Raw genomic sequence first — 112,232 nt, forward strand, 5'->3', positions numbered from 1 at the left:
TATCCTGGCTGTGCGCTTCGGGTTATTGTCATGTTGGAAGACCCAGCCACGACCCATCTTCAATGCTCTAACTGAGAGAAGGATGGCCCTGGTCATCCTCTCCTTAATACAGTGCAGTATTCATGTCCTATATGGAGAAAAACACCCCAAAGCATGATGCTTCCACCCCCATGCTTCACAGTAGGGATGGTGTTTTTGGGATGGGACTCATCACTCTTCGTCCTCCAAACATGGTGAGTGGAATTAAGATCAAAAAGTTATATTTTCATCTCATCTGACCTCAGAACTTTCTCCCATGACTTCTCTGGATCATCCAAATGGTCCTGGGCAAACTTAAGACGGGCCTGTACGTGTGCTGATTTAAGCAGGGGAACCTTCCATGCCATGCATGACTTTAAACTATGACGTCTTAGTGTATTTATTACCCACAGTAACCTTGGAAACAGTGGTGCCAGCTCTCTTCAGGTCATTGACCAGCTCCTCCCTGTAGTTCTGGGCTGATTCCTCACCTTTCTTAGGATCATTGATGCGCCACGAGGTGAGATCTTGCATGGTGCACCAGTCCGAGGGAGATTGACTGTCATGTTCAGCTTCTTCCATTTTCTAATAATTGCTCCAACAGTTGATCTTTTTTCACCAAGCTGCTTGGCAATTGCTCCGTAGCCCTTTCCAGCCTTGTGGAGGTCTACAATTTTTTCTCTGGTGTCTTTGGACAGCTCTTTGGTCTCAGCCATGTTAGTAGTTAGAGTCTTACTGATTATGTGGGGTGGACAGGTGTCTTTATGCAGCTAACAACCTCAAACAGGCGCTTCTAATTCAGAATAAGTGGAGTAGAGGTGGACGTTTTAGAGGCGGACTAACAGGTCTTTGAGGGCCAGAATTTTTGCTGATTGGCAGGTGTTCCAATACTTATTTTCAGCAGTAACATTATGATTTCTAGATTATTTTTTTTTTAGATTATGTCCCTCACAGTGGACATGCACCTAAGATGAAAATTTCAGATCCATCCATAATTTCTAAGTGGGAGAACTTGCAAAGTCGCAGGGTGTTCAAATACTCAAATACTATTTTTCTCAATGTATATAATGTTTGGTGGCATAATCATATGCCTACTTTAACAATGCCTGCATGTGTGTTAAACCTCAACTACATCTCAGCTTCCTGCACACACAGACACTCAGCAGTCACTCAGTGTGTGCCTTGAAGACAAATGCTGCATCTCTTTCTGTATAAAATGTCCAAAGTTATGTAAATCTTTCATTCACTCTTGAATGGAGTGCCTTTAAAAGATGCCAGGGTGTCAGGATTTGTGGTTGTAACATAAAAAATGTGAAGAATTTAATGTATGAAAACCTTTGCAAGGGACTGTACAAAAGTGATAGAAACACTAATTCCAATATATAATGAAAGCTTTGTAGAGGGTATTTTTGTTGCCATTATCCATTCTACTGGCTCATTAGCGATATGTCTATGCTTTAGTAGTCTATGTCACAAGCCTGGGCAACTATTATTTTGTAGGTCAGGAACAGAGGAACTTTGGAAACCACTGTTGTGATTAATGCGTACACATGCAGGGAACATTACAAGGCAGGCCTGGCATGCTCACAGGGGTGCACAGCTGCAGAGCCAGCAGGTGTGTTTCTAAACAATATCTTTCATTTTGTCCTATTTTCACCATGTGCAGACACTTAATCATACACTCTTTGACCAGAAATAGTGGGGACACATCACCTGGAGGAAAACAAATGGTTCCCCGTAGAACTCCATTCTGAAATCGAGCCACAATAAGGGAGCATAGAAATAAATGAAATAGACAAATGTTTTATTTAAAATGAACAGAAATGCTTATTATATATAACCATTGTCAGTGTATTTTCTTTTAATATAGCACAACTTATGAGACAATGAAGAAAAATGCAACAAAAACACTGAATTACATTTCTGAGAACCTTTTGCTTCAAAACTTTACTAAAGTATAATTAATACGTTACATATTTTACTATCCTATCTTTTTTTTCATGCATTTTCCATGCTTTTGAACTGCCATCAATCAAGGGGTGTTTCCAAATGTGTATAGTCATGATGCTAATACTATAATAAACAATTACTAAAATCGACACAGGTTATCTAAAAAGCAGAAAACTATTTACAGATGATTTTCTAGTGCCTAAGAAAACACAAAGGCACTTTTAAAAGTAAGGTTTAAAGGATACATACACAGCAAGTATAAATAGAGTTCAAGCTAACTGAAGCCACAAATCAGTTTATCAGAAGATTAAAATATTACATCAGAGCAATATAAAAATGTTTTTTAATGCAGAAACAATTGTCTTATAAAGTTTATGTACTGCACACTATATCCACACTGGTTGAGGCTCCTTTGCATGAATTGTTGCATCAGTGCAGTGTGGAATAAAGGAGATCAGCCTGTAGCTCTGCACAAGTGTTCAGCCTCTCTAGGCTGCTCTAAAAGCTGCCTTCAGCTCATCTGCATTGTTAGGTCTGGTATCTCATACCGTGGTCATTAAACCAGGTAGTTTTGGCAGTGTGGGCAGGTGCCAAGACCTACTCGAAAATGAAAACAGCTTTTCTATAAAGCTTGTCAGCAGAGCGACATCAGCAGATGACATGGCTCACCAAACAAACACGGACTTTGGAAACCTCCCACTGAACCTCACGCAAGTCAGACTCTTTTTCTCTCCTCTCTTCCTCTAGGCTCTGGGACTTTGATTTCCAAATGTAATACAAAATTGACTTGCTTCTAAAATGAGAGCTGCCATTATCCCTATTGCTTGTGTACCTCTGCTTGTCCGTATTTTTTCCTTTCACGTAATGTTCCAATAATAAGCGTAGATACAGCAACCATTATCTTTTTTAACAACCTTTCTGTGGCATACCCTGATTGTGGGGGGTATCAATGACTGCCCGCTGAAAAACTGTCATCACATCAGTTTTACCCATGACTGTGTAGGCCATAACATTTCTCTATTTGAAATCCTTTTAGTCTTGGTTTCTAAGTCATAGATATTTAATCATTTAAATAAATAACCTCTTGAAAAATACCACTCTTGGTGATGAATCTATATGAGTTTTCCTTTTTGAACTGAACTGGTGAAATAAATAGTTTTTTGATGATATTCTAATTCATTGATATGCAGTTGTATCTCATATTCTTTTTAACAATGACACTCCAATATCATGAGTTCACAGCAGGAGAGGTTGCCACCGGTTTGACTTGTGTTTCCGTGGGGCCCTGGACTATACAAGTATCATTTGGCAGCTGTTGGGACAGCGTTTGTCCCAAATGGCTTTGCTGTGATGTGATGTGACCCAACCGAGGGTCCGAGTCAATCTCGTACCGGTAGTAGTAGCCCTCCAGTACCTCTCGGCATGCATCCCTTGTTTCTATGATCCATTTCTTCATACCATTGCGATTCAGGTAGAGTACAAAGAGAAAAACCATGCCCACGAAGCCCAACACCAGCCCCAGGAAAACGTAGGACGTCCCCAAGGTGAGGTCAGTCACCTCAGCAAGGACGGGAATTACACAACCGATGACTTGGACAGTGAGTCCTTGTAGCCGGGTGTTGGCTAATTCCTCCGGTGACGCACATCTAACCGTATCAACATCCACCTGGGCTTTGGTTTTATTTAGCCAGGTCACAAAATCCCGACTCTCACAGGAGCAGATGTACGGGTTGTTACCAAGAAAGATCTGGGCATTCCCAAGTCTCTCTAACTCTTGAAGAGCACCAGCTCTAAATGCTTCAAAGGCATTGTGTGTCAGGTCCAGCATCTCCAGGTGATCCATGCCAGAAAAGGTTCCTGTGTAGACAGCCACCAAAGAGTTGTTCCTGAGCCATAGCTGCTGCAGATTGGGAACGTGGGAGAACATCCCAGGTGGTACAAGGGCCAGGAGGTTTCCAGAAAGGTCGAGGTGCAGGAGACCCCAGAGTCTGCCCCAGCGAAGAGCTGTGACCAAATCCGTCAGGGCGGTGAAGTTGTGCAGTGAGCGGCTCAGGTTGAGCTCCTGAAGGGGACTTCCAGGTATGCTGAGTGCCTCTGGATGGATGAGTGCCAGATGGTTACCACTGAGATCCAAGGAGCGCAGGTTGGTGAGGGCAGCGAAGGTGTGAGAGGCCAACTCTGTGATCCTGAGAAGACGACTAACACTGTGAGAACTGCTCTTAGACATCTGATGCCATTCTAATGCTGAATAATATATATAACATCGCAAAAAGAACAAACAGCCACAGATAAACCATTATTTCTTTATTATGTACACATCAACAAAGTTACATCAACCAAATATGGCTTAAAAATACATAACTGGAAATAAATAACACTGACATTCTCACCTGTTATTGTTTAAAATGATGTTAGTGACATTCTGCAGTTCTGTAAACGACTCTGGTCCGATTTTATGTATATTATTCCCTGTGATGATGATATTCCGGGTATCTCCTGGAATGTTTTGTGGCACTATGAGCAAATCCATAGAGACACAGTTCACCGTGCGGGTGACTGCTAAACATTCACAGCCAAAAGGACACTCCAAGCACTGGTAGTGTGCAAATAGGACTCCCAAAAAAACACAAGCAGCAAAAATGCACATCTCTGAAGAGTGGGAAAATTGGAAAAAAAAGAAGTTAGGGAGGAAAATTATAACAGACGAAAATGTGACCTATCCCTTCTGACGCTAAACTAACACTGCATTAGTGGTAAAGGCTGTTACAGTGGTAGTGCCTTCTTATCTGCTCCGCTGTGGGAATAAGGGTTCCCACAAATTGATGGTTGCTCATATCGAACTGAATCCGTTTGCTAAAAAAAAGGTATGTGGTTCCCTTAAAGGTACAGAGGACAATTAGATTAGAGAGCCCACAGCCACTGAGCTACATCACAGTTTGACACAGCGTAATAATATCAACTAAACTTGCAAAAAAACAATACACTGTTAAAATGAGAAAGATATACACCAATAAAAAATCAGTAGCTATAGGTAGACAGCTTTCGAAACAGATCAGTAAATAATCCTCTGTCTCGCTCCGGTGATATTCCAAGTTGCAAAGAACATTCAGTTGTTGTTTGCAAATAAATAGACAAATATTAAAGACTAATTCAAAAGAGTTCTGTCCCACGTTTTTTCACATCCTGCTATCTTTGGTATCGGCTCATATCTCATTGATAAATAATTGATGAAAACTTTCAGCATTAAGATTTCAAAGTCCATTTTGTGGCGATTCATCACTGGAGTCGACATTAGGCAGCACAAAAACGGATTTGTCACTGTCGCTCATGAAAAATGTACCACCACTCCACTGTGACATATCACCGACATGATCCTTTTTAAATTTACTATTTTTCAACACAATCAAAATAAATAGAGCACATTATAAGTAAACAAATACAAATTAGGAGTGTGAGAAAAGATTTGCACACCCTGTAGTGTGGTTTACTAAAACTAAACAGTATTATGCTTCCTAAAGGGCAAATAAGACATTTTAGAGCAATGAGATTTATAAATCTTGAAAATATAGAACTGTAATAAATCATAATCAACCTTTCATTGTTCTTTTAAAGCAGATAAGTAATTTTAAAAGGACTTTTTGAAAAGTTCCTTTTTTAAGTTCCTTTACATCCACCACATATTTAGTCATAGTTTCAATTGACTTTTAAGGGCTGAACATGTTGACGAGTAACTAACCGCACACTGAGTTAGATGGTGTCCTCAAAGTAGTGTTTTCCCCTCACAGGCAAAACACGAACTGAAGCCAAGACTTGCACGATCCTTGTATTGGTTGATTATATGACGTGTTATTCTGGTGGGTTGGTTTGCAGAAACATGCTGATGCATGCCTGTGCACATCCAAGAAACAACGTTGAACAGAACTAGAGCAGAAATTTCAATCTGAATGCTGTCAGAATATTTGTGTTTCAAATTAGTTTCTATCACAAGCGGTTATTTACTACTGTAGTGAATTACAGGCCGACTAGGCCGTCAGAACGTTTTAAATCCCTTGGAAGGGTGCCTGTTTGGTAGGTCTCCAAGCGACTGCTTGCAGACAAGATATGTCCCAACTTCCGCCAGCTTAATTGATAAATCACCATGTATTTCCTCACTTTATGAACGCTACTTCCAGCTGTAGGTTTTGGAATCACTGCTTTTGTATAAGGTGGACGTTCTGTTTTGTGCTGATGCCCGGGTTTGATTGCAAATTAACGTTGTCGCTCTTCGGCAACGTGCAGCTGAATTCTTAGCTTATCTATACTTGCTTTTTTTTCCTTTCATGTTTTTTTTATATGGTTCTTCATTTTGCTCATGAAACTGAATATAACTTTGGGAGCTACAAGCCTGAACATAAAAGATAAAGAAAAGCTTAAAAAATGATAATCTGAGTCCTTTTAAAACCACAAACAAGCAGCAAGGTTGTTAAATCCAACATAACAAGACCTTCATTTGTGATTTTGTTGTACTAACAAATGTTCCATCAAAACACACACTATTCATGCCAATGACAATGTATGCAGTATAAGCACAGCCCTCTCCTGGTGCCGCTCGCTGTATTACTGCAGGTTCAGCGTCAAGATGACCGTGGCAAGGACCCCGCAGAGCATGACGAAGGGGAGCCAGGTCTTCAGGACCGCTGCCCAGCTGAGGGACAGAAAGATTTTGTGTTAAAGGACGAGACAACACCTGGAATCATATTTTATAACAGATGCTCTTCTAGTAAATTCTGAAGGACAAAAGACTTTTAATCCCCCAAGGCTCCCTGACCTGCGTCCTACCATCCTATTCAGCTGAAAGGTGACCTCAAGTGGTGGCATGGAGGGGAACACTGCTGTCAGTGATGAATTGCACGAGTCTCCTTCTTTAGAAGACTCCTGTGCTGTGGGTGTGTATAAGTAGCGACAGCACAAACTGTGGCTGTATCGTTCTCTATGTGTGTCAGTGGAGAATAATGAGGGGGTTCTCCGTTTCTTAACGGAGCTGGAATCCAGCATAATGTTGAGAGAAAACCAGCCAGAACATTTAACCAAACAACAGTAGGATGGGGGTGGCTTGTTGTGGGGTGTATACAGTTGAACCTAATTTCAACCTTGTATGGATTAGAGAAAATGGACAATAAATTCAAACTTGTGAACACAGTTCTTGTTTTTCAAAACTGGTAAAGTTGTTTATGATTGAATAATTCCAGACTTCTCCAATTAAATCATTAAAAGCCTAAAAAGAGTGATATTCATGTTTATCATACACAACATCTGTACATATACATGTATATATATGTATATGTATATCCACACACAAAATAAAAAGTTCCAAATCAAATTCAAACACCTGCTTATTTTGGCAGTAAATAACATGGGATAAACACAGGATGTTGGTTTAAAGACATTAATTGGTTACTCGGCCAAAAAGGGCACCTAAATAAAAATGAGTGTTTCTTTTCCATCTAACAATATAAAAAAAGCACATCAAATAACACAGAGACAGTATGATGATGAAGCAACAGCTGTAACTGCTGCCACCTTTTATATTTAGAAGTGACTGAACAAACACGTGATATCTCTCATCAGATCTAAAGGACCTGTAAGTGTTTTATGAAAGAAGCCAGGGCACTGAGTTAAATGAAAGTAAACACAATTCAAGAAGCTGTGAATTTTATTTAAAAAACACAGTTGAAATTTTAACCATAATTTGACAAACAATCCATCTATCTGATGTTTTTAAACAAAGCTTATTCTATAATTGCATGGCCGCTCTGTTGCATTCCTTCGTGGAGGTAAGGGTTCAGGAATGGAGGAGACAGACGTGGAAGATTTTCCCTGTTCTGAACTGATGCAGGATTTCAGCCTCTCTGCTGATGTTTTCTAAGCCCGGTGGGGCTGGTTTCCAGAGAGGCGCTGACGCTGACCTAACCATCTTCCTGCTGTAATACATAAGGAATTTCAACAATGTGACACCGGCTTCCTGCAACGAGCTTGGCCTTGAGTAAAAATAGATGCCTGGATATGTTGCTGTTAAAATAATTATGATTTTTAGCATTGTGGTAGTGTTACAGACATGTCACGTGCTCTACAAATGCATGCAGAACCATAAGATTATGAGTGCGGATTCTCTGTAAACCCCGAAGATTGTGGTGTAAATGAGCAGAAAAGAAGTTACTATTTTTGTTCCTCAGACCAGGTCTAGAGTCCAATTTAGATCCCCTTTGAGCACAGACATGGCAATGGTAAGTGCCAGGCATGGGGAAGCTGGCCAGAATTGATTGAATGATGGAGGGTGCTTCATACTAAGCAATTCTGGTGGAAACCTGTTAGAGGCTGCAAAAGAGTTAAGAACAAGACAGAGGTTCACCTTCAAGCAGGGCAAACAGAGCTACAATGGAATGGTTTATAACAAAGCTTTTTCATGTGTTAAAGTGGCCAAGTCAAAGTCCAGACCTTAATACAATTGATTATCTGTGGCAAGAATTGGAAGTAAAAGTTCAGTCTCTAGATGCACGAAGCAGGTACACACAAAGCATCCAAAACACACCCTGCTTTAACTGCAGAGAAAGGTTGATCTGCAAAGCATCAGCTCAGGGGTGCTAAAAACAAAGCCACAACACATTGTTCAGACATGTATAAGTAATAATCATTTTTCCCTCCACTTTACTATTATATGCTATTTTGTTGATGTTTCTAGATCTATAATTAAATCTTAGTAAAATATGTTGAAGCTTGTGGTTGTGACATGACAAAATGTGAAAAAAGGGCCATGGATGCTTTTGGAAGACACTGTAACTTGCAATTCAACATGTCCTTGAGAGATTGTAGAAAAGTTGGATTTCATTGAACAAACATGATTACAATTCTGGGACCAGAGGCTTAAGTGAGTGTGAATGGTTTACCTCACATGTTTCCCATGAATGAAGGACAGCACACAGAGGTTCACCATGTTCCAGGATGTGCTGTTGTCGTACCGCATGAGGTTTAAAGCCATAGCAACGTGGGAATGACAGTTATCCAAGCACAGGTTATGCTTCAATGCAACGAGGGGAAAAAACAATACGTGTGAATAATTTTGAAGCAGCATGCGATAAGATAAAAAGCCCTGTTTACAGTCCTACCAGCCTGCATTTGTATTCCTCAGATGCATCGTGCACTGCTTGGTCCCACGTAGCTGCACCATTACCACAGACTTTATCCACATCAAGCCTCCAATATCTACAACATGAGTTACTGGTGTGTTGATTTGAATAACAGCCTTTTGAAACTATAAAAACACAATAGTTGAAGTATCAAACTTACTTTGTGGGTCGACCAAACCCCATGTTGTCCTCCTGAAAAGGAAATGACAGATTTTAAAATCAAAAAAATATATTTCTAACAGGGCTAACAGCAAAACGTTTGATTCACTACAGAAATGCATAACATTTTGACAGTCATGTGGGCTGATGTCACTGCAGCTGATTGCTAGTAACATGATCCAAAGAAACAGAAGAGTAACTGACCGAGACAAAGTATGATCCCGCAAAGTCTCGTATGACCCCTGAAGAGGTGCAGATGCCCATGTGACCAATAAAGGGAAGCACCCACCTGCAGGATGGATTGAATGCATGAGTCAGTTCAGCTTTGATCGTTTAACAGAGCACAATCCGTGCTGTGCCTCTAATGCATCGGTGCAAATAAACGCAAACACAAGACGGACAGGTCTAATCTGCTGTGATTCGATGTTAGGATAAAATATCAACTCAGCCTGTCAGCTGCAGCATTTCACGCTACGGGAGCAGGATTAGGAGTTATTAGCTTCTTACGATAAAATTGGAATAGGTGTCCAGACAATGCAGTACGGGTAGCGGCAGCTTTTTCTGCCGCTTTTTAAGAAATCACCCTGGTAGTTCATCATGATGTCGGAGTCGTCCACCTCCGCCATCACAGCCTGTGATCACAGGAGACCCAGACGGCGCTGACGCAAAAGCAGCATGGAAACGGAAGGGTATGGTAAGCTGTTGTGGCATTTAATTAACTGCACGCATGTGTCTTGTTGCTTTTACAGACATGAGGAATAAATGAGTTGACTGTGCGATTCAAGGTCCCCACAGCTGAGAATGCATTAGGAATACTACATTTAATACACAAAAAATAATAGTAATTGACAATTTCAGCACCCGGTATGGAGGACCAATCCTGCCATAATTAAGAATACATACATAAATAAACTATCTACTTACTCGGCCAAAACGTAGTTAGATATAGAAATTTGTGATAAAATGCAACAAAATAATAAAGAGATTTATTCAATAATTGATCAATTAATCAGATAAAATTATATATTAAAATCTTTAACTATTGTAATTTATCTCTTTGCCATGCTTATTTTGCATTTAAGTCACTAATGATGAATCAAACATTTTTCTTGAACCATATTTGTCCTTTATTTACAACAAGTACATTTCTTGCTGTTTTATTTTTCAATGTTTTCCACCCAAATGTACATAAAGGTGAATTCCTTAACACTTGATTTCGTTCTGGCATTTACTGTGATAACAATCAAAGTAATGATAAAAAGTATTCAAAGCCATTTGCATTCTTTTTGACAAAAGGTTGTTTTGCTGGGTGTGACATCAAGTCACACCACAAACACAAATACTGTTCTTCAAATATCAAATATGTGACTTCAGGACACCAGATACATTAAATAGGGGGGGGGGGGTTTATCAACAGCACACAATAGACTGCATTAATCATATTTTTGGAGAATTTAGGTTTTATTGCTGCGCTCATGGAACCAACAGTGGAAAAACTGGTAAAAGTAACAATCTCAATAATACTTTTAGCTTTGGGGGTTTGCAAACATCACACTGTAGTTAATTATTGTCACAATAAATCAAAATGTTTAAGAAATTTCAGATTAACTATAATCGGTATATTTGCCCATCCCTAGTTACAGTGCAGAAGTATTAATACTCCTTTTAGATTTTGTGAATTTACAGCCACAAACTTTAATGTGTTTTATAGGGATTTTATTAAGTGGAAGAAAATGAATACATAGCTAACAAAGAGAAATCTGAAAAGTGTGACGTGCCTTTTCATTCATTTCCCCCTGAGGCCATACTTTGTAGAACCATCTTTCACTACAATTACAGCTGTAAGTCATTTGTCTCTGCCAGCTTTGCAGACCTGGAGACAGACATTTAGCACATTTTGTCTCTTTAAATGAGCTCAATTTCACTGTCAGTTAAGATGGAGAGCGTCTGTGAACAGCCATTCTCATGTTTTGCCACACCACAGATTCACAATTGGATTTAGGTCTGGACTTTGACTGGGCCATTCTAATGCATGAATTTGGTTTGATCTAAACCGCTTCATTGTAGCTCTGGCTGTATGTTCGGGGTCATTCTGCTGGAGGGCAAAGCTCTCTCCCAGTCTTAAATCTGTTGCATCCTGGGAGCTTTCGATGACCCCACAACTGTATCCTCGACTTGTCTGGTGGGTTCCTTGGTCTTCATGATGCTGTTGGTTCACAAATGTTCTCCAACAAAACCTCTGAGGTTCCAATGGTTTGTTTAATTTTGGGGTATCAGAGTAAAGGTCCCTGAGTACAAATACATGCCACATGTTCAGCTTCTTGAAGAAAGCCACATGAAAACCATATAAATTTCTACTTTATGTCCATCACATAAAATCTCAGTAAAATATTGTCAGTTTTATTGTTGCAGTGTGACAAAATGTGAAAGAGTTCAAAAAGCAATATTTTTGGAAACCACAATATATTTTCGCTGTTATACATTGAAATGTTTGCCTGGTGGCAACCATTCAGCAGATAACTATTATATATGTATGGTTTTCTGTACTGCTGATGTTACTTTAATATGGGTGATTAATGTATAGTGACAAAACTATAGAATCAATGATGCAAGCAGTGCTGAAAATGACATTGTTCGCTGGTAGAATAATGTAACCTGGAGTACAACTACGTCACAAAATACAGGGGTTGGACAATGAAATGGAAACACCTGGGTTTAGACCACAATAATTTATTAGTATGGTGTAGGGCCTCCTTTTGCGGCCAATACAGCGTCAATTCGTCTTGGGAATGACATATACAAGTCCTGCACAGTGGTCAGAGGGATTTTAAGCCATTCTTCTTGCAGGATAGTGGCCAGGTCACTACGTGATACTGGTGGAGGAAAACGTTTCCTGACTCGCTCCTCCAAAACACCCCAAAGTGGCTCAATAATATTTAGATCTGGTGACTGTGCAGGCCATGGGAGATGTTCAACTTCACTTTCATGTTCATCAAACCAATCTTTCACCAGTCTTGCTGTGTGTATTGGTGCATTGTCATCCTGATACACGGCACTGCCTTCAGGATACAATGTTTGAACCATTGGATGCACATGGTCCTCAAGAATGGTTCGGTAGTCCTTGGCAGTGACGCGCCCATCTAGCACAAGTATTGGGCCAAGGGAATGCCATGATATGGCAGCCCAAACCATCACTGATCCACCCCCATGCTTCACTCTGGGCATGCAACAGTCTGGGTGGTACGCTTCTTTGGGGCTTCTCCACACCGTAACTCTCCAGGATGTGGGGAAAACAGTAAAGGTGGACTCATCAGAGAACAATACATGTTTCACATTGTCCACAGCCCAACATTTTGCGCTCCTTGCACCATTGAAACCGACGTTTGGCATTGGCATGAGTGACCAAAGGTTTGGCTAAAGCAGCCCGGCCGTGTATATTGACCCTGTGGAGCTCCTGACGGACAGTTCTGTTGGAAACAGGAGAGTTGAGGTGCACATTTAATTCTGCTGTGATTTGGGCAGCTGTGGTTTTATGTTTTTTGGATACAATCCGGGTTAGCACCCGAACATCCCTTTCAGACAGCTTCCTCTTGCGTCCACAGTTAATCCTGTTGGATGTGGTTCGTCCTTCTTGGTGGTATGCTGACATTACCCTGGATACCGTGGCTCTTGATACATCACAAAGACTTGCTGTCTTGGTCACAGATGCGCCAGCAAGACATGCCCCAACAATTTGTCCTCTTTTGAACTCTGGTATGTCACCCATAATGTTGTGTGCATTTCAATAATTTGAACAAAACTGTGCTCTTACCCTGCTAATTGAACCTTCACACTCTGCTCTTACTGGTGCAATGTGCAATCAATGAAGACTGGCTACCAGGCTGGTCCAATTTAGCCATGAAACCTCCCACACTAAAATGACAGGTGTTTCAGTTTCATTGTCTAACCCCTGTAACTTAAATTGGCAACTGGAGAAGTTTTTCAAATCCTTACATATTTTTATGCAAATACTCCTTTTATAACCACTGTCTTCTGGAGCTGGGTACGCTCATTTCTACTATATTTAGGACATTTTGTTGTGTGACAATCAGTAGAAAAACTGTAAGGCAGACAGCTGCTTGAGACAGTGGGCTACATCTTCCTAACCTAGATAGGATTAGGTCTGTACTGATGTTTCTCTTGTGTAAATGTTAAATGTTTATGAGAAAAACGGAACAAAAACATAAAAGTCAATAACAGAGTATTTTAATTTTCTTTTGCTTGGATCAAAGCTCATTACAGGATTCCCTGGAGGGGGGGGGGGATAACTAAAGAGAAGCTCAAATGAAAGTAAAACACACGGAAGCCAAGTGATTCACTGAGGATCCATTCATAAACATTGGTTTTAATAGGGGTAAAAGGAAATTTAGTGAGCTGAGCTCTGTGAACTTGATGGGGAGCAGCTGTGCTTCTTGTTTTTTTTATCTCAGAGAAGCCTCATGCAAGCTGAAAACCTGATGACAGCAGATGGACTGATGGGAAAGCCATGCAACCAGGAACTCCATGGTCACAATGATTTCAGCCAAGGTATAACACAGATCTCCCACTTACACCTAAAAATGTTTGCAATTTAATCTCAAATTCATTTGCAAATAAAGGGAGTGAAATCAAACAATTAGGAAGTTATTTGTGTTACAAATACTCCCTCGTCAATATCTTGTCAATAACCTTTTTTTTTTTATAGCGCTAAACTAAAATAAGCCAAATTATGTGTAAATAAAACTGAGAAATCACAAACATTAATCCTTAGCTGCTTAAAACACAGATGGTAAACTTTGGCAGAAGAAAACTCTTTTTTTTCCCAACAGTTCAAAATATAATGCATTTATCTTAGCAACAATCATCACAATGTGAGCAGCTACACTTCATTCCTGTAACAGAAACTCCATCTGAACACAGGACTGAGCCTAACGTAGGATCAGTGACTGGTGTGTGCAGCCTTTCCAACACCGGGATGCTTCGCTCGATCCATAGAGTAGACGGTAGATCGGTTCTGCGATCTGAAAGCTGGCCACGCACGGACCTGAAAATAGGTCAATCGTTCCACATTACTTCTTCGTGTTGTGTGACTCTCCAACAAAAACCTGAGAAGGTACAAGTGTTGCACACCTCCTTCTTTGTGAGAAACCGGGGAGTGGCGTGGAAGGTGCTCTCTTCAAAAGCTGTTCCCACCACTGCAGAGTGGGTGCTGTTGGTACTTAGAAAGCATGAGAAGGGTGTTATTGCAGCCCTCCTTGAATTCCTCTCCCAAAATTGGTCTCCGCCAGTCCTGGCGTGGGACAAAGAGAGGCCATAGTGCAGATATGTGCCATGACAGTCAGTCAATGTTCTGTCAGACAGGGAAGCGGGGTTCAGGTTTTAAAACAAAATATGGGAGTCTTTTGCTTCCTAAAGCCATTCTACAGAATGGATGAATGTCAGTTTAGCTCGTCCTGCACTGCACTGGTCCCTCTGAGCTGTCTTCATCATCTGAACCATCGGGGCCAACACCATGCAGGCCAGTGATGCGATAACCCATGTTCAGAAGCATTACCTCTAACGGATCAGCATTCATTCGGCGCTGATTTGCCTGAGCAGCTCCCTCCATGTCCTCCACTACGCGCCCGTTATCACCGTCGGTCTGTGGGAAAAGAAAACAGCCAGTAAAACATTCTTCGTTTGACATCACAGATTTTAGAGGTGACCTGATGTGCAAAGACTGTTGTGGAGTTCTTACTAAAAATTGAGAAGCAGATTTGCCTATCTAACAATGAAACGTTCCAGTTTGCACATAGCTTTATCTTCTAACCAGCATCCTCTCACAATAAGCGAAATTTAGTCACTCAAATTCAGTTCAGGTTTAAAGCCCAGGGTGAGATTTCAGTTGAAGGTTAGACTTTTAGCGACATAGAAAAAACTATAAAAAAAATAATAACCTAGCGGTATTCTACAGATTTTAATATTGTTCCTACAATTTTAAAGTTAGAAGAGAAAACTTTAACCTTATTCTTCCTTAAAATAAATTTCTTACAAACTTCACCTTGTCGTTATGAGGCATTTTGTGCAGACATTTTGAAATGAAGCTGTAACATAAACTGTGGACAAAGGTGAACTACTGTAAATACTTTCTAGATGCACTCAAATGATAAATGCATTATAACCAAAAACTACCACCATTTTTGGTCTAAGAACACAACAACCAACAGAATGTACTAGGAAGCCCTTTTTGTTTGCCCAAAAAAACAAAAGAAAATCCGATTGAGGCCGGGCAGATATGCTTTGCTGCAAAACTTGGGATAATCTTGGAGTTTCTCAATTTCCTGTTGGATCATTAAACTAACAGGACGATCAAAAGAACCGGCATATCGTTTAAATGTTAGTCTTTATTTAAAAAATAATAATAATAACCAAAAAAATCATAATGGGCAGGTCAGACCTAACTAAAAACCGGAAATATGTATCAGTCAGGAAAAGCCTGATTGGTGCATCTCTAGTGTGCACCCTTTGGAGGTAAGACGACTGGTGTCTTGTCCTGGGGTCCTCCACATTTTTCATGTCCAGATTTTCTACTTTTTCCAGAAGAAAGTTCTTGGTTCCCGTTGGACATTTCTTTTAAGTACATAAGCAAAAGTTCACATAAGTTGGACAAATGGATGGAAGAATACAACAAGGACAATGGGACAAGAAAAAAGAAAAACAACTGCCTAAAACCCATCCAACTCCAGATTTACAGATATAGTTTGTTTACCTCTGGTCTGGGGTTCCATAATCGAACCACAGGGTCAATTCCACTAGTGGCCAGGAAGCAGTAGCTTGGGTGGGGCTGTAGGCAGTTGACTATTGACTCATCTCCCTGAAGGATCCTCACCAGGTTAGTGGTTTCCTTTTCCCAGATGAAAAAAGAACCATCATCTGAGCCACTGACGATGTACTGGCCTTTGCTGGAGATAAACAAAACAATCTGTTTAGACCTGTCCGTCAAGCTGCATTCTTAGAAGAAGAAATGTTTACCGGGAATTTTTAGATTTTTACTTGGAAAATCTGTGTAATCCTTTTTCGTCGAACCTCTTTAGCAGATTAGTGGTACACATGTGTGACATTTTTTTCCCAGTAATCTGGTGGAAAGTAACTGAGCAGGATATTCTGGTATGTGTGGTTCAGAATGAAGTGACATAATCTGTTTGGTTAGTTGATTCAACAATAAAATGCAACGACAAACCAGACGAGCTGAAGCAACAGTGAGTCCTATTGTGCCGTTGCACAGAGTACATTATGACATGCAGCCTGTAGGTTCACTGACTAAATGTTTAAATGTCCTAAAGCTTCACACCAATTCACCAGTTTCTTTAAAGTCACGGTACATTTGAAATGTTCAGTTGGTAATTGTTACCGCACTCACTCCGTTGGCATTTTCTCTGTTTGGTGGCTTCTGTGTGTATACCATAAACACAACAGTGGTGATCAACATAACTGACATGCAGCATCTTGCAGAATTTTTCAAACCCCCTTGAACTCACTGTCATGCATTTTATTGTTATTGAAGTGATAGATCAACACAAAGGAGCAAAGAAATGTCAAGTTGAAGGGAAACAATACATGGTTTTTTTGTACCAAAAAAAAAAAATGTAGTATACATTTATATTCAGTCCCATTTAGTCTGATACTTCAAACTGTGTAACCTACTGCCTCCAGAGGTCACCTTAAAGCCCATCTATAGGTTTTCTAAAGTAGGTATAAGTACTTGTGTTGTGTGAGGCAGACAGGTCGGAGATAAAACTGTGATGACCTTTAAAGTAGCACTAGGTTATAAAACAATATTCCAAGCTCTGAACAACTCACAGACAGCTGTTCAAGCCATCACTGAATCAAACACCCCGTTACTTGATTCAATGTTCATGCAGCAAGGTGGAGCGGGGGAGGACTTGAGTATCAGAACACGGGGTACCATGCAAGATCGGATGACGGACATTTCTTGCAAGTTAACAGCTGTGCAATACTGTTTCCATTTTTGGGTGATGTTTTGATCTGTACCGGGATTTATTTAGGGTATCCGAGTAAAGGGGGCTCAATCGAATATTTAAGTTTTTTACTGCAAAAATATGCGGAAAAGCATGTAACATTGTCAATATACAGGAGTTAGACAATGAAACTGAAACACCTGTCATTTTAGTGTGGGAGGTTTCATGGCTAAATTGGACCAGCCTGGTAGCCAGTCTTCATTGATTGCACATTGCACCAGTAAGAGCAGAGTGTGAAGGTTCAATTAGCAGGGTAAGAGCACAGTTTTGCTCAAAATATTGAAATGTACACATGATGGATGACATACCAGAGTTCAAAAGAGGACAAATTGTTGGTGCACGTCTTGCTGGTGCATCTGTGACAAAGACAGCAAGTCTTTGTGATGTATCAAGAGCCACGGTATCCAGGGTAATGTCAGCATACCACCAAGAAGGACCAACCACATCCAACAGGATTAACTGTGGACGCAAGAGGAAGCTGTCTGAAAGGAATGTTTGGGTGCTAACCCGGATTGTATCCAAAAAACATAAAACCACAGCTGCCCAAATCACGGCAGAATTAAATGTGCATCTCAACTCTCCTGTTTCCACCAGAACTGTCCGTCAGGAGCTCCACAGGGTCAATATACACGGCCGGGCTGCTATAGCCAAACCTTTGGTCACTCATGCCAATGCCAAACATTGGTTTCAGTGGTGCAAGGAGCACAAATCTTGGGCTGTGGACAATGTGAAACATGTATTGTTCTCTGATGAGTCCACCTTTACTGTTTTCCCCACATCCGGGAGAGTTACGGTGTGGAGAAGCCCCAAAGAAGCATACCACCCAGACTGTTGCATGCCCAGAGTGAAGCATGGACGTGGATCAGTGATGGTTTGGGCTGCCATATCATGGCATTCTCTTGGCCCAATACTTGTGCTAGATGGGCGCGTCACTGCCAAGGACTACCGAACCATTCTTGAGGACCATGTGCATCCAATGGTTCAAACATTGTATCCTGAAGGCGGTGCCGTGTATCAGGATGACAATGCACCAATACACACAGCAAGACTGGTGAAAGATTGGTTTGATGAACATGAAAGTGAAGTTGAACATCTCCCATGGCCTGCACAGTCACCAGATCTAAATATTATTGAGCCACTTTGGGGTGTTTTGGAGGAGCGAGTCAGGAAACATTTTCCTCCACCAGTATCACGTAGTGACCTGGCCACTATCCTGCAAGAAGAATGGCTTAAAATCCCTCTGACCACTGTGCAGGACTTGTATATGTCATTCCCAAGACGAATTGACGCTGTATTGGCCGCAAAAGGAGGCCCTACACCATACTAATAAATTATTGTGGTCTAAAACCAGGTGTTTCAGTTTCATTGTCCAACCCCTGTAAGTGTGTTTAAGTTCAAGAGGTTTGATTCCATCTTTCTCCTGCCACATGTCAATGTGCCCCTGGGGAAGGGACTTAACCTCAAGTTGTGGCTCTAGTGTAAAGTTCTTCGAGTGGTTCAGTCCATTTAACATTTAGTGTGTGAGGCCTCAGCCAAAGCTTGTAATTTTAGAAAATAAGATCTCTCTTTTCAGCGACCTTGCAACACAATGGTAATAACAATTATCTAATGTGTTTCTGGACACTGTGTAACATAAGAAGATAAGGACATATCAAATCTAAGTGTTTTTGATTGTAAATAATGAGAGAAAAAATAAAAAGATGAAAATTGGACACAAATAGTATAAAATACCGTGGGGCCCTGAGGGTATAAAGGAAAGAAATCAGCCTTCCAGCCTTTCCAGGGCTTTAAATACCTTTCCCACCAGAATTGTTAGCAAGCATATTCAATACAAGCTTAACACAAAATTATTGTTCTTAAAATAACCAAAGACACAGCAAAGATCACACCAGATTGTAACCACAAAGCTGTAGACTGCCACCTAGTGAGACAACAGTAGAATGACAGGGTTGGTGTACCGACCTCCCGAAGAAGTTGGCCTCTTTGATGTCGGTGGTGGTGTTGCAGTGACCACAGTATCTGTGCTTGTAGTCAAAACTGCGCTCCCTCAAAACAACCTCGTCCTCAGCAATGGACTCTTTTCGACTGAACGACTGGAAACGAATGGAGCTGTTGCCCTTTTTGTCTTCTGCAGGGGAAGACAAAAACACCATTTAACCCAAAAAACATTTAGACTAGTTTGATATTTTCTCTAATAAACAGTTGCTACTTAATTAGAATGCAAAGCTACATGTACCACTGTCTGTTTCAATATTTTTCTCTTTTTTTGTTTGCTGATAATATCAGTAGAAGTTAAATCCTCCAGCTCGTCTGCATTGTTGGGTCTGGTGTTGCTCATCTTCCTCCTGAAACAGATACTCCACAGATTCTTTATACGGTTCAGACCAGGATAGTTTGCTGGCTAACAAGCACAGTGATACCGTGGTCATTTACCCAGGTATTGGTAATAGTGACAGTGTGGACAGGTGCCAAGTCCAGCTAGTAAGTGAAATCAACATCTCCATGAAGCTTGTCAGCAGAGAAAAGCATGAAGTCCTCTAAATTTTCCTGACAGCCTGACTTTGCACTTGATGAAACACAGCAGATGAGATGTTTCTCCAAATTGTCAGTAACTGGAAACTTCCCACTGGACATTAAGCAGCTTGATTTTGTTCCTCTCCACTCTTTTTCCATTTCTCTAGAATATTCCCAGAACTCTGAAAACGGCTTTGTTGTTTCCTTTCTTTTCTGCACCTTTTTTTTTTAAAAACCACAGTTGTTGTTTCCAATCAACTTTCTATTAATGTACTTGGATACAACATTCTGAACAGCCAGCTTCTTTTACAATAACCTTTTATGACTGATACCATCCTTGTGGTGGGTATCAGTAACTGTCTGCGGAACAGCTGTAGATCCATCAGCACTAAGGCCATAACATGGGAACAAAATAACATTTCTTTATTAACATACATTTTATTGGTCTTGTGTAATATTCTAATTTTCATACTTTTAATTAACTGTAAACCACCATAACTATTAAAGTTAAGAGAAATAGGATATTTTATATACTTTGAAATATATCATTCTGTAAAAGTTCAGCTTTTTAAATTGAATTACAGAAAGAAAAAAAAACACTTTTCAACGATATTCTAAATTACAGAGATGTAATTTATCTTGAAACTCTTTCATATAATAATGTTTTTATTTCACATCTTCCCACCTGAATCAGGCTTGGAGTAAAGAGCAGCCTTGATGTCTTTATCCAGGGCATCACAGGCACTGCTGTGTGCTTGCTCAGGAAACTTTCCCTTGAAGTCGTCCAGACACTCCAGAGCCTCGGCCACATACTTCAGCTCAAACAGACACCGTGCCAGCCTGAAATGTGCCTTCAGATGCCCCGGGTTCAGCGCGAGAGCCTTCACGCAATCCCTGAGGGCGTCATAATGGTCTCCATCCCTACAAATCACACACATAAATCAGAGATTATTGCTTTCCAGTCATTTAGAAGACTAAATTTTTTGTAATACTAATAAAAACAGGGCACATGCCATTTGCGTTTCATATAGGCTGCAGCCCGGTTCCCATAAAGCATGGCGTTGCCCCTGGCCTCATGAATGCCTAAACTATACAGCTGGATAGCCTGTGTCCATTGCTGACAGGCAAATGCATTATTGGCCTGATGCTTTATTTTCTCCAAGTAAGGGGGAAGCTCAGTAGAACTAGAACAATGAAGCAAAAGGAAGAGTTAAACCAGCTGGTAAACTGACCGTATAATACAGTATTATTAATTACAGAACCGAATCCTACCTGGACTGCGTTTTGCTTTCGACAAAGCGAATGTGGCTGGGTGGTAAATGAATGCCATTAGAGACGCCGTTGGTTGTCTTTCCATTCGGGACATCTACTGGAGAGCAACAGCAACAGGAATTAACAAAATGGGCTATATATAGATTGCCTCCTTTGTACGCTACATACTGAGGCATTACTCTGCATGCAAAGAGCTACCTGTTGATGACTGGCACATTTTTGGAAGCACAAACGTATACGGCCTCTGCTTAAATGTGAGGTCAAAAAGATACACCTGTAGGAAGTATAGAAATGAACTAATCAGACATTTTAACCCCATAACAGTCAGTAATAGAAAACAACATGTGACTCCTTGTTTATTGTGAGAAACGTCACCTGCTCCCCACCCATGTTAACAAGCAGCTCTGTGCCGTCAGGGCTGAAGGTAACATAGGTGGCCACCAGGACTCTCAGGCGGTTGTTGTAGTCTCGGAGTTTCACTGGCAGATGACCTGAAGCACAAAGGAGAACATCGTCATTTACCCTTTCACAGTTAATGTACCAACAATGCGTCTCAGTAACTTAGAATATCAACGAAAAAAGTTGCTTATTTTAGTAATTTAGCTCAAACAGGGTAACCTGTATATTATATAGATAATTTACATACAGTGTCTGATGGATAATTTCAATCATTTACAGATTTTACTTTCTCTGAAAATTAGAGTATGAAATAAGACTAAAAAATATGATGTTTTAATATATAATCCCTACTGTAAAAGCACGTCAATTTAATGTGAAGTCTATGTTCTCAGGACTTAGTCAGGTCCCTTTCTTTCATGGGGTTTAGGTCAGGCCGGTTAACAGGCCGATCAACTGCAGTGACACCGTGGACCTTAAAGCAGGTATTGGTACCTTTGGCACCGTAGGCAGGTCCCAAGTCCTGATGGTAAATGAAATCAGCATCTCTATTATTCTTTATAGCAGAGGGAAGCATGACGTGGTGCAGAATTTCCTGTCAGACGGCCACTCAGACTTTGGACTTGAGAACACACAGGACCAACACCAGCTCATGACATGACGGCCCAAATCATCACTGACTGTGGAAACCTCAACCTGGACTTGAAGCAGCTGGCGTTATGTTGCCTCCCTCCACTCTTCATCCAGACTCTGGGACAGTCCTTTTTCTTCTTAGCCCGGGTAAGACACTTGTGAAGTCTCTGGTTCAAGAGTTAGTCAACACAAGGAAAGCAACAGTTGTAGCCCATATCTTATGATGGCTTTTAATGGTCTGACTCCAGCTGTAGTCCACACCTTATGAATTTCCTCCAAACTCCTGAATGTGCTGCTGTTCCTGCTGCTTGTGCACCTTTTTCCTTCTACTAAACTTTCCATTAGTATGCGTGGACACAGGATCATTAACAGTTTCTTTACCAATGAACCTTTTTAGCTTAGCTACCTCTTGGGGTGTGTGAGTGACTGTCTGCTGGACAACTTTCAATCCAGGAATCTTACTGAAGATTTAATAGGCCATAACATTTACCCTTCTGTAGTAAATATACTTTTTATTGGTCTTATGCAATATTCTAATTTTCAGAGAAACTGTAAGCTAAATTCATCAAATTAACATAAATATATTTTTAAATTATATCACTTTACATGTAATGAATCTACATGCTAAAGTAACTTTTCAATGCTTTCCTAATTTATTGAGAAGAACCTGTAAGTCAAATATTTTGATATGAGACCATTTAGTGTTGTACCCACCTGCGACATAGTACTGCCCAGCCCCATCTGGGATGGGCTTCTGCCTGTCACAGAAAGTGTGCACAGCCGCTGATGTGTTCTGATTTAAAGATTTCCTGGGTAAGGAGCAAAACTGACTTTTATTTACGTTCTGCATATGTTTCAAAACTGAGAGGACACCGGTCACAACATACCTGTAGTTGTGAATCATCCTGATGTCATAAAGACGCACAAAAGGCCCGTTGGCTCCCACCGCTAGGTAGTTATTGTCCCGTGGATTCACTGCGAGACACTTGGCCTCAGCCAGCTGACCACAAAACTCTGTCAGGTCAATCAGAACCTCAGAGTGTTTACTGTTCTCCCGAAGATCATACTGTCTGCAGTGTAAAAAAAGAGACACACTGTCACCCCTAAAATCGAACTGGACATGTCTTTGTATCACACTGGCATTGAGTGAGAAACGATCAACCCTGAATGTAGGATTGAAGATGTTTCACCCACATAATTGTCACGTAGGCAAATTGTTGTCTCTGAGCACACATTGGGACAGCATCAGTTCACATGGACAAATGGACAGAAAAACAGATAAACTGGACTGACACATTAGAGGAAGGGAAAATGGATAAACAGATGGATGGGTGAACGGATAGATGGACGGATGAAAGGAATGGGAGAGCAAATAAACACCATCCATCCATCTTCTGTACAGGGGGAGCAGGTGCCTACCTCCAGTGATCTCCAGGCGAGAGGCAGGGTCGACCCTAAACTGGTCACCAGTCCATCACAGGGCAACACAGAAACACACAAGACAAACAACCATGCACACCCATTGATACCTAAGGGGCAATTTAGAGAGACCAATTAACCTAATGGCTATGTTTTTGGACTCTGGGAAGAAAGACCCCAGGCCGGGAGTCAGACCCTGGACCTTTTTTGCTGCAAGGCAACAGTGCTACCACCTGCACTATTGCGCAACCCGCAAAAAATTTCCATACAATGTTTTTCTTTTTCCATACGTATCCAGACCTTTGAAAACCCTAAAACCACATTTTTGACTAAAAGCACAAAAGACAGTTACTGCTCAGCTCAGGGCTCTCACCTGATGATGCCATCCTCTGCAGCACTCCAGAAGGTGTTGGGCCACATTGGTGCTGTGGCGATGCGTTTAACTCTGTTGGTGTGGTCAGAGAACATATGGATGGTTTCCTTCACGGTCAGGTCATGGACATGGACCTTTGTGTCAGCTGCACCTGTTACCAAGATCCTGTCTCCAGTGTGAGGGAGGAACTGTAAACAGAAAGACAGACAGATAAACACAGACACGCGTAATTATAAACTCACTGTGATCCAAAGATCAGGACATGATGAAGTGGTTTACAAAGCCAAGTCTAGATTTAACACTGCATCACCTTTGTCTCAATAATTTAAAGTAAAACTTTTACATTATTCCAACTCTACATTATTCAGTATCAACACAATTTTCTATTCAGTCATTGGAATATCGCAGTAAGTGCATGCAGTGTATTTGACCCCTCCGCTTTAAATACATGAGTCTCACAAAAAATTATCCTTACCTTGACAGAAAATATATTTGCAGCATGACCCGTGTGCATAGTTGTAAGCTTCTTGTGTTTGAATGGATCCCAGATGATGGCATGTTGATCGTCTGAGCCTGAAGCCAGCAGACTATTAACAAAAAGAAGTACAAGCACAAGTTAAGCTGCATTTAGGCCCTTAACGACTGAAGTCATTTAAACTATTCTAATCAGACACAAACATCCTTTAAGTGAAATACATCTAGGCAAGTCAGAGCCCTAACTAAACTGCTTAATAATATTTTTCAACAAAGATTCTGATTGGTCCATCTCTTTTTTTAATCCAGTTGCCTTTCTGACTACCTTCTTGGTTCTGCGTGAAGGTGATTGATTGACATGAAGGTGACGTGTCATTGCTTCACACTTTTACAGCCTAACAAGCCACACCAACACTGGGGCTTCTTACAGACATCATTTATTGGCAAGTGGATATAGCGAAATACCTCCAAATGTAAACTAAAAACTTAAATGGTCACCTACTTGCAGGCAGGGGACAGTGAAAAAAAAACAAAAAACCACCAAGATGCTAAGTAATAATGGGACCACAGATAATTTTCAAGCCCTGAAGACTTACTCTCCTTGTTCGTTCCATTCCAAACAGTTCACACAGCCAGTATGGCCCTGTAGAAGAACGAGAAGAAGATACAATGACATCTGTTATAATGCAAACAAAACATAATTAGGTTGAAATATCAAAATGAAAGGACTGTTGGGAATGGAATATCTCCAGGCCGTTATCTTACACACACACACACACACACACACACCACAATATCAGAAAAACATGCACTGGTGATAAAGCCACATGTCCTCACTCATCCCCCAGAATTTGAAAGTCGGGAATGACTTTGCCAACCACCCCAGCACTTTCTATTTGCAAGTATGAAAGTCTGTGCGATTTGATAGTTGTTTTTACGCATTCAAACATTTAAAGGACATGTTCACAAACCGAGGTTGTAGAGTACAAAGTATGCCAGTGGTTGAAATAGATACAGACTGTCTGAAGTGAAAATAAACCATATATACCTGCAACTTTCACGGCTTTCTTTTATACATGGCAGCCATACTGGATACTTCCCAGCTGAAATTCTGCCTTCATGGTGGATTATTGTATTTCAAATCAGGAACTCACTGAATGGAACACGCTATTATATAACCACAACCAACATATGTTAGCATCTAAGTTTCAAAAAGTAAAAGAGAGCACTGTGACAGAGAAATTGTGGATTTATTGCAACTAATATCATCATTGCAATGTTTACCAATGACATCACCAACTCGTGATTTTTTTATTTTTATTTTTTATATTATGCAGCTGTAATATTCTGACAGCCCTCCCTTTGTAGATACAGTTATATGGATTCACATGATTCACATGAAGAAAACAGTAAAAAGTGTTTCATGTTAAAGACCTGGAGCTCAGCTTCCAGTCCAAGTCTCTTAATGAAGGGGTCAGTCACATGAAAAGACCTTTGGAAGCCCGGCGCTCTCCTGTCCTAAAGATATAAATCAACATCTCAGTAATACAAAAAGAAATTACTTTAAAAGGAGTTATATTAAAAAGAAAACCGTAAGATGAATGAACACGGTTTGCTCACCCTGATCTGCCTGTGCAGGAGCTCCCTGGTGATGTTGACAGCAGTCATGGCCTCACCGCTAAGCAGAGAACGGGTTTCTGGGGTCAAAAGTCAGAGTTTATTGACGTCTGTTCGTTGTGATTAACCGTAATTTGACATTTACAGCATTGCGACAGAATATATTACCCGTGACAAACATCAGAAAAACGACACGTGTCTCTCAACAAAAACAATAGCGCCTGAGATCAGGTTAGACTTTGCTCACCCCAGTATTGAAGAGTGAAGCGTTTAGCTCCTACTACGAACTCCAGCAAGCCGAGGACATTAGCTGAGCAGCTATTGTTAGCACCGCAACAACGACAACCCTCTGTTTGTCACAACACAAGCAGTTATCTAAAGGTTACAGCGCTGTTAGCTTCACAGAATCCATTTTGATCCCGTTTAAACCGGGCCTCTTAGAGCCCTGTCGTTAATATCTCAGCTGGCGTTAGCGCATTGCCGCTACCTTGCTAGCTAAACAAAACGTTCACTTCATGTGACGTAAATATCCGCAAAGATTTCATGACAAAATAAGAGAACTAAATAAATCTCACCGGTTTGCTCGTCGTAAAGAGTCTTCTGTCAAAAGCAGTCCATTTAACAAACACAACTATACGACGCAGTGAGTTTGTTGACAGGATTTACGCAAATAGATTTTCTAATAAATTGAATACAAACCTCCTCCCACTGGAGATAATATGCCCAGTTCCGCCAGACCAAACACATCCGGGCCAAGAGCATTTCACAATAAAAGCATCATACTTACGAGTCTGGTTAGCCACAAATGAATAGCACACAAAATTACTGAATAGAAGAGAAGAGAAGAGAAGAGAAGAGAGAAGAGAGAAGAGAGAAGAGAGAAGAGAAGAGAAGAGAAGAGAAGAGAAGAACCGTCACCTTAACGTGGTGGAGGGGTTTGAGTGCTCAAATGATCCTAGAGGCTATGTTGTCTGGGGCCTAAATGCCCCTGGTAGGGTCTCCCATGGCAAACAGGTTCTAGGTGATGGGTCAGACAAAGAATGGTTCAAGAACCCCTCATGAAGAACACAATATCGAGGCACGTGACGTCGCCCGGTACGGCGGAGCCGGGGTCCCACCCTGGACCCAGGCCTGAGGTTGGGACTCGTCGGAGAGCGCCTGGTGGCCGGGTTGCTCCTCGCGGGACCCGGCCGGGCCAAGCCCGAACGAGAGACGCGAGGCCATCCTCCAGTGGGCCCACCACCTGCAGGGGGAACCGTGAGGGACCGGTGCAAAGAGGATTGGGTGGCGGACGAAGGTGGAGACCTCAACGGCCCGATCCCCGGATGCTTAGGCTGGCTCTAGGGACGTGGAATGTCACCTCGCTGGGGGGGAAGGAATCTGAGCTTGTGCGGGAGGTCGAGAGATATCGACTAGAAATAGTCGGGCTCGCCTCCACGCACAGCGTGGGCTCTGGAACCCATCTTCTTGAGAGGGGTTGGACTCTCTTCTACTCTGGAGTGGCCCACGGGGAGAGGCGGGAGGCTGGTGTGGGTTTGCTTGTTGCCCCCCAGCTCAGCCGTCTCGTGTTGGGGTTTACCCCAGTGGATGAGAGGGTTGTATCCCTGCGCCTTCGGGTTGGGGAGAGGTCTCTGACTATCATTTCAGCCTACGGGCCGAGTGGTAGTGCAGAGTACCCTGCCTTCTTGGCGTCCCTGTCGGGGGTGCTGGATAGTGCCCCTCCCGGGGACTCCATTATTCTGCTGGGGGACTTCAACGCCCACGTGGGGAACGACAGTGACACCTGGAGAGGCGTGATCGGGAGGAATGGCCTCCCCGATCTGAATCCGAGTGGTGTTTTGTTATTGGACTTCTGCGCTAGTCACGGATTGTCCATAACGAACACCATGTTCAAACATAAGGGTGTCCATCAGTGCACTTGGCACCAGGACACCCTAGGCAGGAGGTCGATGATCGACTTTGTTGTCGTATCATCAGACCTTCGGCCGCATGTTTTGGACACTCGGGTGAAGAGAGGGGCTGAGCTGTCCACTGATCATCACCTGGTGGTGAGTTGGATCCGCTGGAGGAGGAGAAAGCCGGACAGACTCCGCAGGCCCAAGCGCATAGTGAGGGTCTGCTGGGAACGCCTGGCGGAGCCCTTGGACAGGGATGTATTCAACTCCCACCTCCGGGAGAGCTTCGACCAGATCCCGGGGGATGTTGGAGACATAGACTCAGAGTGGACCATGTTCTCTGCATCTATTGTCGATGCTGCTGCCCATAGCTGCGGCCGTAAGGTCTGCGGTGCCTGTCGTGGCGGCAATCCCAGAACCCGGTGGTGGACACCGGCAGTAAGGGATGCTGTTAAGCTGAAGAAGGAGTCCTATCGGCTGTGGTTGGCTTGTGGGACTCCTGAGGCGGCTGACGGGTACCGTGAGGCCAAGCGTGCTGCGGCCCGGGCTGTGGCAGAGGCAAAAACTCGGGCCTGGGAAGAGTTCGGTGAGGCCATGGAGAAGGACTACCGGTTGGCCTCGAAGCGATTCTGGCAAACCGACCGACGCCTCAGGAGGGGGAAGCAGTGCTCTGCCAACACTGTTTATAGTGGGGGCGGGAGACTGCTGACCTCGACTGAGGACATTATCGGGCGGTGGAAGGAGTACTTCGAGGATCTCCTCAATCCTGCCATCACGCATTCCGTGGTGGAAACAGAGGCTGGGGACTCGGGGTTGGACTCTTTCATCACCCAGGCTGAAGTCACCGAGGTGGTTAAAAAGCTCCGCGGTGGCAAGGCTTTGGGGATGGATGAGATCCTGCCCTGAGTACCTCAAGTCTCTGGATGTTGTAGGGCTGTCATGGTTGACACGCCTCTTCAACATTGCGTGGCGGTCGGGGACAGTGCCTCTGGACTGGCAGACTGGGGTGGTGGTCCCCCTTTATAAGAAGGGGGACCTGAGGGTGTGTTCCAACTACAGGGGGATCACACTCCTCAGCCTCCCTGGTAAGGCCTACGCCAGGGCATTGGAGAGGAGAGTCCGACCGATAGTCAAACCTTGGCTTCAGGAGGAACAGTGTGGTTTTCGTCCCAGCCGTGGAACACTGGACCAGCTCTATACCCTCTACAGGGTGCTCGAGGGTTCATGGGAGTTTGCCCAACCGGTTCACATGTGTTTTGTGGACCTGGAGAAGGCATTCGACTGTGTCCCTCGTGATGCCCTGTGGGGGGTGCTCCAGGAGTATGGAATCGGGAGCACTTTATTAGGGGCCATCCGGTCCCTGTACGAGCGGAGCAGGAGTTTGGTCCGCATTGCCGGCACTAAGTCGGACCTGTTCCCAGTGCATGTTGGACTCCGGCAGGGCTGCCCTTTGTCGCCGGTCCTGTTCATAACTTTTATGGACAGGATTTCTAGACGCAGCCAAGGGTCGGAGGGGGTCTGGTTTGGGGACCAGTGGATTTCGTCTCTTCTTTTTCCCCCTCTAGCCAAGACCTACAGCATGCGCTGTGGCGGTTCGCAGCCGAGTGTGAAGCGGCTGGGATGAGGATCAGCTCCTCCAAGTCCGAGGCCATGGTACTCGACCGGAAAAGGGTGGCTTGTCCTCTTCAGGTTGGAGGGGAGTTCCTGCCTCAAGTGGAGGAGTTTAAGTATCTCGGGGTCTTGTTCACGAGTGAGGGAAGAATGGAGCGGGAGATCGACAGACGGATCGGTGCAGCTGCCACAGTAATGGGGGCGCTGTGCCGGTCCATTGTGGTGAAGAGAGAGCTGAGCCGAAAAGCAAAGCTCTCAATTTACTGGTCGGTCTACGTTCCTACCCTCACCTATGGCCATGAACTTTGGGTCATGACCGAAAGAACGAGATCACGGATACAAGCGGCTGAAATGAGCTTCCTCCGTAGGGTGGCCGGGCACTCCCTTAGAGATAGGGTGAGGAGCTCGGCCATCCGGGAGGGGCTCGGAGTAGAGCCGCTGCTCCTCCACATCGAGAGGAGCCAGTTTAGGTGGCTCGGGCATCTATACCAGATGCCTCCTGGACGCCTTCCTCGGGAGGTGTTCCAGGCACGTCCCACCGGGAGGAGGCCCAGGGGACGGCCCAGGACACGCTGGAGGGACTATGTCTCTCGGCTGGCCTGGGAACGCCTTGGGCTCCCCCTGGAGGAACTGAGAGAGGGACGAACTTGAGAGGTGTCCTGAGAAGGGACGTCTGGGCTCTCTGCTTGAGTCTGCTGCCCCCGGACCCCGCGACCCAGTCTGGATAAGCGGAAGACGACGACGAGAAGAAAGAGAGAGAAGAAAAGAGAAGAGAAGAGAAGAGAAGAAAGAGAAGAAGAGAAGAGAAAGAAAGAAGAGAAGAGAAGAGAAGAGAAGTGAAGTGTAAATGTTCTTCAGGTTGGAAATTAAGAAAATTGATATAACAATAGAACCCACCAAAATACACACAACACAAACAAAGTCAAAAGGCTGACTTATAATTCTAAGATAAATAAAAAAACAAAAACTTAACATCGCTCTATGTTAATGAACATTTTGTGTAAACGTCTGAGTGTGTTTCATCAATTTGCATTTGGTAATTAACTGAACTCTTTTGGAGTTGAATTGAATTGAATATATTGATTTTAAATATCCAAACTTAAAAGTTAAAATTCCTTCCAGTAAAATTGGTGTTGAAGTAGTTGAAATAAAATTTTCTTGGAGCAATAGAAAACTTTACTTTGGTACATCGGTTATTTATTTACATTTATATACATTTTCAAGTCACTTTACAAATCATATTAGAGTTACTTCACAACTTCCCCAATAGTATATTGGACAACATATGTAGAATAGTGTTGTGAAACAAAAAAGATAAAGAGATTATTGAGAGATGACAGATCAGGTACAGTTTAGGCATGAGTTGACTAGAATAGAGGAAGATGAACTGGGTTGTATTTTTCGAAATCAAAAATGCAGCCTTACAGTCCAGCTGCCCACATTAGCCTGATGGTATTTTTTATGTAGGAGTAAATTAATCACAGCTTTGAGTCATAGTCTGTTGTAAATACAAAGAGACTGTGTAGATAGATAGACACCCTGTCTACTTTTAAGGCTAGGCTTAAAACTTTCCTTTTTAATAAAGCTTATAGATAGAGTGGCTTAGGTTATCCTGAGCTATCTCTGTAGTTATGCTGCTATAGGCTTAGACTGCTGGAGGACATAATGACCACTTTCACCCTCTTCGCTACATTCTCATACTACTCTCCAATTTTGCATTATTTGCTGTTATTTCAGCTTCTAACTTTATGTTCTCTCTCTTTTCTCTTCCTAGAAGCTACACCTGGCCTGACTCTGTGTCTACCTGTGACACCTTTCTGGAGAGGGGCATCGTCCAAGCTTCTGCTGGCAACAACTTAATGCTCACCCTCTACCGATGATCCACTTGGTCTTTCAGTGTTTAGTCCTTTCTCTCTCGTAGACATAGCTACTGACTGAGCTTCCACTGTGACTAACTCTATGTGCTCTCTTTCAGACTCTGACCTTGAAAACTGGCTCAGAGTTTATCTGTTCTTTCTTTCTAGGTGAAACGACTAAAGGAGCTACATCCATTAACATTTACTTTTCCTTCCCATAGAAAGTACTCCTGGATCAGTGCTTCTTTGTTCTCTTTGTGTCTCTGCTCTGTTCTCTCAAACCCCCAGTCGGTCGTGGCAGATGGCCGCTCACACTGAGCCTGGTTCTGCTGGAGGTTTCTTCCTGTTAAAAGGGAGTTTTTCCTCTCCACTGTCGCTACATGCATGCTCAGTATGAGGGATTGCTGCAAAGTCAACGCCAGTCACTGTCCACTGTCTCTACATGCTCATCTGGGAGGAGGGAATGCTGCAAGTCACTGACTGGATGCAATCTGCTGGGTTTCTTTAGACAGAAAAACTTTTTATCCAATTTTAATAAATAACTGAATCTGACTACACTGTTCAATGGTTAGGATTAATTGGAATGTATGTAGCTGACTTGAAATCTATAAAGTTACCCACCTTTCACACAATGCAACAGGAAACAACACTCTGCAATTATTTTTACCTCCGTCTTCTTCCCTCCCTGTTGGATGGAGTAAGGGGGAGTCAGGTTTAGCCTAAACCGGCTCAGTTATGGTTGAGGTGCAAACACACCCTCCATTTCTACTACCTGCCTGACCCCTTCTCTTTTCCAATGGTTATAATCAGTCTGACAGAGAGAGGTATCCTAATCCTTGTGGTTTTTAGTATTACAATGGCCACCAGTGGGCTCTAGATGGACAAACCTTATCCGTTTTATTATTTTACTTAGTACCCCTACACATAGCCCATTCTAAAATGGTCAAACTAACACTCAGTAGTTTATTCTTACCTCCCCAACCACCCTACACCATTCCAGACCCTTTGTGAAGTACCTTGAGATGACATGTGTTGTGAATTTGTGCTTAATCTTCTAATGGTTACATGTTCCTATGCTGAAGTGTGGTATGAATAACTTGCTTGTAGTTCAATATTGTTAGGCTCCTCCAATCGTATTTCCACATTAAACATTCTTGTTAGTTTCATTTTATGATGAGTCTTACGTTACCTTCAAAGTATGCAGTATAGACATGTTTATAACTATGATGTGAAATTGCAGATCAGGAAATATGTATTTATTTATTTACCAAGGACCCTAATTATTTACTTGTCCTTTAAAGTGAGGCCCCCATCTGGCCACCCATCGGAATAGTTCCTAGGTGCCCCTGTGTCTCAGAAACTCCAGGCCTAATACTGTGTTTACCAGTCAAGTCAATTTTATTTATATAGCGCATTTCAGCAACAAGGCACTCAAAGCTACTACTAGTGTATACTGCCCTACAGCACCTTATAACATGTAAAATGATCTCTACATTGCTGGGCTGATTATTTATTTTGTTCATTTAGAATTTTTGTGGATTATTGTTAAATATTAGCTGTTTAAATAAAGCGTCATCCTGTGAAAGAGACTGGGTATTAGAAATGTGTTGCTGATGTCACTACTTTCGACAACAAGGCAGTTTCAGCATTTGTAGTAGTTTCACTTCTTTATTTTGCAACACCAAACCATTACAGTGTCAGAAACTTTAGTAATTCAGCTTTACAGAGCAAGATTCGTATGAAATACATTTATTAAGGTCAGAGGGATACTTCAAAACACATAACATAATGATGCTTCTCGGTGGCTGGTCAGTGTAACCCAGTAAACATGTATGTAGGCCCTATGTGGATTTTACTCAGGCTGAATGGGTATTAAGTAGGCCTGAAATCACAAGGGGCTTCTGGGAGGGAACCAAATACAGCCTGTATCACAGACCCATTTGGGCACCCCATCTAGGTTGTGACTGGGAAAGGAGAATGTCAGTTCAAAATGCACAATACACTTATGGGCCCCAGTATTTATGCAAATAACATGCAGAATGTTATGTAATGTGTGGAGAACACCATCTGGAACCTGTGAGTAAATGGCTGGGAATTTATACCACTCTATCAAAGGGTGCCTGGAGCAATGAGTAAGAATATAGATTTTTTTGGACCCCCACTGGTCCTGTTGGGCAGAACATTTTGCATGTAACATTTTAGAGCATGAAATTAAGAGAAAACGTAAGGGTTTGACCAGTTGTGATGGATCTGGGTCAATTTTCCCCCATTGTCAATTTGTACCACTATTTTGTACCTACACTTTGCCATCTCTTTACTTCTTTCTTCTTTTTTTGTACTTGTAAACAAAGTATTATTTTTTGTTGTAGTCAAGACTTTTCATTAATCATGAAGATATGTGGTTATAAAAAGCCTGAAATCTGATCTTTTTTTTTTTGATTGCATATTATATTCACTTTGTTTTACACTTAATTCTTTTTTTTGTTTTGTTCTGATCTCCATTTGGGCCAGTTGTCTCGTACAAACATGAAAGACGAGGACTGATCAACCCAAAATAACTCTGAATGACTTCATTCTGGTAGAAGTTATTTTCAGGTTAAATAGAACTTTAAATTGAAAATACATTACATTACATTACATCGTTTGTCAAAGTGGGCACAGAACATCCCCTCGGAGGGTAGGAACTGAAACATGGTTGGTATGGAACGTCCCGCAGTAGATGGCACTGTTTGTTACCCAAAAAAGTCGAATACGAAGTAATCAAAACTGCTTAAGTGCACTGCAATATTTATTTAGTCATATTAATACGCTTTCTTTTTCTTTTTGTCCTTCATAGTGACTACTTTTGAACATTTCTTCACTCCTGGGTCTGCCTTTAGATTATATCAGGATCACATATTTAGATAAAAATAAGATTGTTATAGTATTTGAAAATTACTGACACTTAGACAATTAGGCTGTTTAAAAATTCTAAGGAAGATCAAGAATTTATTTATATTTTCTTGTGCCCTCCCTCCACAGTATTACACCATACAGTCTTTACAAAACTTTTCTGGAGGCCCTTTTCTGTAACATATACTTAAAATGTAAACACAAGTTTATATCAAAGCTCGGTTTCGTTGAATTTGCTTAAAAATTACTATGAAAGCTTATTTCCAGGTTTTTCTAGCCTTCTTAGCACGTCTTGGTTAGGTTTGCTCGCTTTGCTTTACAGTAGGCTTCAGTCGTAAGAGATGTATGTATGGTTGTGTTTGCTTGTCTTAATATATTGCCAACCATGTTAAAAGATGTGACACAATACACACACAGAAGGGTAATTATTATATACTCATAGAAATGTGTCTGTTTAGTTTACGGACATCAAATAAACGCGTTCACGGATAATAAACATTCCCAAAATTTGGGCGGGCGGCGCTGTGACATTAAACGAGCAGCCATGGTGTCTTGAGGGTTGTCTTGGTGAGAATCAGTTGGCTAGCGGAACAACGGCAGCAGCAGTGGATGGTACAGATTCGGCATCAGTTACGAGCCTTTATCCGAGATTTACCAATGCAGTTTGTGTTCATGTAGAGAGTCAGGTAAGGTATAAGGCGTTTAAGCGCTGAAATGTCGTTGCTGTCTGTGAAATTAAATACAAAATCTGTCTGGCATTTGTAAGGCTGGATTAACTTCTTTCGCTAAGTAAATCGCAGCGCTGAGTTAGCTGTTAGCTTGTTCGACGGAAACGGATTTCTCACGGATTAGCTAAAAAGGTTGACGGCGTCGTGCATCCCAGTGCATCAAAAATATTTAGCTAAAGCCGAAAATAATTTTTTGAATAGTTTTTTTTTTCTTTTCTAGACTGGTAGAACAGAGTGTATGTTTAAGTAAATTACAGCATCCGTTTTAAGTTACGGTTACTCGTGGTTAGCTCTGCGCTCGCTTTGACTCGTTAACGAGGCATTTCCTTTCTGAACTAGCTGCTCATTAAGATTAGTTTTGGGTTCCTGGTGGCTTCTTGTTCTGTTTATTTCTATCAGTTTTCGTCACATTCGCTTGACAGAAACATCGCACAGCTTCATGCAGCCGCCTGAAGAGATCAGGTTTTTTGTGAGAGCGATTATGTAAGACATGTGCCCGTGTTGTTATTTTTGTTGGAACTTAGAACAGCAAGTCCTGGTTGAGAACAGCTGCTGAGTCCTTAATTTTAATTAAGTACTTAATTTTCTTTTCAGCACACTGTGCTAGGTAGTGTTGAATAATGTTTTGCTTTTGTGTTTGCCGTGAATGCCAGGCGTTAGGTTTACGTGTAGATATGTAGACAATATATGAGCAGCAGGCTCAACTTAGCCATGTACATATTTTCATGCCAACATACAGTACATTACAAAATTATCATGCCCCTTAAACCTTTTAACCTTTTCCCCTGTTCAACCCACTCTTGGGCCAGCTTTGGTCCCCACTGTGAGGACGTGTCCAGGTAGATGTTCAGAATTAGTTTTCCACCACACATACCATTTTTGCATAAAGGTCCCTTTGGCTTTTATCTGGCCAGAGGAACTCCTGATACAAGTTTTACTACATGGCATGTAGTGAAATTTAAACTGGCCTCTTCTGTTTTTTATGACTTTCTTCTTGCCACGTTTCCATTAAAAACATGTTTGTGGAGTGCATCATTTAGTTGTCCTTTCAGCTATTTCTCTTTCCTGAGCCGTGGGTCTCTTCAGGTCCCCCATCGTTAACATGGGCCTCTTGGCTCCTCACTCAGTTTTCATTTTCTGATGATGGTCTACACAATGCTTTGTGCGACACTGGAGGAGGGGGGCAATGTTTCATAACCCATTGACCTGTCTTATGTGTTCTTGGTCTTTATATGCAGTATTTTTCACTTATATTCTCTACTAAATCCCTGTGGTCCTCACTGAATAGCTGTATTTAGATTATATCACATAGGTGGGCCCTATTTGTTAATTAGGTTGAACTCGAATTTATTTAAGGGTATCATAGCAGAGAGGGCTGAAAACAAATGCACGATGTTACATTTTGAAACTTTTAGTATATTCTTTACATTTCACAACTACGTGCTAATTTGTGTAGGTCTATCTTTCTCAACACATTAAAGTTTATGATTGTAACATGACAAAATATGAAAAAGTTAAAGGGTTCTTTTGGACTTTACCTTTGATCATAGGAAAATTTAAGATCAAAAGTACATTTTGAAATCAGATGACAATGTGTTTTATGGAATCACCTCACTGAGATGTTTTGAATCCAAGCCCCCTGGTAAGTCGACACTCAGCTGTGAAAATGTCGACGTGCTGCATCAGTTCCTCGTGTGTTGATCTAACCCTCCGCTGTCATTGTCCCTCTTATGCAAACACACATTAGGTTGGTTCGCTGACATGGAGTGGCAGACGCCAGCTGTTTCAGAGAAGTTCCAAAGCCGTTTTGGCCGCCGGTCAGGAACATCAGATAGCGGGGACACTGGGATTGGCACTTCAGCGTCTGACAGCACGGAAGGTGATGACATTTGATAGTTCTTCCTTAGCCTGTGGCATGTGTTGTGTAATATTGTTTTGAAGAGTGTCTGGGTTTTACAACAGCCTGCATGTATACTTGGTAATTAATGCAGATGCTAGCATGCCCAAATACATTCCCTCAACACCTTTAGTTTGCAGAAATTGAAAAGATTTTGTTTGTTGTCTTGTTTACTTGGCTGTTTATGGAGAGAGTAGAGACGTGTGATCTAATGCTGGAGGGTTTTATAGAAACAGACAAATGTTCCAGCCGCAACCGATCCAAGATTCTGCTTCACTGCTGTGCTGAGAGGATGTGTTGTTGAACACCACTACTGAGCCACTAAACAGGGAGTTGTCCTAGTCTTGGGTGTGGAAACTTACATATGTTTTTGTTTTGACACATATTGTGTTTTTCAATGGAAATCAGAGTTAGAACATGATGAAAAAATATTATGCTTAAATGTGGTTTGTTATGAATGGCCACCTGGGATGGGTGGTTCCAGTTTCCACAGGAAAGAGAACCAAACAATTGACTGTTCATTTATCAGAAGTACAGTGGAGCTATTAGGTTAGAGCTTAAAATAATTGGTACTTAGTGTAGGCACTGCTAGTACACATTGCACAAATGTTAACCTGATGACCTGGTCCTAGTTCTGATGTAGCATGATGCGTTTTCTTGTAGTCCTTCAAGAATCTCGACTAAAATTCCACAAGGCAAATTATCCGCCTCGAGGCTTCGTTAAATTCTGTTTAACTTTTCAGCGCACTGTGTTCCAGCCGGGTGGTTATTTGTGATGCTCTCATTTTTGCTTATGATAGCCTACGCTGCTGATTCGTAGATGCCAAGTTCGGTTATCAGGCTGTGGAGGGTTACGGTGAGGTACAAAAATTGGGTAGAGAAAATAACTGAAGTGTCAAACATGTGGGATCACCTTAAAGTGAACAGAAAAGAAAACACAGCGGAGTGTGTGTGCTGCAAAACTGAACTAGCATTTCATAATAGCGTGTCCTCGATGCTACAACACCTGAGCAGGAAACATCCGCTGCTGCTGCGACAGACCGCCTCTTCACAAGATGGCCCCTCCACTCATCCTCATGTGTAAATTCATGACTAAGTTGTGTGTTTTTTATCAACCCGCGCTTCTAAAGTTTCCCTGAAGGATGTATTTAACTGACTGAAAACTTCTATAAATGACAGATGTCTGCAGAACGAGATCACTCGCGTACACGAGGAAGCTGGACTAGGGATTTGATATATAAAAGACAGTGTTTATTATGCCTGAATTTAAATGTGCTGTTTACCTTTTTGATAGAGAATGCATAATTATCTTTTCTTTCCAAGAATGTTAACTAATCAAATATAATAGTTAGGTCAGAGGTCAGCAAACTGTGGTTCTAGAGCTGTGTGTAGATCTTTACCACCCCACAATGGCCTTTAATAATGTAAACCAAAAATGATACAAAGAGAAAAAAATGTTTTGAACTGTAATGTATTAAGAAGATGTCATGTAATGCACAGAATGGCAGAGAAGGTGCATGGGTTCAGTTCTTATGTCATTTGGGTGCTGTTTGCATTATTTTGATCATTAGGTTTTATAATATGAAAAGGGATCGATTGGCCTTGTTCTACCCAAGGAACACACAAGAGAATAGAAATGTTGACTAGGTTCTTTGAGAAAAGCTCTGAAATCAACTGAATTTGTAGGAATTACAAAAGTATCCTCATTTATGCATCAAAGCAGACGTCCCTACTTTTATCTGATTTTAAATCCTAAATTAAACTCTAGACAAGTGATTGGAAACTGGTGGGAGTTCTTAGTTTTGTCACATGAAATGAATAGTAAAAAAAACCCCAAGATTTAGCAGTTTTTGACAAGCAAATAACCCCTCAGTCAATCAAAGGAAAAAAGGTTGTTTGCTGCCTGAATGTGAAAAAATAAATCTTTTTTTTTTTTTCTTGCTAAGTGTCAAGTAAGTCTTGCGGCTCTGGACAAATTTTATTCTGTAGAATCGAAGTGTCTCTAGCTTTGTCCTAACTCGGACACTTGTGCTTAGCAAACAGAGGGTATAAATTACAAAATATTCATTTGTTTTGAATGTGTAGAGGGAACTTTAACATGAAGCTAGCTAGTGTGAAGAAGCTTTCAGTTTTTGGTTACGTTTCCACACTGTCAAAAGGCAGGAATGTCTGCTGAGCAAACAGCTTGCTAAAGTTCTGGTTACAGAATGGTTTAGGCTTGTTGCAGCCAGTCATGAATCATTATAGTCTGAAGGCCTTTTTTTAAATCTTCCTCATGATTTCTACAACTAAAATTGTAATTTTAGTAAAATGTTTTAAACCTTTATCATCCCTCTTGTGACTTATACGGTGAATTTTTAGTCTGATTGTGTTGTGGTTCAAAGTATTCCATATGTGATGGGTGTTATACTGGGAGGAGGCAAGGTGCTTAAATAAGCGGCGCCCACCGATCTCTCTGTAACTTGAGAGGTGAGCTATAAATACCCCTAACCTTTCCTGTGTACGCTTGTTTGTATGCATTTGCTCAGAGCTCGGTCCAGGCTGGTTTGGCTTTTTAAAGGCCAATACAGATTTGAGTAAAGGGTCTGCTCGCCACGCTGTCCCCAGTCCACGCATCGCAGGTAGTTTTGGTGGTGCCTGGAAATGCAGAAGACTGTTTCCTCTTTTGAGTCAGTGTGTTTTACAGCTACAGTAGCCTCAGTTCAGCTTTAGGAAAAACATGCCACAAACTAGCCTTCTGAGTTGGAGTGAATCCCCGACTTTCAGACTTCAACAGGTTTGTTATTCTGAACTACAGGCTAATTTTAAATTGTGTTTTGACTTATTAAGATGCCTCGTGGTTAGTTCTCATGTCTTCCTAGTGTTCTTTGTGTGCTTAATATTTTTCTGAGCTTTTTTTTTTGTATAAAGGCAGTCAACATTTTGCATGCCTAGTAGAGTGGGTTCAGTATAATAATAATAATAATAATATGTATAATCTCAGGGCACTCATCTTGAAGTTGTGCAAGTATATATAAAAAGAATTGAGACCATTGTAATATGCATATTCTTAATTCCAGTTTCAAACGTGACGTAGTTGTTTTTGATCCGATGTGGAGCGTTCATTCTGAGCTTTAGTTTATTCTAAGCCTATTCCCAGAGTTGAGTCAGTCAGAGCCAGTTAATTCTTTGAGGTGACACCTCATCAAAGTAGGCCACCAATAAACCCTGCTCCATCTACTTTACTTAGCTGTCTGAAAATAGAGAAACTGACCTGCAGTGGAGTTCTCAGTACTCTGGACAAATCCAGCAACGTTTATTTGTGTATCAAATAGTAAGAAAATACGTTTTTATGCCGTATCAAGTGACTTTTCTTTCTGTTATTTTTTTCAGATTTTTGCAGTTCCAGCAGCAGCCCCTCTTTCCAGCCCATCCGCAGTCAGATCCCCATCCCCACTGCACATGTCATGCCATCCACATCCGGTGCTTCGGCCTCTAAGTCCCGCTCATTTGGCCAGGAAGACGCTCTGTACTCAACTGAGGGTCACAGGTCATCTTCTGGTTCAAGAACACCAAGTGGCTCCACATCGAAGTCTTCCTCGCTCTCTAAATCGGCCTCTTCACCGAACTTGGACGCTCAGCCTGCTGTAGGAGCTGATCATGTTGGACCCAAGCCAGATTGCCTGAGCCGCTACCGCAGCCTCATCAATGGGCTGGACCACTCGCTTTTTCCCACAGATCACACAAGGCTGGATGAGGGGCAGAGGTTTGAGACCCCTGCTGTGGAACCTACTCTGAATCAGTCGGCCCTGTTAGGAGGGTTATGCCCTGATGTCAGGCTCCGATTACAGACCACCGGGATTAGAGAGCTTTCAGACTTTGTGTCTGAGGCTTACAGGGGAGGTATGGAGCAGAGCTACAAGGTTTTGCCTGAAGCAAGGCCCAGCCTCGCCGGAATAGCAGAAACCTCTAATCAGAGGGGTAGTCAGCCAGGTACGGCCGGATCTGCCGGGACTTTTTCAAACCCGCTCAGTCTGCAGACCCAGGCTCTGCTGAGGGAGCATACAAGTCCCAAAAGTTACGATCCACTGCGACAGGACAGATGTAGTGAACTTTCTAGCTGGCAGCAAAAACAGCAGCTGGAGACTTTACGCCTACAAGTGGAACAGATGCAGGTAAGCGTATTAAAAAGACTTTGTTTTCAGCTGTTGAAGCTTTACTTTATTTGTGCAGATGCTAGAATCTGAAGTTATGGGAAACTCGCAGAACCAGCCGGTTGTAGCTGCAAGGAAAAACTGCCAACTAGTTCTATGTGGAAAAGTAAAGGTTATAAAAGTACACGTTTAAGCTAGTTTTTTATGTAAACCAGAATTTGGCTAGTTCTTGAGATCTAGAAAAATACTGAATATGATTAACATTGGAAGAATAACCAAGCACTAAATAATCCCTGAAAGGATATGGATGATTCAACCTCGTGGATCAAAATGATCCACTAGGCTTTGGTTGATCTGAAGAAAGGCATGAGTGCTATTTTCCTCTTTGATTGAAACCAAACCACGGTCCAGAATCTCTTCCCAGATTGCTGAGGAGTTCCATAACATAGATCCTCATTTGCTGACAGTAAAATACATTTCTGATGTTTAGTGTTTGTTTCATGTATGACGCCCTTAGGAATCACGATGAATAGAATCAAGGCCCAAAACAGTTCCTTGAATGATTCAAAAAATCCTTGATCTTCTGACTTAGAGGTAGGGAACCACTGCTCTACGCTACACCGAGTTAGCTCGGCACAATTGCATGATGTTAGCGATGACTTTAAAGACGGAGGCATTTGTGAAATCACATTACTCAGACATCGGACAATCTTTACGGCTAGAAAGAGATTGCCGGTGTTTTTGAGTAAAGCTGTTTCAAGAAAGGTAGAGTCCACCAACATGTTATTCTTCTAAGAGCAAATGAAGTCTAATTTTAACAATGCTGATAGATTCTTTTAATAGAATCACATGTTGGTGGATTTCTACCTTTCCATCTTAGAATATCTATGAGGAGCTTACCTTCCTTCATATCAATATGGTGGAAAAGAAATATTTCGTAAAGGACACATTAAAACTGTTTTAAATTCTTAGTGAGCACGCTCTGTTACTCGGGCCGGAGAAACAGAGTTTTAGGTTAAACTCTTTAAATGAATGTTTTGGAGACTCCGGCATCCTGTTTATGTTTGTTTATTTATTTGATAGATACAAATATATACATTTAACATGTAATATACTATAGTATTTGTAGCCGTAAGTAATTGGCAATGCTCGTCCCTAGAAGGGCCTTTACAACAAACGTTAAAATTAAACACACAGTTAAGACATTCAATAAAAAGGATAAAACATTACACAATGAGTTAATGGTGATACCATGACTGACTCGTTTAAGATCATACCTAAAATGTCCCCACTGTGAATTTAATTTGAGTTCAGGGGTCAAAGAGTTCCATAGTTTGGAGCCTTGGATGGAAAATGCTGATTGTCCAAAAGAGGTTTTTCTCCGTGGCACTTTAACGTTTCCACCAGAGGCTCCTCGTGTTGTGGAGGCCCCTGCTCAGCAAGAACAGAACGGCCTTGTTTGTACAAACATTTATACATTCATTTTAAATTACAAGACTTTCTGAAATTTTTCAAAGCTTACTACACGTAATTTCTGCAGACCCAAACAGTGGTGTGTTCGAATAGGTTTTCTATCCATAATCTTGAACGCTCTGTTGTAGAGCATTCTCAGTGGTTTAGTTGTTGTGGCTGTTGCCTGTGACCAGGAGGTGACACGGTAACCTAACTGAGAGAAAATCATGGCGTGCATAAAAACATTCACAGCAGGAATTGACAAACAATCTGGTGAGAATAAACAACTTGGTGGGGCGCTGGTGGCTCGGTGGGTAGAGCGTATGCACCATTACATGACCTAGAATATTGCAGACATCTGATTTATATTTCAGCTTTAACTCAATTAACCTTTTTTTTCTAATTCAGTTGCTGAATGCTGGAGTAAGTCAGTACCCGTCCCTATACTCGGCACCACTGCACTCTGAGTCAGGCAAGTGGGACGCTCTGGTGAAAGCCAGCGAGAGTCTGCTGAAGGAGAAAGAGCTGATCATTGAGAGGCGAGTGTTTGTTTATTGACTTTACACTGGGTTAAGTTATATTGAAGATTTTCTTGTATTGCTGATGGTTGGATGTGTTCGTGATGCAGACAGAAGCAACACATGGCCCAGCTGGAACAGCGTCTGAGGGAAAGTGAACTACAAGTTCATGGAGCCTTGCTGGGCCGAGGGGCTTCTTACAGCGATATGTTTATGATGCGTCTTCAGGTTGGTACAAATCATTCTGCCTCCCCACATTTAACATTATTACCATTTATGTTTGACCGTATATGTTTGAAAACCATCCACTGATTCCCTCTCATGATGTGGCATTGTAGGAGGCTCAGAGGGAAAATGCGTTCCTTAGAGCTCAGTTTGCTGAGCGCACAGACTGCGCCGCGCTGGAGAAAGCAGAGGCAGAACGCCGACTCGGTGCAGTCGAGGCCGAGACGCGCAGGTTGACTGAGAGTCTAAAGGAAGCCTGCGAGAGGCATGCAGAGGAAATGAAGAAACAGGAAGAGAGGGTTGGTGCTTATCTAGCATGTCTACCTAACACTAGTGTTGCAGTTACAGGAACCACAGAATTACAGGGGAACTGAACTGACAACTACAATCTATAACTTCCTCTTCAGTATCAAGCAGTACGTTGTAATTTACTTCAGTTGGTGAAGGGAAGGATTTATAGAAAGCTAAAGATGCTTGAACCCTACCTGAACATTACCACAGGAATAGATTCTTAATATTCAGTGAATCTGCTCAATTACCTTCCTAAACGTAACGGTGCAAGATGAAGAAAAGCTGCTGAAATTGTTTTATTCATGTTGTCAGTTGGTTTACTTTCACAGTGTGTCCCTATTGGCTGTAATCACCATTAGTGGTCATATACATCTGGGTAACACTGTGGTTGTTTCTGCAGATCCGCAGTCGAGACAAACACATTAACAACCTAAAGAAGAAGTGTCAAAAAGAGGCTGAACTAAAGAGGGAGAACCAGCAGCGGATTGAAACTCTGGAGCGCTACCTAGCTGACCTGCCGACCTTAGAGGACTATCAGAGTCAGAATAAACAGGTAACGGTTCACTAATCATAATCCGTCTAAATGTATGTGTTCTACTGTAGCTGTGTAGACTATAAAACCTGAACTTAAAGGACTTCTGCTCTTTTTGCATCAGCTTTTAGAGGCCGAGCAGCTGACAGCTCAGCTGCAAGAAAAAGTAAGAGAGCTGGAAGCCACCCTAGAGAAGACGCACTCAGAACTAAAGGAAAAAGATACTCGGCTGGAGGAGCAGAAACGCAGGGAGAGAGACCTGCTGACAACCATTACTGAGTATGTATAAAGTGTGCCATGCTCTCTGGTGGCAGGTGAATTCTGTTTGCTCTTTTTGTACTGAGAGACTTTAGTAAATCTGCATAATGAGAATTTTGTGTTGCCTTCATCAGCATGCAGCAGCGTGTGCAGCAGGGCCTTGAGGACGGAGCCAGACTCCCGTGTCTGGATATTGAGAAGCTTAGAGGAGAGAACAACACTTTAAGAGAGGAGCAGCAGAGACTCAAAAAGGTGCGTGTATGTTTTGGTACAGTGCCTTGCAAATGTATTCACCCCCATTGGCATTTTTCATGTTTTGTTGCCTAAATCTGGAATTAAAATTAAGTTGTCTTTGAGAATTTGTACCATTTCATTTATAGAGCATGCCTACAACTTTGAGGGTGTATAATTTTTTTATTGCGAAGCAAACAGGACATAATAACAGAAAACTTCAGCCTGCAACCTCAGTACATTTTAGAGCCACCTTCTGAGGCAATTACAGCTGCAAGTCTCTATGAGCTTGCCACTTCTAACCACTGGGACTTTTGCTCATCACTTTACGATTCCAACGCATTTAAATGTTTCCCCTTAAACAACTCGAGTGTAACTTTAGCAGCATGCTTTGGGTCTTTGTCCTGCTGAAGGTGAACATCCATCCCAGTCTCAAACCCCAGGCAGACTGACTGGGATCTGTTTTTGCTCAAGAATATCCCAGTATTTAGCACCATCCATCTTTCCCTCGACTCAGACCAGTTTCCCATTCCCTTCTACTGCCAAACATCCCCACAGCATGTTGCTGCCACCACCATGTTTCACTGTGGGGACAGTGTTCTTGAGGTGATGGGATGTTTTGGGTTTGCACCAGACAGTATGGCTGAAAAGTTGAATGTTTGTCTCGGCTGACCAGAGCACCATCACCATACATCTGGGGATTCAACCACATGGCTTTTGGCAAACTCATAACATGCCTTCTTATTTTTAACCCTAAATAATGGCTCTTTTCTGGCCACTCTTGCATGAAATCCAGCTCTATGGAGTGTACAGCTTGTTGTGTTCCTATAGACAGATACTCCAGTCTCTGCATTGGAACTCAGCAGCTCCTTCAGGGTTACCTTTGGTCTCTTTGCTGCCCCTCTGATCAATGCTCTCCTTGCCTGGTCTGTGACCTTTGGTGGGCAGCCCTTTCTGGACAGGTTTGATGTGGTACCACTTGCTTTACATTTGAAGATGATGAATTTCATGGTGCTCCGGGGGAACGGCAAAGATTCAGATATATTTTTTTATAAACACACACTGATTTGTTGTTCTCAACAACTATGTCCCTGACCTGTTTGGAGAGCTCCTTGGTCTTCATGGTTTGCTTAGTGGTGTTGCATCCTCTGGGGCCTTTCAGAAAAGGTGTGTTTATACTGACAGATTGCACACAGGCGGACTTCATTTTGCAAATTATGTGACTTTTAAAGGTAATTGGTTGCTGCCGAAGCTTTTAGGGGCTTCATATCAATGGCGGTGAATACATATGCACATGGCAGTTATGGTTTTTTTATATATATTTCTCTCATGCCACTTTACGAACTTAGACTATTTTGTACAGAACCATCACATAAAATAAGATTAAAAAACATTTTAATTACAGGTTGCAAAGTAACAAAATTGTAAAAAATGTAGAGGGGGTGAATACTTTTGCAAGGCACCGTTAAAGTATTTTAACGCATTGAACCTTTTTACATTTCGCCACATTATGGATTTAATGTGACACGCCGACACAAAAGTACATAATTGTAAAGTTGAAGGAAAATCTTTTGTGTTCCTTATAAAACACTGAAAAGTGTGTCGTGTGTCTGCATTCAGTCTCCCTGAATCAGTACTGTCTGGAACTACCTTCTGCTGCAACTGCAGCTGCAAGACGTTTTCTGGGTATGTCTCTTCCAGTTGGAATATCTCCAAACTGAAATGCTGCCTCATTTCCACTCTAAGATCTAAAGTTCAGGTCGTCACCAAGGATGCATGTGTGAAGTTACAGTTTTCAAACAACGTTCTTCTCCTTGCAGGTCATTGAGAAGCAACATCGAATGATGGAACAGCTTGGCTCTCAAATACAGGTTTTTCTCTTTTTTTAAAAATGACCCAAATGAAATCTTTGTGTGTTTCCAGTTATTTTAATATTCTGCTAACCTTTTGTTGGCATCTGTGTGTATCTGTAGGCTTTGGAGGAGCAGATCTCTCAGGAAGAAAGCAGCTCTCAAGCTCTTAGAGAGGAGGCGCTGACCAAAGATCAGAATGTCTTAGAGCTCCACACAGCCATGAAGGAGGTGGGAAACAAACAAAAAAAACACTTTTTCATTTAGATATGGAGAAAACATCTAAAAAAAACACAAGTAATATTGTTGATTATTTGTTTTCACCCGTTTCAGAAAGTAAAACTCATAAATGATATACATTCATCACGTATTGAGTTAAATATTTTAGGCCTTTTATTTCTTGTAATTTTGATGATTAAGGCTTACAGATAATGAAAACCCAAAATTTTGTGTCTCAAAAAATTAGAATATTGTGAAAAATATAAATATTGGAAGCTTGTGGCGTCACCCTAATCAGCTAGTTAACTTAAAGTGAGTCCTGGTCAGTAGGCTAGAAATCATGGAGAAGACTGCTGACTGAACAGATGTCCAGAATACAGTCATTGACACCCTCCACAAGGAGGGTAGGTCAAAAGGGTCACTGCTTAAGGAGCTGGTTCACAGAGGGCTGTATACAGGCATATTCATAAAAAGTTGAGTGGAAGAAACTAGTAAGGTAAGAAAAGGGGTACCAGTGACACAGACAACTGTAGCCTTGAGAGGATTGTCAAGCTAAATTCATTCCATTTGGGGGAGCTGCACAAGGAGTGGACTGTGGCTGGGGTCAGCGCATTCAGAGCCATTACGCACAGACGAACCCTGCACATGGGTTACAAGCGTCTTACGTGGGCTACAGAGAAAAATAACTGGACAGGTACCCAATGGTCCAAAGTCCTGTTTTCAGATGAAAGTAAAGTTTGCATTTCATTTGAAAATCAAGGTGCCAGAGACTGGAGGAAGAGTGGAGAGGCATAGAATCCACGTTGCTTGAAGTCCAGTCTGAAGTTCCCACAGTTAGTGGTGATTTGGGGTCCCATGTCGTCTGCTGGTGTTGGTCCACTGTGTTTTCTGAGGTTCACAGTCAATGCAGTCCCAGAGACTGCACCGACTGGGAATGCATTCTAGGAAATTCTAGAGCACTTCATGCTTTCTTCTGCTGTAAAGCTTTAGTAGATGCTGATTTTATTTTCCAGCAGGTCTTGACACCTGCCCACACTGCCAAAGGTACCAAAAGCTGGTTCAATGACCACGGTGTTGATTGGACAGCAAACTCGCCTGAGTATTGTCAAGAAGACAACGAGAGACACCAGACCCAACCACACAAACAACCTGAAGACCGCTGTCAAAGCAACCTGGGCTTCCATCACACGTCAGCAGAACCACAGGCTGATTGCATCCATGCCACGCCGCATTGATGCAGTAATTCATGCAAAAAGATTCCCAACCAAGAATTGAATGCATATAAATGATCATACTTTTCAGAACCCTGACATTTCAGGTTAAAATGTCCTTTTGTATCGATCTTACATAATGTTCTAATTTTCTGAGACACGGTGGACACTCCCAACTATGTGTGTATATTCCAGAGAATATAGATCCTTACTTCAATGCTGAGATTTCCAAAAGTTGCCCAAAATTTTCAAAGCCATCATATTTGACGAGAGAGGTTAAAAGCTCAAATGATTTAAATGGAGGACCTTTGCTGTAACACATTTGATTTTCTTGTTCTCTGCTGTAAGTCTTGCTCTCTGGGATCTAGAAAGGAACCACATACATGCCTCTGCATGTCATAAAAAGGTTTCGTTTTAATTAGCTTCTTATATCTCTCTGCTTCCTGACTAATTTGAAACACTTCACTGTTGCCTAAAATGACTAACTTTGAGTTTTCCTCTGTCAGTAACAGTGCCCACACCGAAGAGTGTTACAGCGACCTTGTAGCTTTTCAGTTAGTTGCTACAAGGCTGCAAAAAAACAAAAATGGATACGAGTTTCCAGTCAGTCTCAGTCAGGGCCGATTACACTAAAAATCAGCCAATACTGGCCGATTTCTCAATGCTCGGTGCATCTATCTCTGGATGGATCTTTACCTCTCCATCCCTGACTCTTATTTCTGTTTCTGTAGCTGTCAGCCCAGAACCAGGAACTTATTGAGCAGAATCTGACGCTGCAGGAGCAGATGAGTGATCCAGAACAGATGATCTCTAACCAGGCCTCCTCCGGCCTCCAGCCAGCAGGAGCCCATCTCACACAAAGGCTGCACTCAGAGATCGCCTCTTGTCTCAGCGACCTGCGGTCTCTGTGCAGCATTCTGACCCAGCGGGCCCGGGGACAGGACCCCAACCTCTCTCTGCTGCTTGGTCTCACTTGTAAGCTCAGCTTGAATTATGCTTCGAACTTCTAACAGTTCTTTGAATATTTCAGGTGTTTGGAGATGAACCAGCTATTTGTTTTTTCCCCCAGCACCTCCAGCAGTTTCAGAGCAGGATGAGGACTGGATGGAACCAGACGTGTTGCAGAAGAAGCTGGTGGAAGCTCAACAGCTGCGCCGGGATGTTGAGGAACTGCGTAATGTAATTCTGGATCGCTACGCACAGGACATGGGGGAAAACTGCATAACTCAATAACAGTGACTTCCCACTGATGGAGGAATCTTCACCTCTGGCGTCTCACAGGCTTTCTAGCCTGGTTACTGAATGTTTGAATAAAGCCTGTGTTTTAATTTCTTAAAATAAGGACAAACAAAATGTTTTAACTTTAGCTTATCTCACCTGACGGAACATTGAGTCCCAAGCCTAGCTGTAGCTCCAATCCCTCTGATCAACACAGTTAGTTTGTCTATTTCAGTCCAAGGGCTAACAGGAAATAACTTACCTCTACTACTTGATCCTTTAAGCATTGTGTGTGTGTGTGTGTGTGTGTGTGTGTGTGTGTGTGTGTGTTTGAGGTTGACATTGTATTATCATTTACCAAACAGTCTTATTCTTTGTTCTACTCAAGTAGGTAGCACTTTGTTTAGAAGTCCCACCTCTATAATTTATTTAAATCTTTTATTTTCCTGTTTAGGGGAATGATTTTTCTAGTGGTTGACAATCAACTGGACATGTTTTAACTTGTGCTTTTAACTGAATTTACAAAGAAATGTTACCAATACATCATTATTTCTAATGGTGAGCACTGTAATAATAGACAGTGCTGTGACGTAGGGGGCATAACAACTTAAAGGGTTTCAAACCAAATCAGCTTCTCACACCAACAGGCCTACAACAGTTTTCTAACCAAAGAGACTCTGGAAGCGTGTGAATGTTGGTGAACTCGCCTCTCCGCTCGTTCTGACTGAACACCAGCGTGTGCCTTTTTCCTAACAATGCTAACTCGCTTCAGACCAACCGGAAGGGTTGTTTGCAGCTGAAGTTTTCCAATATGACCTTTCTCTCAGAGTACCAACCAGTAGGATAATCAATACATTCCCTGACTCTGACTGTAGAAAACTGGGACGTGTTACAGCAACTGAAGACGCCCCGACTTTTTTTCTTGATTCATGATTGATGATTTGGTGTAAAAACTGTTAGTCTGGGCAAGCTTTGTAGAATTTGCTCTATTTCATGTTGATAATGGCTGACTTGCATTTGACAAAGTAGTTGACTGATAAATGACAAAGAAACAGTATTAATCCTCTGTTTTATTTATTGTTTTGATAACTTTGTGTGAACAATTTCTGGGTCTACCTGACTTGGTTCACGTAATAACGTGGTAATATGTTCGGAAGAACTTGTGAAGGTCCCATGGAGTGTCATGTTGTTCTGGTCAATTGTAACAGCATGTTGAGACGGGAGCAGGTTCTCCTACAAGTTTTTTTGTTTTCCTTGTGTGGTGATCATCAGAAGGGATAGCCGGATCGCCCCGAAGTCACGATAAGTTTAGGGTAAGCCATTTAGGAAAAACTCGACACTTTACAGGAGGCAAAAAGGGATTTTGAAAATAAAAATATGCAAACTACAAAAGATTTCAACCAGGGACACTCAAGCCATACTTCATTTCATGGGACCTTAAAACTTCACTAGCACATGGTTTCGCTTTGAAACGTCAGGCTCTGCATGCCTTAACATCTCAAATGTTTTGCAAAAAGGAAAAAGACGTTTATATTTTCATACTGTTGTTTATGTTTGTAATTGAATATTGTAGAAATAAAGATTTTGGACATTGTTTTTCATGGAATTTGTTGCAGTGTCTTTGTATTTTATTAATCTACTGAGCAGAATGTCTTGAATACTGAATGTTTCTTAGTTCAGTGTGCACTCATACTAATCTAAGCTTTGTGAGACATTAAAGTCGCTGTTGTGAACCCATGTTAGGAAACTTCCTAGTAGTCTGTGTCATGTTGTATAAGAACTGTTAACACTTAATCTGCTTTGTGTGTCGGGTAGTTCTCTAGTGTAAAAACACCAAGGGACCTTTTTACAGAGGATACAGTGCTTCCCACATTTACTGGCACTGCAGTTAAATCTTTATTACAGGGACTGAATCTCATGCTATAAAACTGAGAGAAATCCAATCTTCAATGACTGTTTATTTATAGGGTAAAAACTGCATGTACATTTCTTTTTTTAAACAATCGCAGGTGATTCAGTCATTGCTGTTATCACTTAGCAAAATCACCTTTCATTAAAAAATGCAGCACTTTACATTTTGCTTGGTTGGAGTGTACAGAGAGGGTTCATTACTCGTTTTGCACAATATTTCTGCATCATCCAGAGTCTTGGATTCTCTCTGCTCTCTTTTAGGCTCATCCCCACAGTGTTTCTGGTGGATTTAGGTTTCGTGGGCTGAGATTGGGTTGATTCGGGGACTTGGTTTCATTTTTAGTGTAGATATGACCGGATGTTTTAGATCTTAGTCCTGTTGAAAGAGTTCATGGTGCCATGTACTTCAACAAGGTTCCCAGGGCCTTTGGAAGAGATCCAGACCCTCAGCATCACAGAGCCTCCATCGTACCCAACAATGGGCATGAGGTACTTCTCCAAATATGAAACCTGTGTTTGTTGCCAAAAAAGCAAAAAATCCTGCTCCCAGTGGACTCATTATTGTTTGTAATGGTAGGACTGAAAACATTTCCTCACTCCCAAACAGACACTTGGCATGAAGATGGTGCCTTGTGGCTGTCAATGACCCCTAAATGCCACTTTTTGGTCCTGTTTTCTAGCATAAAACTATACATTTTTTTTAATTCCCCACTGCGTCTTTGTGTCATGGGAAGATCAATAACTGCTCCTTGTTCAGCCGAGTGATCAGTGGCTAAGAGAAATTTACCCCAGGGAAACAGAAAATGATGAATTCCAAATTAAAGGTTTCTAGAAACTGAAAATTGCTTCTGCTGCATTTAATTTTAAAGGGATTGTTATGGGCACCAATATATAAGCCATTTTTTCCTTTTATGTTTGTTTTATTTATTTTTTTGTCTCTGAACATATGTGCTAAAATTAAATATGAGATACAAAAGATTATTTGAAGGATGTTTTGCACATCTTCACCAGGCCTGCCCAATGAATATACCAGACATGTGAATATTCCCACGAGTTTATCACTGCATTAATTTAAAAGAAAAGTGTCAGTTTTTCATGTAGCTTTGACCATCATCTGTATTTATGATAACACATACATTTTGTTCTGTATTCATCATTGATCCAAATGTTTGTAGGATACAGAACTTTTCAAAGAGGCTCAAACTCTTTAGTGTTTACTATTTTTTTTGTTGCCTCTTACGTAGCAGCAGAGTAGCATTTTCTGAGAGTCCACATGACTGGAGTGTTTGGCCATCATCAGTGAAGCTGCAGCGTGGATATGCGCTGATGATGTCATAACTGGGCTGTCCTGGCCCTCTGTGGTGTAGAGAGATACCAAAAACCACGTGGTTAAAAAAATTCAATTGAAAATGGAACTCCTGACAGACATCTAGAGTGCCTGCATATTAGCATTGCTTTTTCACCTGTGTTTGTCCAGATAGCCTCGCAGTTGGCTGACTGTTTCTGAGAGTCTCATTTTCATTATATAAGTGTGATTCCCATCCTCTGATTTCAACTTGAGATTGATGACTTCTTGAGCAGGTTTGTCAGAGTTGATCATCTGTGTTCTGTGGAAATATCGTGGAACTGATGAAAACCTGAATCTTTCTCCACTGATGATGTACTTATGAGCAGTGACGTGTGGCTGCTGCTCCTGTCATCAAACATAATCTCGAGCTGGCCCAGATTAGCCTGCCCCATTTTTCACATCAGAGCATACAGTAATCCCCAGAATCGCCGTTATCAGACATCACGGGCAAATCAGAATTTAATCAAGCTCTAACTCTGCAGAACCCAATGATCCCTTTAGCCTCCTGAACACAGGTTTCCTTCATAAAATCCTGTTCTGCAGAATTGCTGAACAAAACAAACTTGCAGGGGCCAGCCTCATTTCAGTTTCTCACTGCATGTTATATTGTTTACCTGCCCATCTTTGATTGGAGCACCGGTGTGTCGATGAGAATCTCTGAGCTCTGGGCATCAGAAGAACCCTGATGAAAGAGCCTTGGTTGTGACTGTTGCATTAGGAAGAGGAACAATGTTTGGGTTTGTTATGTTAAATGATTGACCTCTGCTGCTTACCTGCAGAGTTCTCCTCAGGGAACGCCTGATGTGGATCACCTTACCGGCTTTTACTACCATCTTTGGCAGCTTGCTGAGGAACTGGTCTGTGGTCAGTTTCCTACCTGTAAATCAGAACAAAAACCCGAAAGGATGACGAACAACCCTGTATTGTAGACTGTAACTGTGGTAAGTTCTAAACAGACCTGACATAAAGCCGACTGAATTTGTAAATTTCTCCCCAGAATCTGCTAGTCCGTCACCAGGAAATGTGTCCCACGGCAGCCTGAACATAAATTCCTCATCTCGCCAGTCGTGAACCTACACAAGGGATTTCCAGTGAGACACCAGCACATTTTGACTTAGAGAAAATGATGTAGAGACACACCTCAAAAGGTACACCATCTGGAAATCTTTGCTGAAGCTCAGATGGAAAGTAGCCATCCATTAGATCTTGCATGCACTCCTGTAAACATATGAAAAACAATAATTCAGGTATCAACCATTTCTGTAAAGTGCAGGATGTTTTGGGCGAGGGCCCAAGAGGCTCACCTGGGTGCTGTGCTCCTGGTAGGAGCGGAAAGGACCGTCGAACATGACAATGCCATTCTTGTAGAGTCTCAGCTGAATGGGATCTTTTTTTGCCAGCTTTGCGCCGCTTCCTGTTGCTTGTATGAAAGACTCTCCTTCCCCTGCGAGAACATTCAGCTCTCTGATCCTCTGCAGCACAAGGTCAAAATTCATTTGGAAGCCCCTGTCAGCAGACAGTCCTGCACAGGAACCACAGTCAGTATGAGGGGGAGAGAAATCCTCTGCACTGGTTGAAAGAGAGCTGAGAGTTTGTAAAACAAGATCAAACTACCTGAGCTTGTAGTCTGCTGGCTCTCCTCTGAGTCACTGGTGTCTCCGTCTCCCACCCAGATCAGACCGTAGTCACTGAGAAAGTTCTACAAGAAAAGAGAGTCAGATTCAATCTGCTTTATTCTCACAAAGTGGCACATAGTTGTGAAATGGAAGAAAAAGATTAGGCGTGGTTTTTAACGTTTAATAAAAAATTTGAAAAGTTTGTTTATTTGTATTAAACCCTCCTGAGCGCGTACTTTATAAAACCACTTTTTGCTGCAGTTACAGCGGCAACTCTTTTAGGTTGTGTCTCTAACAGCTCCGCACATCATTTAGGCCTGGACTTTAACTAGGAACATTCCAGTCCTGCTGGAATGTGAACCTCCACCCCAGTCTCAAGTCTTCTGCAGTAGTTTTTACAGGTTTTCCTTCAGGATTGCCCTATATTTAGCTCCATCCATTTTCCTAGTAACTCTGACCAACCTTGGTCCCTGCTGAAGAAAAGCATCCCACAGCATGATGTTGCCACCACCATGTTTCACTGTGGGAATGGTTTTCTACTAGCCACTCTTTCATGAAGGCAAGATTTGTGGAGTGCATGACTAACAGTTTTCCTGATCTCTGCAGCTCATCCAGGGTTACCATGGGCCTCTTGGCTGCTTTTTGTGTTTAATTTGGGAAATTTAGAATAAACAGAGTTAAATATAAATGCACACCACTCTTTCCAGATTTTTATTTATAAAATATTTTGAAACCCCTTTATAATATTTCTTTATTATATTTCTTCCTCTTCACAATTATATGCTAATAAACTCCAAATAAAATACATAAAGGTTTGTGAAATGTTTTAGGGGTATGAATACCTTGGCAATGTTTCAGTAAATCTTACCTCCATTTCTTGCACCTTATTTTGCAGCAGTTGGCACCTTTTTCTAAGATCATCTCTGCTACTCAGACATGGTGCTCTCTCTAAATCTACACGAAGACAGATAGCAGTCACAGAATCACTTTCATCTTGAAAAACACCCCCCAAACCTGGACAGGTCTGAGCCTGTTATGCACAGATACCTGACTCTTTCTGTGATCTCAGCTGCTCCTCCAACACAGAAATTGTTTCATCCTTCAGATATATACAGAAAAAAAAGACTGTGAGATTTCAACCTGTTTGGTGGATGTCTGGAAGTTTGGCTACTTATCGAAAGGAGGTGTGTGTTTTTCCACCTTCTGGTCCATTTCCTGTGCTTGACTCCTCACTGTGTTCTCCAACGCAGTTATTCGGTGAATCATGGCAGCCATAAGCTCAAAGTCACTTGGAGGAGCACCTGATTGTTAAAGTACAAAACAAATGTCCCTAACCGAATGTATTTTACACTGATATTAAAATTAGGAAGATACCTTGTTTTAATGCTGCTCCAGATGTTGGTGTGGAGGCCATGTTGGTAGGAGTGTGAGATTGAGGAGAAGGGCTGGGATTTAAGGAGTCATCAGCAACCAGTGTTGCCCTTATTTCTGAGAATAGAATTATTCAAAAGTCCAAAAAAAATCTTAAGGGTTTACAATATTTAAAAAGACCTGAATGCCCCCTTGATGCCTCCCTCTGGAGGTGTTCTAGGCATGTCCCACCGGGAGGAGGCCCAGGACACGCTGGAGGGACTATGTTTTTCGGCTAGCCTGGGAACCCCTCAGGCTTCCTCCAGAGGAGCTGGAGGAGGTGTCTGGGTAAAGGGAAGTTTGGGTGTTTCTGCTGAGACTGCTGGGCCTGCCTTCCGGTTCCAGATTAGCGGAAGACGACAAGCATGAGTCACTCAATTGCAAAAAAAGTGACAAGGAATAATTGTTCCTAACAAAATCACCAGTGGTGTATGTTTTGGTCCTACTAAAAATCTCTGTAAAGTTAATGCAACTGAAGCAACTTTTAAATTTAGACTCATTTAGACTCATATGTGATGCTGTGGGGCTGTCCTTCCTCCACTTTGAGTGGGATAATAATCCATAGAATATGGCCAAATGAACACACAAGCTGTTCACCAGGCACAAAGTGAACCTTCTACCATGACCAGCTTAATCCTCCGACATAAATGTACAGAAAACATGGGGCTGTAAGATGCAAAGAGGTTTGGAGAAGACAGAAGACAAGTTAGAATGTTCTAGAAAGACTTCAAAAAAATTAATTGCTTCGAAAGCTTTAGCCTTGTAAAATTATATAAATCCAAATTTCAAAAGGTGGGTGAACAAAATATTAATAACAGGGGTACCGATACTTGTACAACTATTGATTTTTGTAAATTATCTCTCAATTGTTTTTTGTTCCTCTGCACTGAACATTTTTTTTTAGATTAAAGGTTTGATTTTTCTCAATTTTTAAGTGTGTGATTATACTACTGCAATAAAAGATGGATTTAATTTAAGGCTTTCCTTGTCAAAGGGGCCAGCATATTAGGTTTTTGTCAAAATGTCAACGTTTTTCCTATTTCCTAGGATTTGGATTATGACTAAAATTATGCACACTTTCAGTAAACACAATGGCTATGCTGATGCCATAAATTGCATTAAAACTGCATTATGTGATAGTGAATATACGGATTCTCTTATCATTAAACATTTTAATTTAACTGCAGATCTTTTTTACATGTGGATGTGTGCAACTTCAATAGTTGTACAGGTCCTTCTCAAAATATTAGCATATTGTGATAAAGTTCATTATTTTCCATAATGTCATGATGAAAATTTAACATTCATATATTTTAGATTCATTGCACACTAACTGAAATATTTCAGGTCTTTTATTGTCTTAATATGGATGATTTTGGCATACAGCTCATGAAGACCCAAAATTCCTATCTCACAAAATTAGCATATCATTAAAAGGGTCTCTAAACGAGCTATGAACCTAATCATCTGAATCAACGAGTTAACTCTAAACACCTGCAAAAGATTCCTGAGGCCTTTAAAACTCCCAGCCTGGTTCATCACTCAAAACCCCAATCATGGGTAAGACTGCCGACCTGACTGCTGTCCAGAAGGCCACTATTGACACCCTCAAGCAAGAGGGTAAGACACAGAAAGATATTTCTGAACGAATAGGCTGTTCCCAGAGTGCTGTATCAAGGCACCTCAGTGGGAAGTCTGTGGGAAGGAAAAAGTGTGGCAGAAAATGCTGCACAACGAGAAGAGGTGACCGGACCCTGAGGAAGATTGTGGAGAAGGGCCGATTCCAGACCTTGGGGGACCTGCGGAAGCAGTGGACTGAGTCTGGAGTAGAAACATCCAGAGCCACCGTGCACAGGCGTGTGCAGGAAATGGGCTACAGGTGCCGCATTCCCCAGGTCAAGCCACTTTTGAACCAGAAACAGCGGCAGAAGCGCCTGACCTGGGCTACAGAGAAGCAGCACTGGACTGTTGCTCAGTGGTCCAAAGTACCTTTTTCGGATGGAAGCAAATTCTGCATGTCATTCGGAAATCAAGGTGCCAGAGTCTGGAGGAAGACTGGGGAGAAGGAAATGCCAAAATGCCAGAAGTCCAGTGTCAAGTACCCACAGTCAGTGATGGTCTGGGGTGCCGTGTCAGCTGCTGGTGTTGGTCCACTGTGTTTTATCAAGGGCAGGGTCAATGCAGCTAGCTATCAGGAGATTTTGGAGCACTTCATGCTTCCATCTGCTGAAAAGCTTTATGGAGATGAAGATTTCATTTTTCAGCACGACCTGAATTGGCCTGCCAACTCTCCTGACCTGAACCCCATAGAGAATCTGTGGGATATTGTGAAGAGAACGTTGAGAGACTCAAGACCCAACACTCTGGATGAGCTAAAGGCCGCTATCGAAGCATCCTGGGCCTCCATAAGACCTCAGCAGTGCCACAGGCTGATTGCCTCCATGCCACGCCGCATTGAAGCAGTCATTTCTGCAAAAGGATTCCCGACCAAATATTGAGTGCATAACTTTACATGATTATTTGAAGGTTGACGTTTTTTGTATTAAAAACACTTTTCTTTTATTGGTCGGATGAAATATGCTAATTTTGTGAGATAGGAATTTTGGGTTTTCATGAGCTGTATGCCACAATCATCCGTATTAAGACAATAAAAGACCTGAAATATTTCAGTTAGTCTGCAATGAATCTAAAATATATGAATGTTAAATTTTCATCATGACATTATGGAAAATAATTAACTTCATCACAATATGCTAATATTTTGAGAAGGACCTGTATTTTTCCCTGAGGAAAGTTTCCTCCACTTGTTCTATCTGCTCTTCATGGTCTGTGAGTGCAGCCTACCTTGAAGTAGGTTCCTCTTGAAAGGCACTTTTCTATTGCTCCTGTAGGCCAAAAGTGGCTTAGTATATCTACATGATCTGTTTAAATATTTTACACAGTTGGAGCAGCAGTTCACAGGATAATCTCACCCCTGCTGATTCATCAGAGAGTCCTGCAGTGGAAAGCACCTCATTTTCTTCTGCATCGATAAAGGGGAGCTCATTTTAAAAGACAGGCTTTATTTCTGTTTGTCCCAACGTCTTCAGGGGGAATCAGCTTGTTGTTTTATTTCAGTTTGTTTACAGCCTGTTGCCAAAGGCAACCGAGAACAACCAGATTGAATAATAAAGATTCCGGGATCAGCCGATAGAGGTCGCACCTTCTCCGCTTTTTAATCGATGTATTTATTATTATTATTTTGAAATTGTAGTAGTTAATCATTAGATTATGAGAAACTATTGCACTCACTTTCCCTTTATTTCTTTATTGTAAAATGTTTGCACCCTTATTTTCGCATTTGGCCCGATATATGACGTGGTAAAGAAACAATGCCGTGTATGACACAGTAAAGAAATGTTGATTTAAAAACAGTGCATGCATAATCTATCAAATTGTAAGACTTGAGTTGGACATTTGTCAGTTGCACATATGTCATTATATGTCTGAATAATTGGAAACGTTTTGTCTTAATCTGATAAATTTTAACTTGTTTAAAAGGCAAGTACGTTCCTGGTTAAACCAAACTACAAATTGATTAATAGAGGAAAACACATGATTGGGCTGCGATCACGGATTGCAGTACAAAAAATGTATTTATTATGAACTCTCTGCCACACATCGGGTCCAACAGCATCCCGGGTATCACCACTAGTGGGCCCAGCCAGTGCTGTACTGCTGCCTCGGTCAGACACCGGGAGGATGAGGCCTGCCAGTCCTGCCCCGATATACCCCTCATTTACCCGGGGCGGTTAGCATGGTTCGGGCTATGGCTGCACCCATCGCACATTTCGACGACGACCGGCCGAACTTGGGGGATCTGACCGCGGGTTCGGTGCCTCAGTACGGGCGAGCGGAGGTCGGCCCCGCCGCGGGGGAAGCGGTGGCTCAGCCTATTCTGGATCACGACGATCCTCCAGGGCAGGCTGACGGTGACGGTTCCCCGGAGGAATCCAGTGGGTGCAGGTCCACGGAGGAGTTGGTTAATGGTGATGAGAAGTTACCGGCATGCTTCGGAAAACTAAAGGCCAAGCCGGAGAGGATCGGTCCAGTGAGTGTGTTCACAGAGGAGACCCTGGTGGAGAAAGACGAGTGAGTGTCTGTATTCGGCCTCTCAGCAGCAGGCTCCATGTTATTACACCCCAGTGTGTACGTTTTTTAAAACGCACACAAATGCATATAATCTCAGAATAAAGAAAATTGCTCCAAGGGTTGAGACCCCAGAGATGTCCTGATTACCAGGTTCTGTGAGACCACCAGCCAGGAACTGCTGCTATAATTTCCAAACACAGTTTAATTTGATTTTATTTACTAATTGTTCCCAAGGCATAAGAACTGTTTGCAGTTTTCCACAAACCACACAGGAGACACAGCGAGCCTGTTGAAGAAGACACTCAGGTCAGATGACACCAAAATGGAAAAGCTTACTGCACATCACTCTGATCCCACCATCCTCATAGTGAAACATGGTGGTGGCAGCATAGTGATGTGGGCATGATTTTCTTCAGCAAGGAGAGGGAAGCTGGACAGAGGTGTTTAGAGGATGGATGGAGCTAAATACAGAGGAATCCTGGCTGGTGTTAGAGGCTGCAAACAACTAGAGACTGGGGTGGAGGTTCACCTTCTCTGGATGCAGAGTTACAGTGGAATGGTCTACATTTAAATATAATCATATGTTACACAAGATGGTTAAAAAATGTATTTTTGTAGATGCGCAAAGCTGGTAAAGACATATCTCAAAAGACCTGCACGTAAAAGGTTGTTCTGCAAAGTATTGACGAGGGTTACATACATGTTTACCTTATGTAGGATCCTACATTTACCAGAATATGTTACACTGACTTGCTGATACATACCTCGATGATATCATGGCACAGAAACTGCTCTGAAATGCTAGAAAAGCTGTTTGCAGAACATGAGGCCTGCTGTGTCATTCATTCCTATTTCCCCTTCAGAATCTGGAAAGCTCTGGCCTCTAACTATGGCCAGGTGATGCCGGTGGATTGGAAACAGTCTCGGACTCGCTCCCTCTACATTTCCACGTTCAACCTTGAGGAGAGACCTGTGAGCGACTCCCCTGCCCCCTGTTCCTGCCCCACTTTTCCCACCCCACATTTCCCCACCCCTCATCCTCCCACCAAATCCCTCCTCTGTTTATCTCACAAAGATCAAATTCTCATTGTGCCTGATTAAATTCCCTCCCCCTGTTTTGCCCCCGGATAGAGAGAGACATATGATGCGGCAGAGCTGTCTGACGAGGACGAACTGAGGGAGCAGCTGGACATGCACTCCATCATTGTCCCCTGTCTGGACCAGGAGCCCCTTGTTACGGCAGAGCAGGTACGAAATGAGATCACAACGCTATCTGATTCATAGATAGGCTATTGTCGTGATGCATTTTTTTTTCTCTGTGCAGGTCATCGAGGAGATCGAGGAAATGATGCAGGACTCACCGGATGCGGAGCGTAATCCCTCCCAGTCGGACCTGTCCATGCTCTCTGTGGATATCCAACGGAGCAGCCCCGGTTTCGAGGACAGTGAGTGGTTGCTGTGGCGAGCGATGATGGGTTCTTTTCTCACAAACAGCTTTTACTAAGTATGTGTTTGTTTTATTGCTCCAGGACTGAGATCCATGAGTGTTGCGGAGCTGCTGGAGCGTCTGGCAGAGACAGAGGTGAACATCAGGAGGTTTTCTGAGGAGCTAGTGCAGCAGCTGGCCGTCAGAGACGAGCTGGACTTCGAGAAGGAGGTGAAGAACAGTTTTATCTCAGCGCTCATCGATGTGCAGAACCGGCAGAAGGACTACAGGGAGTTGCTGAGGAAGAAGAAGAAGCTCAAAGGTGGAGCAGGACCAGCTCAGATTCTCACAGAGAGAACACCAGGATCAGTAAATAATCTTAAAGAATCATTCTATCAATGGGACTTTATTCTTCTGTTGGGGGACCACACTTTCCTAGATCACTTGTTTAATTCTCCAAAAAACGTTATTTTTACTTAACGTTCAATCTTTCTTGTCCTCCTTCACTTTGCTTCCTTCCTCCTTAGCGCTTCAGCATGGATGGCCTCTCCTCCGTTATTCAAAACAGCTTCCGGCAAACATTCGGCTCTGGCTGCAGTGAAAGACAGGTTCTACTCCTCACATAGCCACAAGCTTTATCTTTTCTATTCATTTCTTTCAGTTTTTTGCCCTGGAAATTTTACTTTTCTATCATCACAAATGTATGCTTAGCAGTTAGTTATTAAACCTGTCTGTGTCCCTGCTCTCCTGCGGTTCACAGTATTTGACCACTGTCATTCCCTATGAGAAAAAGGGACTACCTCCGTCGGTTGAAGACCTCCAGATCCTGACAAAGAGTAAGCCTTTTCATCTCTGCTCTGACGTTTGGCTTGGTTAAGCTGAATCAGTGCTGATTTATTCATTTATTCCAGTTTTGCAAGCAATGAGAGATGACAGCGACAAGGTGCCTGGTCTCTTAACGGACTATATTCTCAATGGTGAGCTTTTCTCTCCTCTGTTTCTACCCTGTGGCCATCATTGACATAACATTTTGGTGCTTAATTTTATCTTTGACATCCAGTTGTTATTGTGTTAAATATATTCAGTTAGTTCCAGGTTGTTTTGCTTCACGTTCAGTTTATTTTTTGCACTGTATAACACTGTCCTTACTTTCCTTTAATTTGGAGAGGTCATCTGCCTTTTTGGGTCTGGTGTCTCTCATCTTCCTCTTGACAAGAGCCCATAGATTTTCTATGGGGTTCAGGTCAGGGTAGTTTTCTGGCCAATCAAGAACAGGAACACCATGGTCATCGAACCAGCTTTTGGTACCTTTGGCAGTGTTGGCAAGTGCCAAGTCCTGCTGGAAAATAAAGTCAGCATCTCCATACAGCTTATCAGGAGAGGGAAGCATGAAGTGCTCTAGAATATCCTAGTAGATGGCTGCATTGATTGAGACTTCAGAAAACACAGTGGACCAACACCAGCAGATGTCATGACACCCCAGGCCATCATTGACAGGAAACTTCTCACTGGACTTCAAGTAACATGGATTCTGTGCCTCTCCACTCTTCCTCCACACTCATCCAAATGAAATGCAGAATTTACTTTAATCAGAAAATAATTTACTTTCAATTGAAAGCAGAACTTTGGACCATTGAGCAACAGTCCAGTTCCTTTTCTCTTTAGCACGGGTAAGACTCTTGTGTCGTTTCTCTGGTTGTGGCTCGACATGAGGAATGCAACATTTGTAGCCCATGTCTAGTATTCACCACACTTCTTCCTTCCTCTCACTTTTCTGTTAATATGCTTGGATACAGAACTCTGTGAACAACCAGCTTCATCAGCAATAACTTTTTGTGGCTTATCCTCCTTGCAAAGTTGTGTTGATGACTGTCTTCTGAACATCTGTCCAGTCAGCAGTTTTCTCCATGATTTTGTATCCTATGACCCAGAGTGAGAGGTCGTTTAAAGGCTCAGGAAAACTTTGTGGGTGTTCTGAGTTAATTAGCTGATTAGGGTGCGACACCATGGGTGTCCAATAATGAACATCTTCACAGTATTCTAATTTTCTGAGACACTGAATTTGGGGTTTTCTTTACCTCTAAGCCATAATCATCAAAATTACAAAAAACAACATATTTTTTAGATGTACCTAAATTGATCTTTAAAATGGCTCCCAGTATTTCAGAGTGAGTATGTCAGATTGAAAACCAAGTTACCACGCTGCAGGTCTGTAAGTAGACCATGTTAGGCAAAAGATCCTTGGAAGGATATAAGACAGTTTCTATTATTTAGATGACTGACAACACAGCAGCTTCGGTAATGTTTTACAAAGGACAGAGTTTGGACCAACCAGGAAACTGTCTACACCTGCTAACAGGACTCCTACTAGACGGCTAACCAACATGATCACTATATAACAACTGTTTCGATCTGAGGTGTCCAACTCCAGTCCTCTTGGGCCAGTGTCCTGCAGGTTGTAGATGTGTCCTTGCTCAAACACAGCTGATTTAAATAGTTGAGTTACTTCCACAGCATGCCACCTAGCTCAGCAGAGGCCTGCTAGCGAACCATCCATATGATTCAGGTGTGCTGAATGATCTAAAACATGCGGCATCATCTAATGATCCCACCATTACAGCTAGACACAGGTGTGGAAGAATCATGATGTGGGGGCATTATTTGGATTTTACAGCCCCTGGGAGATCAAACAGACTACACCTGTGTCTCTTTGTGTGTGTGTGTGTGATTGTGTGTCCTTTATTCCATCTCCTTTTGTTAGTTGCTCTGTTTACACGGCCTGTTATCTCTCACTGCTCCAGCAAACCTGACCCGTTCTCATTTTCTGCTCCTGTTTCTCCGGCTTTTATTACACTCTGTATTTATGTTGGGATGTTTTTCACTAATATTCTTTAGCCACAGACTTTGCCACTTTTCCAACTGATGTAACCTTTATTCTTTTTCCCTTTATTTATTGCCAGTCTTTGTCCATCATTTTGTGTTCTCCACCAGCCTCTCCACCTTTAACACGTTAGTCCTGAATTTTGTCGTTGGCTCATTCTTAATAAGAACACATTTTTGTAAATCTAAAATGTCAAAGATCTAAACATTATATTATAAAATCCCGAATGCAGGCATCCTGCTACTGTCAACAGTGAACAGAGAGCTACATTATAGCCCTTCTGAATGTTCTCATATTAACTCAGTTCATGTTATCACATTCAAGCACAAATAAATGCTTAATGTGACAGAAATGTTATTGGATGAAGAACAATAAGTGGCTAGTTAGCGTCATCTAGGGTTCCTGTGTTTCCTGGAAAAGTATGCCTGCCATCCATCCATCCATCCTTCCATCCATCCATCCATCCATCCTTTTTCCATATTAAATACCTGACCACTGTTGAAACACACATACATAATAAATGAAGTGTACAATTGTGTAGGAATCTTTAAAAAGGCCTTTGAAATCATCATCTTACTGTGACTATAATTTTTTGTCAACATCAGAGGCTCACAAGCATTAAAGTGCTCAACAGCATTCAACCAAAATGGATCGAAACAAATGAAAGAATGAAAACATGAAAGAATCTGAGCTTCTGTGTTCTGTCTTCTCTTCGAGTTTTGTCTTTTCATTTGTGTTTTTTGTCTTTCTCCAATTCTTATCTTATCCAATCTTACGCTGCCTCAAACCCTCTAGCTCTGGTCTGAGCGATGGATAGCGAGGTTTGTGGCACATTCCTGTGTGACATTGTGGTTGTCCTGTCGCCTACAAGGCGAGAGCGCCCCCTCTCTTCCAAAGAATGTAGTTCAGTCAGACCTCCCCTGCTCTTTACTGTTGAGCCTCTGCGGTAAAATGAGTTTTTATCTAACATAACAAGCATCTCGAAGTAAGTTAGTAAAGATTGTGTTTTTGCTTGTATTCAAAAAGACAGTATTTAGATATTTCCTTTTTGTCCTGATCTTTCTCCCTGATCCCTTGTGCTTCCACCGATATCTTTTTAATAATCACATTCTTCTTTCTGTCAGTGTTTTGTCCGACATAGATGGAGCCTGGTGATCTGCACACAGTTTGAAAGAAGAGGACTTGTGAAGCACACTTAATTTATTCCTGAACGTTTTTACCTCCATGCGTGTAATTTGTGATCCGTCTTTTATTTATGTGTGTTTAAGCTGACGATTGTGATCTGCAAACAGGTGCATTCTTGCAAAGTTTCACTTTTTGTTTTGACATGTATAAAGTTTTTCTAAAGGTGTTTCTTCTTTTGTAAGGGGATTGCATCAAACATTTGAATATTTTATTAAGGGCAAAGCTGTAAAGCTAAGGGCTACGTATTTACAAAACATCAACTAATGTTCCGAGCAGAGAAACAAGGGCATCTAAAGTAGAGTATTTTTAAAAAGAGCAAAACATTTTATAAGCATAAACAGAAAGGCCAGATAAGATCATTGTCAGAGCGCAAGAAACAGATCAGAGGAGTGGAATAAGCAGCAAACAGATATTTATAAGAATACAAAACAAATCTAAATCCAGTCTCTATCACCGTGATGTCACGGTGTTGTACTTACACCATAGATATTTATACAATATACTGAGCTGATGCAAGCTGGACTGGCAATAAGAAACAATCAATGCATGTGAGGAAAAACCTAATCTGACCCATTCACTGTCTGTACTTTGGAGACGCCGACTGGAACTGAGAGCTCGCAGGATGGTGTACACCGCGACCCCTACTGTGTTTCTACCAGCTGCCTTTGACTGAACTTTTCTACATCATGGCAATGAATGGTGAATGACATGTTAATACACTACCTACAGAGGCCGCATTGCTATTTATTTATTTATTTATGTAAATATTGTATTTGAATAATAGAAATCAGAATATGTTTACTACCGAGTATTGAATAATAAAGAGAGTGATGAGAAAACTCAGTGTCTTTGTTTCAGGATAATTTAATGGAGTGGAAAACTTCACAGCGGCCTTTGCATTTATTAGAAGCTCTGGTAAACATGAATGAGAACCTTAAAACAATTTCATCCTTTACTGCAGAAACACAATCCTCCCCCCATAATTTTAGAAAAACACGACAGTTCGTTTAACTACAGGTCCTTCTCAAAATATTAGCATATTGTGATAAAGTTCATTATTTTTCATAATGTCATGATGAAAATTTAACATTCATATATTTTAGATTCATTGCACACTAACTGAAATATTTCAGGTCTTTTATTGTCTTAATACGGATGATTTGGGCATACAGCTCATGAAAACCCAAAATTCCTATCTCACAAAATTAGCATATCATTAAAAGGGTCTCTAAACGAGCTATGAACCTAATCATCTGAATCAACGAGTTAACTCTAAACACCTGCAAAAGATTCCTGAGGCCTTTAAAACTCCCAGCCTGGTTCATCACTCAAAACCCCAATCATGGGTAAGACTGCCGACCTGACTGCTGTCCAGAAGGCCACTATTGACACCCTCAAGCAAGAGGGTAAGACACAGAAAGAAATTTCTGAACGAATAGGCTGTTCCCAGAGTGCTGTATCAAGGCACCTCAGTGGGAAGTCTGTGGGAAGGAAAAAGTGTGGCAGAAAACGCTGCACAACGAGAAGAGGTGACCGGACCCTGAGGAAGATTGTGGAGAAGGGCCAATTCCAGACCTTGGGGGACCTGCGGAAGCAGTGGACTGAGTCTGGAGTAGAAACATCTAGAGCCACCGTGCACAGGCATGTGCAGGAAATGGGCTACAGGTGCCGCATTCCCCAGGTCAAGCCACTTTTGAACCAGAAACAGCGGCAGAAGCGCCTGACCTGGGCTACAGAGAAGCAGCACTGGACTGTTGCTCAGTGGTCCAAAGTACTTTTTTCAGATGAAAGCAAATTCTGCATGTCATTCGGAAATCAAGGTGCCAGAGTCTGGAGGAAGACTGGGGAGAAGGAAATGCCAAAATGCCAGAAGTCCAGTGTCAAGTACCCACAGTCAGTGATGGTCTGGGGTGCCGTGTCAGCTGCTGGTGTTGGTCCACTGTGTTTTATCAAGGGCAGGGTCAATGCAGCTAGCTATCAGGAGATTTTGGAGCACTTCATGCTTCCATCTGCTGAAAAGCTTTATGGAGATGAAGATTTCATTTTTCAGCATGACCTGGCACCTGCTCACAGTGCCAAAACCACTGGTAAATGGTTTACTGACCATGGTATCACTGTGCTCAATTGGCCTGCCAACTCTCCTGACCTGAACCCCATAGAGAATCTGTGGGATATTGTGAAGAGAACGTTGAGAGACTCAAGACCCAACACTCTGGATGAGCTAAAGGCCGCTATCGAAGCATCCTGGGCCTCCATAAGACCTCAGCAGTGCCACAGGGTGATTGCCTACATGCCACGCCGCATTGAAGCAGTCATTTCTGCAAAAGGATTCCCGACCAAGTATTGAGTGCATAACTGTATATGATTATTTGAAGGTTGATGTTTTTTGTATTAAAAACACTTTTCTTTTTTTGGTCGGATGAAACATGCTAATTTTGTGAGATAGGAATTTTGGGTTTTCATGAGCTGTATGCCAAAATCATCCGTATAAAGACAATAAAAGACCTGAAATATTTCAGTTAGTGTGCAATGAATCTAAAATATATGAATGTTAAATTTTCATCATGACATTATGGAAAATAATGAACTTTATCACAATATGCTAATATTTTGAGAAGGACCTGTACATTTATGGAGTGAGAAAAAAATCATTGTAAGGAGATTACTTCATTTCCTATAAAATTTCATCGATGAATGATGGAGCAAACAAATAGAGGAATCTTTGACCATTTCTCTTTAAACGACCATCCACAGCTCCGGATCCCTTTTTAGGCCGTTTTCTTTTCAGCTCATCCCACAGGTTTCCTGCAGGATTTAGGTCTGAGGGCTGATACGCCGGTGAATGAAGGTTGATTTTGCATCTAGTAAACCAGTTTCATGTAAACTTCATGATGCCGTACTCTGTGGTGTGTGCGGCACAGGGACCGCCCCACAGCATCACAGATCCTCCATCATGCTTAACAGTGACCATTTGGTGTTTTTTTTTTTCATGTATTTGTTTTTTTGCTTCACACCAGACCCACCTGGAGAGATTTTACTCAAATCAGATCAAAGCACAAAGTTCCAGATACATTTTGAGTCGAGTGAAACAAATTCCACATGTTGTAATTTGTGATGGTAGGACAGAAACGGCTTTTTTCTAGCATGCCTCCCAAACAACTGCTTGGTCTCAACCTTGGGCGTCAGGTCACCCGCTGTCCTCCAGCACAGCTGACTCAAATGACTGCGTCACCTCTTCAGCATGGCACTCATTAATTAAAGCCAGATGTGTGGCAGTAGGGAAACTGTTTAAACATACTGGACAGTGGGCCCTGAGGACCAGGATTGAGAACCACTCCTGTAATGGTTGTTATGGAGATTTGGTGACCCCAAATGCCACTCTTTGCTGTAGATGTCTACAGGCTGATATATACTCTGAAAGAAAACAGAAGTCTTTTAAGGTTGTTTCTGCCCAGGATAATTCATACTTCACAAGAGTTCACATTCAGAACTCCAAAGAAGTATTCATAGGCTTCTCCAGCTGCGGCACATCACCTTCAAACATGTTTGTCTGACAAAAAAAAAGTTCTGCCCAGAATATATATCAGGAACAAGCTGCAAGAACTCCAAATAATGATGTTATTTTGCTCTCACTATCCTGGGAGAGAGAACAAAATTCTTGGTTCTTGCGAAGCATGTATAATAAACCCGAAGAGAGAACTTTAGGGATGTTTTTATTTTATGTTACCTTCCTTACCAACCTGCTCACTGTGACAAACTTTGGTCTCGTCACATCTTGTTGGTAACAGTTTTCTGTTTTAATCATGTTAATTATTGCTCTCGTTGTTATCAGGTTGGTTAGGTAGTTGATTTCCTATATTATATAAATGCACGTTTAACTCACTTGAATGACACATTTTCTTGTCTGGCCTGTTTTAAAAAGGTCCAAAGAAAAATTGGCCTCTGTTTCATGTCAGGAGCAAAGGATGTCCTATATTACTGATTAAACGTTTCTACTTAAGGTGATCAACCTAAAAAGTAAACCATAGAAACACAAAATGACTTGGTTACATTTATTTTGTAGCTATGGTTTGAATTTTAACAACTATGTCTTTACATGCAATTATTCCCTCTACTTAGTACTTAAAGGCTGGGGTTTTCTAAATTTCATCATGTGAGTTTATGCCGTGTAATAAAAGGAGATGATAACACATCATCAATAAAGATGCCAATATATGTGGACGGTCTAGCATGTTTTACCTGCTGGAAATGTAAATGAAACAGTTTAGATATTGTAAAAAATGGAATTTCCCTTTAATACGTCTTTTTCTTTTCAGAACTACCCCTCAAAACCTTTATGAACTCAAACTATTTATTTTGGTGATGCGTTCACTGATAGCAGGAAGTAAAACTGCAAAATATAGAGCTGAAGATAGTATACATGTGAGCAATATGACTAAATAATTTGAAACAGGAACACAAATGATAATGAAGACTTAGAAGCCTATTAAAAATCAGAAGAAACTCTGCGTAATAATCAGAGCTGCACAGTGGCTGATTTGTACAATAATGACAGCAGGGACAAGTTGATCCTGTCACAATCTAGACTGAAAAAAATGTTCCCGTGGAAGATGTAGAAGAAGGGTTTTTGGACAGAAGTCTCAGTTTCTGGGAAATCTCATACACCATGAAAGACACAGGATACATCCTATCAGTAAAAATAAGTTAACAAAAAGATCTGAAATTTGCTGGAAAACTGAGCAACATTTGGAGTTCATTCTTTTGATAGATCATATGGCTTAAAATCATATTGCTTTGAGCAATGAACCGGTTCTGGAGAATCACAACTTTGATTTATCGCAGAAAATGAAGCAAAGTGGAGGCAGTGTGATGATGGGGGTCGTTGCGGGAGGGGTGGTTGGCATGTACATGTGCCTATCAGTAAATTAGAGCTAGATATTAAAAAAGCATTTTCAATGATTCAGTTCAAAAGATAAAAGTCGTATAATGATGGACACACACAGACTGATATATTTCAACCATTTATTTCTGTTGGTTTTGATGATTATAAGTCTTGATGGAAAATAAATTACTGCTCTTCATCAACAAGATGGAGACCGATGGTCTTAACTCAAACAGCATTCGTTTAATAACTCTTGCAAAATGAGATGAGTTTATAAAATAGGACGTGTCCAGAACATATACCACATCTGCTTTGCCAGACAGAGAAATGCCTTTTTAACAAGCTTGTTCACAGGAAGTGGCCTTCAAGGGTGACTCCTCTGCGCCTCTCGGAGAAACCAAAGACCCATCCCAGAACTTGGCCTTCTGCTGCACAGGATGGAGTAAATACTTTTTATCAGGTTATACAACGTCACAAAACCTGAATTTTTAAGCAACAGTGGGTTGCAACTAATTTAACCTACAATTCAATCCCACCCAGCTGGATTCAGTGCTTCAAAAACCACCACACACAGACGTATCCAGGACATGTGCTACAACTGTTGCATTTCTTGGTTTGAGCTTCTTCAACCAAAAGCAGGTTATTATTGGGTTAAGGAGAAAAAGCAGTGGGCAGTGGCTCAATGGTCCCAAGTTCTCTATGCAGATAAGATTACATTTTGCATTAATTTGGAAATGAAGGCCTCAGTCTTGAGGAAGATTTAGGGAGCCACGACATCTGCTGGTGTTGGGCTTTTATATTTGAACAAGTCTAAATTTTAGAGCACTTCATGCTTCCTTCTGCTGATGAGTTTTATGGAGATGCTGATTTAATTGTTTTCAGCACTGCCAAAAGTACCTACCTGCTTTAAATACCTGCAGTAAGTACCTGCTTTAATGACTATGGTACCATTGTCATTGAAGAGCAAACTGGCCTGATGTAAAACCCACAGAGATATATGGAGTACTGTCAACAGCAGTGGTGTCCAAAGGTTCTGCCTACATTTCCAAGTTCAAAGTACCATAATGTTTTTCCAAAGAAAACCCCCACAAAATAATGTTATTGTGTATTCTCTTCTTTTTACTTTCTGAGCAATAAATTACACATCACACTGTAATGAAACTTAGTAGAAAAAACAGTTATTGTAGGTCTAAGAATCTTAGACGTATACCATAATAAAAGAAAGCTGCACTGTTTCCTAATATTTAGGGTCTCATGTTTTCTATTTTGTTAGCCTAAAAAATGTTTTGATTCCCAGCAAAAAAATTCAGAACTTTCCTCATAAACTCCTGCTGTATTTGGCTAAGATTAATGAATGGGTGGATTTCAGTAAAATGTCACTGGATGTTTGTAGCTCTACTTATTAAAACAAGAGTGAAAGAAAAACGTGGCTAATACATTTGTGTTGTGCCTAACATTTTGTGTTTAAGAAGAGAATATGAATTTTTCACTAAAACTCTTATCCTAAAAAATGACAAAAAGTATCCATTTGCTGGAGGGACAATTTATACCATTCTGGAACTGCTTCGAGGGGCTACACAAAATTATTTCAAGGGTCACAAATGGCCCCCCGTCCACACATTAGGCCTGGGTCTTATGTCATGCTCCAAATTTGTGGATTTTTGTTAGCTATAAGTCAAAATCAATCGAAGAAAACAATTGAAATGTGTCGCTTTGTGTGTAATGAAGCCATAAAAGTTTAACTTTTTAAACCGATAATTTAAGTTTTAAAGCATATTCTGATTTACCCGAATACCTGAGGATGTTTTCATAATGCTGTCTGATGACATGCCTCCCAGCAAATGTGACAAAAACTCATGAAACAAACTGAAATGTGAAAAGGTTCTTACTAAGCCTGACATCAGACTTGAATCAAACATGAATGTCTTGGGTACTTCAAAGCAAAGATAGATCAGCACATCTTTAACTAAAGGAAAAATGTATTTCTAAAGAAACCGATAAGAACAAATATGTTTTTACTGGGATTTTTTATACACTACAAGGCATATTTACATTTACATACACATATACACATGAATAGAAGCGGGTTGTAGGCACCAGTGAGGCCATATAATACATGTCTCCAATCATACTTTACCCAACAAAGAGGGTTTTTGTATTAAACCACTTTAATGTATATGGTTATGAGGTTGGGAATGACAGCATTAAAATGAGAAATGACTGATCATCATATGTGCTTTGACTGAATATCCACTAAATGTGATGAAATAACTTGCACCACAAACAGATAATTGAGTTTCTTTGTTACGTAAGATTCTGCCACGTGTCTGCTGCGCCTTGTCCTGCTCTCTGAAGAGATCCAGATGTAGACTCTCGAGAAACCCCCAAAACATCCGACCTCGGGCGCCAGAAGCACAATCACTGCAGGCAACAGAAAGGAAAACAAAAGATTACATTTGGGGATGGAAAATACAAATATTCACAAATATATTACGTTGCCTCATATTATACTGTGCAATCTTGGTCAATAACAAGGAAATCAAAGTATTATTCTTTGTCAAAATGTAAAAAACCTTAATTCCGATAATGCAAGAAGAAAACAAAGCAAGTGACAATGCTCAGTCAGAAAAATAAGGCCTTCCTGTGATTTAGCATATGAAAAGCCTGCTCGTCAACCGTCTCTCTACGGCATTTAAAAAAGCAACACAAACAGCTGTTTGACATCTGTAAAACATTTGTTCTCCCCGATTTCCTCTTATATTCTGCCTGCACTTCAGCACGTGGAATCAGACAGTCTGTGCCTGGCCCTTTGCTCAGAGCTAAAAGGAGCTGCAGCAGGAACACAGTTTGTTTACGGTGAATTTAGTTTTTCTCTTCAATCATGGATCTTAAAGGGCTTCAAGTAACACTTTGTCTTCTTCTGCTGGTGCACTGCTCACTGCAGCAGGCCTCCTCCAAGAAGAAAAATGGCAAAAAAGGTAAGACTTGCAGTTAATTTGGACATACAGAGCTTTTCAAAGTATGCATAAAACATTTCCACATTTAATGTGTTAGACCAACAAAGTGGCACAGAAATAGGAGGTGCAAAGAAAATGAAACATGGAAACTGCAGCATGAATTTCTTTCGCACTGAGAAAAGACCTTGTGGAACCCCCTTTTGCCACAAATATAGCTGCAACTGCTTTGGGGAATCTCTGCAGACCCCACACATCCTGCACACAAACTGTTTAGGCTTCTACCTTCAGGTCGGCGCTGCAGAGCACTGTCTGCTAAAACGAGCCGCCTCAGAGACTTTTTCTTCCCCCAGGCCGTTTCTCTGATGAATACTTGACAGTCATAGTTCCAGAACATCACCATGCATACTTGGAGTCATCTCACATAATATTCTATTGTAAGTCAATTGTGTACATATGAACATTTAAAAAGATATTCTTTATCAATCCTCACTGAGAGCAAAGTGTACCGGAGTGAAATTCCTTGTTTGTTAGTAGAAACCTGGCAATAAAGCTAAATCTGATTCTGAATGTCCAATTTTGGTCTTATCTGACCAGAGCACTTTTTTCCTGTTTGCTGTGTCTCCTTCATGGCTTGAAGTAAACTTTAAAAGGGATTTTTTTTTATTGTCTTCTTTTTGCTACTCTTCCCTAAAGGCAAGATTAGTGGAGTTCACAATTCTTAGCTGTCTTGTGAACAGATTCTTCCACCTGAGCAGTGGATTTCTGCAGCTCCTCCAGAGTTACTGCAGGAGTCTTGGTTGCTTCTCTGATTAATGCTCTCCTTGCCCAGCCTGTACGTTTAGATGGACAGTTGGATTTATACTGAGATTAAATTACACACCGATGGACCATTTAGTACTTAGGTGACTTTGAATGTAGGTGTTGCAATGTATTTTAATTTATGAGTTTCAGGGTGAAGTGGATTGGATTTAAATGCACATCACACTTTATATTGGCACAAGTAGACTTTATTGAATAGTAATTTGACAGGAAATAGGGTGTAGAGAGGAGGGGAAAACACGAAACAAATGGCTGGCAATCAAACCCAGGACAACCACGTCGCCTCAATGACTACTGCCTCCGAACAAGGAGCACTCCAACAACTGAGATACCCAGCACATCAAACCTTTTAAAGTTTTATTCATTAGGAATTTTGAAAATCATCCATAATTTTCCTTATACTTTATGATCATGTAGTAGCCACCTTGGTCTGTCACATACAATCCCAAAATTCACTGAAGGTTGTGGCTGTAGTGAGACAAAGTGTGCAAAAGTTTAAGGGGTATGAACAATTTTCAAAGACACTGTAACAGAGGAATACAGAATTTGAACATATTTAAAGCTCTGCTGTGTATATTTGTGCTTCTTAAAAAAGACTCTGTAACCAGTGCTGCAATTGAGAATCTACAGAAACAGATTGATGACATTGTTCAGGAGCTGAACCTGTTGAAAGAGCGGCAAGCCTTACAGACAGGTATGATTTTATTGATGAATGTGGAATGCAGCTCTCTAGTGTGTGGCGCTGCAAGCTGTGTATCTTGTGTTGGTGGACAGAATGAACTTCTAAGCCACATTATTTTGATTTACGCCCCCCCCAGTTTGTTTGAAAGGCACAAAGATTCTGGGAAAGTGTTTCCTGGCTGATCCAGTGAAGAAGACCTTCCATGCTGCCAACGATGACTGCATCACCAAGGGAGGCACTCTGAGTGCTCCTCTGACGGGAGATGAGAATGATCAGCTCTACAGCTATGTTCGCCAGAGCATTGGCCTGGAGGAGCAAATCTGGTTGGGCATCAATGACATGGTGACGGACGGACAATGGGTGGACCAGTCAGGCTCCAGTGTGCGCTTCAAGAACTGGGAGACTGAGATCACTCAACAGCCGGATGGAGGTCACAGCCAGAACTGTGCCATCTTGTCCACCACAGCCAACGGGAAGTGGTTCGATGAGAACTGCAGAGCTGAAAAGGCTTCAGTGTGTGAGTTTAACATCGTCTGAGGACTTTGCTGTCTCTCTTTTGTTTAAACTCTGATGTCCCTCTATGCAGATGATATCAGTATTTAAACAGAAACATGGATTTGACCTGTCGTTTCCTTTAGACTTCTGTTTCTAGATGTCATTGCAAGAAAAGAACAGCAAATATCACAGTATAAGCTACTTATTCAAGCATTTATGTAAATTTTAAAAATATTCATTATGTAAATTTTGACATATTTTAGATATCCTTGAACATCATATCAGGATGACTTGTCTGTGTATTGTATACTTAGGATAATAAAACCTGCTTTTATAACTGACCAACAATAAAGTGTGTTTTCTGTGGCATTGTCCTAGTTTTTATTTCTACAAGCTGTGCTGCTTATGTAACAGAATATTGATAAAAATGTGTAGCTACTGTGGGATTCCTCTAGAGCTGTAAAAAGGGTTATGTAAGACCTCATGAAAACAAAACTTGGCTAAGACTTGAACTTAAAAAGTTTCATCCTCAAAGTAAAATGACAGCAAAAATAAATTGCAATGTGAACCATGGAAAAAAAATCTTTCTTCTGTTCTTTTGTGATATTTTTAGTTATCATGTAAAATTTTATTTTTTAACACCCAGCATTTCAGAGTCAGCATTTCTTGTATTATTTTTAAATTATTGATCAGTGTTTACTCAGGCATTCAGAACATCTTTCAAAGGCTTTTTCACTCCTTTTTGTCAAGTCATTGAGTTAGAATAGAATAGTTATATCTTTTATTGTCCCTCAGTGGGGAAATTCAGGTGTACCAGCAGCAACGGGGGCACAGAATTGGAAGCATGCAGATTCCCACAAAGGTAAAATATAATAACAAAGAAAAAGGAGATGAGATCCTCAGACCCCTTGTGAGACCATATTCTGGTGAGGTTGGCCCTGGGTTCCTCCTAATGCAGGACAATGCTAGACCTCATGTGGCTGGAGTGTGTCAGCAGTTCCTGCAAGATAAAGATATTGAAGCTATGGACTGGCCCGCCCGTTCCCCAGACCTGAATCCAATTGAGCACATCTGGGACATCATGTCTTGCTCCATCCACTAACGTCACGTTGCACCACAGACTGTCCAGGAGTTGGCAGATGCTTTATTCCAGGTGTGGGAGTAGATCCCTCAGGAGACCATCCGCCGTCTCATCAGGAGCATGTCCAGGTGTTGTAGGGAGGTCATACAGGCACATGGAGGTCACACACAATACTGAGCCTCATTTAGACTTGTTTTAAGGACATTACATCAAAGTTGGATCAGCCTGTAGTGTGTTTTTCCACTTTAATTTTGTGTGTGACTCCAAATCCAGGCCTCCATTGGTTAATAAATTTGATTTCCATTGATGGTTTTTGTCTGATTTTGTTGTCAGCACATTCAACTTTGTACAGAACAAAGTATTCATGAGAATATTTCATTCATTCAGATCTAGGATGTGTTATTTGAGTGTTCCCTTTTTTTTTTAGCATTGTATATTACATGTAATATATTAGCCTCTGGATGAGCAAAGCTGGCAAGGAGATACCCCTAAGGACTTGCAGCTAAATACAAATCTACAGCACAGTTCTTAAATTTGTATTTGTAAAAAACATTTAAACACCCTCTATCATTTTTCTTCCACTTGACATCTATCCACTACTTTGTCTTGGTGTATCATATAAAAACCCCAAAACATACACTGAACTTTGAGATTTAACACGACAAAGCATAAAAAGTTAAACATGCTGAAAAACAGAAGATGAAAAACTCACTTAATCACAATGCAAACCACCAATAGCACTACGATAAAAATGACGAGCAGAGCGGTCACCACACTGAATAGGACCTTACAGGAATTGTCTAAAAGTGAAAAAAGAATAACAAATCCACAGTGAAACCTGGTGGTGGCAGCATCATATTGTAAGTGTTACATTTCTTGAAATTATTTTAAGGCAAATCCAATTTGATCAAGGTAGAAGACACTGTGAGCGGTTTTAAATCGTCAATCAGTTTTGATCAATAGTCTTCATGTGTCTAGAAGATAAGGATGGGCTTCAGCTTTTAGGATCAAAGTGAGTATAAACATATATGTCCAAACCAAAAAATGAATGGCTTCACCAGAAAAAAAACAGTTTGGAAAGACCAAACAAGATTCCAGAACTATATCTGACAGAGGATCTCTGGGATGTCCTTGCTGTCTGATAGATCTGGAGAACTTCTGCAAGGTAGATTGGGTAAATATTACCAATTCAAAATGTGACGCTACTGGACCCCTACAACAGAAGACTAAATGAGAAAATACATCAAAAAGTATGAGGTTAAGGACATGTAAGCTTATGTCACCAGCTTATTGTATCTTTCTTTATTTTGTATGTTTCTCCTAACTGATTTCTTTGTCAGTTAGAATGTAGTGTATAGAAAAGCTAATAATATGAGCTGCAAATACTCAGCCTGTAAAGTTGTAAGAAAATATCTGTCGGGTCTGTGAATTTACTGTGTATTTGTGTTTGCCTGCTATTTACTCTGCTTGGTCACTAGATGGTGTTAGAGTTCACAGGTGCAGAGGGGACAGGTGCATCGCATTGACTAATCACCTGGAGGTGTATTTAGACTGGAAGCTGCCAACACTTCAGTGTCTGAGTATTAGCCACCTGTGGTAACAGACTCTTGCCAAACTCTAGCTCTAGTTTTGCTTTCTTGTTTCTTCCTGAACTCTGAGTGTGTCCTCCTCCTCCAGATTGTCTACAGACCTGCTTGAGTTCAAGCTGATTTCCAGACTCTTCTTAAAGAGCGTTCTCTGACTTCTGGATAAGGAATCAAGTCTCCAGATATTTCTTCTGGATCAAGTTCAGCTGGCAGCTTCCTGGCTCTTCGATAATCCGATCAAATCATAAGCGAACCCTGTCCACCTTCCAACCAACTCTCACGCAAGTACCTCTAACCTGTGCTCCACACCATTGATCCACTCTCCTCACACAGTCCTGGATCAGAGCTCTTAAGGATCTACCTTCACAGAACTGCTCCAGTGTTGTGCTCTCAGACCCCGCATCTCTCACCCCTCTGGCGGTCCATCTTCCTCCCCCCCAGTAAGCATAGAGACAAACTGACTTTACAATAACTGTTTATTTCCTCTGGTCTTACCCTCTTCCCATCTTCTGTGCAGTTGGAGATTAACCGGTCCAGGATCTCAAACCCGTTTCACTCCTGTGAAAATAAATCTTTTAAACTTCCTATTTATCTCCTGAGTGTTATTCTGCATGTGGATCAGATCATTAACAAAAACTATGGCAATATCTGGATTGCCCACAAAATTAAAATGAGCCTCTAGGTTCAGGTCTACCAGACTGCCTTACAAACTAGTTCATAAGTCTATTGCATAACCTGCAACCCACACCGCATTATAACATTTAAAGCGATGTTATGCACAAACCTGGGGAACCTGTTTGCAAAGTAGACGCTGTGAAGTTAATGGAGAGCTTAGAAGAACCAAAATGTCTTGGGTCCATCTGACAGTTCCTCAGCCTCAGTGAGAAGTTCCCCTGATTCTGTTCTGGTTGGACCTCACCCATGTGAACAACCTGCTTACTTGCCCCTCTGCTGTACTCCATTCCCGTCTCCTTCTTTGCACATGTCGGCTGAGTCTGGTTGAGCAACTTAATCGCTGCCTTGTGTTTATTGGGGACCTGAAAGTACCACTCCATCACATAGTCGTTGGGAAAACTGTCCGGGTAGTTTGGTGACAGCAGAGTCATGGACGATTTGTTTAGAAATGTGAGTGAAACTTTGGCAGTGGCTATGAAAGGAAGAAATTGTTATTGTGGTAGATACAGAAAAGAAATGTTTAACAAAAACAACACAACTAACTTATTTTCTTCCCTACAGACACATCAAACTGGCCATTTCTTATGTGGTTGCCTGCTGGGAGGTCCAAAGAGAAGCTGCCTTGATCCAGGATCTGAACACTACTGATGGTCCCAGATAAGCAATATTTCCCTAGAAGAAAATCTTTTCTTGCTCGGAGAGTGTAAGTGTGTTTATCAGGACATTTATCAGTTGGAGAGATATGTTTTAGTAAAGTTAATCTGAAACAAAGTTTGTGGAGAAGCCTTAATTTTCCACATGAACATGCGGGAAAAATCTAATAAGCCTAAAGATCCGAAGTCAGCCTGGATGATGTGGCTACATGAATTCAGGGTGCATTCTGAGAAAAGAAACAGATTTTAGAGACAAAACTATTAAACAATGAAAAATATCTCAATTTTAGTTTTTATTGCAGTGGCATAATCTCACTAGAAGTCCAGCATTTAAGTTAAAAGAATTTATTCAACAGGCAAAATGAAATAATTCTTAACAAAAAGTGGGGTTTATGAACAGGCCTATTTTACAATTGGGACAGGTTTACCTTTACATGACATTTCACAAGGTTGGAGCATACAGAGAGACATGTAGGACCATTGAATTTTAGTTTTCCTGCAGAGGCTACCAGATTTTCTTTAAAATGTCCTGGTATTTCAAAGAGTTCATGGTACCTTGCACTCTATCAAGGTCCCCAGAGCTTTTGGAAGAAAAGCCAGCCCACAGAATCACAGGTCCACTTCCATATTCAACAGCTGGCTTAAGGTACTCTTTCACATATTCATCTGTGCCTAAAAATCATGGTTCGGGTTAAAGTTTAGGAAACTCGTCACTATTACATCTGTGATGGTAGGACGGAAAAAGCTTTTTTATGACTGGCATGTAGACAGCATCTGTAGTGACCATGAACTCCCAGCTTTGACCCTTGACCCACATTTAGCTGTCTCCAACCACTACCTCAGAAAAATACCTTTTACACAGCAATATATTGTGCAGCTACTTTAAACCCATAAACATTTTTCAAAATTATGCCACAAAAAGCCTCACTTTAAACTTCAAAGAAAAGCCAAGAAAACATTTGATAAAAGCTGAGTTGTGAATGTTCATTCTGCTTCAGAAAACCCTCCCCTCTTAGTTTCAGTAGTAGTAAGTCAACGTAGTATTGTAATTTTTTTAATTTCTTTTTACTTAATGAGAATAGACCTCAATGTGATCCTTTATACATTTAATTCTTGATTGTGTATAATTAATTTAATTACAATTAGTCCTAATATGGCAAATATCTCCAAGATGCTTCTCCTTGCTGGAGTTGTCTAACATTGAGCATTTCCCATTATTTCTCCACCATGAAGCTCACTGACCAGACATGGCATCCCAGGGAAACATAATGCCGTAGATTACCAATGAGAAAAATGTAAAAGTAAAGAGCCAGTTTTAAAAATGCTTCAATTACTTTTGTTTTTAAAAGGCTTGTGAAGGTTTTTAATAATTTGTGCCACCAAGTGTTTTTTTTAAATAATGATAGGATTTCATAGGATTTTGTTTTCTCCACTGAATAAATAAATTAAACTGAGAGATTATGCTACTGGAATAAAAACTGAATTTATTTTAAGGCTTTTTACACATCTATCCTAGGGATACCCACCTATTTATTTGCATCTGTCAACATTTAATACAAACAAAAAGAATAAAAAATCCACCTTATGATATTTGGTTTTACCTATATTGCGCACAATTTCCACATTGAATACATCTTCCGGTCTGGGGTATTTAAACTCAATATTCCCATGATATCCGTTATCCAACATGAGGGAGTTGTAACACTGTTTTATGTATTGGACAAATTTGCACACTTTGCAATCCCTGGCTTGACTGTTGATGATGTGGATGGTTGTGCCCTTTTCAGGTTGAACAGTTGTCTGGAGACTTGGAAAACATCACAAAGTGGTAATTTCATTAAAGTAGAGGAGGGATGAGTAATCCAAAATACAGACATTAATAATTTTCTATAATACATGTGCTTTACTGCGAATCACTCCAATGACTGTAGCGGCCCATTCTGCTGCTTTATTGTAACACCTATCCAACAAAACACTATATTTTAACATCCAACATGTTAGGTGTGGGTGGGGTTAGTTCTCCCACTCTTTACTTAAATGTGTCTTCAATTCTTAAACAATATTATCCTCAGTGGATTGCGTGTTAATGTGTAATGGAAGTCCAGAGCGTCAAAAGATAGGGGCTGCTTAACACATCTTGTGTATTTGGGACAAACAACCCCACAATGAGGATGGTCACTTATGGGGTTTGTTGTCCCAAAGATAAAAATAAAAATAAGGAGAACAACCTTGAAAAAAAGGAAAAAAGGCGACAACCTTTAAAATGACATGAACTGAGAGAACATTTACCTAAAAACGATCAATATAACAAACAGTATAAAGAACACTACAGCAGAACAGAGACAGCCCTCCCTAAACCCCTGTTATTTTATTCACACTCTTTCTGACAGATATAAAGTGGCTTTCCAGATGTGCAGCCCTGGTGTGACCGCATTTGGTGCTGGATGTGCTGTGCCCATGTATCTATGCTACAGCTGTTTGAAAAGGACTTTACACTCTCTTAACAGAGAATTTTATGTTCATCGGAAAATGACTGTATGTAAATATGTATGAAAGTTTGCAAACTTCAGCAGAAGAGCGCCCAAACTAAATATCAGAGGTAGTGACTCTACTTGCTGATTTCCCATCTCCTTACTACAAACTAAACTAAAATATCCTGCAGGTGGCAACAGGCATGTTTCCTTTCCAGCCACCTCGGATGGACTAATTTATTATAGCATCTTGCCAGAGTTTAATAACTGAGGCGAGGCTCTTAGCCTACTTTCATTTGGATGGTATTATTAAGCAGCGTCTCATGTGATAACCAACCACAAGGGGAGTGTGACAACCTTTACCTAGTGATTTTATTTTTATTTTTTTTGCCTTCACTTAAGTTGTTAATAAGCACATGCTGCAGCCAAGCAAGGAAAATCACTAAATGTCAAGTGTCAAACTATTGATATGATCATGTAGTTAAACTTTAACCACAAGTTTGGAAATTTCAACACCAATACGTTTTAGCAGCAGCCTACAGGGAAAAATGTTTTGTCAAAATATGAAAACCAACCCACTTCTCCCCTACAATACCTTGCACAGTATACTGCTTGACCTTTTCCACAATTTGTCACTTCACCACCAAACATTTCAATGCATTTTAAACTTTTGCAGACCATTATTGTTCAGTAAAGACTGCAGGTTGTGTACTATATAAAAATGTTCTGCACAAACTGTGTGTGTGTTGTGACTGACATGCCTCTCTTCTCATTGACTGACATCCAGTCCTCCATTGCTCTTACGAGAGGACTAGTTTATTTGGTCTGGCAAATATGAAAGAATCTGTTTGTTGTTCTCCACTCGCTGAGTGAGCTTTGAGTCTCTAACAAAAAGGAAGTCGTGAACTTTGGCTGCTTGTTATATGATAATACTGTATACTGCATCATCTGTACATTCTTGTTCTCTCCCTATCATCTATTGTCTGGAAAACTATTAACTTGAAAAAAAAAAAAAAATTAAACATAAATTGTACTTTCAACTCTATTTACAGTGTTACATTTATTTGTTACTTTGAGTAAAAAAAAAAAACTAAAATGTCTGGTTTAATTTATCTTATTGTTTGGATGTAATGCAAAACTTAATAGACTTTAATAGAAATTATGAAACAATTCCAAAGCATTGGTACCATTCTGCTGTGAATAATTACTATGTATTTTTTTCTAACTCTGATCTTTAAACAGCCTCTAACCTCTCTGATCAGTTTCACTAGACCATCACAAAAGTATGAAAGAAGACAGAGGGGGACAAAAACAGCAGTCAGACTGAGATCAGTTTTAAACAGAATATCTCTTTCCACAGTTTTGGTTCAACATGGAGAACTGGAGCCAGATATTTACATAAATGGTATAAGATAAAGAACATTTCCTTATGCTCTGAAATTAAATTGGACTAAACTTTCCTGTTTCAGGTCAGTCAGGGTTACCTTGATTACATGGGTTTTATATACTCAATGCCACATTTGTTGCTTTCTTCAAATCTAGAAGCTTAAAAACACTGAAAGTGTCATTTGTTGCTGTTCAAACAATTATGTGCAAGTATAAACACCTATGAATGCCATCCCAACTGTGAGGTATGAGTTAGCAGCCTTATGTTGAGTGAGTGTTTTGCTGCAGGAGTGACCTGGTGGACTTAATGTGGAAGCAACATCTCCAGACATCAGCCAGGAAGTTAACATTTGAACACTAATGGGTTTTCTGAATGGACAATGACACCAGAGCATACAGCCTAATTAGTTAGTCTTTAAAGTCAGTGTTTTGTAGTTACAAAGCCCTGTTCTCAGCCCCATAGAAAATTAGTGGCCAGAGCTGAAAAGGTGAAGAGGAGCAAACGGCCTACAGACCGGACTCAGTTGCACCAGTTCTGCTGGGAAGAATGGGCCAAAATCACAACAAACTACATTGAGATGCATGTGGAGGGATACCAAAACTGTTTGACCCAGCTCATACAGTTTGAAAGGCAATTCTGCCAAACACTAAGGAGGTGGATGTAAACATCTGAATTTGAAGAAAGTGAAAAACAATGGAAAGCATAATGGAAATAATTTTGGTAACCGTAGCTGACCTAAAACATGAAAGGCTTAATCTGATATACTCTCAGAAAGTGATAAAAAAGGATTGGTGTCTTTTCCTACAGTTTACGTAAATATCTTAAATAAAACTTAAACATGACATATATATTTTTTTACCCTCTAGTATAAGAACAAAACAATTTTATTTACAATTGACATGAGAACTAAAACACGGGAAGTCATGTATCCCAATATCTGTTATCAAACAAAGGTGACCACACGGGAACTTGGAGAAAATGGTGTGTACGTCAAAGCAAACAACTGTTTTAGGCGACTTTCCTGCCTCTGTACTGTAGACAAACATTTCTCACCACTGATATGACAAACAGGTTTAGGTTATGATAGCACAACTCATTGTAAAGGAGGTTGGGGGGGTATCTGTCTCCCAATCTGCAATGTTGCCTGACTACAAATGCCTGCCACACTTTTTATTTATTTCTTAAATATGCTTTTCCTTCTACTTCACAATGATGTGCTACTTTATGTGGGTCTCTCACCCATAAATCTGAGTAAGGTACAATGAAGTCTGTGGTTCTAAGGTGACAAAATGAGAATAAACTCAGGAGATGTGAAAACGTTTGCAAGGCACAGTATACAGACGAAACAACATATCATCTAACAGATAATGCTCTTTTCTGGATCTCTGGTTCAGCTGCCTACATATTAAAACATTTAAACCAACTATATATTATTCAGTCAGACCACACACAGAGGATACATGCAAAATCCTGATTAAATAAACCAGGACAAGCTTAAAATTAAATCAATGTTTGTTTTCACGAAATCTCAAGGTTGCCTCCAACTCAGGTGTCCAAACGTTTTGTGATGTGGGCCAAAATTGTACAAGCTGAGAGTACTTTTGCCCCCAAAAAATGTAATAGTTTTCAAAACTAAAATCACTAAAAATTGTCTTGTGATTTGTTTTCCTGCTCAACAAAAACTAATCATGCAACATTTTAATTAAACAAATAAAGTTATTAGAATTTTTGTAGCAGAGGGATTTGTAAATCATTGTAGATCCAAAACATATTAAAACAAAGGCATCTGTTTGCACATTCTGTTGGGCTTCATTGAAAAAAGAACAAAACAAAATTCTGGCTAATTTCAGCATGAAGAACAGATTTTTTGGAAACGCTTGTTGTATTAAGTAAAAGCAAATTTAGGTGCACAACATTCTGCTTCTGATTAAAGGTCACTGCATAGATGTTGTCCTACTTTATGAGTGAAAAATGTGGTTAATAAAAGCCAAATACTTTGTTGTACCAAACATTTTTCCAATGACCAGGAATAACGTTACTCTCATAAAAAATGAAATGTGCCCATCTTTATCAACCACCTGCGATGGCGAGCTAAATCTTACACAAAAAATTAGTCCAGGGCCCCCACTTTAGACACCTCAGCTCTAAGTTTCAATTTGATTAACAATAAATGTCAGGGAACAAAAATCAGGCCAGCTAGTTAATTCTCCTGCAATAAAAAATATTTTTACTCACCTGAAACAATTGAGACAGCTGCGATAAAAAGCCAAAACCTGCATACAAGTTTGCAGCGGTTCTGATTTATTCTGGGGGAAAGCAATGAGCGCATGTTTCATCAGAATCAGAATCAGAATCAGAATCAGAAAAGCTTTATTGCCAAGTACGTTTTTGGACATACAAGGAATTTGTTTTGGCGTAGTCGGTGCAATACAATACAAATTAAACAGTACAAACATATCTACAATATAATATAAATATAAGTGCACAGTTTTAAGTGAGTGAGAGTAAATATAGAGCAGTATAAGATGCAAGAGCAATACAACAGTGCAGGTGATCATTGTGCAAGTAAAGCAGTGCAAGTAAGCAGGAGTCCAAGCTGAGCGTTAATGTAACGCATAGAGTTACAGGTTACAGGTGTCCTGTCAGCAAAAAAAAGGGGGGGTGTGGGGGAAAGGGACAGTGTCAGTGTGGTTTCCGGGCTTTGTTAACCAGGCTGGTGGCAGATGGGAAAAAACTGTTCTTGTGGCGTGAGGTTTTGGTCCGGATGGACCGCAGCCTCCTGCCAGAGGGGAGAGTCTCAAAGAGTCTGTGACCGGGGTGGGAGGGATCAGCCAGAATCTTCCCTGCCCGCTTCAGGGTCCTGGAGGTGTACAGTTCCTGGAGCGACAGTAGACTGCAGCCAATCACCTTCTCAGCAGACCGAATGACACGCTGCAGCCTGCCCTTATCCTTGGCTGTAGCAGCGGCGTACCAGATGGTGATGGAGGAGGTGAGGATGGACTCAATGATGGCTGTGTAGAAGTGCACCATCATAGTCTTTGGCAGGTTGAATTTCTTCAGCTGCTGCAGGAAGAACATCCTCTGCTGGGCTTTCTTGATGAGGGAGTTGATGTTTGGCTCCCACTTGAGATCCTGGGAGATGATGGTTCCCAGGAAGCGGAAAGATTCCACAGTGTCAATTGTGGAGTCACAGAGGGTGATGGGGGCAGGTGGGGCTGGGTTCTGCCTGAAGTCCACAACCATCTCCACTGTCTTTAGAGCGTTGAGCTCAAGGTTGTTCTGGCTGCACCAGTCCAACAGATGGTCCACCTCCCATCTGTATGCGGACTCGTCACCATCAGAGATGAGTCCGATCAGGGTGGTGTCGTCCGCAAACTTCAGAAGCTTGACAGACTGGTGACTGGAGGTGCAGCTGTTGGTGTACAGGGAGAAGAGCAGAGGAGAGAGAACACAGCCTTGGGGGGAACCGGTGCTGATGGTCAGGGAGTCAGAGACGTGCTTCCCCAGCCTCACGCGCTGCTTCCTGTCAGACAGGAAGTCAGTGATCCACCTGCAGGTGGAGTCGGGCACACTCAGCTGGGAGAGCTTCTCCTGTAGCAGAACTGGGACGATGGTGTTGAAGGCAGAGCTGAAATCCACAAACAGGATCCTGGCATAGGTTCCTGTGGAGTCCAGGTGCCGGAGGATGAAGTGAAGGGCTAGGTTGACTGCATCGTCTACAGACCTGTTGGCTCTGTAGGCAAACTGCAGGGGGTCCAGGAGGGGGTCGGTGATATCTTTTAGGTGTGAGAGCACAAGGCGCTCAAAGGACTTCATCACCACAGAGGTCAGGGCGACGGGTCTGAAGTCATTAAGCCCTGTGGAGGACTTGAAGCAGGCTGGCACATGACATGTCTCCAGTGAGGTGTTAAAAATGTCTGTGAAGACTGGAGACAGCTGATCAGCGCAGTGCTTCAGGCTGGCTGGTGAGACAGAATCCGGACCAGCAGCTTTCCGGGGGTTCTGTCTCCTGAAGAGTTTGTTGACGTCCCTCTCCTGGATGGAAAGAGCCGTCCTCGGCATGGGTAGGGGGCTGGTGGGGGGGAACTTCAGGGTGGGGATTGGAGGTGCCAAGGCCCCTCTTGAGGTTGGGGAGGTGGGGGTGGTGGATTGTGGCTGCAGCTGTTGGGGGGTGTCGTGGGAGATGGTTGCAGGACTGTCCCTTTGTCTTTCAAAGCGGCAGTAGAACTCGTTCAGGTCGTTGGCGAGGCGTCGGTCGTTGATGGAGTGGGGGGCTTTCGGCTTGTAGTTGGTGATTTGCTTGAGCCCTTTCCAGACAGACGCAGAGTCGTTGGCTGAGAACTGGTTTTGGAGCTTCTCAGAGTACAGTCGTTTGGCCTCTTTCACTGCCTTGCCAAACTTGTACTTTGCCTCTCTGTATATGTCTTTGTCCCCACTCCTGAAGGCCTCTTCCTTATCCAGTCTTAACCTTCTGAGTTTAGCTGTGAACCAGGGTTTGTCGTTGTTGTAACTCACCCTGGTGCATGATGGTACACAGCTGTCCTCACAGAAGCTGATGTAGGAAGTCACAGCCTCTGTCTACTCGTCCAGACTGTTGGTAGCAGTCCTGAACACATCCCAGTCTGTACAGCCTAAACACGCCTGGAGATTCTCCACAGCCTCACTGCTCCACTTCCTTGTCGTCCTCACAACAGGTTTGCAGAGCTTAAGTTTCTGCCTGTATGCAGGAATCAGGTGGACCATGATGTGGTCGGATTGGCCCAGTGCAGCACGTGGGACGGCGTGATAAGCGTCTCTGATGGTGGTGTAACAGTGATCCAGAATGTTGTCCTCTCTGGTCGGACATTTTATAAACTGTCTGTATTTGGGGAGTTTGTGGGTCAGATTACCTTTGTTAAAGTCACCAGCGACGATTACTAAGGAGTCCGGGTTGGTCCGCTCCACACTCAGTATCTGGTCGGCGAGCATGCGCTGTGCGACCTGCACGTTAGCTTGCGGTGGGATGTAAACACCGACCAGGATGAACGAAGCGAACTCACGGGGGGAATAGAAAGGCTTACAGTTTATGATGAAGGATTCCAGGTCTGGAGAACAGTGCTGCTGAATCACTGTCACGTCGTTGCACCAACCACTGTTGAGGTAAAAACAGATTCCTCCACCTTTCGCTTTGCCGGAGAGTTCCGTGTCTCTGTCCGCTCTGTAGAGCTGGAATCCTGCCAGCTGCAGCGCAGAGTCCGGTATTAATCCACACAGCCACGTCTCCGTGAAGCACAAAACTGCCGATGAATAAAAGTCCCTGTTTTTCCCCAACAACAGTTGTAGTTCCTCCATTTTGTTGGGAAGTGAGCGCACGTTAGAGAGAAATATTCCAGGTAACGGTGTTCGTTGTCCACGCTGGCGAAGACGTACCAGCACCCCAGCCCGTTTCCCTCTCTTCCGGCGTTTCACCGCGTGAACAAAGGTGAGCGCACCTTTGACCAGAATGTCCAAAAATTCCAGAGCAGTAGGTAGAAATGTTGGAAATAACTCCTCTGGTGTAGTAGCCCTGATGTTCATGAGTTCGTCTCTGGTGAGAGAGCTCCGGGTACCATCACAGAAGACCGTTTTAAAGCAAAAAAAAAAACAAAACAATGCGCACCAACACGCCGGCATGTCAGATGTGCCAAATATGTTTTATTTGTTCTTCCCTCTCCCTCTTCCCCCTCCACAGGATGTTCCTTTCAAGACGCGCAGCGTTGCCTTCATTTATAACGTAGCTACTTCGGTGTCCAAAACTAGCTGGCCTCCGACAGATAAGGTGAGGGCGTGACCAAGGCGGCATGGACGGTATTATTACTATATTTATAAATGACCAATAAAAGAAAAACATCGCTTAGAGATAAATGAAATGTCGTGGTACGGTGCATTACTCACCGTAAAAAGCCTGACTGCAGGTTGCTTAAAAATAATGTACAAAAAACTGATAATAAAAACGAGTAGATTTAAATTCCCTAAACTTTTAATGCAGAGAAATAGTAACGTAATTCGATGACAAAGGATTAGTAGATGTTATAACAAACTCCAAATTATGTTATATTTAGTACAATGTGCTGAATTATGAAGAAATGTTCCCAATTTACACAAGAAACATAATATAAATATATCTTATGAATTGATTTATATTAACTAAGGTTCGTTCGTTCGTCGTCTTCCGCTTATCCAGGACCGGGTCGCGGGGGCAGCAGACTCAGCAGAGACGCGCAGACGTCCGTCTCTCCAGACACTTCCTCCAGCTCCTCTAGGGGGAGCCCAAGGCGTTCCCAGGCCAGCCGAGAGACATAGTCCCTCCAGCGTGTCCTGGGCCGTCCCCTGGGCCTCCTCCCGGTGGGACGTGCCTGGAACACCTCCCGAGGAAGGCGTCCAGAAGGCATCCGGTATAGATGCCCGAGCCACCTCAACTGGCTCCTCTCAATGTGGAGGAGCAGCGGCTCTACTCCGAGCTCCTCCCGGATGGCCGAGCTCCTCACCCTATCTCTATGGGAGTGCCCGGCCACCCTACGGAGGAAGCTCATTTCAGCCGCTTGTATCCGTGATCTTGTTCTTTCGGTCATGACCCAAAGTTCATGGCCATAGGTGAGGGTAGGAACGTAGACCGACCAGTAAATTGAAAGCTTTGCTTTTCGGCTCAGCTCTCTCTTCACCACAATGGACCGGCACAGCGCCCCCATTACTGTGGCAGCTGCACCGATCCGTCTGTCGATCTCCCGCTCCATTCTTCCCTCACTCGTGAACAAGACCCCGAGATACTTAAACTCCTCCACTTGAGGCAGGAACTCCCCTCCAACCTGAAGAGGACAAGCCACCCTTTTCCGGTCGAGTACCATGGCCTCGGACCTGGAGGAGCTGATCCTCATCCCAGCCGCTTCACACTCGGCTGCGAACCGCTACAGCGCATGCTGTAGGTCTTGGCTAGAGGGGGCCAGCAGGACCACGTCATCCGCAAAAAGAAGAGACGAAATCCACTGGTCCCCAAACCAGACCCCCTCCGGCCCTTGGCTGCGTCTAGAAATCCTGTCCATAAAAGTTATGAACAGGACCGGCGACAAAGGGCAGCCCTGCCGGAGTCCAACATGCACTGGGAACAGGTCCGACTTAGTGCCGGCAATGCGGACCAAACTCCTGCTCCGCTCGTACAGGGACCGGATGGCCCCTAATAAAGGGCCCCCGATTCCATACTCCTGGAGCACCCCCCACAGGGCATCACGAGGGACACAGTCGAATGCCTTCTCCAGGTCCACAAAACACATGTGAACCGGTTGGGCAAACTCCCATGAACCCTCGAGCACCCTGTAGAGGGTATAGAGCTGGTCCAGTGTTCCACGGCTGGGACGAAAACCACACTGTTCCTCCTGAAGCCGAGGTTCGACTATCGGTCGGACTCTCCTCTCCAATACCCTGGCGTAGGCCTTACCAGGGAGGCTGAGGAGTGTGATCCCCCTGTAGTTGGAACACACCCTCCGGTCCCCCTTCTTATAAAGGGGGACCACCACCCCAGTCTGCCAGTCCAGAGGCACTGTCCCCGACCGCCACGCAATGTTGAAGAGGCGTGTCAACCATGACAGCCCTACAACGTCCAGACACTTGATGTACTCAGGGCGGATCTCATCCACCCCCGAGGCGCCGGACGGTTTGCCAGAATCGCTTCGAGGCCAACCTGTAGTCCTTCTCCATGGCCTCACCGAACTCTTCCCAGGCCCCGGTTTTTGCCTCTGCCACAGCCCGGGCCGCAGCACGCTTGGCCTCATGGTACCCGTCAGCCGCCTCAGGAGTCCCACAAGCCAACCACAGCCGATAGGACTCCTTCTTCAGCTTAACAGCATCCCTTACTGCCGGTGTCCACCACCGGGTTCTGGGATTGCCGCCACGACAGGCACCGCAGACCTTACGGCCGCAGCTATGGGCAGCAGCATCGACAATAGATGCAGAGAACATGGTACACTCGGACTCTATGTCTCCAACATCCCCCGGGATCTGGTCGAAGCTCTCCCGGAGGTGGGAGTTGAATACATCCCTGGCCGAGGGCTCCGCCAGGCGTTCCCAGCAGACCCTCACTATGCGCTTGGGCCTGCCGAGTCTGTCCGGCTTTCTCCTCCTCCAGCGGATCCAACTCACCACCAGGTGATGATCAGTCGACAGCTTAGCCCCTCTCTTCACCCGAGTGTCCAAAACATGCGGCCGAAGGTCTGATGATACGACAACAAAGTCGATCATCGACCTCCTGCCTAGGGTGTCCTGGTGCCAAGTGCACTGATGGACACCCTTATGTTTGAACATGGTGTTCGTTATGGACAATCCGTGACTAGCACAGAAGTCCAATAACAAAACACCACTCGGATTCAGATCGGGGAGGCCATTCCTCCCGATCACGCCTCTCCAGGTGTCACTGTCGTTCCCCACGTGGGCGTTGAAGTCCCCCAGCAGAATAATGGAGTCCCCGGGAGGGGCACTATCCAGCACCCCCGACAGGGACGCCAAGAAGGCAGGGTACTCTGCACTACCACTCGGCCCGTAGGCTGAAATGATAGTCAGAGACCTCTCCCCAACCCGAAGGCGCAGGGATACAACCCTCTCATCCACTGGGGTAAACCCCAACACGAGACGGCTGAGCTGGGGGGCAACAAGCAAACCCACACCAGCCCGCCGCCTCTCCCCGTGGGCCACTCCAGAGTAGAAGAGAGTCCAACCCCTCTCAAGGAGATGGGTTCCAGAGCCCACGCTGTGCGTGGAGGCGAGCCCGACTATTTCTAGTCGATATCTCTCGACCTCCCGCACAAGCTCAGACTCCTTCTCCCCAGCGAGGTGACATTCCACGTCCCTAGAGCCAGCCTAAGCATCCGGGGATTGGGCCGTTGAGGTCTCCACCTTCGTCCGCCACCCAATCCTCTTTGCACCGGTCCCTCACGGTTCCCCCTGCAGGTGGTGGGCCTACTGGGGGAATTAACTAAGGTTCTGGACAGAATTAAAGTTTGTGATTACTTCAGGGTAAAAAATGTATTGCTTAGTTAAATACTCATTTGGATTGTGTGTGACGTAATCTTCAATAACTCAAGAGGTTTAGTTTAATTCAAAAACGTTTTAGCACCATTCTAAAAATTTTTAACTAACTGTGCAAATTCAACTAGTAACGGGTAATTTAGCAGGTTATGTTTTGCTTTGTTGCCAGGCTCAGATGGATGAACTTAACTCTGATCTATGAATTATTCAGACGTTGTGTGATTCAACCCAATTTTATCTCCAACTTCACCTTGTTTTATTAAGTAACTATTACTATTAGCTATTTATTAAATATTATTTTTAATTCAATTCAGTTTTATTTATATAGCGCCAATTCACAACACATGTTGTCTCAAGGCACTTCACAACAGTCAGGTACATACATTCCAATTAATCCTAACAATTGAACAGTGCAGTCAGATTCAGTTATTTATTCAAATTGGATAAAAAGTTTTTCTGTCTAAGGAAACCCAGCAGATTGCATCCAGTCAGTGACTTGCAGCATTCACTCCTCCTGGATGAGCATGTAGAGACAGTAGACAGTCACTGGCGTTGACTTTGCAGCAATCCCTCATACTGAGCATGCATGTAGCGATAGTGGAGAGGAAAACTCCCTTTTAACAGGAAGAAACCTCCAGCAGAACCAGTCTCAGTGGGAGCGGCCATCTGCCACGACCGACTGGGGGTTTGAGAGAGCAGAGACAGAAAAAGAACACAGAAGCACTGATCCAGGAGTACTTTCTATGGGAAGGAAAAGTGAAACATTGACCTGTTAAGCCCGACCACCCTGCTGGTTAAGGTGTGTATGATGTCTTTACTTTTTTTTTTTTTGATCACACATAGATCAGACATAGTAATAGTTGCAATAGTGCTTCCACTTGAAAAATATTCTTTTATGTCTTACCTTTACAGAGGTACCAAAAGTTTGCATGTAGGCCTTATAACTGTGGAGCTATACTTGATTTATTTCAGGTATGTATTTTCAGGTGGAAATTGATTCTAAAACACTTAGGACTTAACAGGTTAATGTTTATAGCTCCTTTAGAGGCTTCATCTAGGAGATAAAGACAGCTAAGCAGATGAACTCTGAGACAGTTTTCAAGTGTAGTGGATGAAAGAGAGTACAATTAGTCACAGTGGAAGCTCAGTCAATGGCTATGTCTAGGAGAGACAGGGTTAAACACTGAAAGACAGGGCCAAGTGTATCATCTGTATACGGTGAGCATTAAGTTGTTGGCATCAGCAGTTTGGCCAATGTCCCCCTCCAGGAAGGTGCCACAGCTAAACACAGAGCCAGGTCAGATGTATCTTCTAGAAGGAGAAAAAACCAAGAGAGAACATAGTTAAAAGCTGAAATAACAGCAAATAACACAAAATTGGAAAGCAGTATGATAATGTAGCATTCTAAGCTACTTCTTTGGAACTTGGATCCAAAGTTGAATATGGTCTGATGTTTGTGTATCTGTAGATCATAAACCGACCAAAAGTTAAGTTATGATCTCTGGTCATGCATCCAGGGATCATGCTAAGGGGGCAATTAAGACAAGCTGTCTTAAATATTTTTTCCCGAGATTCTGCAGAAAAAGAATCTGAGCCAGAGATTCCCCCAGAAGAGTCGGCATCTCTGATCACGTCATGTAAAACGGCTTCCTTCTACAGAGTTCTGGAAGACGACATGGAAACCTAGAGAACCCTTGATGAGGCTCCAGAGATATGGACAGGGGCACGTCCACCTGGACACCCTCATCGGAAATCTCTGTAACATGGACGCAAGGCGGGTTCAACTGCAAACCCTCTTTGGAAAAGTCAGGAACATGAATGTGACATGATTCATGGCAAAACTCAGAAACGTGAATCAAACCCTTGGTGGCATGAGTAGAGGTGTCGGACGGACCACTGCTGCAGTGCTCTGGAGACATGTTGAGAATGAAAATGGACGGCAGTAAAAGCCCCTCACTGCTGCATCATAGTTCTGCTCCATCTCAATGAAATTTTTCCAGAAACACAGGACAGGAATGAAGATGAATGGACTCTCTAAACCACTTAATTCAATGAAGAAATGCCCTCAATAGCCCCTTTGAATCATCAAACATGTCCAAGGTGACCTGAACAGGCAAGGACGACGATGGGCTAGGTGGAGCAGCTGTAGACCCAGGAAGCTTCATTGTGGCAGACAAAGGCGCAAAAGTTGTCTCACAACAGCATTGGAAAGAGGAAGAAGTGCATACCTCTGCTGCAGCATGTTGGAGAGGTGAAGAGAGAAGCTCTGGCATGGGAATCTCTGCTGTGGAGAGCTGAACTGTGATCTGGAGACAGGACTTCTAGGAGACAACAAAAAGGAGTGGAAGTGTCGGGCAGATCCCACGGAACAAGAGTAGATGCAGCTTTATGGTTTCTGCGGCGCACAGCGAGGGGAGCTGCAGGAGACACTAATACAGGTAGCAGAGGAAGCTGGAGGTGTGGCACAAGGAAGAGACAACCCCCTTGGTGTCCTTGGTGCTGGGCTGCCTCCAGTTCCATCTCCTCCTCCAACAGCAGTGGAGAAGGCAAGACCTTCAGCACATCAGACAGATTCCTCAGTGCCTCCACCATCTGCTGCTGGACCCAGAGATCTATGGCACTTGCCTGCCGTTCGTCTGCAAGGTTCATCAGTGGCGGATACATTCTGCCAGGGTGCGTGGTTCTTGGAGTGGAACCAAAATGCAGAAAGACAGGCAGGAGCAGCTCTGTGAATAAAAAAGGTTTAACAAATAACAAGGAAATGAAAACTCACAGCAGGCAGGAGGTAGCAGAGACAGGCATGAAGAAAGGCTGGCAAAGCATGTGCAAAAAAGTATGTATCTGCAGGGAATAAACAGAAAAGTCATGTATATAAAACTCATAGCCCAGGTGACAAGCAAGGAGACTGCTGGGCATAATGCAAGTGGAATAAATAATGCTGATTGTAGTGTTATCGGGAGAGAGTGAAATCAAAACATGACTGGAAATAAACAGAAATACAAGGATACAATTTCCTTTGGTTACTAAAATGCACCATAAACAGAATGAGTCAGAAATTAAACCAAAAGGAATTAACTTATAACACACCACCTGGAGAGCATAAACAATGAGAGGCAAGACGCAAAACAAAACTCAAACATCTACAAATCATGACCAAGAGCAATTTTCTTTCTTCATTGGCCAATACGCAGCTCATTTCCCCCTGTGGACCTCCTGCCCTCCTGTTCTTCAGAACAGTTCATGTAAGAGGTGGTGCCTAGGCAGAGAAAATTATTTTGGATAAAACAAAGTATTGTTTATTTTCTGGTGATAGTGTTATTAGCTTAGTTAAAGTGTGATGACTGAAATATTTTAACTTGGAGTTGAAGTATCTTTGTTAATAATTCTTATATTTTTGGACAGTTGTGTCTGTTTATTCCACATGTGTGCAGGGCTTGCTGTTTGACATTGTCAGTGCGCCAATTCACTCCTTCATCTATTGTTCTATAATGCCACACCTCACTAGACAGGTATTCATAAAACAATAACTCATAGACTGAGAGCTGTTTGGCTATTATTACCTGATAGACTTGGTAATTTTGCTCAAAATTTATTAACTTTGTTAATTATTGCCCTTGGCATTTATTTATAGTTATTTCAAGCAACAAAAATCTTATTGTTGCACAGCAAACATAACCCTAAAAAGCAAAAAAAACCAAAAAACAAAACTTCCAATCTTTTGTCATGAAAAGTTTTTTGAGTTTTTTCTTTTATGGTGAAGAAAAATAACACAGCAACCCGCTTACTCCATCTTACCTTTCTGCACAAAGGAACTATTTATTTTGATATATTAGAGTAACTTTTACTTTTAATTAAATGTATTCCCTGAAGAAAAAAAAACATCGCAATTACCCAGCAGCAAACTGAGCATGCTACTAAAACAGAAAAAAGCAAGGGAAAACTGTAGTAGGCTAAAGGCTTTAATTATTTATTTCATTTAAAATATCGCAACATTCATACAAATAAACACATATATTAGAGTTTTATAAATATAACAATATAATGAATAAAATCTTCTCTATAACCAACGTCTTTCTGCCATGGTTTTATTAAACGAGAAAAGGAAACTGTTAAATGTACATGTTACAGAGCATGGTTATAGGTTAAATAGCCCACAGTGACGGCACACTTTAAAGTTCAGGTTTTTGTGCAAAAGTCCTAATCTTTGTAATAAAGCAAAAAAAGATTTAAAAAACATCTAAAAATATTAAAAACTATTCAAACACTGTTTAAAAGAGAAAAAGTGACCCCGTTCACACTGACATAATCTAGGAAGGCCTATAGGGGTGTACAAAACACATTGGTATTGGTCCCAGTATAGATTAATGTTGGCTATTATAATTAGACTTTACCTTAGTTTGTCCTAAAAGAAGAGGAGGTCTAAAGGGTAAAGATCAACCCAAACGTCCCAGGGTCTCCACATTCATTTACTGATGTGTACAACTGAATGGCTACAATTATAGTATAGGCAGCACAGGCTATAGTCAGATATAGAAGTTTGTTTTTTTTACGATGCTGAAGTGAGCGTCCAACTCGGCACTTGACTGGGCTATTTTACTGCATTTAACGAGTCCGCACTACCTTTGATCTGCTCTAGTTGGAAATCTAAGCTTTTAGACCAGTCAGACTTGAACTGGATTGTTTTACACTTAAATATTCTATAGGATAGAGTTTGTGAAAACTCACAAAAGTGCAAATTATTTTCCCTGAGAACACCTTTCATTCAAAATGAATTGTTCCACAGTAAAGATCAGATTCTTTGTTTTCAGTGAAACTTTTTTTCTGCCTTTTTAAAGAACAGCAATTTTATAGCACCTTACACTAGCTTCAGCTTTAGACCTACAATACCTACACAGCTGAACATGGACACAATTATTCTACTCTAGAGGCAAACTCTATCAAACATAGGCTGTGATTCAAGAAACATTAAATACAGTTTTTTTTCATGGCCCAAAATCACCTTACATGAGGACCAGCTTAAAGGTTAGATCACCTAAACAGGGCAAGCATAGACAGAAATATTCAGTGTGCTTTTGTAATCTGTCATCATTGTACATTAATTCTAGGTTTGAGCTATCTGGTGGTTTCATTTCATGATGACCCTCAAGTTCAAAAGCTAAAAACGGCCTCTGTTTTGCAAATCATAAACCATTAATGTAACATTTCATTCTCTCTAACTTTTCCTGTCTAGGTGGTGTAATTTTCAGGATGGGCTTTTTAAAAGTGATCTCAAGCAAAACGAAAGCCATAAAATAACTCTTTGGTTAAATAGAGGTTTGACAGATCAAGAAACTCTGATTTACATAATCTGTCAGCAGTGTAGGATTATTCTGTATAGATTTGAATTATCTAGGTGGTGTAATCTTCAAGCTGGAGCCATAGATAAGGTAGTCTCTGGCCAAAGAGAAAAGTGTTGAAATTTCTCCTGTTTTGAATTATCACAAACAATAAAGACTTCAAGAACCACAGACTGTTTTTTTTTTTATACATAATTTGTCTTCAGTATACAAAAGCTGTCCTGGTTTTAGTTGTCTATGTGGCATCATTTTCAAAGTAGATCCGGTGTTTGCTGATGAAATAGATTTTTTAATTTTATTTGTTTTGCATATTGAACAAAGGTTTTATCAATCAGAAACTAGGTTTTTTATAATCCGTATTTAGTGTAGAATAATTATTTTCAGGATTGAGCCGCCTGACTGGTGTACTAAAATAATAATTTCTTCAGTTTTCACATATTAAATACAGGTCTCAAAAATCACACTGTTTCTGCCATTATTCAGTCCGTGTTTGGCCGGTCTATGGGGTAAGATTTTTAAACCGGGCACCTTATAAGGAGTTCTCAGGTAAAATACGCCTTACAATTGCTCTTTTGTGAGATTTCACAAAGGTTTCACAGATCACTACTTGAACATTTGATAGAAAATAAATCTCATGCAATCTAGATCAAGTTTGCAATTCTTGGTATTTAGATTTCTAACAGCAGGGGTCAGAGGTAGTCGTTAAACGTTGCGGAAAACCCCTTTAGTGTCGCTGGTTTTTCAGTTATCTGGGTCTTCTCTGCTCCATCCCGTTAGGCAGAAATCCTGCAATGATCGGAACCGGCCATATGAGAGCAGCAACACTCCACACAATGATGACCAGAGTCATGAAACAAGCCACAAGTGTGGACTCGATGGGCTTCCTGTTCAGCCTCCAACCTTTGTCCCCCTTCAGCTCGTCCAGGCTGAAATCCACGCAGCAAAAAGCCACCTGATCCCCGCTCTGCTGTCCCCTCGACCTGCCCTGGCCAAACCGGCGGTACCTGGACATCCCGCAACCCACACACAGCCTCATCTCCTGCTGACCCCCGGTGACCCCGAGGTGCTCGATCACCACGGGTGAGATGGCCCGGTTGAAGGAGGTGGAGAAGAACGCCCTGCCGTGATTGTTGGTGGTGTAGACGAGAACGTCACACTGGAAGCCGAAGCTGCTGTCCCAGCGGGCCACCAGCGAGGTGGGCAGCAACCTGTGGACCGTCACGTTGCACTGGGACTGTGCGGGAGCGAGGCTCTGCAGCGGCGAAGCTTCGGGTGAGGCGTCGCTTTCTTCGACCGACCTCTTGGAGAAGCGCACGTCCACCTCCAGGTTGGCCAGGAACCTGTTGGAGGAGTTGATGGGTGGCAGGAGGAGGTCCTCGTCGCTCCAGCCTTGGCATGGCGAGAGAAATGCGGCCACCGCGGTAAAAGCCAGTAGGAGAGTCAGGGAGCTGTTCAACATGGCACAAGGCGCGTCTCTCCGGCTCGCATGGTGCTTCGAAGATACTTAGACGACAGGCAGGATGGGCAGCAGAAACGCCAGGCGCTTTTGATTTATTTTTTAAATAAATGAAGATCCCAGAGTAGAAAAAATGATTGATTACATCCAGATCCAGCCGCGTATGCGTGCATCCTTCCTCCTACATTTCTCTCCAAAAGCAGCGGTTGATCAGGAGTGGGAAGCTCTGTGCGCTCTGAGCTTGGCTCTGTCACTTCAGGTGTGAGCGCTGAGCACCAAAACACGGGAGATCGGTGTGGGGAGAGTCTCCAGTGCGCAGGGACAGCAGAGACTAGCGTAACACACCCCGTCTGCTTAATGACGCTGACCTGCTTTCAGCAACTTCCTGGATGAAGAAGACCCTAATTCCTAATAGAAAAAGCAATTCATCTCAGAAAGCTGTCAGTGGCTTTGGAACTGTGGCTCCACATTGGCCAGTTTGTCAACTCCAGCAAGCTTTTATAAAGTCAGAGGAATAGGCATGAACATAGCTTTTTAGTTAGAGAACTCAGTGCATTTTTGTCCTCCATTTGTCAATCCTACCCAAAATAATATGGAAGGATTCATGTCCCTAAACTCTACTGTATGTTTTGTCAGCTTACAACCACAAACATGAATATATTTCATATTTGTATGTGCTAGACCAACACAAAGGAGCACACAATTGTGAAGCTGAACAAAATACCCTTTTTGTTTTAGAATATTTTACAGTGTGGCATGCACCTCTATATAGACCCTCCAAACAATACTTTGTAAAACCACCTTTTTCTACTGTTTGCTCATTTTGTTTTTTGTAAACGACCTCAAGTTAAGTCACATTGGATCGAGAACAAATGTGAGCATTAAGTTTCAAGTCTTGCCACTGATTCCCAGTTGTGTTAAGGTCTGGACGTTGACTGAACTATACTAGCACATGAGTATTCTTTGATCTAAGACATTCTGTTGTAGCTGTGACTGTATGTTTGAGTTATTGTCCTGCTGGAATGGGAACCTCTCTCTCAATCTCAAGTATTTTACCCTCTTTAACGGCCTTTCTTCCAGGACTGGGCTATATGTAGGTCTATTATCCCATCCAATCTAGTCAGATCAGCTTCCCATCCCTGCTGAGAAAAACCATCCCCACAGTATGATACTAGATGGTGTTTCCAGGGTGCTATGCAGTGTTAGTTTTCTGCCACATTTTGAGCGTGCATCAAAACATTTTATTTCGTCTCAATTTACAAGAGCATCTTCCTGTAGATGTTGGTAGAGTTTCCTACGTGATTTGTGCCAAACTGCAACCAAGACTTATTTTAGCTTTCTTTCAACAATTCCTTTTCTTATCGTCTCTCTTTAATAGAGCGCAGATTTGTGGAGTGTTTTACTAATTGTTATCTTGTCTATAAACTCTCCCACCAGAGCTGTAGATCTTTGCTGCTCCTAGAGTTACCAAGGGCCTCATGTCTCATTTCCTGATTAAGTGATGGGATACTGTTTTAATACTTAACTTGCTTAAACTTCTCCACTATTTTTTCCCCGACCGATCTGCTGTATTCCTTGGTCTTTAAGGTACTGTTTGTTTACTAATGTAACCTCTGATGCCTTCACCACAGAACTAGTGGATTTATACAAAGGTTCCTTTGCATGTCTGTGTTTGTCTGAAAAATATATATATATATACACACAGACCCATTCAATAAATTTGAATATTGTTGAAACGTTCATTTATTTCAGTAACTTAGCTCACTAAGTGAAGCACATTGCATAGATTAACTGCAGACAAACTGATGTTTTCAAGCCTTTATTTCTGCTAATTATGAGGATTTTATGCTTACAGCTGATGAAAACATGAAATTTAAGATTAGAATATTACATCAGACCAAAAACAACTTTTTTGATACAGAAATGTGGGCTCTTTAAAGACATGTTTTATAATTGCTTAAGGGTTGTTATTTAAAAAATATACTCTTTATTTGACAGATAATCCTCACTGGAACACATATTTTAATTTATTAAATATGACTGTATGTATTTATTATAGTTATGACAACATTCACAGTTAAAGTGAATCATTTTTCTTGAACATCACAATCATGCGCAACATTGTGTTGGTCTATCACGTAAAATTCTAATAAACTACAATGACTTTTACGAATGTAACAGGACACCATGTGAAATTGTTCAATGGGTATGAATACTTTTGCCAGGCACTTTACTGTCTGTGAAGGTGACAAAGCTAATAGAAATGATGGATTACCAAGTGACCTTTACAATAATGTCACACCAATGAATGTACCTGGTGTTTCATTTGAGTAATTGCTCTAAAGCATAAGAAGATAATCCATGTGCCATGCAGGGAAGATTAACGTCTGAACCTTTATTCAGAATAGATTCAGCTAGCTGAGCTTCAGCTTTTATTCACCGTGGACGGGACTTCACTGGAACCTCAGGGATTCAAAGGTCTTGCTCGGAAACCCTAATAACTGCAGTCATCTCACTTCATACTTGACATGTCAGCTGAAACTCTACTATCTTTCTCCAGGAGCACTTGAAGACAACTTTCCAATGGAGATTTGAGTGCAGACTTTGCTCAATCTACCTAAAGAAACAAGGAATCAGTAATTTCTTATGTGAGACAAAACCAGAGAAGTATAGCTTAAGCTATTCAGGAAATTGCACATCTCCGCAAGCAGTGGCAGAACATTACTTGTTGCTGGAGAAACATTTTTCTTGATAGCTGTTAATTGCCAACATTAATGCAACGTCCTGCATTACAACTTAAGCTCTTACTTTTAAAGTTACCTGCCTAAATCACTAACTCATAGCAAAAGTCAGTTTCCCATTAGTTAAATTGCTATAGCCTCCAGTTACCACAAGAGTGGTGCATATATGGGTTAGGGAAGGTCTTCAGTCCTTGCCTGTTATGGTGCTACAGCTTAAAACAAGTTGGCAGCATCTTTGCCAGTAAAAAGGTTTCCAAAGATTTAGGTGTGGGGACTGAAATAACCATGAAGGAAGATTGAGCTTTGTATCTGATAGGCTATTTTTTGTGTAGATTTGACTATATGTTTTAGAGAACTATTGTGGTATAAGACCCATTGACAACACTTTCAGTTCTCGTGCATTGACCAACAGATTTTTATTTAAAATGTCAAGAGCCAGGATCGGTAACTTAGTTATTTTAGGAGCAAAACAGGTCCACAGCATCACAGGATCTCTACTGTATTTAGCATTCCTTTACCAAAGACTGATACTAGTTCAACACTTGACTCGCTGGAGTGTTGTCAAAAAGCCTAACCCTGATCCTTGTTCAGTCTTGTTTCTCTCAGTTACAACAGTTTGAAACTATTTAATCATTGCTTCACTGTAGATTTGGTCAAGTTTAACATAGCAATAAATTATGAAGAGCAACACCCATCTGCCGTCCTTGAATGGCATGTTTTTTTGTCTTTCCCATACTGAAGAGGGGCCAAGTGGTTCCCACTTTTTTGGGCTTACACTGCAGGTTTCCCCCACTTGAAAAGGCAGCTTGCTTCAATAGGATTCAAACTGGATTTCATTCAATGACCCAGAAACCATTTTTCTTTTCCTCCTTTCCTTTATTTTTAAAGTTCACAGGTGGTCACAATAGGTGAAAAACCTTAAAAACAAAGAAAACACAAAAAGGGTTAAGCAAAAACCCAATAAACCACATTTAACTATGATCAAAATAATTTGCCCTTTAAATGATTATGAATTATTCTCAAAACTAAGTATAACATCCCAAATTACACCCAAAAATCAAACAAATATTTAAAGCATTAAATATCAGTTTCTACATATATTCAAGTACAGTCTGCAGCTCACCGGCTCCTTCCTTTCCTTGAAACAATCTTTCTCAGTCCTGCAGTGTCCATTTTCCAGCACCTCTCTCACACATTGTCAGCAGCTCATGTGTTAGAGAGTACCTCCAAACAATTTATTTAATCATCTCCACCTGGAGAAAACAGGCTGCTGCCACTAGGGTGGGAGACACACCCAGACCTGCACTCAGCCAGAAAGGGGCGGGGCCTGAAGCTCAGCTCAACAACCACATATCATTTTGTTACCCCAGAGAACAGAAAGTCACTTCTTACTTACTTTAAATCCTCTCACGTCCTCTGATCAACTTATCAAACTAGAGTATAAATTGCTAAGTTGAATAAGTTACATTTGTTACATAGTAACTGAAATGGGTCCCAATTAGTGTGCCTTTGGTAATTCTGTTAAAAAGACATGTCTAATGAGGTATTTTGTTCTCACTGAATTAATGTACTTTTTCAGTATAAAACGACGCTACTGCAACAAAAGAGAGTTCATATTAAAGGTTTTTATTTATTTTCATCAGATGTGTGATTATTTTTGCGGTGGGACCTGAAATGTAGGTGACCTGAAAAGACCATGCTCGGTATGTTGTTTTTACATGTAATATGACACAATTCTGAGAGCCATATGTTTGGTAGCAGTTATTTTTTAAAATTATATTTCATGTGCTTAGTTTTTCATTTTTTAAATCTTCTGACCTGCCACTTTCAAAAACCAAAGACATCAGTTCATAATCTCTTGTGTGTTCACCTTCTCTCCGCTCTACAAGGCTTGTTTATGCTGATGTTTGTTTCCATCCGCCACATTGTGCACTGAGGGGAAGCCAGACACATCCATTAACATGTGGCTTTGCAGCAGCAGCAGCAGCTTTTTTATTACCTGCTTGCGTGAACAGTAGCTAAAGATTTTTGGTTGAACACCTGGTCAGTTTTGGCAGTTAAGCTTTTAAACTGCATTCCTCTCAAATCCAGATCAAAGTACAGGAAATATTGTGTACTCTTGCACAAAATGCATTTTTAATATAATGAATTCCCTAAACAGTTAAATAATACCTTTAAAAAACAATTTCAAGCTCTCAGACCCTCTTAGCTAAAATCTATCACCATTTTTGTTTTATCTCAGCTCTCCCTGTTATTCTCCCAAAGACGCAATGTTTGTCTAATATTTTAGTTTTTTTAAGGGTTGTATAGCTTTTACTCTGGAAATAAGTGTGTTTTTCACAGTAAGCTCCTCCTGACAACTTATGTAAAATGCATCAGAAACTATTATGAGATATTGACAGAACTGGGTCATTGACCAAGAGCCAAATCATGATGAATTATGCTGTTTCATCTTTGCAGACCAGGAAATTTAAATGCTACTTGGAGGCACTGTTCCCCTTTGTGCTGTTTAAATGGTGTAATTTGCTCCAGAGTCCTGCCTCTCTGTTTTTGATGTGAGTGCCTGCTGAAGGTAAAGATGCTCTGCCCTCAATTTGCACCTGAAAGACCTTGTCCTCTTGTCCCAGTTTAATTATGACAGCCTATTTAGTCTCCTTTTTTCTGCTTTAAAACAAATACCCAGTTGTTTGGTTTCTTTTCTGTAAATTCAGATGTGAATCCCTCCCACACGTCCGCTGAATGTGGCTCCCTCCACATCAGATATGCTCCAGACAATGTACTAGTGAACAGAGGAGGGAGATGTAAATGCCTTCCTTGCTCATTAATTATGCTATAAAAATGTAAATTGCGTTGGTGACAAAAATGCAAATGGAGTAAGATAAAGGTCTCCCCTGCTGAAGGAAAGCGTATGAAAGATTAATTTTCTAAAAATGTGTCTCTCTATTCAGGAGAGCAGGAGCAGGATCTGCAACAGCTTCTCCTTGGCCTCCATCTGGTCTACATTTTCTCCGACACAATTGCTCCGACCCACCAATTCTAACACACAACTGCTTTAATTAGAGGCTGAGGACTGGGCTCCTCCATTTTTAGCGGAGGCGTGTTAAATTGTCCGTTTTACACCTAAGCTCGGTGAATCTGACGTCTCCAGAGAATCGTCACACTGCAAGGCACTGAGAATTCATCACCAAGGCAATAAAGTGGTGGATTCCTTGCTTCCAATAATAAGGGAGTACATTTGTATAATTAGCAGTGTAGAAAGTAAAAATTTAATCAGAGATATTAAAGATGTTCACAGCAGAAGCATCAGCAGAGGTTGTCCAGCTTCCAAAAGGTTTAGCACAGAGTGATCTTATCTTAAAAGCTAAAGCTGAGTGAGAGAATAATAATAATAATACGTTTTGGATGTGTAATTTTAAAAGGCCACAGTTTAATGTCTGCAGAAGTCTCCATTCGCAGTGTATAAAAGTACTCCTCTTACTAACATGCATGGTTAGGGGTCAAGCAGCTGTCCTAATAGAGAACTTTAAATGAGGGGTTTTAAAGATTTCCCCTTTAGAGGCAGGGTAATATAAATACCCAAGTGCACACTTGCATTATAACTATAGTAAGCAGTGCCTTATGGAGCTGAACACAAACAGTCTCTTTAAATGTTTAAAAATTATACAATTGAGACGTTTCAGCGATATTGTCTTCTGTTTTTTAGGAGAAAAGAGAGTTGAAGGGAATCTAAAACATTTCTTATTACCAATGAGATCTATATGTGACGCATCTGAAGCTTAAAGTTTCCCTCGTGTCTCTTAGTTGGTTAACATGCGCTTAATTGTTAAATAAATAGCATTTCACTGACAGTGAAGTTTAGTAGCGTCTAGTGTTTTTTTATCCCTGTGTTACTTTTGTGTCACATATTGTGCTAGACATCATCTTTAATAAGGGATTGTAACATTCCTCTCTATTTTTCTTTAGGTATTTCACTTGGTCATCTTTAGGAGGAATAAAATAGATACTATTCTTCCTGAAGTCCCTTTCAAAACTTCATACTCCTGGCACATTTAGATATAAGTTATTTTTATTTATTTTCATTAAACCAAGAAGTTTGTATCTAATAGGAAATGAGATAGGTGACTCTTAAAGATAATAAAACACTGTAAAATAAATATTTTTTGAAATCCTTTTAAAAAAAGTAGTTCTCATTTACATTGTTTTAGAATATTGCATGTTAAATATTGTTTAAATCCTTCTCAATAATCAATAAAAAACGGTTTCCACTGGTATTTAGATGATTTATCTTTGTTGATGAGCTCCACGTAGTTGAGGCTAGAAGGCATCCTTGCCATCACCCTAATCTTCAGCTCACTTCACAAATTATCTTCAGGACAGTACACTGGCTGGGCAACATTTGAATATTGTTTGGGGCAGATGTGGATGCATAACAGAAGGTTTCTTGTCTGTGTGACTTTCCTTTTAGGAGCTATTATAATTAAAATTGTTTTGGTGAGATATCAACAATTGAGGTCTTCAGCATGCTCAAAAACTCATGATTTTGATAACTTTAGATCCCTCATCCCTTCTGAGCAAACTGACCAAACCGATCAATCAAGATCTCTAGGAGTTTGATCAAATATAGAGACTATAAACAGCAAAATTGGGATCAAAATCGCAAATTCAATCCAAGATGGCTGACTTCCTGATTGGTATAGAACATGGTTGCAAGAGAGGTTTAGGTAGGGCTCAGGGAGTTTTACAAGTGTACCAAATTTCATATGTGTAGGATAAAGTAAGGTAAATAAGTAAATTAGGAGGCTGTTTTGAAAATTTCCGGGGGGGTCGTGGAGCCATTTTTATTGCAACATTGGCAAAACCCTCAAAATACGTAATTTTATATCAGGATTGATGCATGTGCAAAATCTGCTGACTTTTGAATATGATAAAGCCTCCAAAAAGGCCATTCATTTGACAGATGAACAATTATAAGAAATGCAGCGATTAAAATAGGCCTTCGCAGCGTTTTGCTGCTCGGGCCTAATTATGTCCTCTTCAGAAGTTGATATTAGATCACTGGTTAATCATCACACTTACATTCACACTGATCACTGTGGGAATAAATAATATACTAATTAGGAGTTAATTTGTAGAAGCACAGAAGACAGTTCAAGGAAAAATCAATCTAAAACATAATCATAGCAGAGTATTGGACGCAGTGGTGCGTTAATGGTTTAAGTGGTTGGTTTTAATGAAGGTACACAAGGAATAAAGTAAAACAAATCTCATTAACCACTAATAATATGATTTCAAGGTGAAGAGGAGCATAAAAGTCAAAATATTTTTATGCAAATGCTAAATTTGGTGATTAAAATTAGTACAATTAATGGCTGATTATACAATTTAATATTTACATGAATTTGTTATGCTGTAATTCAGCATAAAGTGTTGTAGCATTTCAGAATCTTTTCATATTTCAATCAGTTTTCACAGACTTTTAGGTTTTGCTCTAATTACTATTAAAGAAGGCAAAGGTGGAGGGCCTGAGAGATGTAGTGGCAAATGTGCAGTTTTCTATGCAAGCTTTTCTGCTGCAGAGATTCTATTTTTAATCCCAGATCCGAGGTGCAGCTGTGCTAGATGAAAGATCAAGATAAATCATGATGCCGCCCCAGAGATCCACCCAGATGGAGATCTTGTTTGCAGCTGCAAAGCTCCTCATCTCCTTTGTACAATCATGTTTCTCCCTGAGCGTTCGGTCCCTATGAGCGCAGATAAGTGAGGGACGCATGAGCCTGCTGATGTGAAATAGGCCCTGGAAATAAAATCACACTTATCACGCTCCCTGAAACACGGTCAACAGCAGGCAGAGACCCATCAGCCATACCGCCCTCCCTCTCTGGGAGCTTAGAGGGTGTGAGATTGCTTCTGGGCCGAATCCTTGTTCAGGCAGATAAGGATCGTGAATCAGACTCTGGGTCATGTAAGGTCACCGTTGGACAGGTAGCATCAAGTCCGCCCTCATACGAGTTCTACCGAAAACATTGCTGCTCCAGCAGCTCAGTGAGGTTTTGTCATCTGCAGCTCTGCTGCTGAAATGCAATCAGGCAAAGGGGGTGATTACCATAAGCTGTTTGACATGTTGGGAATAAGGAGGTGTTTACTATTAGAACAGAAAGGTAATGGGTTGCTTTCGGCAGTGATTTGTTTGAAAAACACAAGCAGTCCAGTTTGACAAAAGCATTCCGAAAATAAATGTTTCCAATATAAGAAAAATTTGTAAAAGGACTTTGCAAATACATTTGCTTCAATGTTTTTATTCCATTCAACATTTAATCAAGAAGAAGAGTTGAGATAAAGCAGATTAATTCCCTGTTTTATGTCATATTTTAAGCTATAAACTGCCTAAACTCATTCTAACATCCCCTTAGGAGATTGAGCCACCATCTGCTCATATTATAGGAGATCATTTTTCCTTATATATGATCTTGTTACAGCGTTATTTAGGAAAATAGAAAAAATACTCCGAGAGAAGCTTAGAACAAGGTCTTCAAAGTAACGTAGCAAGGGTCAAAAACTGTGGTAAAACAATTATTTTTAACATAATGCTAAATACATGAATTTTGTGTATCATAAAAGCTTTCCTATGTTACAGTATTTTGGTAGTTTTGAATTTGCCTCTATTGTTTAAGCTATGGAAATATTAATAGCTATTTTGTTTATGCTAAGCTACTTTAGGAGAAAAATATTGCAATATTGCATATTTAGCATATGTAATTAGTATAAACTCAAGGCTGCTGAATTTAAATGCACACTACAATTTTCTAATTTTTATTTGTAAAAAAATGTAAACCACCAAAAACATTTTCTCACTTGGTTGTTATGCTACGTTGTGTTGATATGTCACGGAAAATCCCAATAAAACACTGAAGTTTAAGACTGAATGCAGACTGATTTTTACAAAAACTCAAGGGGTATTGATACTTTTGCAATCCGCTGTAAATAAACAGGTTCTTAATGTCAAATGCAGACTGACTGTGAATGAAAGGTGTCTTTGTATAACAAATGAAAAGGTTAAAACTTATTCTGTATTATGTCTGTCCTCTTCAGAGAGTGATACTAGATTGCTGGTAAATCATCACTCTTCCACTTACACTGATCAGTTTAGGATAAATAACACACTAATTAGGAGTTCATTTATACAAGCTTTGGTAATATCAATAGCTATTTGGTTTATGCTAGGCTAATTTAAGCAAATTGTATTGCAATTTTGGAAGATAATTATGGAATTGTTACTTTGAAAATGGATACGTACCACAGGCTTTTAAGGTAGCTGTAATTAAACCTTTACTTAAAAAACCTTCGTTTGATCAAGATGATTTAATAAATTACAGACCTATATCCAATCTTCCACTCTTTTCTAAAATTCTTGAGAAAATAGTTGCTAATCAAATGTGTGAGCATTTACACAGCAATGACCTGTTTGAAGAGTTTCAGTCAGGTTTCAGAGCTCATCATAGCACTGAAACAGCTCTGCTGAAAGTCACTAATGATATTCTTATGGCCTCAGATAATGGACTTGTGTCTGTACTGATTCTGTTAGATCTCAGTGCTGCATTTGATACAGTCGATCACAATATTATCTTAGAAAGGCTGGAATATGCTGTACGGATCAGGGAAACAGCACTAGGCTGGTTTAAATCTTATTTGTCTGACAGATTTCAGTTTGTTAATGTAAATGATAAATCATCTTCAAACTCCAGGGTTAATTGTGGAGTACCACAGGGTTCAGTACTTGGGCCAATTCTCCTAAATATGCTTCCAATAGGTAAAATTATCAGGCAGCATGGGATAAATTGTCACTGTTACGCTGATGATACTCAGCTTTACTTATCCATAAATCCCAATGAGCCCAACCAGTTAGATAGACTACAAGTATATCTTGAAGACATAAAAACTTGGATGACATTACATTTTCTGCTTCTAAATTCAGACAAGACAGAAATTGTTGTCTTTGGACCGGAGTCTTGAAAAAAGAAACTGCTTAGTCAATCACTTAACCTGGATGGCATTAAATTGACCTCCAGTAATAAAGTAAAAAACCTTGGTGTTATTGTTGACCAGGACATGTCATTTAAATCCTATATTAAACAGGTTTCTAGGATTTCCTTCTTTCATGTCCGGAACATTGCCAAAATTAGAAATATCCTATCCAGGAGTGACGCTGAAAAACTAGTCCATGCATTTGTTACTTCAAGGCTGGACTATTGTAATTATTTACTATCAGGATGTCCACAAAATGCAGTTAAAAGTCTTCAGCTGATTCAAAATGCTGCAGCAAGAGTTCTGATGAAAATGAAAAAGAGAGATCATATTTCTCCTATTTTAGCTTCCCTTCATTGGCTCCCTGTTAAATCCAGAATAGAATTTAAAATTCTCCTCCTCACATATAAAGCCCTTAATGATGCAGCTCCATCATACATCAGAGATCTGATTGTTCCATATGTTCCTAATAGAGCACTTTGTTCTCAGACTGCAGGTTTACTGGTGGTTCCTAGAGTCTCTAGAAGTAGAATGGGGGGCAGATCCTTTAGTTTTCAGGCTCCTCTCCTGTGGAACCAGCTCCTAGTTTTAGTCCGTGAGGCAGACACCTTGTCTACTTTTAAGGCTAGGCTTAAAACTTTCCTTTTTGATAAAGCTTATAGTTAGAGTGGCTTAGGTTATCCTGAGCTATCTCTGAACTTAATCTGTTATTGGTTTAGGCTGCTGGAGGACATAATGACCACTTTCACTCTCTCTGCTACATTCTCATACTACTCTCCAATTTTGCATTATTTGCTGTTATTTCAGCTTTTAACTTTATGTTCACTCTCTTTTCTCTTCCTCTCCTAGAAGCTACACCTGGCCCGACTCTGTGTTTACCTGTGACACCTTCCTGGAGGGGGGCATCGTCCAAGCTTCTGCTGGCAACAACTTAATGCTCACCTTCCACCAATGATCCACATGGCCCCGTCTTTCAGTGTTTAATCCTATTTATCTCCTAGACATAGCTACTGACTGAGCTTTTACTGTAACTAACTGTATGTGCTCTCTCTCATACTCTAAACGTGAAAACTGGCTCAGAGTTTATCTGTTCTTTCTTCCTAGATGAAACCACTAAAGCGGCTACATTCATTTACATTTATTTTTGCTTCCCATAGAAAGTACTCCTGAATCAGTGCTTCTTTGTTCTCTTTGTGTCTCTGCTCTGTTCTCTCAAACCCCCAGTCGGTTGTGGCAGATGGCCACTCACACTGAGCCCATTTCTGCTGGAGGTTTCTTCCTGTTTAAAGGGAGTTTTTCCTCTCCACTGTCGCTACATGCATGCTCAGTATGAGGGATTGCTGAAAAGTCAACGCCAGTGACTGTCTACTATCACTACATGCTCATCCAGGAGGGGGGACTGTTACAATCACTGACTCGATGCAATCTGCTGACTTGAAATCTGTATGATTTGATTGAATTAACTTTGTGAAGAGCCTTGAGACAACATGTGTTGTGAATTGCCACTATGTAAATAAAACTAAATTGGAGAACCAACACTGCACTCTGAGCACACCATCCCCACAGTAAAACAGGGGGGCTGAACACATTTGCTCACCACACTTTTATCTTTTAAGTTTCTGAGTATCTGCGGCAGACGACAATTACGGACACAGCAGTGACAGTTGGAAAAACGGTTTATTGTGTAATATGTACAAAGATGAGGTTTTACTGATTTTGGGACCGGGTTCCAGGACGGCACTAGGAGAAGAGGTAGGTCATTAGTAAGAGTTAGGGAGATGATAAATACTGATCTGATTTGAAGGAAAGCAGGATCTTACTGGTGCTGAGGAGAGCAGAGTTCCAGGACAAGGTGAATCAATCCACAGAGCTCAAGTTAGCAGGAAACTGATGTACAGGGGTTGGACAATGAAACTGAAACACCGTGTTTTAGACCACAATAATTTATTAGTATGGTGTAGGGCCTCCTTTTGCGGCCAATACAGCGTCAATTCGTCTTGGGAATGACATATACAAGTCCTGCACAGTGGTCAGAGGTATTTTAAGCCATTCTTCTTGCAGGATAGTGGCCAGGTCACTACATGATACTGCTGGAGGAAAACGTTTCCTGACTTGCTCCTCCAAAACACCACAAAGTGGCTCAATAATATTTAGATCTGGTGACTGTGCAGGCCATGGGAGATGTTCAACTTCACTTTCATGTTCATCAAACCAATCTTTCACCAGTCTTGCTGTGTGTATTGGTGCATTGTCATCCTGATACACAGCACTGCCTTCAGGATACAATGTTTGAACCAATGGATGCACATGGTCCTCAAGAATGGTTCAATAGTCCTTGGCAGTGACACGCCCATCTAGCACAAGTATTGGGTCAAGGGAATGCGATGATATGGCAGCCCAAACCATCACTGATCCACCCCCATGCTTCACTCTGGGCATGCAACAGTCTGGGTGGTACGCTTCTTTGGGGCTTCTCCACACCGTAACTCTCCCGGATGTGGGGAAAACAGTAAAGGTGGACTCATCAGAGAACAATACATGTTTCACATTGTCCACAGCGCAAGATTTGTGCTCCTTGCACCATTGAAACCGACGTTTGGCATTGGCATGAGTGACCAAAGGTTTGGCTATAGCAGCCCGGCCGTGTATATTGACCCTGTGGAGCTCCCGACGGACAGTTCTGTTGGAAACAGGAGAGTTGAGGTGCACATTTAATTCTGCCGTGATTTGGGCAGCCGTGGTTTGATGTTTTTTGGATACAATCCGGGTTAGCACCCGAACATCCCTTTCAGACAGCTTCCTCTTGCGTCCACAGTTAATCCTGTTGGATGTGGTTTGTCCTTCTTGGTGGTATGCTGACATTACCCTGGATACTGTGGGTCTTGATACATCACAAAGACTTGCTGTCTTGGTCACAGATGCGCCAGCAAGACGTGCACCAACAATTTGTCCTCTTTTGAACTCTGGTATGTCACCCATAATGTTGTGTGCATTTCAATATTTTGAG

General features: G+C 41.6%; 8 protein-coding genes and 2 long non-coding RNA genes across 18 annotated transcripts; 4 read left to right on the top strand and 6 right to left on the bottom strand.

The window, feature by feature from the left end:
* Positions 1 to 1,964: 1,964 nt before the first annotated feature.
* Positions 1,965 to 4,618, bottom strand: LOC124863002 (trophoblast glycoprotein-like). The gene is made up of 2 exons (XM_047357235.1): positions 4,359 to 4,618; positions 1,965 to 4,154 (listed from the first exon to the last, which is right to left on the bottom strand). The coding sequence occupies exons 1-2, from the start codon at positions 4,613 to 4,615 to the stop codon at positions 3,197 to 3,199; spliced, it is 1,215 nt and encodes a 404-aa protein (XP_047213191.1). The 5' UTR covers positions 4,616 to 4,618; the 3' UTR covers positions 1,965 to 3,196.
* A 1,897-nt stretch (positions 4,619 to 6,515) lies between these two features.
* Positions 6,516 to 9,979, bottom strand: LOC124862994 (transmembrane protein 222-like). Its single transcript, XM_047357225.1, has 6 exons — positions 9,798 to 9,979; positions 9,495 to 9,579; positions 9,292 to 9,323; positions 9,111 to 9,207; positions 8,892 to 9,022; positions 6,516 to 6,652 (listed from the first exon to the last, which is right to left on the bottom strand). The coding sequence occupies exons 1-6, from the start codon at positions 9,914 to 9,916 to the stop codon at positions 6,565 to 6,567; spliced, it is 552 nt and encodes a 183-aa protein (XP_047213181.1). The 5' UTR covers positions 9,917 to 9,979; the 3' UTR covers positions 6,516 to 6,564.
* A 3,540-nt stretch (positions 9,980 to 13,519) lies between these two features.
* On the bottom strand, positions 13,520 to 26,784 carry wdtc1 (WD and tetratricopeptide repeats 1). Of its 6 annotated transcripts, none has more exons than XR_007037707.1 (17): positions 26,600 to 26,738; positions 26,028 to 26,104; positions 25,842 to 25,925; positions 25,004 to 25,050; positions 24,409 to 24,520; positions 23,934 to 24,121; positions 23,029 to 23,211; positions 22,856 to 22,950; positions 21,488 to 21,603; positions 21,311 to 21,386; positions 21,113 to 21,209; positions 20,854 to 21,024; positions 20,526 to 20,761; positions 19,289 to 19,454; positions 16,057 to 16,249; positions 14,439 to 14,949; positions 13,520 to 14,352 (listed from the first exon to the last, which is right to left on the bottom strand). XR_007037707.1 is itself a non-coding variant. In XM_047361645.1 (17 exons), exons 3-17 carry the CDS (start codon positions 26,073 to 26,075, stop codon positions 14,752 to 14,754), a joined length of 2,010 nt encoding a protein of 669 aa, XP_047217601.1. In that variant the 5' UTR covers positions 26,076 to 26,104; positions 26,272 to 26,373; positions 26,600 to 26,697; the 3' UTR covers positions 13,520 to 14,751. The 6 variants fall into 6 exon arrangements, 5 of the variants coding, with proteins under 5 accessions (XP_047217601.1, XP_047217602.1, XP_047217603.1 ...); XM_047361645.1 differs by adding an exon at positions 26,272 to 26,373 and having other exon boundaries at positions 13,520 to 14,949; positions 26,600 to 26,697; XM_047361646.1 differs by having other exon boundaries at positions 13,520 to 14,949; positions 26,724 to 26,784.
* Positions 26,785 to 34,829: 8,045 nt separating this feature from the next.
* On the top strand, positions 34,830 to 50,647 carry cep85 (centrosomal protein 85). 2 transcript variants are annotated; one of them, XM_047357458.1, is made up of 13 exons: positions 34,830 to 34,964; positions 36,754 to 36,885; positions 40,276 to 41,057; positions 42,897 to 43,027; positions 43,117 to 43,234; positions 43,345 to 43,530; positions 43,923 to 44,075; positions 44,179 to 44,333; positions 44,447 to 44,564; positions 46,364 to 46,414; positions 46,517 to 46,624; positions 48,555 to 48,798; positions 48,893 to 50,647. In XM_047357458.1, exons 2-13 carry the CDS (start codon positions 36,768 to 36,770, stop codon positions 49,054 to 49,056), a joined length of 2,328 nt encoding a protein of 775 aa, XP_047213414.1. In that variant the 5' UTR covers positions 34,830 to 34,964; positions 36,754 to 36,767; the 3' UTR covers positions 49,057 to 50,647. The 2 variants fall into 2 exon arrangements, with proteins under 2 accessions (XP_047213414.1, XP_047213423.1); XM_047357467.1 differs by lacking the exons at positions 34,830 to 34,964; positions 36,754 to 36,885 and adding an exon at positions 39,485 to 39,679.
* On the bottom strand, positions 49,968 to 58,460 carry ubxn11 (UBX domain protein 11). Its single transcript, XM_047357481.1, has 14 exons — positions 58,299 to 58,460; positions 58,171 to 58,211; positions 55,291 to 55,404; positions 55,117 to 55,217; positions 54,964 to 55,015; positions 54,785 to 54,870; positions 53,915 to 53,999; positions 53,605 to 53,822; positions 53,441 to 53,518; positions 53,259 to 53,373; positions 53,074 to 53,177; positions 52,915 to 52,982; positions 52,416 to 52,559; positions 49,968 to 52,308 (listed from the first exon to the last, which is right to left on the bottom strand). Exons 1-14 carry the CDS (start codon positions 58,370 to 58,372, stop codon positions 52,170 to 52,172), a joined length of 1,419 nt encoding a protein of 472 aa, XP_047213437.1. The 5' UTR covers positions 58,373 to 58,460; the 3' UTR covers positions 49,968 to 52,169.
* A 455-nt stretch (positions 58,461 to 58,915) lies between these two features.
* On the top strand, positions 58,916 to 65,792 carry fez2a (fasciculation and elongation protein zeta 2a). Of its 3 annotated transcripts, none has more exons than XM_047357494.1 (8): positions 58,922 to 59,457; positions 60,321 to 60,429; positions 60,589 to 60,705; positions 60,782 to 60,902; positions 60,987 to 61,252; positions 61,411 to 61,491; positions 61,644 to 61,719; positions 61,795 to 62,189. In XM_047357494.1, the coding sequence occupies exons 1-8, from the start codon at positions 59,123 to 59,125 to the stop codon at positions 61,902 to 61,904; spliced, it is 1,215 nt and encodes a 404-aa protein (XP_047213450.1). In that variant the 5' UTR covers positions 58,922 to 59,122; the 3' UTR covers positions 61,905 to 62,189. The 3 variants fall into 3 exon arrangements, 2 of the variants coding, with proteins under 2 accessions (XP_047213458.1, XP_047213450.1); XR_007037092.1 differs by adding an exon at positions 64,560 to 65,792 and having other exon boundaries at positions 58,923 to 59,457; positions 61,411 to 61,719; positions 61,795 to 61,860; XM_047357502.1 differs by lacking the exon at positions 61,411 to 61,491 and having other exon boundaries at positions 58,916 to 59,457.
* A 6,828-nt stretch (positions 65,793 to 72,620) lies between these two features.
* Positions 72,621 to 75,153, top strand: clec3ba (C-type lectin domain family 3, member Ba). The gene is made up of 3 exons (XM_047361901.1): positions 72,621 to 72,809; positions 74,203 to 74,301; positions 74,426 to 75,153. Exons 1-3 carry the CDS (start codon positions 72,713 to 72,715, stop codon positions 74,824 to 74,826), a joined length of 597 nt encoding a protein of 198 aa, XP_047217857.1. The 5' UTR covers positions 72,621 to 72,712; the 3' UTR covers positions 74,827 to 75,153.
* A 2,319-nt stretch (positions 75,154 to 77,472) lies between these two features.
* Positions 77,473 to 82,205, top strand: LOC124866293. Its single transcript, XR_007037773.1, has 4 exons — positions 77,473 to 77,891; positions 77,969 to 78,576; positions 78,688 to 78,829; positions 81,170 to 82,205. It is a non-coding gene; the product is annotated as an uncharacterized LOC124866293 (long non-coding RNA).
* A 13,410-nt stretch (positions 82,206 to 95,615) lies between these two features.
* Positions 95,616 to 100,541, bottom strand: LOC124866375 (transmembrane protein 158). The gene has a single exon (XM_047362129.1). The coding sequence runs from the start codon at positions 98,463 to 98,465 to the stop codon at positions 97,752 to 97,754; it is 714 nt and encodes a 237-aa protein (XP_047218085.1). The 5' UTR covers positions 98,466 to 100,541; the 3' UTR covers positions 95,616 to 97,751.
* Positions 100,542 to 101,594: 1,053 nt separating this feature from the next.
* Positions 101,595 to 102,836, bottom strand: LOC124866376. The gene is made up of 2 exons (XR_007037788.1): positions 102,327 to 102,836; positions 101,595 to 102,120 (listed from the first exon to the last, which is right to left on the bottom strand). It is a non-coding gene; the product is annotated as an uncharacterized LOC124866376 (long non-coding RNA).
* Positions 102,837 to 112,232: the final 9,396 nt, after the last annotated feature.

Source organism: Girardinichthys multiradiatus, chromosome 3 (genome assembly GCF_021462225.1).
Source record: "Girardinichthys multiradiatus isolate DD_20200921_A chromosome 3, DD_fGirMul_XY1, whole genome shotgun sequence".
Classification (NCBI taxonomy): Eukaryota; Metazoa; Chordata; class Actinopteri; order Cyprinodontiformes; family Goodeidae; genus Girardinichthys; species Girardinichthys multiradiatus.

Bases quoted from the DNA above. Each gene is read 5' to 3' on its own strand.
- LOC124863002 (XM_047357235.1), bottom strand. From the start codon at position 4,615: ATGTGCATTTTTGCTGCTTGTGTTTTTTTGGGAGTCCTATTTGCACAC. The intron at 4,155-4,358 runs GTGAGAATGTCA...TCGTCTTCTCAG, and splicing joins ATCATTTTAAACAATAACAG to GATCACAGAGTTGGCCTCTC.
- LOC124862994 (XM_047357225.1), bottom strand. From the start codon at position 9,916: ATGGCGGAGGTGGACGACTCCGACATCATGATGAACTACCAGGGTGAT. The intron at 9,023-9,110 runs GTAGGACTGTAA...GTTGCATTGAAG, and splicing joins AGGAATACAAATGCAGGCTG to CATAACCTGTGCTTGGATAA. The intron at 6,653-8,891 runs GTAAACCATTCA...TCTGTCCCTCAG, and splicing joins ATTCATGGGAAACATGTGAG to CTGGGCAGCGGTCCTGAAGA.
- wdtc1 (XM_047361646.1), bottom strand. From the start codon at position 26,075: ATGACTGCTGTCAACATCACCAGGGAGCTCCTGCACAGGCAGATCAGG. The intron at 24,122-24,408 runs GTAAGGATAATT...TTCTGTTTACAG, and splicing joins CAAATATATTTTCTGTCAAG to TTCCTCCCTCACACTGGAGA. The intron at 16,250-19,288 runs GTCGGTACACCA...GTTTATCTCCAG, and splicing joins GAGGCCAACTTCTTCGGGAG to CAAAGGCCAGTACATCGTCA.
- cep85 (XM_047357458.1), top strand. From the start codon at position 36,768: ATGGAGTGGCAGACGCCAGCTGTTTCAGAGAAGTTCCAAAGCCGTTTT. The intron at 36,886-40,275 runs GTGATGACATTT...TATTTTTTTCAG, and splicing joins AGCGTCTGACAGCACGGAAG to ATTTTTGCAGTTCCAGCAGC. The intron at 44,334-44,446 runs GTATGTATAAAG...TGCCTTCATCAG, and splicing joins CTGCTGACAACCATTACTGA to CATGCAGCAGCGTGTGCAGC.
- ubxn11 (XM_047357481.1), bottom strand. From the start codon at position 58,372: ATGAGCTCCCCTTTATCGATGCAGAAGAAAATGAGGTGCTTTCCACTG. The intron at 54,871-54,963 runs GTATCTGTGCAT...GTCTTCGTGTAG, and splicing joins GAGATCACAGAAAGAGTCAG to ATTTAGAGAGAGCACCATGT. The intron at 53,519-53,604 runs GTGAGCCTCTTG...ATATGTTTACAG, and splicing joins ACCAGGAGCACAGCACCCAG to GAGTGCATGCAAGATCTAAT.
- fez2a (XM_047357494.1), top strand. From the start codon at position 59,123: ATGGTTCGGGCTATGGCTGCACCCATCGCACATTTCGACGACGACCGG. The intron at 60,430-60,588 runs GTGAGCGACTCC...GCCCCCGGATAG, and splicing joins TCAACCTTGAGGAGAGACCT to AGAGAGACATATGATGCGGC. The intron at 61,492-61,643 runs GTTCTACTCCTC...TGCGGTTCACAG, and splicing joins CTGGCTGCAGTGAAAGACAG to TATTTGACCACTGTCATTCC.
- clec3ba (XM_047361901.1), top strand. From the start codon at position 72,713: ATGGATCTTAAAGGGCTTCAAGTAACACTTTGTCTTCTTCTGCTGGTG. The intron at 72,810-74,202 runs GTAAGACTTGCA...TTCTTAAAAAAG, and splicing joins GAAGAAAAATGGCAAAAAAG to ACTCTGTAACCAGTGCTGCA. The intron at 74,302-74,425 runs GTATGATTTTAT...CGCCCCCCCCAG, and splicing joins GCGGCAAGCCTTACAGACAG to TTTGTTTGAAAGGCACAAAG.
- LOC124866375 (XM_047362129.1), bottom strand. From the start codon at position 98,465: ATGTTGAACAGCTCCCTGACTCTCCTACTGGCTTTTACCGCGGTGGCC.